The 135,762-nt window shown below is 53.8% G+C and overlaps 4 protein-coding genes across 4 annotated transcripts; 2 read left to right on the forward strand and 2 right to left on the reverse strand.

The window, feature by feature from the left end:
* Positions 1-9,446: 9,446 nt before the first annotated feature.
* Positions 9,447-16,489, reverse strand: AQP2 (aquaporin 2). Its single transcript, XM_036399809.1, has 4 exons — positions 16,124-16,489; positions 12,321-12,485; positions 10,599-10,679; positions 9,447-9,662 (listed from the first exon to the last, which is right to left on the reverse strand). The coding sequence occupies exons 1-4, from the start codon at positions 16,487-16,489 to the stop codon at positions 9,447-9,449; spliced, it is 828 nt and encodes a 275-aa protein (XP_036255702.1).
* Positions 16,490-38,701: 22,212 nt separating this feature from the next.
* Positions 38,702-66,440, forward strand: FAIM2 (Fas apoptotic inhibitory molecule 2). The gene is made up of 12 exons (XM_036399802.2): positions 38,702-39,065; positions 41,507-41,687; positions 46,080-46,183; positions 46,298-46,362; positions 46,978-47,031; positions 50,974-51,024; positions 52,138-52,177; positions 53,003-53,040; positions 54,435-54,522; positions 57,856-57,951; positions 60,539-60,592; positions 62,602-66,440. The coding sequence occupies exons 1-12, from the start codon at positions 39,051-39,053 to the stop codon at positions 62,749-62,751; spliced, it is 936 nt and encodes a 311-aa protein (XP_036255695.1). The 5' UTR covers positions 38,702-39,050; the 3' UTR covers positions 62,752-66,440.
* A 6,621-nt stretch (positions 66,441-73,061) lies between these two features.
* BCDIN3D (BCDIN3 domain containing RNA methyltransferase) lies at positions 73,062-77,392 on the forward strand. The gene is made up of 2 exons (XM_036399807.2): positions 73,062-73,247; positions 75,448-77,392. Exons 1-2 carry the CDS (start codon positions 73,062-73,064, stop codon positions 76,042-76,044), a joined length of 783 nt encoding a protein of 260 aa, XP_036255700.1. The 3' UTR covers positions 76,045-77,392.
* Positions 77,393-101,871: 24,479 nt separating this feature from the next.
* Positions 101,872-119,314, reverse strand: KRT80 (keratin 80). Its single transcript, XM_036399817.2, has 9 exons — positions 118,979-119,314; positions 115,303-115,517; positions 109,307-109,367; positions 108,011-108,106; positions 105,075-105,239; positions 104,510-104,635; positions 103,853-104,073; positions 103,308-103,363; positions 101,872-103,233 (listed from the first exon to the last, which is right to left on the reverse strand). Exons 1-9 carry the CDS (start codon positions 119,312-119,314, stop codon positions 103,064-103,066), a joined length of 1,446 nt encoding a protein of 481 aa, XP_036255710.1. The 3' UTR covers positions 101,872-103,063.
* Between the last annotated feature and the right edge of the window lie 16,448 nt (positions 119,315-135,762).

Consider the following 135,762-nt stretch of genomic DNA (forward strand, 5'->3'; position numbering starts at 1 on the left):
CAAACACCTGGAGGATTCCTGTCCAGAGCAAGGAGAGGGAAATTCTTGTCCAGGACTGGAAATAAATGAGCTTTTCTCTTTCTTTGTACCCAAAATCCTGAGCAAAACAGACCTGGTGGGCCTCAAGGGACTGAGGATCTGTTACAGCCTTAATTCCTGATAATGGTTTTCTCCTGGATCTGCTGATCCCGGGGCTGATTGCAGAGGTAAAGCCCAGATCTGTTATCCTCGAAACACCTGGTCCGTTGGCGTGTTTTGGTGAAAGTTTTGCAAGCTGGTATTTCAAGACACCCTGGCTGGATTCCAGGGTGGTAATTACTTGCCACTTCCCTTCAGCCCTGTCTGTGGCTTCAGCAGGATAAAATGCTCCCTGTTCCTATCTTTCAAACCCTTCCTCGATGTCCCCATCCCTTGGGGGCAGCTGCATTTTGCTGTCGGCTCCTCCAGCACACTCCTCGCTTTGGCTGAAAAGCCAAAAATGCTCTTCCAGCCTCCCAAGCGTGGATAACAACAAGCAAAATCCTGCAGCTGACTAGGAGATCTAATCAAATAGGGTTGGGAATGACAGGGAAAACTTCCAGAAAACACCACACAAAGCCTCTGCTCCCGAGGCTCCTCGGGAACCTTTTCTCACCAGGAGGAAGATAATGAGGGATGTTAAAATTAGGGCTCATTTGTGTCCTTTTTTTGTCTAGAGGCATTATTAGTTGTTTTGTAACTAGGTTGATAAACCATAGTTGGAGGGTTGAGAGCTGGTTAGTGATTCATCGATTGTCTAGGAATGGTAGTAGGAGAGCTGAGAATGTCATTGAGATGAGGATTAGTGGGATTCCTAGGAAGGATGGGCTTGAGAACTGGTCAAAGAAGGTTAAGTTCATGGTCAGGAACAGGGGGTAGTGCTTGGAGCGATGGGTGGCTTGCTAGAGGGGGGATTTATTGATACGAATGACAGAAGTTTGGCTAACTAAAGAGAAAGTGAGTCATGAAGGGAGCATGATAAAAAATCAGGGGCTGGGGTTTAGTTGAGGCATATCATTAAGGCGGGGGGGGGGAACCCCTCTTTCTTTAGCTTAAAAGGCAAATGCTGGTTCACAGCTTCTTAATGATTAGGATGATATTAGAGAGGATCAGCTTTCGAAGTTAGCGAGGGCATTCCTGCTTGGCTCCCCCGATGCCAGCCCTGGCATTTGGAAGGCTCCCCGTCCTCTCCGTGGCTCCGTGCCACCCGAGGAGCTTGGCTGAGCTGGAAGTGCTTTGATGTGTCAGGTTTAATGGGATTGGGCAAGGTGTGCAGGCCTGGGGCAGGCGGTGCTGACAGACGGACACCCACGTGCAGGGGTCACACACGCCTTGCCCGCCCGCCCTGCAGGGACAGCACAGGAGGCTTTGGGCAACAGGGGCAGGTTTGGCTGCCTCCTTCATCCTCCTCATCCTCCCCATCCTCCTCATTCTCTTCCTGCTCATTCTCCTCATCCTCCTCGTCCTTCTCCTTCTCATCCTCCTCCTCATCCTCATCCTCCTCATCCTCCTCCTCCTCGCTGGTATCGGCAGACAAACAACACAACCAAAACCTGCCCCAGTTTCTCAGGAGAGGGACCCCAAAGCGGGGAGGGGGTGGGAGGGAGGCAGCTGCTGCCTCATCCTCACCCGGGGCTGCCTCGCCCAGGGAGGCTGTGTGTCACTGGGGCCACCCTGTGCCACCCCTGGCAGTCCCTGCTGTCACCCCGCTCGTGGTCAGAGCCTGTGTGGGGCTGTTGTTAATTTGCTGTTGTTAGTTTGCTGTTGTTAGTTTGCTGTTGTTAATTTGCTGTTGTTAATTTGCATTTCTTCGCTTTTTCTGGTGAGTTCAGCTCTGTGCTGCACCTCGGGGCCTGGCAGAGGCTGCTCCAAATTCAGGTTACAAACACTGCTGAGCCAGGCTTTGGGATTTCCCCCTCACCTGGCTCCGTACCTCAGCCGAGTACCTTAGAACTGGCCCAGTAATGGAGGCAGGAACAACAACAGTGACAGGATGTCCTGAACAGGAGACACCAATTCTGCTGGAACTGGGATCAGAAACACAATTAATTGAGCTGGAAAAGACCTCTGAGATCTTCAAGTCCAACCCATGACCTAAAGTCATGGGTTGGGATGAGATGACCCAAAGATCTTAGCTGGGATGACATCAGAAGAGAAAGTTTGGTTCAGTTTTTCAAGAGAAAAGGTGTTTCTTGCTGGCTCAGCTCCAGCATTTTGCAATGAGGCATTGATAAGGAAAAACTGAAATATCACAGAGCAGAAGCAGCAAACTTTGCCCTCGTGATCCTCAGTTCGAGGGCTGCAGGGAAGGCTTTGATGCTGCTTTGGGATGCCCCTGTGCAGGTGTTTCAGGTGGGGATTTCAAGGATCCCTCTTATCTGACCCCCATCTGCTGCCCTCTCTTTGAAGCTGAGTGATGACACCGATGACACCGCTGCCCTGGGGCTGGCAGCATTTCCACTTTCTCCTGCCCTGCAGCAACGAGGCTTTGGCTTCCTTCAGTGCTGGCTTCAGAGCCACAACTGTGACACTGAGCTCTGGGACTGTGACACTGAGCTTTGGGACAGTGACACTGAGCTCTGGGACTGTGACACTGAGCTTTGGGGCTGTGACACTGAGCTTTGGGGTGTGACACTGAGCTCTGCGGCTGTGACACTGAGTTTGGGGCTGTCCCCATGTCCCCTGGGGCTGTGACACTGAGCTTTGGGGTGTGACACTGAGCTCTGCGGCTGTGACACTGAGTTTGGGGCTGTGACACTGAGCTCTGGGACTGTGACACCGAGCTTTGGGGCTGTGACACCGAGCTTTGGGGCTGTGACACTGAGTTTGGGGCTGTGACACTGAGCTCTGGGACTGTGACACTGAGTTTTGGGGCTGTGACACTGAGCTCTGGGGTGTGACACTGAGCTTTGGGACAGTGACCCTGAGCTCTGGGATGGTGACACTGAGCTCTGCGGCTGTGACACTGAGTTTGGGGCTGTCCCCATGTCCCCTGGGGCTGTGACACTGAGCTTTGGGGCTGTGACACTGAGCTTTGGGGTGTGACACCGAGCTCTCCGGCTGTGACACTGAGTTTGGGGCTGTGACACTGAGCTCTGGGACTGTGACACTGAGTTTGGGGCTGTGACACTGAGTTTGGGGATGTGACACTGAGCTTTGGGGCTGTCCCCTGTGGCTGTGACACTGAGCTTTGGGATGGTGACACTGAGCTCTGGGGTGTGACACTGAGTTTGGGGATGTGACACTGAGCTCTGGGATGGTGACACTGAGCTCTGGGCTGTGACACTGAGCTTTGGGGCTGTCCCCTGTGGCTGTGACACTGAGCTTTGGGATAGTGACACTGAGCTCTGGGGTGTGACACTGAGTTTGGGGATGTGACACTGAGCTCTGGGCTGTGACACTGAGCTCTGGGGCTGTGACACCACTGGCCTGGGGCTGTGACACTGAGTTTGGGGATGTGACACTGAGCTTTGGGGCTGTCCCCTCTGGCTGTGACACTGAGCTTTGGGATGGTGACACTGAGCTCTGGGGCTGTGACACTGAGTTTGGGGCTGTGACACTGAGCTCTGGGGCTGTGACACTGAGTTTGGGGCTGTGACACTGAGTTTGGGGCTGTGACACTGAGCTCTGGGGCTGTGACACTGAGTTTGGGGCTGTGACACTGAGCTTTGGGGCTGTGACACCACTGGCCTGGGGCTGTGACACTGAGCTCTGGGGCTGTGACACTGAGTTTGGGGCTGTGACACTGAGCTCTGGGGCTGTGACACTGAGCTCTGGGGCTGTCCCCTGTGGCTGTGACACTGAGCTCTGGGATGGTGACACTGAGCTCTGGGGTGTGACACCGAGCTCTGGGGCTGTGACACTGAGCTCTGCGATGGTGACACTGAGCTCTGGGGCTGTGACACTGAGCTCTGGGGCTGTGACACCACTGGCCTGGGGCTGTGACACTGAGCTCTGGGGCTGTCCCCATGTCCCCTGTGCTGTCCCTGCTGCTGCAGCCCGCCGTGGCTGCTGGGGGTGACAGTCACCTGGATGCCACCTGGACGCTCTTTAATGCTGACTGCTGACAAAGCTTAATGACAGCTCTGCTCTGCTCTTTGCTCAGTAATTCCTGCTGGTCAGGGCTGCTCTGCCCCCTCAGGAGTTCATTTGCACTGAAACCACCGTTAATTGTCCCATGGGATAATGAGTGTCAGGGAAAGCAAAGCCAGGTTGGAAAACCAAGGCACACAGTGGGAAAGGTGGGATGAACCCTCCTGATTTTCAGGTCCAGCCCTTTCCAGCAAAGCCACCAGCACCAGGGACATCCCAAGGCCCCCTTCTGCTCACTTGGGACTCTTTTGGGCCATTTGTTGTGTCCTCAGGATTCCGAGTTGGGGGCAGTGGTGTTTTTCCTCTGGAAAGGTCTTTGCTGTGGAAATGTCTTCACCTGTGCAGCCCTTCCTTGGTTTCCAAGGAGCACAGCCTGGAATCAATGGGAAGGATGTGGGGAGGGAGATGTCCCTGGGAAGGTGATTTCCCCCTCCTCCCCTTGGCACTGCCATCCCACCTGGGCTGGAGGAGCTTCACCAAGGCACAGGGCCCTGAAATCACAACCAGGCTCTGAATCACCTGAAAAACACCAAAAATAAATTAATGACTTCTTGATAATCATCGCAGGAATCTGGAAACTCCTAAAAACACTCTGGGGGTGAGAGCTGGACAGGACCCAGAGCCCCCCGAGCCTGGGCTGAGCCTCCAGAGAGGGGTTCTGCCCCTGTGCCCAGGTGAGACCCCACCTGCAGAGCTGCCCAGGTGAGACCCCACCTGCAGAGCTGCTCCAGCCCTGGGCCCAGCACAGGGAGGAGCTGGAGCTGCTGGAGAGAGCCCAGAGGAGGCTGCAGGATGAGCAGAGGGATGGAGCAGCTCTGCTGGGAGGAAAGGCTGGGAGAGCTGGGGTTATCTAGCCTGGAGAAGGGAAGGCTCTGGGGTGGCCTTTCAGTGCCTGAAGGAGCAGGAAAGATGAAAGGAGACAATTTCCAAGGGTCTGGAGTGCCAAGACAAGGGGGAATGGCTTCCCACTGCAGAGGGCAGGGATGGATGGGATACTGGGCAGGAATTCCTCCCTGTGAGTGGAGGGAGGGGCTGGGATGGATTTCCCAGAGCAGCTGGGGCTGCCCCTGGATCCCTGGCAGTGCCCAAGGCTGGACAGGGATTGGAGCAGCCTGGGACAGTGGGAGGTGTCCCTGCCATGGCAGGGGTGGCACTGGATGAGCTTTAAGGTCCCTTCCCACTCAAACCCTCCCATGGTTCTATGAAAATCCAAGATTTTCACACAATCCCCTGGCTCCAAGTGCCCAGGGTTTCACAGCAGAACACTGGGGACAGCTGGGGAATGGGAAAATCCATTTTCCCCCCGTTCTGCCTCTGAAACTCAGAGCAAATGCACCAAGGAACTTCTCAGCTTTGAAAATCTTCACTGGGGAGTTAAAGAGACCCATGCTGGGAAATTCCCTTGTGCCATCAGACCTGAAGCTGAAGGTTCTTGTACTGAGGGGTGTCTGGAAATGTGGGATTTTCCTTTGGATTCTTGGGAAGTTTGGATAAAAATTGAAGCAGAAACTCCATTCTCTCCACCAGATCCTTTGGCAGAACCCTGGGAATAGAAGAGTTTTGGGAGGTTTGGCTTCTCCCTGGAGCACCAGCACCCTCTGGGATGGTTTGTGGTCGTTTCCTACACCTGGCCCTGCCTCCTCCTCTTGCCCTCCTGGCTCCTCAAGGAAAACACACCTGGGAAATACTTCTCCATCTACAAATAGATCCATAAAAATGATTATGTAAAATAATGAGGTACCTGATCCCAGGCAGGTCATGGCATTGCAGGGAAGTGATTGCTGGAGGCTCACACAGCCTCTGGGATTGGGACTGGGAAGATTTGGAAAGGTCAGGCCAAGAAATCCCAAGCAGAGAACTCAGCTCTGCCCCTCCCTGAGGTGACCCTGGGCTGGTCTCTGTCCTCCCTGTCCCACAGGTGTGACCAGGGGCTCAATGGGTTTGTCCTGTGCTGGGATTTCCAAGGTACAGCTGGGCTTGAGCTTCTCCAGGCCATGATTTTACTTCCATGTTCTCCCAGTGGTTTCCCCATTTTCCCACATGATGCAGAAACCCCTCAGGCACTGGGATCAAGGTGAGTGCTCCCAGGTTCTCCCAGATTCCCTGAGCAGGGATTTGGATGCTCCCAGGTCCCTACAACAGGTAAGGGATCAGTGGGTGGGTGTGGCAATGCTCCATCCCAGAGCTGGAAAGGGCAAGGCAGGGAATTCCTTGGGATTAACTTCAAATTGTGGCAGAAGTTGTGAGGAGCAGGACCAGGGCACGACCCCTGGGCTCTGCTGAGACCCCTCAAATCCTGGGGTCCCCTTGGACCCCACTGCCAGGAGAGACCCTGAGGGGCTGGAGCGTGTCCAGGGCTGGGAATGGAGCTGGGGAAGGGCTGGAGCACCAGGGAAGGGTCAGGAGAGCTCCTGAAGGACCTGGACAGGGCTGAGCCTGGACAAAAGGAGGCTCAGGAGGGACCTTCTGCCTCTGCACAGCTCCTGACAGGAGGGGACAGCCGGGGGGAGCAGGCTCTGCTCCCAGGGAACAACAGGACAAGGGAAATGGCCTCAGGCTGTGCCAGGGGAGGTTCAGTTGGATATTGGGGAAATTTCCTCAATGGAAAGGGTTTTCCAGACCAGGGACAGCTGCTCAGGGCAGGGGTGGGGTCCCATCCCTGGGGGGATTTCAAAGCTGTGGCACTTGGGGACACGGTCAGGGGTGGAGAAACGCTTGGGCTGGGTGGCCTCCAAGGCGTTTTCCAACCTGGACAATTCCATGGTTCCAGGAACATGGTAGCCAAGCAGCAAGGACAAGGAAGGGATGAGGGTGTGTGCAAAATGCTCTGGAATTTCTGCAGCTGTGCAGAAGGATCAGCCCAAAGCTCAGGCACCCCAGGGTGGGAGAAGGGGAACACCTCGTGATCTTGGGGGTGGAAGGACACGGGAATGCTTCAAATCCTGGCTCTGACATCCAAGTGTGGCCAGTTTAGGGAGGACTGTGGTCTGTCCATGGCAGCTCCAGGTTCCTGGTCCTGCCCTCCAATTCCAGCTCCCCCGGTGCAATCTGGAGTGTCTGGGTGGTTTCCCGACAGGGCAAGTTTGGGAAGTGACCCAGCTCCACAGGGAAGGTGAATTTGTGTTCCCAGGAAGACTGGGGCTGCTTCAGCCCCCTGGCTGAGGGGTCTGGGGTCTGGGAGGTGACTTTATATCTATTATTTTCCATAAATGTGTCAGTATTTGATCCCTGTGCTCGAATTCAGGGGCTAAAAGGGAATTTAAAGCACTTCATGGGAAAGAGGAGAGCCATTATCAGACATTAAACCTCAGGCTCAGGCCCCGTGAGACTTAAACATTGTCAGGGTAAATAATAAATGAAATGCTTCAATCTGGAGAAGAGATATTGAACGCACCAACATTAATTTAAATAAATAACTGAATTCAGCTGTGGCTTTTTCCACAGCAGAGCATGCCCAGGGTGACTTCTGGAAAAGTCTGCTGGGATTTTCCTGCACACATAGGTGGATTAATTTTCCTTTAAAAGGCATCAAAACCCTCATATGACTTTTAAAAGTGAGCATTTGATAACAGAAATACAATTTGACACTGGGATTGATTTAAAACATTATTTTATTGCCATTGCTGAGAACAGAGGGAATTTTTGAGAAGTCTCTTCTGAGCTAAAATTCAAATTCACCATCAAGGAGCAAAGGGAAGCAGAGTCCCTGGTTTTGGGTGGATCACACCAGGGCTGGAAGCGCTGCCTTGGCAAAGCCCTCTGGGGGTGTTTGCATGGATTGGCTGTGGGTAAACACCAGGTCTGGGCCAGATCAAAGCTGGGCTCCCTCCTCAGCCCTGCAGCAACAGCCACTCCAACATCTGAGGAAGAGCATGGGAGGAAGGCAAGGATGGATCTGATGGGAGGAGGGGATGGTGCTGTGGAGCAGAGAGAAGAGCATCCTGTGGTGGGGGGTGTCCTGTCAGAACAAGGGGAGGGAAATGATCCAGAAGGATCCATAAATCACCCTTATGAATGGAATTGGGCCCAGTCTAATTGAATATTCTCATCACAGCCTTTCCAGAGAAATCCTGGTGGGGCTGACACTGGTGGGATCCACACTGGGACTGGAGAACTTGGAGCAGAGCAAGTGAAATGGGGTTAAATCAATGGCTGAAAGAGCAAAGTTCACCCAAAAACCATCCCAAATTCCTTGGCTGGGCTGAGGACCATGACCAGGTCCTGAGAGGGCAGAGGGAAGGCGTGGGAGGGGTTTGGAGGGTCAGGAGTGATGCAGGCATGAGAAAGGGATGTGAGAAGCAGGTGATGGAAATGAGAGGGAATTCCTCCCTGAGAGGATGGAGAGGCCCTGGAATGGAATTCCTGGAGAAGCTGTGGCTGCCCCATCCCTGGCAGTGCGCAAGGCCAGGTTGAACAGGGCTTGGAGCAGCCTGGGAGAGTGGGAAGTGTCCCTGCCCACGGCAGGGGTGGGACTGGGTGGGGTTTGAGGTCCCTTCCCATCCAGCCCATTCCATGATTCTGATTCTTCGCACCTGCAACACGCTGGGTGTGAAATCTTCCCTTGGTGTGTTCCAGGTGATCCAAGGGGAACAGGACCAGAGGAAAGAAGGGAAAACCAGGGAGAGAGAGGAAGGACAACCCTGGCCCAGCAATGAGGTGGGTCTGAGTTTGGGCTGTAACCTGGGTTTGCTGTTTCACAGGAGGGAGAATTTGCAAGTGCTCCCCAGTGGGGCCTGCAGGGACTCACGGCCATGCTCCCAGTCCCATCTTGCCAGGAAAGCTCCTGTGGGAGCACCTCCGTGTCCTGTGGCGGGTGGGAAATGGCACTTGGGTCCCTTTCACAGCAGAACTTGTCATGTGTGGCACTCATGGCTCAGAGTGAGCGCTCCTGCTCCTGCTCCTGCGTGTGAGCCCAGAGCCGAGCAGGGACCCGGGACGGGAGCAGAGTGCAGCAGCAATGAGGCATCGGGTGGAACCTCCACACCCAGGGTAATGAACACTCTTCAGGCTCCTCGGAGCTCTCCGGGAGGGAACAGCCCCAGCCAAGCTCCGTGTCCTGCGAGGGGCACGAGGGAGAGGGCATCCTGGGGAGATCCCTTGTTCCTGTGGGGTTGGGATTCACTGGCTCTCCCCCAGATCAGAAACCCCCCGGGCACGGGGAGAGCTGGGGACAGGAGGTGGGTGGGACCAGCACAGCATCTCCCCGGGAGAGGAGTCAGCTCCAGCGCCCCAGGAGAAACGAAAGCAGAGAGGGGACAGGTGAGATGCTCCTCTGGACTGGCACTAAAACCACGCCAGAGGTTTCCAGCTCCTCTCTCGGCCCAGGGAGGGTTTGGCTACACCTTCTCAGACATGCCCCTGGGCAGGGTCTGGGGGGAGTGCAGCTCCACGGACTGGCGCCGCCGGGCCTCGCGCTCGGCCCAGTCCTGCTCGGGCTCGCAGCCCTTGAGGATGGCCAAGCGCTCCGAGAGGGTTTTGGCCTGTGGGAACAGCACGTAGTTGTAGAGGATGGAGGCTGCTGCAGCCCCAATCAGGGGGCCCACCCAGAACACCTGGAGAGGAGAGGAGAGAAAAGTGGGGTGAGCAAAGCCCAGCCTGGCTTTGGAGGATGGGGAGGAGCTGGGATCTCTGAGGAGCATTCCAGGGCCTTGGGTTCCTTCCTGGGAGCAAAACACGAAGTCAGCTCTGCTTTGGCCATCGCTGGGGATCTGAGCTCCCCTCCAGTGCCGGGATATTCCCAACCATCCTCTTCCACCATTCCCCCTCTGCTCAGACTGTGCATTAATGACAGGCCCATTGTGAACGTGCTGAGTGATGTGGCATCATCTGGAGGAGCATTTTCCTACCCACTCATGGATTGCTGTGGGAGGAGGAGCAGGAGGAGGAGGAGGAGTCACCTGCCTGGGTGAGACACCTCAGGACACATCAGGAACCACCACAGCTCTGCCTCCAGCCAGGCTCTTTGTAGATGAAAACAATAAAATCATGGAATCTCCTGAGCTGGAAAGGACCCACAAGGATCCTCCAAATCCAGCTTCTGGCCCTGCTCAGGACAACCACCACCAATCCCACCCTGTGCCTGAGAGCATTGCTGAAATGCTCCAGGAGCTCCAGCAGGCTCAGAGCCATGGGCATTCCCTGGGGAGCCAGGGAGTGTTCCCAAAGGTGTACCTAGATCCAGGAACCAGGGAAGTTCCCCAGGACTGGCAACAGCTCCACTCTCCATTGGTTTTGTTCCCTGTGCCAAGTCATGTCAACAGACCTCACACCCTGATCCTGTTGCAACGCTCCCAGTTTGAAGTTTGGAAAAGCCAATTAAGCACCCAGCAGCTCCACCTCCTTCTCCTAATCTCTCCATCTCTCCTCCAGCTGGGAGCTGGCATGGAAATGCCTGGGATTTGCCTGGCTTGGTGAGTTTCGAGGAATATTGGCATTGTGGGGGCCTCACCCACCCCAACCCAACCCAACCCAACTCCCAAAGTTCTCACCCAGTGGTCGCTGAAGTCTCCAACAACGACGGCGGGGGCGAAGGACCTGGCGGGATTCATGGAGCAGCCGGTGTAACGGATCTGCCGGGAACACCACGGCTGCTGTCAGCATTAAACCCTTCCACCTCATTTTAAAAGCGTTGGGGTGTCATTAGGGTGACAGCTGAGCTGCTGCTGCACCCTTCAGCACTCCTGTTCCAGGAAAAGGGATCCCAGGAGCTGCCAGCACCTGAGTCAGCACTGTGAGGTGGCTGAGCTCGTGTGTCCCGGGGTTGCTGTGCTGCAGCCCCAGGAGCTGCGGGAATGAGCTCCCAGTCCTGCAGAAAATTCCCTCTCATGCCTCTGAGGACAGGGGTGGAACAGTCCCATGGACACAGAGGCTTGTGGGGCACTGAGGATGGAAGGTGTGATGTTGGGGAAGATGAAACAGGAAAGCCTTATAAATATGATTGTCTGGCAAAAGATTTTGAGAATACAGAAACTATAAACGAGATTGAAATGAAAGCAAGCTTTGAGATCCCTCAGTTACTGAACAACAGGAAAACAATGGTGTGGCTGGCTGAAGGTGATCCCCTTTTGATGGAACAACACCCTCTGCTTGCAGGCAGCTCCAAGGGGCAGAGACCCTGCTGGCTTGGCAGAAGGGGCCCAAAGAGGAGATTTTAGGGTTTAAAATGTAACACAGTATGGTAATATAGTGATTCTTATAAGCTGTATGTAAATGTTGTAGGATTTGTATATTGTACTAGATTGGTTAGTGAGGCTCAGAATATTCAACACAGAAGATTTATTGTACTGTAATGGGAACTTCACTTTCTTAGTTCTTGCCCCTCTTAGCTCTTGCCTCTTACCCTGTTTATTCTCTTACCCCTTATACTCTCTTATCCTTTTACTCTCTTTCCCTCTCATCCTCTCTGCCCCTCTCTTCTCTCAGGCCTGCTCTGAGCTGTGCCTGGCAGCTCCCAGCAGGGCCCTGCCCCCAGGCCCTTTGCAATAAACCCCAAGTTCCATGGCCTGGCTGCAGAGATCTCTCGTCTCCATCTGTCCCGACCGTGCCACCCCCCGATGCTCTTACAGTGTGCTGTGACCAACAGCGTTTTCCTGTGTGCACTGGGTGTGGGGGCTGCTTTGGGCCATGACCCAGGTGGGATTTCCCTGAGTATCCATCCCAAACACTTCCCAGGCTCATCCTGCACTTGGGAGCCCCAGTGACCAACGCCGTTGCTCCAGGAGAGATCCCACAGATCCCTGGAACTTCCAATGGGATTCAAGGAGAGGCAGAGTCCAAGGGAGGTGTCTGTGGCCAGCTGGATCCCTCCTCTGGCTTCAGCCCCAAAAACAGGGGACATTTTTGGCACCAATATGAAAAGAACAAAAATCTCCCAGGTGGAAGAAGTGGCTCAAGGAGAAATAATTGATGGACCTCAGGAAATTTCAGCCCTAAAACCAGAGGAGGAAGACGAGTTCTGCCTTCATCCCTGCTCCTGGCAGGAGCCTTGGAGCAGCAGAGTCCAGCAGGTGCTAGGCTTGGAGTTTTTCATGCCAAATAAAGGCTGAGCTCAGGCCACAGCTCTCCCATGGATTTGGTGGGATTTTTCCCTCTCTCTACTGGAAAACCACAGGTTACATATCCCCCATCAAGCCAGGGGATGCAGCCAAACCAACTTGGGGCATAAACAAAAAAAGAACCCAAAAGTGCCAGGTTTTGGCCCATCCACTCACCCCGAGGAGGTGCCCCACAGCCACAGAGAGGCCGATGGAGAGGGCAGGGGAGCCCAGGTTGTCCTCACGCCGCTCGTCCGTGGAAGCAAAGACACACAGGACCAGCTGGAAGGTGAGGAACAGCTCCACCGTCACCGCCTGCCCCGTCGTGGTCTCATTGTGCAGCTGGAACGGGAGGAAAAACATGTTCCAAATCCAGGTTCTGTGAGTGGATGGGAAATATGGAGGAGGAATCCAAAACCAGGGGGAGCCAAAGGAGACAGGGGAGGTTTTTGGCACCAATAAGAAAAAACTTCCCAGGTAGAAGAGGTGGCTCAATGGGAAATGCTTGATTGACCTCTCAGGAAATTTTATTGGCACATTTTTGGTATTTTTCAATTTCTTTTTGTTTTCCTCCTACTCAAAATGCCTTTTGGAAAAGTTCGCAAGTTGCATTTTGAAGACATTGAAAAGAAATATTTTGGCATGAAAAAGGAAAAAAAAAATCCCTCTCCACACTTTTTTGACTCAGAGAATTTGCCAGGTCTGATCTGGAGCTGATCCTCCAACTCAGTCCCTTCTTTCCTTGTTCCCTCCCAAATCTAATCCCATTGCTTGGTGATCCCAGGAAGAGGATCAGCAGCTCTGCCCTCCTGCCCGAGCTCCAGAGTCAGATCTTCCTCATTCTCCTCCCCAGTATTCCCCTCCCTTTTTACAGGGGTGATCTGTGCAGGCAGCCACACCACGAACAGCTCACAGGGGAAAAAAGCCTTCTCAAAATCCCAAAATCCCCAGTTCCCACTTTAAGCTGTGAACCAACAAAGCTGAGCAGTCTGAGTCTCCCTTAAACCTCCTGCTTTTATTACCCTCAGTCATTACCAGCCTAAATCCTCTCATTCAGATCAAACCACAATCCCTCTTTTTAACCTTCTTAATCACTCTGGCAGTGCTGCTGAGCCCTGGCAGTGCCTCCCTGCTGTGGGAAAGGCAATTTCCATGTGCTGCCTCCCAGCCCAGCTCCCTGCCCCTCCCTTGCTCCCTTGGGGCTGGGTGATGCTGATCCCGACAGGTGCCTGAGCCCCCCTGGGATGGGACAGGGAATCCCTGGGTTTCAGTTCATTTTCCCCCTCTTGTGAGGAAGGGAGTGTTGGAGGCCAGGATACCACTGGAGAATCCTCCATGGGGATCCTAAGCTCCCCTGGCTTTATTTTTTCCCTGTGATCCTTGTGAAGCTTTAGGCAATCCGTGTGTTGGGTTTTGGGATGAACCAGCTGGATCTGGTGTGACCATCTCATCACAATGGGAAGGAACGAGCTGAATCGAATGAAAAATCTGGGATTTAGACCCAAATCTCTCCTGTCCCCACCACTTCAGCAGCCTGGGAATCGTGGCTTGGCCAAGGCAGAGCCATGGGGGGATTTACTGGCTCTCCCCCAGATCAGAAACCCCCCAGGCAAGGGGGGAGCTGGGGACAGGAGGTGGGTGGGACCAGCACAGCATCTCCTGGGAGAGGAGTCAGCTCCAGTGCCCCAGGAGAAATGGAGGGAGGGAGGGGACAGGGAAGATGCTCCTCTGGACCAGCACTGTGAAAAATTGCATGTATTTTATGATTGGCTTTTTGCAAATATTAAAATGAATATTATATGTGTTGTGTTAGAAAGTAATGCTGTATTAATTCTCTTAAGTACTGTGTTAAATATAGTTTTAGGTTATAAAAAATTGTTAAAATAGAAACTCTGCTATGTAGGATACTTTTTTCCTAAAGAAAGGACTCGCACTGAGATAGCAGCCACAGGACACCTGAATCTTTCAGAGAAAGAGAATTTATTGCTCCATTATCAGAAAGAAATGAACTTCTTCCCAACTGAAGGCGCTGTCAGGATTCAGAGGAAGAAGCTGACACTGCCCAGACAGAATCCTGTGTTTGAATGGAATTTATGCATCATGGATGAGGTGTAGGAATATGCAACAGGCTGTGGCTTTTAAGGGTTAATCCTCTGCTAATGTGGGTCCTTTTTTGGGCTCGTGCTGCCCAGAAAAAGGTACCTGGATGTCCGTAACTCTTTGAATTTGTTGTCTCATATTGTCCTAATTCAAATTCCAAATTATTATTACTCTAATTGTATTACTATTTTTATAACCATTTTATTACTATTAAACTTTTAAAATTTTAAAAACGAGTGATTGGCGTTTCTCACAAGCACTAAAACCATGCCAGAGGAATCTAAATCCAGGGAATCCCTGGGTTTAGACCCAAATCTCTCCTGTCCCCACCACTTCAGCAACCTGGGAATTGTGGCTTGGCCAAAGCAGAGCCAGGAAAAGGCTGCCTGTACCCACACCTGAGGGGAAACTGGCACGAGCCTGGGTCAAGAGGGATGCAGAGGTGGGATTTTGGATGTGTCCTTCCTGAAACCACTGGGACCCCCAGAATCCAAGTGCCCCAAGTACAATCCTGGGAAAAATGAGATGGTTGTGACTCCAAGGGAGGTGTCTGTGGCCAGCTGGATCCCTCCTCTGGCTTCAGCCCCAAAACCAGGGGGCATTTTTGGCACCAATATGAAAAAACCAAAAATTTCCCGGGTGGAAGAAGTGGCTCAATGGGAAATAGTTGATGGACCTCAGGAAATTTTAGCCCTAAAACTAAAGGAGGAAGACAAGTCCTGCCTTCATCCTTGCTCCTAGCAGGACCCTTGGAGCAGCAGGGTCCAGCAGGTGCTGGACTGTGGCATTCAGAGGCTTCCTCACTGGGAATTCTGGGAATTTTGGGGAATTTTGGAAATTCTGGGATCCCTGGCAGGATGGTTTGGGGAGCTGAGGGGTTTTTCAGGGATTTTTGGGTGAATTTGGGATGGAATTCCCCTGATTTTGGGCCTCTCCTGCTTCTCTGAGGAAAATCTCAATGGGAATTTTGGGGAATTCTGAGAATTTTTGGGAATTCTGGGAATTCTGGGATTCCTGGTAGGAGGTTTTGGGGCAGCTGAGGGGGTTTTTAGGGATTTTTGGGTGGATTTGGGATGAAATTCGCACGGAATCCCCCCGATTTTGGCCCTCTCCTGGTTCTCTGAGGAAAATCCCAGTGGGAATTCTGGGATTCCTGGCAGGATGTTTTGGGGCAGCTGAGGGGGGTTTTAGGGATTTTTGAGTGGATTTGGGATGGAATTTCCCTGATTCTGGGGCCTCTCATGACTCTCTGAGGAAAATCCCAGTGGGAATCTTGGGGAATCCCAGGCATTCTGGGATCTCGAGCTGGAGTTTTTGAGGAGCTGAGGGGGTTTTTAGGGATTTTTGGGTGGATTTGGGATAAAATTCCCATAGAATTCCCCTGATTTTGGGCCTCTCCTGATTCTCTGAGGAAAATCCCAGTGGGAATCTTGGAGAATCCCAAGAATTTTGGGGAATTCCAGGAATTTTTGGGAATTCTGGGATCCCCAGCTGGAGGTTTTGGGGCAGCTGAAGAGGTTTTTAGGGATTTTTGGGTGGATTTGGGATAAAATTCCTATGGAATTCCCCCGATTTTGGGCCTCTCCTGGTTCTCTGAGGAAAATCCCAGTGCGAATCTTGGGGAATTCTGGGATCCCTGTCTGGAGGTTTTGAGGAGCTGAGGGGGTTTTTAGGGACTTTTGGGTGGATTTGGGATTGAATTCCCCAGATTTTGGGCCTCTCCTGGTTCTCTGAGGAAAATCCCCATGGGAGTTCTGGGATCTCCATGGGGAGGTTTTGGGGCAGCTGAGGGGGTTTTTGGGGCCTGCCACCCCTCATGCTCCCAAAGCCCCTGCCCAGTGTCCCGGGCCTGCCTCACCCTCCCCGTGCCGCGGCCTCACCTTGTTGAGGGCCAGGCCCTGGCGGGCGCTGGCCGGGGTCACCTCGTGCAGGATGGCGGCGCCCACGACGCCCCCCAGCAGCTGCGCCGCCACGTAGAAGAGGGCGCGGAGCAGGGAGAGCTGCGAGCCCAGCAGGCAGCCCAGGGTCACGGCCGGGTTGATGTGGGCGCCGCTGACGTGGCCCAGGGCCTGCACCAGCGTCCCGATGGCCAGCCCGAAGGCCAGCGCGATCTGCAGCGTGCTCGGCGCCGGCGCCGAGGGCCAGTTCAGCGCCGAGCCCAGGCCGAAGAGCACGAAGACCAGAGTGGCCAGGAATTCCGCCAGCACGGCCCTGGTGAAGGCAATGGAGCGCAGTTCCCACATCATGGAGGCTCCCAGCAATGATCCTGCCTGCAGTGCCCTCGGTGCCCAACTCCTGCCGTGTCCCTGAGGGTGACCTGGGACAACATTTATATACCTGGAGGAGGGGGGGCTGCAGGATCAGCTGCTGAAGGGGATGGTATCACGGTCCCGGGAAATCTGATGCTTTTTTTCCTGCTGTGTTCCAGCTGAGGGAACATCAGATCCTGCCCCTTCTATTAGAGCTGGGGAATGCAGCACTTGCCACCCTCGGGAGGTCACAGATCAGCCTCCAGCAGTGCTGGGAAGGGCTGCTCCCCTTCCCCTGGGAAGGACTGCTCCCCTTCCCCTGGGCTCCCTTACCTGGGAAGGACTGCTCCCCTTCCCCTGGGTTCCCTTACCTGGGAAGGATGGCTCCCCTTTTCCTGCCTCCCTTACCTGGGATCTATCCCAGAGCTGCTCTTGCAGCTGGACCCTGGGAGCATGGAGAGGGCAGGAAGCAATGGGGGGTTTGTGGAGATGGAGCTGAGGTCAGGTTGTGTTGAAAGTCAGGCTGTGGGCTGTGATTTAACAACCAGAAAAATCCAGGAGCATGGAGGGATTCCTGGGGGTGTCCTGTGCAGGGCCAGGTGTTGGATTAGATGATCCTTGAGGGTCTCTTCCAAGCGATTATGTTCCATGGTTCTATGAACAGTGAGTGCAGGGGAGGCTCAAAAGGGATTCATTACAGCTCAGCTCCTCAGAGCACCAGAATTTTGGAGCCTGGGCACAGATTTCCCACCCAGAAAATTGGGAATCAATCCCAAAACAAAGACTGTCAGAAATTCCCATGTGAAAATGTGACCCCAGGGCTGGAGCACCAACTGCGCCCTAATTATGGCCATTTTGGCCAAGCCAGCTCTTCAGAAACGTCCTTTTCTTGGTGTCAACCCCAGAGTGAGAATTTCTTTTCCGGGATTTGGTTCTTCCCATCTGCTCCTTGCCCAGAAAGTTTCTTTTCCCTTTTCTCCATTTCCCATTCCTGAGGGATGTCTGGAAAACCTTTTCCTTGCCTTGTCACTGGGGTTGGTGGCTTTACTGGAAATTGAGGAGCTGGTTTTTCCTCTCCAGAGCTGACTCTAAGGTGGGACCATTTTATCCCAGAGGGATGCAGACCAGCAGGACCAAGTGTCCATGTTTGGGCTCTAACAAAGACTCTTGCTCTACAATAAACTGAGTATTTTCCCTTCCAGAGGAGCTGTGCAAGTGCCATGGGACTGATGTTCCATGTTGGTGGGATTATATCATGGGATGATGGGTATCCCAGGCTGGAAGGGACCCACAGGGGTTTGTGAAGGTTCTTTTCTCCAAGACAGGTGGGAAACAGAGCTCCAGGTGGAGCAGAGGATGGATGTAGGTCTCTTCCAGTGGAACTGTTCTTCTCATCTTCCCTCTTCTCTCTTCTTGTCTCCCTTCCTTCCTCCTCCTCTTTCCCCTTCCCCTTTTCTTTCTCCTTCTCCCTTCTTTTTCCCCTTCCCCCTTCTTTTCCCCCTTCCTCCATCCCCTTTTCCCTTCTCTTTCCCACTCCTCTCTCCTCTCCCTCTCCCTTTTCTTCCCTCTAAAAAAAGCTTTTTTGGGAACATCGCTCTTAACAAGAGAGGGACTGTGGGAAAAACAAGTCCAGCCAATGGCTGAGTCTGAACAAGGTGGGACTGTGGTGCAATAAAACCTTTTCCTCTGAAAATCCTCCCCTGGGACTGTGTCCTGCCCCAGCACCTCTCCAGCCAGAGCTTTTCCATCAGTGGAGTCAGTCTCGTAAAACAGGTTTGGAGGCTAAAGGGATTTGGGTGCTGCTGAGCCTCAGGATCATGGTCCCGGCCAGGCTCGTGCTCCACATGCCTGGCACAGGGCTCAGCCCTACTCAGGGCTGCAATTACTGCAGGGAGGATGGACAGCAAATCCAGGTAATTACTGGAGCTCATACCCTGCCTGATTAGTGGTTACTTGTGAGGAGCGTGGGGATGTCTCAGTGCTCAGGACTAATTAAAAGGAAGGAGAAGTCAGCAGGATTAGTTCTGAGCCACTTAGAAGTCCAACCCCATGGTCCTGACTTTTGTCTGGAGATGCAAAACTCATTGCATCTCATTTGTACTGAGCTTAGAGATGCTGGTGCTGAAATTAGAGATGTTGGTTTCGAGCCTGGAGCAGTCTGTGCCATGGCTGGGGGTTCCTGTGCTGCTGGACTGTGGGGAAAGGGTCAGAGCTGCATTTTGAGACCAGCTGTCGTGGTGTCCATGGCATTGCTGGGAGATGGTGTTTTCCAGCAAGAACAGCACATCCCAGCTTTGCACAGAGACCCCCTCAGGGTCTCAGGGTTATAATTAATGGCTGCTAAAGATTAAAATTAATGTTCCCTGGGAGCCCAGGGTCGGGGGGACAGCTCAGTTTGTGGGATTTCCCTCCAGGCAATGGAAAACTGAGGCACACAGGGGGTACTGGAAGGGAGTTTGGGGTCAACTGTGGCACCAGCAGGAGCTCTCCAGGCCCAAGTGCAGAAACCCAGTCTTATTTCCAAAAATCCCTCTAAAAACCAGCTGGGATTGAGGCAGAAAGGAAAAGGATTTTGGATTCTCTCATCTGAGCCCAAGGTCAGCCCATGGCCCTCGTGAGCCAGACACAGCAGAGGCAGGGCAGGGAACTTTGGGGTCCACAGGGGGGAAAAAACCAAGAATCATTTCCAGGCTGAGATGCAGCAATCAGAGGAAGCCAGAGGAAATGTTGGAGTGCACCAAATACCTCCCAGCCTTTACATGGAACATCTTCAAATCAATTCCTGAGCACTGTAATTCCACTGGTTTTACAGAGGAATCCATCCATGGCACACAACCAGACCCTGGTGACTCCAGGCACTGAATCAGTGGCAGAGCCAAGGTTTCCTGTCAGTGCCATGGTTGGGCACTGCCCTGGAAAAATGGGAGATCCCACAAGCTGAAGGGTTGGGAATGGGCTGTTGAATCTGTGCTTGTGTCTAGGAGGGGTTCTGGAGCTGCTGGAGATGATGGAATTGTGGCTTTCCACCTCACCCCAGGTGTGCTGCTGCTTTGAGAGCAGCCAGCAGCATTCCAGCCCTGCAGGGAATCCCAGGAGTTTGGGGAAGTGCATTATTTTACCTGTCAACCCCAGCCCCTGGATTGTGAGGGTGTTATCAGCCCTCCCTGGGACCAAGTGCAAATTTAATGATCTTGAGGAGCAGGTTGGCATCTGCAGGAAGTTGGAACCCCTGTGGGTGCCTCATGCTGGTGCTCTGTGCTGGTGCCTCATGCTGGTGCCCTGTGTTGGAGCCCCACGCTGATGTCTCATGTTTGGAGCCCCATGTTTGAAACACCATGTTGGTGCCCTGTGCTGGTGCCTCATGTTTGAGCCCTGTGTTGATGCCTCATCTTCGTGTCCTGTGTTTGGAACCCCATTTTGGTGCCCTGTGTTGGAACCCCATGTTTGGAACCCTGTGTTGGTGCCCATGTTTGGAACCCTGTGTTGGTGTTCATGTGGGTGCTCCAGGTTTGAGCCCTGTGTTGGAACCCCGTGTTTGGAGCCCCATGTTAGTGCCCGTGTTCCAGCCCATGGATTCCCTGTGTTCATGTCCCATCTTGGAACTCCATGCTGGAACCTCATGTTTGGAACCCTCTGATGGTGCCCTGTGTGGATTCCCTGAGCTGGTGCCTCATGGTGGTGCCCGTGTTGGTGCCCATGTTGGAACTCTGTGTTTAGAACCCTGTGCTGGTGTCCAGTGTTTGGAGCCCTGTGTTGGTGCCCATGTTTGGAACCCTGTGTTTGGAATCCTGTATTGGTGTCCTGTGTTGGTGCCCATGTTTGGAACCCTGTGTTGGTGTTCATGTGGGTGCTCCAGGTTTGAGCCCTGTGTTGGTGCCCGTGTTTGGAGCCCCGTGTTAGTGCCCGTGTTCCAGCCCATGGATTCCCTGTGTTCATGTCCCATCTTGGAACTCCATGCTGGAACCTCATGTTTGGAACCCTCTGATGGTGCCCTGTGTGGATTCCCTGAGCTGGTGCCTCATGGTGGTGCCCGTGTTGGTGCCCATGTTGGAACTCTGTGTTTAGAACCCTGTGCTGGTGTCCAGTGTTTGGAGCCCTGTGTTGGTGCCCATGTTTGGAACTCCATCTTTGTAACAGTGTGTTGGTGCCCTGTGTTTGACCCCCATGTTGGTGCCTGTGTTGGTGCCTCGTGTTTGGAGCCCCATTGTGGTGTCTCATGTTGGAAACCTGTGTTTGGAACCCTCTGTGGGTTACCTGTATTTGGAACCCCATCTTGGTGCCCTGTGTTGGAACCCCATGATTGGAACTCCGTGTTGGTGTCCCATGTTGCAGCGCCGTGTTTGGAACCCCGTGCTGGTGCCTCCGGTTGGTGCCCCATCCTGGTGCCCAGTGTTTGGAACCCCGTGTTTGAAGCCCTGTGTTAGTGCCCTGTGTGGGTTCTCTTTGTTTGGAATCTGGTGTTGGTGCCCCATGTTTGAACCCTGTGTTGATGTCTGTGTTTGAATGCCACATCTGGAACCCTGTGTTTGGAGCCCTGTGTGGGTTCCCTGTGTTTGGAATCAGGTGTTGGTGTCCCGTGTTTGAACCCTGTGTTGGTGTCTGTGTTTGAACGCTGTGCTTGGAACCCCGTGTTTGGAGCCCTGTGTGGGTTCCCTGTGTCTGGAATCTGGCGGTGTCCACGTTTGAACCCCGTGTTTGGAATCTGGTGTTTGGAGCCCTGTGCTGGTGCCTCGTGTTTGTGCCTCATGATTGAACCCCTTGTTTGGAACCCGGTGTTTGGAGCCCTATGTTGGTGCCCTGTGTGGGTTCCCTGTGTTTGGAATCTGGTGGTGTCCATGTTTGAACCCCGTGTTGGTGCCCTGTGTTTGGAACCCCATGTTTGGAGCCCTGTGTTGGTGCCTTGTGTGGGTTTCCTTTGTTTGGAATTTGTTGTTGGTGTTTGTGTTTGGAACCCATGTTTTGAACCCCGTGTTTGAGCCCTGTGTTGGTGTTTGTGTTTGGAATCCCATGTTTAGAACCCCCTGTTTGAGCCCCATGCTGGTGTCTGTGTTTGAAACCCCATGTTTGGAACTCTGTGTTTGGAACCCCCTGTGTTTGAGCCCCGTGTTGGTGTCTGTACTTGGAACCTCATGTTTGGAACCCCCTGTTTGGAACCACCTGTTTGAGCCCCGTGTTTGGAACCCTGCGTTTGGAACCCCTGTTTGAGTCCCATGTTGGTGTCCATGTTTGGAACCTCCTCTTTGAGCCCCATGCTGGTGTCTGTATTTGGAACCCCCTGTTTGGAACCCCCTGTGTTTGAGCCCCGTGTTGGTGTCTGTATTTGGAACCCTGTGTTTGGAGCCCCGTGTTTGGAACCGCCTGTTTGAGCCCCGTGTTGGTGTCCATGTTTGAAACCCCCTGTTTGGAACCCCCTGTGTTTGAGCCCCGTGTTGGTGTCCATGTTTGGAACCCCCTGTGTTTAAGCCCCATGTTGGTGTCTGTATTTGGAACCCCCTGTTTGGAACCCCCTCTTTGAGCCCCATGCTGGTGTCTGTGTTTGGAACCCGCTGTTTGGAACCCCCTGTGTTTAAGCCCCATGTTGGTGTCTGTGTTTGGAACCCGCTGTTTGGAACCCCCTGTGTTTGAGCCCCATGTTGGTGTCTGTATTTGGAACCCTGTGTTTGGAACCCCCAGTTTGAGCCCCATGCTGGTGCAGCAGGAAAGGTCCCACTGCCGCGTTTCCAAGTATGTCTTGAAGGTGCCGTATTTTGAAGAACGTTTTGCAAGGCAGGGAATGGTTCTTGCACAACCAGGAGCTCCTCCAGTGCTTTAGATGGCCCTGATATCTCTGCTCCCCTGGCTTCCAGGAAAGTATAAACATCCCGAGGTATCTCCATTCCATCTGAAATACCTCGGAGCCACAAAAACACTTATTGCATAAACAATGCGCAGTTTTCCTGCTTGGATCCGACCTGTCACAGGAGTCCCATGTGCTGCCCAGACCCTGCTGGAAATCCCGTTTTCTGCTCTTTTCTGGGAGCAGGGAGCACCTGCAGGCAACTCCCCCTCCTCTAAAACAGCCTGAGGGACAACCTGAACTGCTGCTTCCCGAGGCAGCAAACTCCCTTTTCACTGGACACCAGAGAATCCACCATTGGAATAAGACTCAGGAGAAAATTTTGTACAAATGGAATGGTTTTGGTTCTGCTGTTCCTTGAAATGCAAGATTTCTGTCCCACAAAGGAGGGGGAAAACTGAAATGTGTAAAACTGGAGTGAGTAAAACTGGAATGGGTAAAATTGAAATCCTGTCTCAGAGAGTTCTCCAGGAGCAGCCCTTGAAAGAAAAAAAAAAAAAATTCTTGTATTGTGACAAATGCTGTTCTGTTGGCTGCCTGGAAAAATGGATGTGCCTGAGCATTTGGTCCCATCCTGCTCCCCAGCAGAGAGTGGGGAATGGCAGCTGTGGACTTGGGAAGCCAATGGGAATGAAGGAATGGACTCATCTGTCTTGGGATCAGCAGGAAGTGTCCAAGGAAGTGTCCTGGAAGCCCCTTGGCCTGGCTTCCATCTGGGAATTGGAGCAGCAACAGCAGTTGCACTCTGCAGGTCCGATCCTGGTGGGATCCCCAGACAGGAGGGGCTCTGAGTGGGGGTCCCTCAGCAGGGACAGGACCAAGCATAGGTCCCTCCCTGTGAGAGGGAGCCTGTGCTGGGTTTTTCCAGGATTTGGCTCCTGCTGCCTGGTTACAGACTGGTTTGGGTTGGAAAGGGTATTAAAAGCCATTGAATTCCAACCCCTGCCATGGCAGGGACACCTCCCACTATCCCAGGCTGCTCCAAGCCCCATCCAACCTGGCCTGGGACACTTCCAGGGATCCAGGAGCAGCCACAGCTGCTCTGGGAAATCCATTCCAGGGCCTCCCCCCCCTCACAGGGCGAATTCCATCCCAATATCCCATCCATCCCTGCCCTCTGGCAGTGGGAGCCATGTCCTGTGTCCTGTCCCTCCATCCCTTGTCCCCAGCCCCTCTCCAGCAGGGACCCTTTTGGTGACCATCAGAAGGGATTTTCTCCCAGTGCCCAATTCCATCCAAAGGACGTTCACCCAGAGGAGCAAAGCAGGGAAAGAATCCCCACCTTCTCTGCTTTTCACCTCAAGTCCTAAATCCCTTTTTTCACAGAGCTGCTGTTGGCTCTGGCCGTGTTTGTTGTTCCTGAGGGAGGCACATGCATTATTGCAGCCCCGATTCCCTCCAGTGCCTCCCGAAGGGACCTTGGGCGTGGGCCAGAAGCAGAACCTGCCTGAGAGGCTTTGCTTGGCTCCTTTATCCCATCTCAAGGACTTGCAAGTTCAGTCCTGAATGTTTGCCTGGCAGACAGCAAGACTGGTGCTGCCAGAGCCAGGCTGTGGATCCTGCTGGGATCAGGACATTCCCATGGCTGTGGAGACCATGGAGCCTTTTGGCCCAGCAGGAATTGTGGAATAGTTGGGGTTGGAAAAGACTTTAAAGCCATCCTGTCCCACCCCTGCCATGGCAGGGACACCTCCTGCTATCCCAGGTTGCTCCCAGCCCTGTCCAGCCTGGCCTTGGACACTTCCAGGGATGAGGGAGCCACAGCTGCTCTGGGATTTGGCCATTCCCAGCATCCCATGACATCAGAGATGGAAGCTGGGACCTCCCTTCAACCCCACCTCAGGGATGGCAGAGAGGAGAACATTCTTCCCATGGTTGGGTGCTGGGCATATAAACATTTATAGGAAAATAATGAATGCTTTTCTCTCAAATCCATGAAACAACTCCAGCCAGACTCCAGGACATCCAGAAACCTGCAAAACCCCCATCCTGTGGGGGTCCCAGTTGTTGGTTTCTCTGGGTCTGGATTGAAGGCACTTGAGACAGTAATTCGTGTTTGGACTCAGGTGTTTATTATTCCTTATCAGTAAAACAGTCTCACTACTGTGAGTTCAGCAGCTCTTCATTAGAAGGCACAAAATGGCCAACAATCTCTTGTTACAAGGTCTTTTAACACTAAACTGTCCAATTAAGAGCTGACACCTGGATTATTTCCCCTTTTAACCCAATAACTGATCCCAAAGAGCCCCCAGTGCAGACTTTTCTGCCCAGTTACAAAATGCCACCCAAACCCATGAAGAAGAAGGAAGAAGAAGCATGAAGATGAAACCCAAGATGCCACCCTGTGCCCTCCATCTTGCACACTAAAAATCCCCAAACCTCAATTTCTCACCCAGTGACACACCTACACTTGTCTCTATAATCTATTTCACACTTTTGTGGATTCTGGTCTATCTTGAAGTCCAGGAAACTTTCTCCATGAATGAGGGTCAAAGTCAGGGCACCCCTGAGGGTCAGGGCACCCCAGAGCAGACATATTCCCAGTGCCCTGGGTTTCCAGAGACTTCCAAGTGATGGAGCCCCCATGGCCCCGCTGGCTGCTGGAAGCTCTTTGTCCCCTGCCTGGGCAGGAATGTGACATCGGTGAGGAGCAGGAGGGTGGGACACGGCCCTGCTGACAGAGCTGGGCAGGAGAGCTCAGCCGGGCTGGCCCGGGCTTTGTTTGCACAACCAAAGAGCTCAGAGAGCCCCAGAGCTGCGGGTGGGACCGGGGAGTGGCGGTGACACGGTGCGGTGACACCGAGCAGTGACACGGAGCAGTGACGAGCAGTGACACGGGGCAGTGCCAGCCTGAGCTCAGCTTTCCTCATTTTATGTAAATCTCGGTAATCCGGGGCTGTGGGCTGGAAGGGAATGAGCCCTGGGAGATGCCAGCTCCAGGTGACCCCAGAGGTAAAAAGGAAATTAAACCCAGTGTTGGATGCTGCTGGGAATTGGTCCGGGTGGTGGCTCTGGCAATGATGTCCCGTATTTCCTCCTCACCTGGCACCTGCAGCCCCTTTTCCCTGTCCCCTCCAGCCCCGGGGATCCAAGGTTCTCATTCCCTGTCCCCTCCTGTCCTGTCCCCTGCACATTATCCCTGTGCCAGTGCCTTTCCTGGGGAGCTGCTGTCGTGAGGAGGGGCAGGGATGGGCAGGGAAAGAAGAGGCTTATTGCCAAAAATCCCTCTAAAAACCAGCTGGGATTGAGGCAGAAAGAAAAAGGATTTTGGATTCTCTCATCTGAGCCCAAGGTCAGCCCATGGCCCTCATGAGCCAGACACAGCAGAGGCAGGGCAGGGAACTTTGGGGTCCACAGGGGGAAAAAACCAAGAATCATTTCCAGGCTGAGATGCAGCAATCAGAGGAAGCCAGAGGAAATGTTGGAATGCACCAAATACCTCCCAGCCTTTACATGGAACATCTTCAATTCCTGAGCAAGAGCTGCTCCTGCCTCTGCTTTGGGGGAGCGTGGAACTGGGATCTGGGCACTGAGCTGGGATCTGGGCACTGAGCTGGGATCTGGGTATGGGGCTGGGATCTGGGCACTGAGCTGGGATCTGGGTATGGAGCTGGAATCTACAGTGGAGGGGGGATCTGGGCACTGAGCTGGGATCTGGGCACTGAGCTGGGATCTGGGTATGGGGCTGGGATCCAGGTGTGGAGCTGGGCTCTGCCAGCCCCAGCATTCCCAGTGCTGACTTTCTGAGTCCAGTGGGGCTTTGCAGGACCAGTTGATTGCTGAAGGTCGATCCCACCCAGGATGGGATCCAGGGAAGTCTCTGTGCCCAGAGCCAGGGGAACAGGGACGCTCCTGTCCTCCAGCAGCTGCCTCCTGCCTGGAGCTGCCCCTCCTGGGGCTGGAAGGGATTGGAAGCCACTCCTGGGCTCTGGGACAGCATCAGGAGCAAGGTTGGGAGCTTGTGATGAATTCCCAGAGCTCCATCCCACCAAGCTGCCTCTGGGAGCTGCTCTGGCAACCTCCAGACTCAGCAAATGAAACCCTCACACTTCTCATGATCCCTACATTGCTTCAGGAAGTTTTTCCCATGGAGATTGAGTCTGGGAGTGTGGGAGAAGCAGGCAAAAGGGCAGAACAGCTCCACAAGCTGGGCACCCCCATGGAAAGGCCTCCACAGCCAGCAGGGTTGGCTGCAGCCCTTCCCACCAGCCCGGACTCTGCAGAGGTCTCCGTGTGATCAACAGCTGGAAAAGGACTGGGACAGGCTCCAAAACTGCTCCCAAAACTTCTGTTTTTACACAGGAGGTGCAGGCAGGAGATCCAACCTCTTGCTTTTCAATTTTCAGAGCAAGGGCCATTTCTCTTCCCTCCTTCCATCTCTTTTCATCACCTCCTTCACCCTCCATCCTCCAGGTCCCTCCTTCTGCTTCCTGGTCCTTCCCAGACCCCTCCTCAATGCCGAGGCTGAAACAAGAGAAGCCCAAAGTGGGTTCTACAAAGCCTCTGTCTCCTTCTCCCTGTGGAGGAGAAAGGGGAGGGTGAAGGGATATTTTTGTTTTTGGGGGCTGGATTTCAGTGGGGTTGGGCGTGGTGAGGCCTGGGTTGGGATTTGCCCTCCTGCCACGGTACAGAGACTTTTGGAGGAGTTTTATTTTTAAATCTGGGCTGTGGCTCTGATTTCCTCGTGTGCCCATGCCCGTGCTGATGTGATTTGGCCCCGCTGTCACTGTGATTTGCTTTGGCACTCTGAGCTGTGCTGAGGCTCGGGGAGCCCTGGCAGCTCCTCGAGGCCGTGCCAGCCAGTCCAGCGTGAGGAAAGCTCTGAAATCCTCTCCTGGGTGGGGACTGACTGCCCACAGAGCTCAGAATTTCATTTTGCTGCTCCAGTGGAGTTCGTGAATCTGCTGCCCTGGAATCCAAACGGGGCTGGGCCTCGCTGGGGGTGGAGGAGCTTTGCTGTACCCCAAAACCTGGCACAATCCACCCGAAGAGCACAAACTAAGGCTAAAAGAATTCTGCCCGGAGGTTTCGGGGGTAAAGGTCCCAACGTGGGACAGGGAGAGCTGGGGGCAACCCCAGGACCATCCTGGGAGGGATGGAGCTGTTCCCTCATGGTGGAACAGGGGAGACGAAGAAATCTGCCCCCAGTTAGGGGCTGATGGGGCTTTCCAGGCAGAGATGTGAGTGCAGGGATGTCATGGGAGAGGTGAGGTTTGGGGAGGAAAGAGAAGAAGGAAGGGGATTTTGGGATGTCTGGAGGAAAGCGAGGTCTTTGTGTCCCAGGGATGAAGGTCAGGGAGGCATCAGCCCCTAGCCTGGTTTACAAACTGCTGCAAGAACCTGGAGAGGTGCAGTTCAGATATTGGGAGGGAATTCCTCCCTGTGTGGGTGGGGAGGCCCTGGGATGGATTTCCCAGAGCAGCTGGGGCTGCCCCTGGAACCCTGGAGGTGCCCAAGGCCAGGTTGGACATTGGGACAGTGGGAGGTGTCCCTGGTCCCTGCCAACCCAAACCATTCCAGGGTTCCCTGGTTCTGCAGTTCCATTCCTGGGACATCCTTAGGCCAGGTGGGAAATGCTCTTCCTTCTAAACTTGGGCTTCCAGGGCAAGCACGGGGGATCCTTCCAGGAGAACACCAGCAAACCTGGGTTTTGAGCCAATTTCTGGGAATTTGGGCTCTGGAACCACAGAACCTGGAATACCCTGAGTTGGAACAGACCCCCAAGGATCACCAAGTCCTTCCTCCATGTGCTCTGCTGGGCAGGATGTCACCAGCACAGTGACTCCTGGGCCAGGAGCAGTGTCAGACACTCCTGTGGCCACCCTGGGCTGTGTTCTATTGCAAGAGCCTGAATGAGAGATGTGGGACTCCAGGCAGCTCTTCAGAATGCAGCTGATTGTGTACAAAATGCAGTTTATTGTACACAAAATGCAGCTGATTGTGTACAAAATGCAGTTCATTGTACACAAAATGCAGTTTATTGTATCCAAAATGCAGTTTATTGTGTACAAAATGCAGTTCATTGTACACAAAATGCAGTTTATTGTATCCAAAATGCAGTTTATTGTGTACAAAATGCAGTTTATTGTGTACAAAATGCAATTTATTGTATCCAAGGTGTTACAGCAGTCCAGGGCTGTGGGTGACAGAACTGTGCCTACAGCTGTCAGCTCCAGCTGCAGGCAGGCCTGGACACCCTTAGTTTAGGTTACAAATGCATTATAGACTTTTCTTTTGGGTACAATGCATTATATACTTTTCTTTGGTGAGCATCTTAATAAATTAGAACCAATCTATATCTGAACTATTATCTATAGCCCATCATACCTACTGTAAATACCATATTCATGTCACTCTTCTCCAATCACTAAAACTTAGCACATTACAGTTTCAGCTAGAAGTTGTTTTTCAGTTTTCTTGCAGTGGAAAATTCTGAGACCTTTTTTCTATTTGCACCATTTGCTGCCTTGTTTGCCTGTGCTCTCTTTCTGCTTGGCAAAAACATCTTCTTGTTTGAGATGGGTTTATCCTTTGCTCTAGGCCATAAAACCCCCTCTAACTAACACACCCTTTGCCTCCTTGGTTTTCCAGTAAGACTGGCTCAGCAATCAAAACTTGCTTGCATCTCTATTCCTTCTTCAGATTCTACATTCAAATATCTTTCAATATCAATATATTGAATATATTGATATATATTATATATCAAATATATATCAATGTATTGAATATATTGATATATATTGTATATCAAGTATATATCAATGTATTGAATATATTGATATATATTATATATCAAATATATATATCTATATCAAAACTTGCTTCCATCTCTATTCCTGCTTCAGATTGTACATTCAAATATCTTTCAATACCAATATATTGAATATATTGATATATATTGTATATAAATATATATCAATGTATTGAATATATTGATATATATTGTATATCAAATATATATATCTATATCAAAACTTGCTTGCATCTCTACTCCTTCTTCAGATTCTACATTCAAATATCTTTCAATATCAATATATTGAATATATTGATATATATTGTATATCAAATATATATTAATGTATTGAATATATTGATATATATTATATATCAAATATATATATCTATATCAAAACTTGCTTCCATCTCTATTCCTGCTTCAGATTGTACATTCAAATATCTTTCAATACCAATATATTGAATATATTGATATATATTATATATCAAATATATATCTATATCAAAACTTGCTTGCATCTCTATTCCTTCTTCAGATTGTACATTCAAATATCTTTCAATACCAATATATTGAATATATTGATATATATTGTATATCAAATATATATGAATGTATTGAATATATTGATATATATTGTATACCAAATATATATGGAGGTATTGAATATATTGATATATATTGTATATCAAATATATATATCTATATCAAAACTTGCTTGCATCTCTACTCCTTCTTCAGATTCTAGATTCAAATATCTTTCAATATCAATATATTGAATATATTGATATATATTATATATCAAATATATATCTATATCAAAACTTGCTTGCATCTCTATTTCTTCTTCAGATTCTACATTCAAATATCTTTCAATATCAATATATTGAATATATTGATATATATTGTATATCAAATATATATATCTATATCAAAACTTGCTTGCATCTCTATTCCTTCTTCAGATTCTACATTCAAATATCTTTCAATATCAATATATTGAATATATTGATATATATTATATATCAAATATATATCTATATCAAAACTTGCTTGCATCTCTATTCCTTCTTCAGATTGTACATTCAAATATCTTTCAATATCAATATATTGAATATATTGATATATATTGTATATCAAATATATAACAATGTATTGAATATATTGATATATATTGTATATCAAGTATATATCAATGTATTGAATATATTGATATATATTATATATCAAATATATATATCTATATCAAAACTTGCTTGCATCTCTACTCCTTCTTCAGATTCTACATTCAAATATCTTTCAATATCAATGTATTGAATATATTGATATATATTATATATCAAATATATATATCTATATCAAAACTTGCTTGCATCTCTATTCCTTCTTCAGATTCTACATTCAAATATCTTTCAATATCAATATATGGAATATATTGATATATATTGTATATCAAATATATATGGATGTATTGAATATATTGATATATATTGTATATCAAAAATATATATATCTATATCAAAACTTGCTTGCATCTCTATTCCTTCTTCAGATTGTACATTCAAATATCTTTCAATATCAATATATTGAATATATTGATATATATTATATATCAAATATATATCAATGTATTGAATATATTGATATATATTGTATATCAAGTATATATCAATGTATTGAATATATTGATATATATATTATATCAAATATATATATCTATATCAAAACTTGCTTGCATCTCTATTCCTTCTTCAGATTCTACATTCAAATATCTTTCAATATCAATATATTGAATATATTGATATATATTGTATATCAAATATATATGGATGTATTGAATATATTGATATATATTGTATATCAAATATATATATCTATATCAAAACTTGCTTCCATCTCTATTCCTGCTTCAGATTCTACATTCAAATATCTCTCTGCCAAGCACACATATCTGTGAGACTTTCTTGTCAAACTTTCATCCTTCCCAGCATTATCTAAAGTCCCTGCACAGCAGCTGGGAGCAGCAGGAACTGCTCTGGTGGCTCTGCCAGTGTCCCCAAACCTGTTCTGCTCCCCCTCCCAGCCAGGCCCGGGAGCTCTTGAGCAATTCCTGCCCTGCAGCAGCCTGGCTGCACCCGGGGGCAGGACAGGGAGCTCTGCCAAGGCCCGAGAGCTGCTCAGTTTAATCCTGGGCAGAGCCAGGCTGGCCTGCAGTGTTTGCTGGGGCCCGGGAGCACCCGGAGCTGCCGCTCTGACGTGGCAGCGCCGATTTCGCTTCCGTTTGCTCCTTTGTGTCCTCACTGCCAGGAAAATTCACCCACAAACACCAGGGTTTGCGTCCAAAGAGGAGCCAGAGGAGTCCTTTTGCTTTATTCCAATAAAGGGAGAGGCCATGGGGCATTCCCCTGGGATCTCTCCATTTTTTGGAGGACATAGCCTCCTTTTTATCCCAATTTCCCAGCTGCATTTCCCTTCTCTCTTTCCCCATTTCTGAGGCAATTGAGAGGTTCAGACTTCCCAGAACACCTGATACCAGAGATTCCCCTCTAATGTATAACCCTCCCTTTTCATTTGTAATTCTTATGGAATTTAGGGTTTTTTTTCCCATTTCTGAGGTACTTGAGAGGTTCAGACTTCCCAGAACACCTGATACCAGAGATTCCCCTCTAATGTATAACCCTCCCTTTTCATTTGTAATTCTTATGGAATGTAGGGGTTTTTCTTCCCCATTGTTTCTTTCAGCTTTCAACGTCCAGTTTTATTTATCAGCAAGCCTAAAGTTTATTTGTAAAAGCAAATCTCTCTCTCCCTTTTCATTTTTAATTCTTATGGAATTTTTCCCATTTCTGAGGTACTTGAGAGGTTCAGACTCCCCAAAACGCCTGATACCAGATTTCCCTCTAAAGTATAACACTCCCTTTAATTTTTAATTCTTATGGAATTCAGGGGTTTTTCTTCCCCATTGTTTCTTTCAGCTTTCAACGTCCAATTTTATTTATCAGCAAACCTAAAGTTTATTTGTAAAAGCAAATGTCTTTTTGCATTCATCAATCAGTGGAATCCTTCCCATTGTTTCTTTTATCTCCCAGTGCTGGTTTTATCCCCCAGCAGACCCAGAGCTGGTTTGGAAACACAAATCCCTCATTCCTCTCAACACCGTGCCCTGTGACCCGTGGAAATCTCACACCACAGCCCTGGAAGTGTTCAAAGAAATAAACCAACCCCAAATTTCTCCAAACAGGAGAAAATTTCTTATTTCCAGGCCCAAATTTCTCCAAACACCCCGATTGCCTTGGTCCCAAGGCAGGGATGAAGCAGGAGCTTCCTCAGCTGCTGCTCCTCGTGGGTGCTGCCCACCAGGGCAGGCCAAGCCCTCATTAATTAAAGTGGCTGCTCAGGGTTATTAATTAATGTTCCCTGGGAGCCCAGGAGCAGGGGGACAGCCCAGTTTGTGGGATTTCCCTCCAAGCAATGGAAAACTGAGGCACAAAGGGGGTTTGGGGTCAGCTGTGGCACCAGCAGGAGCTCTCCAGGCCCGAGTGCAGAAACCCAGGAGAACATTCCCAGCCCAAAGGGTCCAGGCTCATCCAGCTCCTTCCCCCACGTGTTCAGGGGGTGCTGTCCCATCCTTCAGGAACACCCTGGGGAGGAGGGAGGGGACATTTCAGCTGGAGGGGGCTGGGAATCACGGAATGCTTGGGTGGGAAGGGCCCTTAAAGCCCATCCAGTCCCAGGGCAGGGACACCTTCCTCTATCCCAGGCTGCTCCAAACTCCTCCAAACTGGCCTTGGGCACTGCCAGGGATGGGGCATCCCCTGGGAAATCCATTCCAGGGCCTCCCCACCCTCACAGGGAGGAATCCCTTCCTCACATCCACTCTAAATCTTTCCTGCTTTAGTTAAAAACCTTTCTCCCTTGTCCTGTCCAGGTTTCCATCTCCCATGGAGGTGAAACTCCAAGGCTGACAGCCCTGGGAAGCTCCCTGGGGTGTTGGCAGGGCTCTGCCTGTCAAGAACAAGGAGGTTTTCATTTCTTTTATTCTGCAAACCCCTCTCTGTGCCTTCCCTGATGTTCCCAGCCTGCAGGTTAATCCCCCACCCAGGGACCAGGGATTTAGCATTAATAATCCATGGATAATTCAGTGGCCTGGGGTAAATTCCTGCATTTTTAATGTTTTATTTTTTTTTCAAGTCCACAGCACAGCTTTCACTGCCAGGGATTTTTTTCCCCTCTCGGGATGGGGGAGAGAGTATTTACTGAGGGCTTCTGGGTGTGCCACTGTGGATGTTGGTGCAGCAAATCCCTTAATTATCCCATCAGGTTCCCTTTCCTTTGTTTTTGATGTGATTGAGTGTTCAGCAAAGTTGTTTTAATCCTGCAAAATCCCTGGTGGATTTGGCTGGGTGTGGCCTGGACAGAGGTTTTTTATTGCCATTATTTCTCAGTCTGAGTGTTGAAGGGAAGAGTGAGGAGGGGAATGGCCAGAGCTGGAGCTGGATGGGTGTGCCAGACACCTGTACCTGGGATCTTCTCCCTGTGGGATGGGCCCTGGGGACAGTCAACACCTTGGGAGGACTCTGGCACCTTTGGGAGCTGCCAGCCCAAACAGGAGAACCAGGATCCAGGCTTGGGGCAGGGTTTGGGGGTCCCTGCAAGCTGAGGGATCTGCTCTCCATCAGCTCAAACAGGAGAACAGGGATCCAGGCTTGGGGCAGGGTTTGTGAGGAGGAAGGGTCCCTGAGGGATCTGCTCTCCATCACTCAGCTCAAACAGAACAAATCCAGGCTTGGGGCAGGGTTTGGGGGTCCCTGCAGGTCCCTGAGGGATCTGCTCTCCATCACTCAGCTCAAACAGAACAAGGATCCAGGCTTGGGGCAGGGTTTGGGGGTCCCTGAGGGATCTGCTCTCCATTGCTCAACTCAAACAGAACAAGGATCCAGGCTTGGGGCAGGGTTTGGGGGTCCCTGAGGGATCTGCTCTCCATCACTGCAGGCTGGGCAGAGTCTTCCTCCTCTTCTCCAGGAGCAAGCAGAGCCCTGGGGGCTCTCCCAGATGCTTCTCCTGGCTCAGGAGGGACCTGGTGGCTCCTCAGAGCCCCACGGGGGTGGTGCCTGGTGGTGCTGCTGGATTGGGAGCCAGGCTGGGCCAGGAGGGGAGGCCGAGGTCCCCTGGGTGGGGATGGACCTTGGGCACTCCTGGAGCTGGGATCAGGGCAGGGCTCCTCCCCAGAGGTGCTGAACAGGCTCCTCAGGGGTTGCTCGTGGCCCCAAGGCTGCCAGAGCCCCTGGAGCCTCTGGACACCCCTCTCAGGCACAGGGTGGGATTTGGGGGGTCTGTGCAGGGCCAGGGCTTGGAATGGATGATCCTGGGGTCCCTTCCTGTTGCCCTGATTTTTAAAGATTTTTTTTAAGCCTTCTGGTGTTTACATTTTTGTAACAAACTTTCTCACACACTTTCTGTAAATAATTTATGGTTTTGCATTCTTTTATGGAAAGAGAGAATTTTAATAGATTGCTAGTTTATCCAGTGTCATTGGAGAGGTTGCACTTTCCCCCTCCAATCCACTGTCACTTTTGGAAGTCTGTAAATATTGAAGTCAAAAAATAAACTTCCCTTTTCTACCTTGAAAACAACAGTGTGTCTGTGTCATGTTATTTCGTGTCATCTAGTGATACCTTCTCAGGTTTTGGTTGTTGATTGCTGCCCTGAGATGTGCAGGATGTCTCTGTTTCAGCTGAAGAACAAGTCTGGACTCTTCACTTTTTGGTCTTGAGGTTGTTTGTTAATCCTTATCTATAAAATTTTCTTTCTGCTCAGCCGAGATCTGCTCAGCAGGGCAGCCACAGGCACTCTGACCGCCCCTGAGGCGGTGTTGTCCTTTTATACTACAAACTATGTATAACATATTTACACTGAATTCCCAATACCCATCACCCATGTTAGACAGTGCACTTCCACTCTAAACCAATCCCAAAGTGCCACCATCACAGCAGAAAATGGAGAACATGGAGAAGAAGGAGAAGAAGGACAGGACATGCCCACATTCCTCCATCTTGCCTCCTGAACCCCCATTCTAAAAACCCCAAAATTCTACATTTTCACCCTGTGACAAATTCACTCTCATTCTACTCAAACTCTTGTGGCTTGTAACTCCTCACACAGAGCTGGGAATTGTTTCCAGCCCTTGGGGTGGTGTTAGTTTTTTACACTAAAAGCTATGTGTACAATATTTACACTTAATTCCCAATACCCATCACCTGTGTTAGACAGTGCACTTCTGCTCTAAACCAATCCCAAAGTGCCAGCATCACAGCAGAAAATGGAGACCAAGAAGGAGAAGAAGAAGAAAGGCTGGACACGCCCAAGTTCCTCCATCTTGTCCCCACAACCCCCACACCAAAAATCCTAAAATCTCCATTTTCACCCTGTGATCATTTTATTATTACACCATTCAAACCTCTGTGACTTTCAGGTCCTCATACAAAGCTGGCAACTTGCTCCAGGGGTCAAAATGAAACCCGCAGGTGCTCTGGGCTGCGTGCCAGGGTCTCCGAGCCCCCCGGCAGCTCTGGACACCCAGAGGGATGTGCTGAGTTCCAACAACCCCTTCCCACTGAGGGTGCTCCCTGAACAGAGCAGGGCAGGGGCTGGAGTCTCTTCCCTGCTGTTTTATCCAGGAGGAGCTGCTGGGGCTGTGCCTTTGCTGGGAGTTTTTCCCCTCCCAGAGCAAAAGTTTCACCTCTTGGAGCCTTTCTAGCCTGGGATGGAGCTGTGGGATGTGGAGTTCAGGCTCCAAGGCTCCTGCCCTGGCTGGGCAGCAGAGCCCTGGGGTGTGACCGTGTTCACAGGGGTCTGAGGGGGAGGGAAGAGATCAGGATCTGACTCCATGTTTCAGAAGGCTTGATTTATTATTTTATGATATATATTATATCAAAACTATACTAAAAGAATAGAAGAAAGGATTTAATCAGAAGGCTGGCTAAGAATAGAATAGGAAAGAATGATAACAAAGGCTTGTGGCTTGGACTTTCTGTCTGAGCTAGCTCACTGTGATTGGCCATTAATTAGAAACATCTAACATGAGACTAATTAAAGATCTACTTGTTGCATCCCACAGCAGCAGATAACCATTGGTTACATTTTCTTCCTGAGGCCTCTCAGCTTCTCAGGAGGAAAAATCCTAAGAAAAGGATTTTTCCTAAAAGATGTCTGTGATACTGGGGCTCCCTGAGCAATTGGGCTCCCAAAGCACCTGAGCTCCTGTTCCAAGCCCCTGGAGGGTGTCACCCCCTGAGTGTGTTGGAGTTCTTTCCCCATCCTTTACCCATCCTCAGTAATTTACCCGTGGTTGTTTGTGCATCCTCGTTCTCGGCTGTTTGTCCATCCTCACCCTCGCAGGGGAGGCGGAATCCGGGCACCAGCCTGGGCTCAGTTTCTCTCCCTCCCTTGGGCCCTGCCCAGCCCCGGGAGAATGAAGCCCTTGAGGAGCCGCAGGTTAAGTGGCCCTTAATTGATTGGGAATAATCCTGACAGGTCCTGCGGAATCGCCCCTTTCCGACTGAATGGCTCGGGCTGGGTCCGTGTGGATGCCAAGGCTGCTTTGCTTGGCTGCATTCCTGCCCTTCCAGCTCGTGCTTTCCTTTTAACCCTTCCTTTCCCGGCTTCTCCACAGAATCCAGGAGCGGGGATGGTTTTCCCACCCCGTTTGCCTGCAAAGATTCCTCACCTTCTCGGCACTGGGCCTGGAGTTTGTCAGGTTTTTTTGTGGTGGTTTTGGGTTTTTTATTTTTTTTTTTTTTCCAGCAGAGTGCTCAGAATGGCTGATTTATTGTTTGTGCCTCTGTTATCGACCTGGCAAACTCAGGAGTGACTCGAAGGGGCTGGGGAGGGCCAGGAGGGGGGATGGAGGCTCCCAGCCCCAAATTGTCTCATTTTGGGGGAACAGAGAGAGCAGCTGCTCTGCTGAGAGCTCCCATTCCTCTCCAGCCCCTCTCCTGGGCTCCAGGTGGAGCCTGGGCTGTGTTTCCTCTGTCCTGGGCCTGTGGGAACCACTTCACCCTTCAAAAGGGACAATTTCCCCCATGTCCTGTGGCACAAGAGCAGATGTCCCCATCTCCCTGTGCCCTGGGGTTGTATTTCCCCCCCAGGCTCTGTCAAAGCAGTGAAAACCCCGATTCCCTCAGCGCCCCTTTCCCTGGGCTGGGAGGTCCCCATTGTCCCCCTGCCCATGGGCTTGGATCAATAGCACTGATCAATAACCTGCTCCAGACCCTCCCTGTGCCCCCTGGGGCTGCAGAGAGGGGACAAGGGTGGTCCAGTGTGGGATTCCTCCCTCCTGCCCTCTGCCCCAGCCTGGCTCAGGCCGTCCCCTCTTGTCCCACTGGAGCCTCCAGCCCCCAGAGCACCCCCAGGATATTTGGGAGCTGCTGGGTTTGAGGCTGCAGCAGAGAAAGGCTCCTCAGAGCCTCCCTCCCTTTGTAAATCCCAGTGCTGAGGTTCAGAAGCTCTGGGGCAGCTGATCCCAGCCCTGGAGTGGGACCCTGAATCCCCACATCCTCCCTAACCCTGGATTATCCCAATCCCCACATCCTCCTCATCCCTGCACCCTCCCCATTCCTGACCCCAATCCTTCACCCTCCTGGGTGCTGTGTCTGTCCATTCTCCCCATCCAACCTTGCATCCTCCCCATCCCTTTATCCTCCCAGGCTCTGCATCCCTGCATCCTCCCCATCCCATCCCATCCCATCCCATCCCATCCCATCCCATCCCATCCCATCCCATCCATCCCACCCCATCCCATCCCATCCCATCCCATCCCATCCCATCCCATCCCATCCCATCCCATCCCATCCCATCCCATCCCATCCCATCCCATCCCATCCCATCCCTGCATGCTCCCCATCCCATTCTCCCAGGCTCTGCATTCCTGCATCCTCCCTAACCCTGCATCTTCCCCATCCCATCCCTGCATCCTCCTCATCACTCCAACTCTGCATCCTCTCCATCCCTAAGCCCATCCCTGCATCCCCCCCATCCCGGTCCTCTCTCCATCCCTCCCATCCTGATCCTTTCTCCATCCCGACCCTCTCTCCATCCCTCCCATCCCGGCCCCATCCCGACCCTCTCTGCATCCCTCTCCCCATCCTGACCCTCTCCCATCCTGACCGCTTCCCATCCTGACCCTCTCTGCATCCCTCTCCCATCCCTCTCCCATCCCTCTCCCATCCCATCCCTCTCCCATCCCTTTCCCATCCCTTTCCCATCCCTCTCCCATCCTGACCCTCTCCCATCCCATCCCTCTCCCATCCCTCTCCCATCCCATCCCTCTCCCATCCCTCTCCCATCCCGACCCTCTCCCATCCCTCTCCCATCCCTCTCCCATCCCATCCCTCTCCCATCCCTCTCCCATCCCTCTCCCATCCCATCCCATCCCTCTCCCATCCCTCTCCCATCCCTCTCCCATCCCATCCCTCTCCCATCCCTCTCCCATCCCGACCCTCTCCCATCCCTCTCCCATCCCTCTCCCATCCCATCCCTCTCCCATCCCTCTCCCATCCCTCTCCCATCCCATCCCATCCCTCTCCCATCCCTCTCCCATCCCTCTCCCATCCCATCCCTCTCCCATCCCTCTCCCATCCCGACCCTCTCCCATCCCTCTCCCATCCCTCTCCCATCCCATCCCTCTCCCATCCCTCTCCCATCCCATCCCTCTCCCATCCCTCTCCTATCCCATCCCTCTCCCATCCCTCTCCCATCCCCGTCCCTGTCTCCCCTCGCGGCTCCCCTGCTCGGCGGGCTGGCAGTGGTACATCCCTGCCTCCCTGCCTCCCTCCCTCCCTGCCTGCATTGCCCGCTGCTCGGGGACGCTGCTGGCAGCGAGGGCAGCGCTGCGGGGGCTGCGGCGGCCGCGTGCAGCCCCACACCCGCGGGAGAAGGGCTGGAAGGGCCCCCAGATCCATCCCGATCCGTGCCCGGGGCAGGCAGCAGCCATGACCCAGGGGAAGGTACGAGCGAGGCCGGGCCGGGCAGGGCGAGCCCGTCCCTGTTGCGTAACGGCGCCTTCGGAGCGGAGAGAGCGGCGCAGGGAAGGGGTTTAGGAGCACCGAGGGATTTAGGAACAGTGATGGGTGCAAGGGGAGCGGGGCACCCGTGCACGGTGCCTGCCATGGGGGCGGAAGGGGCTGGGGGCTGGTTTGGGGGTTGGGGGCTGGTTTAGGGATGGTTTGGGGATTGGAGGCTGGTTTGGGGTTGGTTTGGGGATCGGGCTGGTTTAGGGGTGATGGATGCACAGCTCAAACCCCGTTGGACCGGACCTGTGGCCGTTTTACCCCCTGTGCCCCCCAAATCCCGGGTGTGGGGGGGCTCCGTGAGCTGTTTGTGCTGTCCCACCCCTGTCCCCATCTGGCAGCACCTCCTGCCCGGCCCGGGGGCTCAGGATTTTGGGGGTTTGGGGGATTTTGGGGCTCTCCAGTGCTCTCAGACCGAGGAGGGGGGGTTGTGGATCCTCTGCCAGCTCATGCACCATCGCCATGGCAACGCTCTGGATGCAGCTCCATCCCTCTGGATCTCCTTGGATATTCGGGGGGGTGGGGAGGGGGCTCGCAGGATCTCGGCCCCCTAAACCCAAGGGACAGGGAAGGACAGGGAAGGACAGGGAAGGACAGGGAAGGACAGTCCCTGGGGCTGCCAGGGGAGGTGGCACAGCTGCATCTGCCCGTGGGACTCATCCCAGCCTGGCCCTGCTGTGTTTTCAGGGCCCGTGGCCCCTTCAGCTGGAGCTCTCCTCACTCTGCTCTGTTCAACCCCCCCTGTTTTGGGGTTCATTGCCTCTGCAGCCCCCCCGAGCTGTGGAGCTGCTGCTCCTGGGCTGAGCTGGCTCCTCCAAGGGCAGCAGAGTTATCCTGGCAGTTCATCTACCCCAGCCCAGCTGGGAGGTTAAAGGGATCATGTTCCCAAGGAGAGGAGTGTGCTCAGGTGGCCCCAGGTTGGCTCCTTGCTGCAGCCCCGGGTCCTTGGAATGCTGGGAAGCAGCAGAGCTGAGCCTCCACACGGGCACAGGGGAGAAAATTCTGGAGGGCCAAACCAGAGCATTCCTGGGAGCAGCTGAGCCCAAATGAGGTAAACAGGAATGAAGAGTTCAGGATTTTCTGCCCAGGATCTGAAAGCTCTTTTTAAGGAGCAATGTAGGAAGTTTGATGAGAAGCAGAGAATTCCTTGGATGTTTTTGGTGTCACGTTGAGCCCGAAGCACTGCGGGGGCTCCGGGTCTCCCCTCAGACCTCCCTGCCTGGAACTTCTCATCCCAACGAGCACCTCCGGGGCTTTCCCATCGCCCCTCAGCCATGGGTGCCCTTCCCAGGGTGCAGGGATGGGCTCGTGCCCAGCCCCCAGGAATGGCTGGGGGGCTCCCAGTTCCCGTGGCTCCCAGTTCCTTTGGCTCCCAGTTCCCGTGGCTCCCAGTTCCTTTGGCTCCCAGTTCCCAGAGCTCCCAGTTCCCATGGCTCCCAGTTCCCAGAGCTCCCAGTTCCCAGAGCTCCCAGTTCCCGTGGCTCCCAGTTCCCAGAGCTCCCAGTTCCCATGGCTCCCAGTTCCTGGTGCTCCCAGTTCCTTTGGCTCCCAGTTCCCGTGGCTCCCAGTTCCTTTGGCTCCCAGTTCCCAGAGCTCCCAGTTCCTTTGGCTCCCAGTTCCCAGAGCTCCCAGTTCCCATGGCTCCCAGTTCCCAGAGCTCCCAGTTCCCAGAGCTCCCAGTTCCCGTGGCTCCCAGTTCCCAGAGCTCCCAGTTCCCATGGCTCCCAGTTCCTTTGGCTCCCAGTTCCTTTGGCTCCCAGTTCCCAGAGCTCCCAGTTCCCGGTGCTCCCAGTTCCTTTGGCTCCCAGTTCCCGTGGCTCCCAGTTCCTTTGGCTCCCAGTTCCCAGAGCTCCCAGTTCCCGGTGCTCCCAGTTCCTTTGGCTCCCAGTTCCTTTGGCTCCCAGTTCCCAGAGCTCCCAGTTCCCAGGGCTCCCAGTTCCTTTGGCTCCCAGTTCCTGGTGCTCCCAGTTCCTTTGGCTCCCAGTTCCCAGAGCTCCCAGTTCCTTTGGCTCCCAGTTCCCATGGCTCCCAGTTCCTTTGGCTCCCAGTTCCCGTAGCTCCCAGTTCCCATGGCTCCCAGTTTCTGGGGCTCCCAGTTCCCGTGGCTCCCAGTTCCCGTGGCTCCCAGTTCCCATCTCTCCCAGTTCCCATCTCTCCCAGTTCCCATCTCTCCCAGTTCCTTTGGCTCCCAGTTCCCATGGCTCCCAGTTCCTGTGGCTCCCAGTTCCCATCTCTCCCAGTTCCCATGGCTCCCAGTTCCTGGGGCTCCCAGTTCCTGACCCCTTTCCCAGAGCCCATCCGTGCCAGTTTCTCATCCAGGGCGGTTTCTGGGATGCTTTTACTCATCTCTCTCTCTCTCTTTGCCCCTCTCTGTGCAGCTCTCTGTGAACAGCAAACCCCCCAGCTCTGAGGGGCAGGGGGACAAGAAGGACAATGCCACAGCCCCCCCGGCTCCCCCGTCCTACGAGGAGGCCACAGCGGGGGAAGGGATCAAAGCCGGGGCTTTTCCTGCCCCGCCCGCGGCCCCGCTCCACCCCAGCTGGGCGTACGTGGATCCCAGTAAGTCCTTCCATGGATGGGCTGGGTGAGCCCTGGGAGAGGGGCAGAGATCCCCCAGCATGGAGAGGAGAGGGGGAACCAGGATAAGAGGGGGAGCAGGGATGAGAGCAGGAGCAGGGATGAGAAGGGAACCAGGATAAGAGGAGCAGGGATAAGATGGGGAGCAGGAGAAGAAGAGGAGCAGGGACAAGAGAGGGGACCAGGATAAGAGGAGCAGCAGGGATGAGAGGGGAACCAGGGATGTGCTGCTCAGTTTGGCCCAGGGCAGAGCTGCAGCCATGAGCTGTGAGCCTCTGTCTGCACAGGAGAGTCTCTATCTACGTGTAAAAGTCTCCATCTACACATAAAACTCTCCATCTGCAGATAAAAGTCCATATCTGTGAATAAAAGCCATTCCAGCCATCCCAGAGACCTCACGAGGGAGTAAACTCCTTCCCAGTGGGAGAAATCCCCATTCCCAGCTCGCTGCCCTGGGAGATCCCAGCTCCTGGGGCTGGAGAAAAGTCCTGGATCAGCTGCAGGGATCCCCCCACCCCCTCCTGCAGCTCCTGCTCAGCCCCAGCTCTCAGAGCAGCTGAGGTGGCACAATTGGTGTCACAAGTGGTGTCACAGCCCCCAGTGTGGCTGTTGGCAGCTGCTGGCAGAGCCAGGGAGGCTGGGACACGGCTGGGGCCAAAGGCTGGATTGTTCCAGCATCCTCGTGGCCATTCCTGGGCAAACCAGCGATTTTTCCAACACCCAGAAGCTCCCTGGAGCTGCTGCTGGGCTGTAGCAAAGGACAGAGCCCTGGCTGTGCCCAGGGAATGGCTGCAGGCTTGGAACCGGGGATGGAGCCTGGGAAGTGACCCTGGGGGTGGCCAAGTGCTCACTCAGCACAGTTCCAGCCAGAGAAAACACTGGGATTATGGGATTTAGGGACTCCTGAGCTCTTGGCCTGCTCCATCCTTTGCTGCCTGTTCTGTCCAGCTGCAGGGATGGGATGCTTGGGGAAGGGGAAGGAGTGAAAACCTCCCCTGCTGTGTCTGTGCTGCACATTCTGATGGTTTCTCAGCCTTTGCCCTGAGGAACAGGATAAATCCCCCAGGTGCCTCTGGGCATCATCTGGATTTTTCTGCTGTTGCAATGAACTAGGGGGGGTGAGGCCTAAATGGGGTGGGATGGGGTATTTGGGGTTTAGGGGGTGGGATGCAGTATTTGGGGTTTAGGGGTGGGATGGGGTATTTGGGGTTTAGGGGGTGGGATGCAGTATTTGGGGTTTAGGGGTGGGATGGGATATTTGGGGTTTATGGAGTGGGATGGGGTATTTTGGGGTTTAGGGGTGGGATGGGGTGTTTGGGGTTTAGGGGTGGGATGGGGTATTTGGGGTTTAGGGGGTGGGATGCAGTATTTGGGGTTTATGGAGTGGGATGGGGTGTTTGGGGTTTAGGGGGTGGGATGGGGTATTTTGAGTTTTAGGGGGTGGGATGGGGTATTTGGGGTTTAGGGGTGGGATGGGGTATTTGGGGTTTAGGGGTGGGATGGGGTATTTGGGGTTTATGGAGTGGGATAGGGTATTTTGAGTTTTAGGGGTGGGATGGGGTATTTGGGGTCTCCAGGTGGGAAGCCAAACCCACTCTATGGGATGTCTCACACCTGACTGGGGGAGCACCTGGAGAGAAGGGATGTGGGTTTGGGGCTGTTTCTGTGACCATGAGCTCAGGACACACTGTCCGGCTGTGGCCTTGGACGGGGGGACAGATGGGGGGACACCAGGAGGGAGGAGGATGGAACCCTCTGGATGCTGGCAGGGAGGGAGGGAGGGAGGAGGGTAAAACCCTTCAGTTCCTCAGGGCATTGAGGTGCCAGCTGGGGGTTTAGGGGCCAGCTGGGGATTTAGGGCCAATTTGGTGTTTAGGGGCCAATTTGGTGTTTAGGGGCCAGTTGGGTGTTTAGGGGCCAATTTGGTGTTTAGGGGCCAATTTGGTTTTAGAGAACAATTTGGTGTTTAGGGGCCAGTTGGGTGTTTAGGGGCCAATTTGGTTTTAGAGAACAATTTGGTGTTTAGGGGCCAGCTGGGAGTTTAGGGGCCAATTTGGTGTTTAGGGGCCAGCTGGGGGTTTAGGGGCCAATTTGGTGTTTAGGGGCCAGTTGGGTGTTTAGAGGCCAGTTGGGTGTTTAGGGGCCAATTTGGTGTTTAGGGGCCAGTTGGGTGTTTAGGGGCCAATTTGGTTTTAGAGAACAATTTGGTGTTTAGGGGCCAGTTGGGTGTTTAGGGGCCAGCTGGGATTTTAGGGGCCAATTTGGTGTTTAGGGGCCAGTTGGGTGTTTAGAGGCCATTTGGGTGTTTAGGGGCCTGTTGGGTGTTTAGGGGCCAATTTGGTTTTAGAGAACAATTTGGTGTTTAGGGGCCAGTTGGGTGTTTAGAGGCCAATTGGGTGTTTAGGGGCCAATTTGGTGTTTAGGGGCCAGTTGGGTGTTTAGGGGCCAGTTGGGTGTTTTGAGGCCAGCTGGGGGTTTAGGGGCCAATTTGGTGTTTAGGGGCTGGGATTGCTTTGGTGCAGGAGGCCTCGAATTCCCAGGAATTCTCCCTGCCCAGGTACTCTGGGGTTGATGCGGGATCCAGGAGAACACGCAGGAGGTTCAGCTCCACTGGGGCAGGAAGGAAGGACCAAGGGATTTACTGACAACAGAACAGCACCAGGGACTTATTTCCTGATGGGAGCACCTAAGTGAAGCTCCTGCATTTTGAATGAGTAACTTTAACCAGGAAAACAGGAGAAAATCAGGATCAGGACCTTGAATTTGGCTCTCTCAGAGTCTGCTCTGAGATTGAGAGGGTCTTTGCTCCATCTCCTGAAGGATTTTGGTATCCCTGAGCTCAGAAGCTTTAGGAGGAGGGGAGGTATCTGTGGACCAGGCAGAGACAGGAATGTAAAGCAGGAAAATCACACAAAAATCCTTCTGTGAAACCCAGCAGGGGAGACTTCAGTGACACAGGAGAGGAGCACAGAGGGCACAGAATGGTCATGGAGTCATGGAATGGTTTGGGTGGGATGGGACCTTTAAGCCCATCCAGGGCCACCCCTGCCATGGCTGCTCCAAGCCCTGTTCAGCCTGGCCTGGGACACTGCCAGGGATGGGGAAAGGAAAACCAGCAACAGCAGCTTCTGTTCCAGTTTTGGCCCAGCAGAGGTGACTTGTGTGGGGATTTGAGGGTTTGGGGGAAAGTTTTTCTCACTGGTAGCATTGGAGCTGTTTCCTCCTTTTTCAGGCTCGGTGCTTAACTGTTTCCTGAGTCCCTGCATGGAAATGGGTCTGAGGGATGGAGCTCAGGGAGCTGCCAGGAGCTGCTCTCAGAGCAGGGACGTTGTTGACAAAGCCAGGATGCAAACACAGCTCAGGAGAGCAGCGAGAGACTCCTCCTGCTCCCTGGGAATGCTGAGTCACAGCTGCTCCCCTGGGAATGCTGAGCACAGCTGCTCTGGGGGTGCTTTAGCATCCAGTGAAAGGAGAGCAAGGGATGATCCCAGCCCTCCCATTGCTGTGGAAGGTTTGGTGTTTGCTCAGACAAGGACTCAGCCTGGTGTTGGGATGGTTTGTGGGAATGTTCCCCCTCTGCTCCCAGGGATGGTCCTAAGGAGCAGCAGGAGTGGGAAGGGAGCAGAGGAACTTTTGTGTTTGCTGGGAAATGTCCCAACAAAGGCAGGAATGATGAATCTGACTCCATGTTCTCAGAAGGCTAATTTATTACTTTATTATACTATAGTATATTAAAGAATACTATAATATAATATGTAATATACTAAAGAATAATATATGTAACATTCTTTAATATTAATATTCTTATAATAATATTCTTTAATATATTATATTAAAGAATACTATACTTTAATATAATCTATAATATAACTATACTAAAGAATACAGAAAGGATACTTAATAAATGCTAAAAAGATTATAATGAAAACTCGTGACTCTTTCCAGAGCCCTGACACAGCTTGGCCCTGATTGGCCAAATAGTCAAAACAATTCACATTAAACCACTGTAACAATCACCTGTGGGTAAACAATCTCCAAACACATTGCACGTGAGCAAAACACAGGAGAAGCAAATGAGATAAGAATTGTTTTCCTTTTCTCTGAAGCTCCTCAGCTTCCCAGGAGAACAATCCTGGGCGAAGGGATTTTTTCAGAGAATGTGAATGGCACAAGGAACCTCTGGGGATTTGGGGCACCAGACTGAGCTGTGATGGCTCCCTGGGCTCAGGTCCCACAGCTGGGGGGGATTTGGGATTTGGCCACAAGGAACCTCTGGGGATTTGGGGCACCAGACTGAGCCGTGATGGCTCCCTGGGCTCAGGTCCCACAGCTGGGGGGGTTTGGGTGGCAGCTGCTCCTTTGGCCTCTCTGCAGGCACCAGCCCCAGCTACGGCAGCGCGGGGTACCCGGGGGACACGGAGCTGCTCACCACCTTCAGCTGGGACGACCGCAACGTGCGCAGGGTGTTCATCAGGAAGGTGAGGCCGGGACACGGCCCTCACCCTCGGGGCTGGCAGAGCTGGACCCCCGGCCCCTGGAGGGCCTGGCTCTGCTGGATTCTGGGATCCATGGATCACCACCTCTCCCTGCAGGTTTACGCCATCCTGATGGTCCAGCTCCTGGTCACCGTTGTCATCGTGGCTTTCTTCACCTTCTGGTGGGTGCTGGGTGTGTCCTGGGCTATCTGGGAGCGGGCCCTGGGCAGGTTCCTGGGGCTTGTGTCACACCTGGATTCTTTCTGAGTATTCCAAGAGAAAAGCACAGCTGAGGGAACACTCAGAGGTCCCTCAGTCCTCTTTGCCCCCATTCCCACCCACGCTCAGGTTTGGATCCCCCATGCTGGATGATCCCCATGGCCGCTGCCCTTGGCAGTGGCTGCTGGGTTTTCCCTGTGGGAGTTACCAGATCCCAGCTCCAGGAGCTGCCTTCCCTCCCCTGCTCATCCCCCTCTCCAGCTCGGATGACCGAGCGCTCTGGGTGTGTGTGGCTCATGTTGCCTCCAGAATAAATAATGGATCAATGCCAGCCTGAGGATTTGGGCTCCCTAATCCCCTGTGGGAGCCATTCCCAGCCAGCTGCGGTGTGGAACTGGGGGAGCAGCGCCTCCCTTCCCACCTGGCAGCTGGAATTCCTCTCCACAGGCTCAGGCTGCCGAGAGGATTCACCCAGGGCTGGGTTTCAAATCCCCTGCTCGGGCTGTTCCCGGGTTCATTGAGCAGGGAGCTTGGAGGGACTGGGTTCGTCCTGCTCAGGATCTTTCCTTGTCTTGCAGTGAACCAGTCAAGGGCTACATCCAGACCCACTCTGCCTGGTACTGGGCTTCCTAGTGAGTATCCCTGGCTTTTCCTGCGGCCTTGTGTGCTCCAGACAGCCTGGGTGGGGATGTGGGGATGTGGGAAGAGCCTCCAACACTTCCCAAACACTGTCCTGCATGTGAAGCATCACTCTAAAGTGTCCAGGGGCAACTGGGGAAGGTCATGGAATCATGGAATGGGTTGGGTTGGGTTGGGAGGGACCTCAAAGCCCACCCAGTGCCACCTCTGCCATGGCAGGGACCCCTCCCACCATCCCAGGCTGGGCAGGGACCCCTCCCACCATCCCAGCTGCTCCCAGCCCCACTGTCCAGCCTGGCCTTGGGCACTGCCAGGGACCCAGGGGCAGCCCCAGCTGCTCTGGGCACCAATCCATGGGTGAGCCTGAGGTGAGCAGGTGGAAAATCTCACCTGAATGAGCAAGAGACCCCAAACACCTCCCCAAAAATGGCTCGAGAAACCAGGGTTGAAATAAATACCTGAGTATTTCCTGCAGAAAGCCAGAGAGAACTGGGGAGTTTCCAGGGAAACAGAAACTCCTAATGAGACCTAAAGGGATGTCCAGGGTACCTTAGAGGGTTGATTTTGGGAAGGTCCCCTGGGAAGCTCCAGAGGCCTCCTTGCAGAGCAATCAGGAAAACACTGCAGAGCCCCATGTCTGACACCTGGAAGGATGTTCAGGGCACCGTGGAGGCTGAACTTTGGGGTTTCCCCTTGGAAGCCAGGTGGTTGTCGTGGTTTCCATTACATAACATCCAGTGGGGTGGATTTGGAGGTGTTGGGATGTTCCTGGCCATGTCTGGGTGGGGCTGTCACTCCTGGGGCTCCATCCCAGAGCCCCAAAGTTGGGGTTCCGTTCCTTGGTTCCTCCAGCCAGCCCAGAATGGAGCTCCCAGGTGCTGGCATCTCCTGGCTCCGTGGTTTCCAGGCTGCTGGCGGGGTCAGTGCTGCTCATTCAGTGTGAGGTGAACTCAGCTTTAATCAGTTCACACCCAAATCAGCAGATGTGACACCGGCTTTATGTAACCTGGGAGAACCCTGCAAACAGCAGCCATGGGAGCTCCGGGGCACCAGGAGGGAACCAGAGGTGCTCCAGAGGGCAGCTGGGCTTGGAGAGGCACTGTCACCTCCCAGGGGACAGGGGGAGGAGGCTCAGCCCTGCTCAGGTCCCCACCTTGGCCTCTGGGGTCACCTCTCCAGCTCCCTGCCCAGATGGGGTTTATTGCCTCCTGTTTCCCAGCTGGAACACCCTGGGACAGCTGGGGGGGTTCTGTCCTGGAGGGATTTCCCCCCTGGTCATTGTCCCCCTGTGCTCAGGTCAGACCCCACCTGCAGAGCTGCCCCAGCCCTGGGCTCCCGCACAGGGAGGATGAGGAGAGAGCCCAGAGGGGGCCCCAGAGCTGCTCCAGGGCTGGAGCCCCTCTGGAGCCAGGCTGGGAGAGCTGGGGGTGCTCAGCTCACTGCAGGGAGAGCTCAGAGCCCCTGCCAGGGCCCAAAGGGGCTCCAGGAGAGCTGGAGAGGGGCTGGGGACAAGGGATGGAGGGACAGGACACAGGGAATGGCTTCCAGAGGGCAGGGATGGATGGGACATTGGGCAGGAATTGTTCCCTGGGAGGGTGGGGAGGCCCTGGGATGGATTTCCCAGAGCAGCTGGGGCTGCCCCTGGATCCCTGGCAGTGCCCAAGGCCGGGTTGGACAGGGCTTGGAGCAACCTGGGACAGTGGGAGGTGTCCCTGCCATGGCAGGGATGGGATGGGATGGGATGGGATGGGATGGGATGGGATGGATTTTAAGCTCCCTTCCCACCCAGGCCATTCCATGCCTTTAATTTTGTCTGTTTTTTCACTGCTCAGTGAGCCAAGCCCTTCCCTTCATTCCAGTGTCTCCAAATGTTTTTCCTGCTCTGTGCCTGGGTCTCCTTCCCAACCAGAGACCTCTGTAATAAAACCTGGGAGCCCCAGGATGTTTCCCACTGCTGGGATGGCCCTCCAGGGGGAATAAACCCAGAGCAGACAGGGGATGGAGGGCCCTGCTGGCTCTGTGCTCCCCACAGTCTCTTCCCAGCTGCTCAGCCGTGTCCAGGCTGCTCCCACTGGGCTTTCCTGGTTTCCCAGTGGGAGAGCTGGGCCTGGGTTTATCTCTGTGCCCTCGTGGCCCTGGGCTCTGCCATCACCTCCCTGCCCTGGCTGAGGGTCAGTGGCTATCGGGAGCCATCAGCACGCCCGGAACTGCTGCCCTGGGGGGAGCAGCTCCCAGAGCCTGGAAAAACACCCAGCTGTGGGCAGGAGAGCCTCCTGCAGCTCTGGGGCTGCTGGGCTTGCACAGGCTCAAATGCTGGGAGGTAAAACCTAAAACCTGCCAGGACCTGGGTGGGGCTGGGCAGCCACTGCACCTTGGGCTCCTGTGAGCCAGGAGGATCCTCCTGGCCTGGGCTTGTCCCTGAGCCCTGTTCTGAACGGATCCTCCTGCCCTGGGCCCTTCCCTGAGCCCTGTTCTGAATGGATCCTCCTGCCCTGAGCCCTGTTCTGAATGGATCCTCCTGCCCTGAGCCCTTCCCTGAGCCCTGTTCTGAATGGATCCTCCTGCCCTGGGCTTGTCCCTGAGCCCTGTTCTGAACGGATCCTCCTGCCCTGAGCCCTTCCCTGAGCCCTGTTCTGAATGGATCCTCCTGCCCTGAGCCCTGTTCTGAATGGATCCTCCTGCCCTGAGCCCTTCCCTGAGCCCTGTTCTGAATGGATCCTCCTGCCCTGGGCTTGTCCCTGAGCCCTGTTCTGAACGGATCCTCCTGCCCTGGGCCCTTCCCTGAGCCCTGTTCTGAACGGATCCTCCTGGCCTGGGCTTGTCCCTGAGCCCTGTTCTGAATGGATCCTCCTGCCCTGAGCCCTTCCCTGCCCTGGGCTCTTCCTCAAGCACTCCAGGAGTGGAATCCAGGAATGGGTTGGGTTGGAGGAACCCTCAAGTCCACCCCGTGCCACCCCTGCCATGGGCAGGGACACTTTCCACTGTCCCAGGTTTCTCCAATCTCTGTCCAGCCTGGCCTTGCACACTTCCAGGAGTGGAAAGCCCAAAAATTCCCATTCCTGGAGGGATGTACCCCGGGAGCAGCTCCCTCCTCCAGCACAGCCCTTCCAGCCCTGCCTGAGCCCGGCCACTTTGCCAGCCCTTGGTTTAAGAACCTCCAGCCTTGACACCCCCAGGCTGGAAAGGGTTTGGAAACGAGGGGCAAAGCCTGGCACCTCCATGTGAGAAACTCCCAGAACCAAGGAATCCTGGAATAATGAAGGTGGGAAAAGCCCCTGGAGCCCATGGAGTCCAACCACCAAACCTCCCCTCACCACTGACCAAGTGTCCTGGGTTGATAAGTGAGTTTTTTGGGAGGTTGTGGTCAAACCAATCAGTGCTCAGATCTGAATGTCCCCCAGTGCCACTTCCAAAGGCTTTTGGACACTTCCAAGGATGGGATTCCACCACTGCCTGGGCAGCCCCTCCCAATGCCCGACCTCCCTTTCCATGAAGGAACATTTCCTCAGAGCCAACACAAACCCTGTTCTGCCCTGTTTGTCATTTGGGTGCTCTGCTCCAGATCCTGCCCTCAGCTTCTCCAGGGATGTTTTGTCCCACCCTGGGGACGGGCACAGGCAGAGGAGGCTCCTGAGGGCAGGAAGGAGCTCAGTGAGAGGGACCAGGGGTGGGAACCACCCTGATCCAGCCTGCTGGGTGTTTGCATTTCCAACATCCCCATCCCAGGCTGCTTTTCCAGGCAATTCCATCCCAGGGAATTCCACCATGCCTGGCTGCTTTTCCAGGGAATTCCATCCCAGGCTGGTTCTCCAGGCAATTCCATCCCAGGCTGGTTTTCCAGGGAATTTCACCCCAGGGAATTCCCCCCTGCTCCACCCTCCCAGGCTGTTTTTCCCCCCTGAACTCTCCCTTTCTCTCTCTCTCTCTCCTTGCAGCGCCGTTTTCTTCGTCACCTACCTGATCCTGGCCTGCTGCTCCGGGCCCAGGTGAGGAGGGGATGCTTTGGGGTCTGGGACAGCCTGGGGAAGGCAGCAGGAATGTTTTCCTCAGGTTTCCAGCCCTGTTGTGGGGCAGGGATGCAGCTGCTGTGTTTCCATGGGATCATGGAATGGTTTGGGTTGGAAAGGGCCTTAAATCCCACCCAGTGCCATGGCAGGGACATCTCCCACCGTCCCAGGCTGCTCCCAGTCCCATCCAACCTGGCCTTGGGCACTGCCAGGGATCCAGGGGCAGCCACAGCTGTTCCAGATGCTGGAAACAGCTGTTCCAGGCCTGGGGTTGCTGCAGCTCAGGAGTCCAATTGCAGCTGGGACTTCCAGCAGGAACTGCCCTATGGCAATGCTGTGAGGGCCCCAACAAAGGAGGAATGATGCACCTGACTCCATGGATAGCAGAAGGCTAATTAATCACTTTATTATACTGTACTATGTAGATTTCATCTAAACTGAATCTGCCAAGCACTCACTCTGCACACTCTGCACAGAATCTTGTGACTGTCACAGTCACACACACACACACCTGGCCCTGGTAGGCCAAGGAAACAAAACATCCTCCCTTTGGGTAAACAATCCCCATGTTGCATTCTACACAGGCACAGCAAGTGAGAAGAGTTGTGTTTTCCCTTTCTCTGAGGTTCAGAGAATGCGAATCTCAGAAATCCTTGGGAAGAATTGTGCCTTGCTTTTCTCTGTGAAGAGAAATGTGGCAGCGCCTCCCCGTTTGCAGCTCTGGGTTCTGGGAATGAAACATTCCAGAGGATGCTCTTGCTGGGTTCTGGGAATGAAACATTCCAGAGGATGCTCTTGCTGGATTCTGGGAATGAAACATTCCAGAGGATGCTCTTGCTGGATTCTGGGAATGAAACATCCCAGAGGATGCTCTTGCCAGCTCCCAGGGGAGCAGGAATGTCCTGGGGATCTCTGTCCTGGGGCTCCCAGCAGGGTGACTGTGCCCTGCACTGCCCCAGCACTGCTGCACCGGGCACTAATTACCAGCAGGGTCATTAATGGCCATTAATTACCCTCACAGTCCCTAATAACCCTCATGGTCAGGGATTCCCTGGCACAGCCCTGGCTGACTGACCCCTGTTTGCTTTGCAGGAGATACTTCCCATGGAATCTGATCCTGCTCAGCATCTTTGTGAGTGGCACATCTGGCCAACATCTGCCCTGGGGGCAGAGTGGCTCCCAGGACAAGGCTGGAATTCCTGGGGAAAAGTGGGAATTTCATCCCCTTCTTGTCCTGGGCTTGGGCTGAGGAGCTGTGGTTGCACTGGGATGGGAAAAGGTGGAAAGAAAGGGAGCCTCTGTTTGTTAAAAAATTGCAAAAAATAATCTGTGAAGTGTGGTGGGAACTGGGATTGGAGCTGGGGGGAGAACTGGGATGGGAACCGGGATGGGAACTGGGATGGGAACCAGGATGGGAACCGGGATGGGAGCTGGGATGGGAGCTGGGATGGGAACTGGGATGTGGGATGGGAGCTGGGATGTGGGATGGGAGCTGGGATGGGAGCTGGAACAGGAGCTGGGATGGGAACTGGAATTGGAGCTGGGGTGGGAGCTGGAGTGTGGAACAGGAGCTGGGGTGGGAGCTGGAATTGGAGCTGGGGTGGGAACTGGAGTGTGGAACAGGAGCTGGGATGGGAACTGGAGTGTGGAACAGGAGCTGGGATGGGAGCTGGAGTGTGGAACAGGAGCTGGGGTGGGAGCTGGAGTGTGGAACAGGAGCTGGGGTGGGAGCTGGCTCCTGCGAGGGAGGGATGCAGGAGCAGCGACTCCTCCCGTGCTGTTTGCCCTCCCTCTGCCCTCTCCTGTGCCCATCAGTCCCTGGAGGGTTCCAAACGCTGCCCCAGCTCCTTCTCCCGAGAGTCTGGGGCCTCCCCTGCCCCTTTCTCTGGGACTGAGGGATTTCCTGTGGTGCCTGCTCGGGGCAGGGGCGCACTAACCAGGCTGTGTTTTCCCCCAGACCCTGTCCATGGCCTATCTCACTGCCATGCTCTCCAGGTGGGTTGGGCACTGCCCTGTGTCCTGTCTCTTCCTGAAAGCATTCCCTGTTCCTGGGGTACCTGAGCTGCCTGGGGCTCCCAGCAGCCACACAAAGCTCGAGCTTCCCTGGGGAAACTTCCCAAGGAAAGGTTCCCAAGGCCTGTCCCTGTGCCAAGGGAGGCAGCACTGGGGGATTCCCACATCCCAAATCCTGCAGGAGAGCCCTGGAGTGGCAGCACCTGGAGGGGCTGGAGGTGACCACTCAGTGATCCCACACTTCTCACTGGGCAGGTCTCAGGCAGGTGGGGATGCAGCGAGCCAAGGGATTTGTTCCAGCAGTTTCAGGAATTTGTATCCCAGCCTGTTCCCTTCTGCTCACGTGCACCAGGAAATCTGAAATCTGCTCCTGGCTCGTGTGGGAGCCTGGAGAGAGGGCCATGAGCCAGGCTGGGTGATGGATGGGGACAAAGAAATCCCTGGCCTCAGCAGCTCCAGGGGGAAAACTCCAGAGGCTCCACACAAATCCCCCAGGGAGAGCAGGACTGGCTTTTCCAAGGGCTGAGCCTGGCACTGCAGCCAAAATCCTGATCCAGCCTGGAAACCATTCCTGAGCCTGCAGCCCCCTGTCCCTGCTCCAACCCCTCCTTTTCCTAACGCCAGGCTGGGCAGGAGCCCGGGGCTGCTCCTTTGCTTTCCCCTCATGCTGTGGTGACTTTTGTCACCCTGGTTTTGTTACCTCCCAGTCAGGACCTTCCCCATTCCCTGTCTGTCCGTGGACACTGGGATTGATGGACTTGGAGCTGCTCTGGGAGGCCCAGATGGACCCTCCTGCCTTCCCTCCATCCTTCAAAACAGCAGGAAAACTGTGACGGTGTTCACAGGGGTTCTTGGATTGGGGAAGAGACGAGGATCTGACTCCATGTTTGATTTATTACTTTTTGATATATATTACACTAAAACTGTACTAAAAGAATAGAAGAAAAGGTTTTATCAGAAGGCTGGCTAAGAATAGAATAGGAAAAAATGATAACAAAGGCTTGTGGCTCGGGCTCTGTGTCCGAGCCAGCTGGGCTGTGATTGGCCATTAATTAGAAACATCCAACATGGACCAATCCCAGATGCACCTGTTGCATTCCACAGCAGCAGATAACCATTGGTTGCATTTTGTTCCTGAGGCCTCTCAGCTTCTCAGGAGGAAAAATCTTAAGGAAAGGATTTTCCATAAAAGATGTCCATGACAGAAAACCCATCCAAGCTTTTTTCTATCCTTCCTTATCCAACATTAGTGTAGAATATTGGTAATTCCAGCGCTGTTTGTGCCCCTAGGATTCCTTGCCCAGCTCCTGCCTGTCCGAATCCCCTTTCCCATCCCTGGCAATGACCCTAATTTGATTTTCCTGGTCATTTTGCAGCTACTACAACACCAAGTCAGTGCTGCTGTGCCTGGGGATCACGGCCCTGGTCTGTCTGTCTGTCACCATCTTCAGCTTCCAGAGCAAGGTGGGGACGTCCCTCGGGAAGGGGACACTGGGGCAGGACAGGGGGGAACGGGGGCTGTCTGGAAACAGCACCAGCCCCAGGGATGTGGGGATGGCACGAGGAGGTCGGAGTGGATCAGGACACGTGCGAGGGAGGGACGTGGCTGGGATGGAAGTGGGGCTAGAAAATGGTGATAAATGGGAATAAAATGAGATTTTTTTGTGGATTGGGGGCTAGAAGATGCTGATATGTGGGAATAAAAAAGATTTTTTTGTAGATTGGGGTGAGGGCTAGAAGATGCTGATAAGTGGGAATAAAATGAGATTTTTTAATGGATTGGGATGGGGGCTAGAGGATAGTGATATATGGGAATAAAATGAGATTTTTTTTGTGGTTTGGGGGCTAGAAGATGCTGATATATGGGAATTAAAGGAGATTTTTTTCTGGATTGGGGTGGGGGCTAGAAGATGCTGATTTATGGGAATGAGATTTTTTTCTGGATTGGAATGGGGGCTGGAAGTTGCTGATATATGGGAATAAAATGAGATTTTTTGTAGATTGGGGTGGGGGCTAGAAGATGCTGATAAATGGGAATAAAATGATATTTTTTTAATGGATTGAGATGGGGGCTAGAAGATGGTGATATATGGGAATAAAATGGGATTTTTTTGTGGATTGGAGTGGGGGCTAGAAGATGGTGATATATAGGAATAAAATGAGATTTTTTTTGTGGATTAGGGTGGGGGCTAGAAGATGCTGGTATGTATATAATAAATTAAATGAGATTTTTTTGTGGATTGGGGTAAGGGCTAGAATATGGTGATATATGGGAATTAAATTAGGTTTTTTTGTGGATTAGAGTGGGGGCTAGAAGATGCTGATACACTTGAATAAAATGAGATTTTTTTGTAGGTTGGGGTGAGGGCTAGACTATGCTGATATATGGGAATAAAATGAGATTTTTTATTGGATTGGGATGGGGGCTAGAGGATGGTAATATATGGGAATAAAATGAGATTTTTTGTGGATTGGGGGCTTGAAGATGCTGATTTATAGAAATAAAATGAGATTTTTTTTATTGGGGTGGGGGCAAGAAGATGCTGATTTTTTGTGGATTGGGGGCTAGAAGAAGCTGATATATGGGAATAAAATGAGATTTTGTTATAGATTGGGGTGAGGGCTAGAAGATGCTGATAAATGGGAATAAAATGGGATTTTTTTGTGGGTTGGGGTGTGCCACAGGTGCACGTGGTACTGGAAGACGCTGATGTGTGGGAATAATCTGGGATTTTTGGAGGGCTGGGATGTGCCAGGGATGTCAGAGGGGCTGGCAGGGGCTGCAGGGTGGTAAACTGGGGGTTTCAGAGGGTTGTGCTGTGGGACACAGGAGGACACGGGTGTGTGGTGGGTTTGGGATTCCTTTGGCGGGACCCGAGCCCTTCCCTGTGGCACCGAGGGGATTTGGGGGCGCTGGCTCAGGGCAGGGGGTGCGGGCTGGGAGGGAGAGGCAGAACCAGCCCCGGGTGGGTCCTTGGGGGCTGCAGCAGCGTCAAAGCCAGCACTGAACCACGTCCCTGAAGTACCAAGGTCTGGGGCTCTGAGGCCTTGCAGGGTCCTGGGTTGTGTCAGCCTCAGTTTTGGAGAAATCCAGCAAAAATTTGCCGATTTCTAGCTTGGCACCGTATGATTGGCAAGTACGAGTGGCACAAACAGAGGCCATTTTCCATGGGAAAAAGAAGTCATTTCCCCAGGATCCTGGGATCAGATTAAAGGTGGTGTTTGGGGCTCTAAGGGTTTGCAGGGTCCTCCTTGATGGCAGCTTTAGTTTTGGAGAAACCCAGAAAAGTTTGCCAGTTTCCAGCTTGGCACCACCGCCCTGTTGGCCAGGGCGAGTGGCCACAGAGGGAGACCATTTTCCATGGGAAAAAGAAGTCATTTCCCCAGGATCCTGGGGTCAGATGAAAGGTGACAATTGGGGCTCCAAGGCCTTGCAGGGTCCTAGTTGCTGGCATGTTTAGTTTTGGAGAAATCCAGCAAAATTTGCCAATTTCTAGCTTGGCACCGTATTATTGGCAAGGGCGAGTGGCCACAAACAGAGGCCATTTTCCATGGGAAAAAGAAGTCATTTCCCCAGGGTCTGGGTATCAGATGGTGTTTGGGACTCTAAGGGTTTGCAGGGTCCTCCTTGATGGCAGCTTTAGTTTTGGAGAAACCCAGCAAAGTTTGCCAGTTTCCAGCTTGGCACCACCGCCCTGTTGGCCAGGGCGAGTGGCCACAGAGGGAGGCCATTTTCCATGGGAAAAAGAAGTCATTTCCCCAGGATCCTGGGATCAGATGAAAGGTGACAATTGGGGCTCTAAGGCCTTGCAGGGTCCTAGCTGCTGGCATGTTTAGTTTTGGAGAAATCCAGCAAAAATTTGCCGATTTCTAGCTTGGCACCGTATTATTGGCAAGTACGAGTGGCACAAACAGAGGCCATTTTCCATGGGAAAAAGAAGTCATTTCCCCAGGGTCTGGGTATCAGATGAAAGGTGGTGTTTGGGACTCTAAGGGTTTGCAGGGTCCTCCTTGATGGCAGCTTTAGTTTTGGAGAAACCCAGAAAAGTTTGCCAGTTTCCAGCTTGGCACCACTGCCCTGTTGGCCAGGGCGAGTGGCCACAGAGGGAGGCCATTTTCCATGGGAAAAAGAAGTCATTTCCCCAGGATCCTGGGATCAGATGAAAGGTGACAATTGGGGCTCTAAGGCCTTGCAGGGTCCTAGCTGCTGGCATGTTTAGTTTTGGAGAAATCCAGCAAAGTTTGCAAATTTCTTGCTTGGCATTGTATTATTGGCAAGGGCGAGTGGCCACAAACAGCGGCCATTTTCTATGAGAAAAAGAAGCCATTTCCCCAAGGTCTGGGTATCAGATTTAAGGTGATGTTTGGGGCTCTAAGGATTTGCAGGGTCCTTGTTGCTGGCAGCTTTAGTTTTGGAGAAATCCAGAAAAGTTAACAAATTTCTCGCTTTGCACTGTATTGTTGGCAAGTGTGAGGGCTGCAAACTGAGGCCATTTTCCATGGGAAAAAGGAAGTCATTTCCCCAGGGTCTGGGTATCAGCTCAGAGGTGGCCTTTAGGGCTCTAAGGACTAGCAGGGTCCTAGTTGCTGTCACCTTTAGTTTTGGAGAAATCCAGCAAAGTTTGCCAGTTTCTACCTTGGCACTGTATTATTGGCAAGGGCGAGTGGCCGCAGTTGGAGGCCGTTTTCCAGGGAAAGGGAAATCCTTTCTCAGGGACTGGGTATCAGCTCAGGGGGGCATCTGGGGCTCCCCCCAGTGCAGCCCCTGGAACAGAAACCCCTCTCTGCCCTCTGCAGTTCGACTTCACCTCGTACCAGGGCGTTCTCTTCGTGCTGCTCATGGTGCTGTTCCTGGGGGGGCTGGTCCTGGCTGTCATCCTGCCCTACCAATACGTGAGTGATAACTGGGACAAACCGGGCCAAACTGGGCGGGCTGGGAGGTGGGGGGCAGCTCCCTGACAATGGGTGGGAACTGCAAGGAGGGATGGGAGAGCAGGGTCATTCCCTGGGATGGACTGTGGGATACAAGGATGGAGCTGGCCCAGGGCTGGGGATGTTTCCTGCTGTTCCTGGTGGTGGAATCGTGGAATGATTTTGGTCAAGAGGGACCTCAAAGCCCATCCCATCCCATCCCATCCCATCCCATCCCATCCCATCCCATCCCATCCCATCCCATCCCATCCCATCCCATCCCATCCCATCCCATCCCATCCCTGTGACCGTGTTCACAGGGGTCTCAGGTTGAGGGAAGAGATGAGGATCTGACTCCATGTTTCAGAAGGGTTGAATTATTATTATATGATATATATTATATTAAAACTATACTAAAAGAATAGAAGAAAGGATTTCCTCAGAAGGCTGGCTAAGAATAGAATAGGAAAGAATGATAACAAAGGCTCTGTCTCGGGCTCTGTGTCCGAGCCAGCTGGGCTGTGATTGGCCATTAATTAGAAACATCTAGCATGGACTAATCAAAGATCCATCTGTTGCATTCCACAGCAGCAGATAATCAATGTTTACATTTTGTTCCTGAGGTGCCTCAGCTTCTCAGGAGGAAAAATCCGAAGGAAAGGATTTTCCATAAAAGATGTCTGTGACACATCCCATCCCATCCCACCCCTGCCATGGGCAGGGGCACCTCCCACTGTCCCAGGCTGCTCCAGCCTGGCCTTGGGCACAGCCAGGGATCCAGGGACAGCCCCAGCTGCTCTGGGAAATCCATTCCAGGGCCTCCCCACCCTCACAGGGAGGAATTCCTGCCCAATCTCCCATCCATCCCTGCCCTCTGGCAGTGAGAAGCCATTCCCTGTGTCCTGTCCCTCCATCCCTTGTCCCTCTCCAGCTCTCCTGGAGCCCCTTCAGGCCCTGGCAGGGGCTCTGAGCTCTCCCTGGACCCTTCCCCTGTCCAGGTGAGCACCCCCAGCTCTCCCAGCCTGGCTCCAGCCCTGGAGCAGCTCCATGGCCCCCTTTGGACTCATCCCAACATATCCATGCTCCCCCTGTGCTGGGATCCCCCTGGGTGCCAATGGGGTCTCACCTGAGCACAGCTGCCTCAGTTTCCCCTCAGTAAAGCAGGGAAATGAGCACATTAAACTCTGTCCCAAGCCCAGGGCAGGACTTGGACTCAGAACTAACACCCAGCACCTGCAGAGCTCAAATCTTGAGGCCTCCTGGTTCCTCTGGGCACAGCAGGGGCTGAGCTTTGCTCCCAGTTCCAGTGAAATTCCCCCTGTGACTCCCTCTGATGAATATATTTAAATTGTGCTTGTTTGATTTGAATCACGGAGTGTCCTAAGGGGGAAGGGACACACCAGGGTCATCCCCAACTCCTGGCCCTGCCCAGGACATCCCAACAGTCCCACCTGGTGCCTGGGCACTGTGCAAATGCTCCTGGAGCTCTGGCAGCCCTGGGGAGCTGTTCCAGTGGAGGAAGAACCTTTTCCCAATATCCAACCCAACCTCCCCTGACACAGATCCAGCTGTTCCCTCAGGCCAGTTAAAGCTCTTGGTGTTTCTTCCAGTGGGATCAGCTGTGTTTGGGTAAATAAATCCCTTCTGGGAGTGCTCCAAAGTGTTCTATGATGAGAGTGCTGGGACTGGGACAGGGGGGCTTCCCATCCCTGGAAGTGCCCAAGGCCAGGCTGGACAGGGCTTGGAGCAGCCTGGGGTAGTGGGATGGGATGGGATGGGATGGGATGGGATGGGATGGGATGGGATGGGATGGGGATGGGATGGGATGGGATGGGATGGGATGGGATGGGATGGGATGGGATGGGATGGGATGGGGTGGGATGGGATGAGATGGGATGGGATGGGATGGGATGGGATGGGATGGGATGGGATGGGATGGGATGGGATGGGATGGGATGGGATGGGATGGGATGGGATGGGATGGGATGGGGTGGGATGGGCTTTAAGGTCCCTTCCCACCCAAACCATTCCAGGATCCCATGATTTCCACAGGACAGGTGCTGGGGCCAAGGGCTGTTTGCAATGAGGAGCAGCTGATGGAGAAGTTCAGGAGCTAAATGGACACAAGGGCTCAGGGAGGGAGGGTCCAAGGCCCTGTGCCCTGTGCTGTGCCACACACACATTCCCAGGGAGCTGCACAAGCTGGAAGTGCTGCAAACCCAGCCTGGGCTTTTGGGGCATCTCCCACCTTTCCCCTCCAGCTGGGAGCCAGGGACCTGGGCAGGGAAGTCCTGGGTAGCCCAGTCTGTGCAGCTCTGACAGCTGTGTCCGTGTGTCCCTGTCCGTGTGTCCATGTCCATGTATCCCTGTCTGTGTCTGTGTATCCCTGTCCATGTCCATGTGTCCATGTCCATGTGTCTGTGTGTCCGTGTCCATATGTCTGTGTCCATGTCTGTGTCTGTATGTCCATGTGTCCCTGTGTCCCTGTCCCTGTGTCCCTGTCCCTGTGTCCCTGTGTCCCTGTCCATGTGTCACTGTGTCCCCCTGTCCCTGTCTGTGTGTCCTGCAGGTCCCGTGGCTCCACGCGATCTACGCTCTGCTCGGGGCTGGGATCTTCACCATGGTGAGTGGCTGCTCCTGGGACCCGGCGGGGAAAGGAGCTGGGGAAGCAGAGGGGAAAGGAGCTGGGGCCTGGAGGGGAAAACAGTGGGGAAAGGAGCTGGGGCCTGGCGGGGAGCCGGGGCAGGGGCTGAAGCCTCGCAGGGGGCCGGGGAAAGGAGCTGGAGCCGGGGCAGGGATGGAGCCGGGGCAGGGATGGAGCCGGGGCAGGGATTGCAGAGCTCGGGCGGTCCCGGAGCAGCGATCCCGGCGGGAGGGGCCGCAGACGTGCCCGTGCTGGTGCCGGTGCGGGTGCTGGTGCCCGTGCTGGTGCTGATGCCCGTGCCAGTGCCAGTGCCTGTGCCCATGCTGATGCCCGTGCCAGTGCCGGTGCCAGTGCCCGTGCCGGTGCTGGTGCCCGTGCCGGTGCTGATGCCCGTGCCGGTGCCAGTGCCCGTGCTGGTGCCAGTGCCCGTGCCAGTGCCTGTGCCCGTGCTGATGCCCGTGCCAGTGCCGGTGCCTGTGCCAGTGCCGGTGCCTGTGCCCATGCTGATGCCCGTGCTGATGCCCGTGCCTGTGCCGGTGCTGGTACCCGTGCCGGTGCTGGTGCCCGTGCCGGTGCCCGTGCCGGTGCCAGCGCAGGGCATGGTGTGAGTGCCAAGCTGTGTGGGGTGAGCAGCCCTGGCTGGGTTGCTCTGCAGGGATCAGGGACAGGCCAGAGGTGCCTCTGAAGTGGAGCAGGCAGAGCTGAGCTCGGCAGAGCCCCGGGAGCGAGGGGATGCAGGGATGAGGCTGCACGGTCGAGTCGGGGCTGGTCCAGTGAAAGCGAGCCAAGGTTCAGGATGAGTTTGGCTCAGAGAGGTGCAGAAAACCAGGGAAGGCTGAGGCTCTGGGGATTAGGAGGCATTAGGAGGGTTTACACAGGCGGGAAAAGCCCCGGAGCTGGGCAGCTCCTCCAAGGAAAGGCTTGGCTTGCTCCCGGTGGTCCATCCCCAGAGCCCCTTCCCGAGCAAGTCCCGGTTCCTGTGCTGGGATCCAGCCGGGGATCAGGTGCCTGTGGAGATGCCCGGTGCTCCCGGTGCTCCTGGGGCTGGGGCTCAGCCCGGGGGTGACCGATGCTCCGGGGGCCGGAGCAGTGCCTGCGGAATTCCCGGTGCTCCCGGGGCAGTGCCATGGGTACCCGGTGCTCCCGGGGCAGTGCCTGGGGAGGTGCCAGGTGCTCCCGGTGCTCCCGGTGCTCCCGGGGCTGGGGCTCAGCCCGGGGCTGCCCTGGCTCCGAGGCGGTGCCCATTGGGCACGTTGGGAATGGGAGCAGTTGAGCAATTGCCTTTATCACCCATAAAAGTCACTCCAAGGGAGCGCGGGGAGCTCGGCGCTGATTCATGGCTCAAGATCCCTCTGTAAAATACAAGGAGGCTTCAACATCTGATAATTACCCCATAAACATCAGTCAGAGCCTGGGCCTGGCCCTGCCAGGGCAGCTGGGCTGGGATTTGTTCTGGGAGGATAAAAGAGCATCTCTGGAGGATGGTGCAGCCCTGGAGAGCTCTGGGCCCCTGAGGGGCAGCAGGATGGCAGAAGGAGGAAAGGGAGGGAGGAGAGTGGTGGATTTCAGTCACACCTGGGATTTCTGGCGGTGCTGCTCCATATCCTGTTGGGGCCAGGCCACCCTGTGACCACCTCCTTCCCTGGCAGGTGTTTCCCACCCGAGGGAAGCGTGGGAATACCAAGTTATGGGCTCTGGGATGAGGAGGGAGGGTGGCTCCAGAGTTGGCCTTGGGATGGAGGAAGCCTGAGGGAAGAGGGCCTGGAGTGGGAGCTGCACTCGGGGTTTGATTGTCAGAGGGGAAATGAGGGAAGGGGAAAGTTGCAGCTCATTCAGTGCCGTGTTCTGAGCTCTTAAATTGTGGCTACAGCACATAAAAAGGGGCTGCACCCCAATCCAGGGGATTTCTCCTGTCATCAGAGCCCTTCTTGCCTCCCTGAGCCAAACCTCCCTGTCACTGTCCCGGGTTTTCCTCCCTTCCCTTCCAGTTCCTGGCCCTGGACACGCAGATGCTGATGGGGAACCGCCGGTACTCTCTGAGCCCCGAGGAATACATCTTTGGAGCCCTCAACATCTACCTGGACATCATCTACATCTTCTCCTTCTTCCTGCAGTTCTTTGGCTCCAGCCAGGAGTGAGGGCAGCGGGGCAGGATGCTCCCCATGCTGGCAAATGCGAGGGGTTAAATTGAAAAGCAGAGGTGAAAGGGTTCAAACCCGCCAGCCTGACCCAATCCCTCCCTTTCTGGTCCATCTGAGGGGCCCCAGGCCCCTCCTGCAGCTTTGTACATTTGCTGCCAGGCCTTTGTGACCCAGAGAGCAAAGCAGGGCTTCAGTGTCATGTCCCTTCTGCTCCCCCCAGCCCCGCCCAGCCCAGCCCAGTCCAGAGGCTGGGGCAGGAGCTGGGACCTTCCTGGCCCCAGGGGCTGCTGGAGGTGCCCTCTGAGTGCTGCCCATCATGGGGTGAAAGTGCTGTGACCAAACAGCAGAGAGGGCAACAGAGCAGGGAGTTTGGTGAGATCCTGGCAGGAAAAGCAGCTGAGCCAAGGGAAAAGCCTTGGGGAATCCTGGCATTGCCCTGTTCCCCACAATCCATGGCAGCTTGGTGGCCTCTGTGCTATTCCTGGTGACTCCTGCTGTTGGAAAGATGGAGTGTGGGATCACGTAGCTGGATTTCAGTGCTCCAGGCACAGGGAACCTGTTTGTTCAGGACGTGCAGCTCTCTGAGGTCATCCCTGGTGCCTCTGCAGGAAAAATTCCCCTGGATCACTTGCATCCGGCTGAGTGTCCTTCCCTTCCCTTCCCTTCCCTTCCCTTCCCTTCCCTTCCCTTCCCTTCCCTTCCCTTCCCTTCCCTTCCCTTCCCTTCCCTTCCCTTCCCTTCCCTTCCCTTCCCTTCCCTTCCCTTCCCTTCCCTTCCCTTCCCTTCCCTTCCCTTCCCTTCCCTTCCCTGATCCATGGCTCCCACCCTGGGGAATGTGCTGGTTCTTTTTGGACTGTGGCTCCTCACAGGGGGATTTGGGATCCCAGGGAAGGAATATTTCAGGAAATGGCAGAGAAGAGCTGGAGGAGGCTGAGTTTCCATGCTGGGAAATGCCATTCCATGTGGGAAATGGGCTGGGATCCTGTGACCCACCCTGAGGCTCTGACACCCTCGCAGAACTGTCCTGGTTGCTCCAGATTTGGGTTCCTAAGGGGTTCTTTCCAGGGGCTGAGGCCATTGGAGCAGCAAGGTTCCTCTCCATGGCTGTTTTCCATTTCTCCTCTCCCAAACGGGAATGTCAGCGTGGGCTCTGGATGTGCTCAGGTAACTTTCCACCGTGCCCCGCTCACATTCCCTGTTTGGGGCTCAGCTGGCTGATCTGGGGCTGTAAAGCTCCCCAGGGAGATAAGGGCCCTTTTGCTCTCATTCCAAGGGTGATCCCTGCTGCAGATAGGAGCTGGTATCTCCCATCTCGCTGGGAATGCCGCGAGTGCTGCGTCAGGGAGCTGCCTCCAGCAATTCCTGCTGCACAGAGGCTCTGCCAGAACGCTGGAACGTTCCTGCTCCTTCTGCCCTGGGTTTTACCCCACACATGTCCTGTCCTCCTGCCACACGTGTCCAGGGAAAGTTACTGGGCAGGGAATGGAAATGCTCCGGCCCCTCTGTGGCTGCAGTGATGAGCAGAAGTGATGCCTTCCCCTTGTCTTCCTTCCTTCTAAAACAACCTCCAAAAAAACCCCAACCAGAACAAAAATCACCAATCAGACACAAAAAAAACCCCAACCAGACCAAAAAACCCCAGTCAGACACAAAAAAACCCAACTAGACCAAAAAATCTCTGACCGGACAAAAAAAAAAAAAACCCAACCAGACCAGAAAAATTCTCATCCAGATCAAAAAACCCCAGTCAGACCAAAAATCTCCAAGCAGACCAAAAAATCTCAACCAGATCAAAAAACCCCCAACCAGACCAAAAAACCCCAGTCAGACACAAAAAACCCCAACCAGACCAAAAAAATTCTCATCCAGATCAAAAAACCCCAGTCAGACCAAAAATCTCCAAGCAGACCAAAAAAATTCTCATCCAGATTAAAAAACCCCAGTCAGACACAAAAATCTCCAAGCAGACCAAAAAATCTCAACCAGATCAAAGAAGCCCCAACCAGACCAAAAAACCCCAGTCAGACACAAAAAACCCCAACCAGACCAAAAACCCCCCCAACCAGACAAAAAACCCCAGTCAGACACAAAAAAACCCAACCAGACCAAAAAATCTCAACCAGATCAAAAAACCCCAACCAGACCAAAAAACCCCAGTCAGACACAAAAAACCCCAACCAGACCAAAAAAATTCTCATCCAGATTAAAAAAACCCAGTCAGACACAAAAAACCCCAACCAGACCAAAAAATTCTCATCCAGATTAAAAAACCCCAGTCAGACAAAAAACTCCAACCCGACCAAAAAATCTCAACCAGACCAAAAAATTCTCATCCAGATTAAAAAACCCCAGTCAGACACAAAAACCCCAACCAGACCAAAAAATTCTCATCCAGATTAAAAAACCCCAGTCAGACACAAAAAACCCCAACCAGACCAAAAAATTCTCATCCAGATTAAAAAACCCCAGTCAGACACAAAAAACCCCAACCAGACCAAAAAATTCTCATCCAGATTAAAAAACCCCAGTCAGACACAAAAAACCCCAACCAGACCAAAAAAATTCTCATCCAGATAAAAAAACCCCAGTCAGACCAAAAATCTCCAAGCAGACCAAAAAATCTCAACCAGATCAAAAAACCCCCAACCAGAATAAAAAACTCCAGTCAGACACAAAAAACCCCAACCAGACCAAAAAACCCAGTCAGACACAAAAATCTCCAACCAGATAAAAAATCCCCAAACAGACCAAAAAACCCCAACCAGACAAAAAACCCCAACCAGATAAAAAACCCCAACCAAAACCAAATTCTTTTTGGGATGAAGGACAGCACGAGCTGATGGCAGCAGGAAGTTCATGCCCTGCTGGTTCCTGCTGAGGGGAACCAAACCCTTGGATTGCTGAGCAGCCAGGACTGGGAATGGCACAGGAGGAACCCTAAAAATGGATGGAATTGGAGTTCCAGGAGGGATTTTCCCAGCCCTCAGCAACCTTTCCTTGCTCACAGTGATTTCCTGTAGGGATTTGTGCTTTCCAGGCTTGGAGGGAGGAGTGTGGAGCTCCATGATGAGCTAGGGCTCTGAAATAGTCCCAAAACTCCTCCAAAATGCCCTGCTGGGAGCTGGGGAGGAACACAGGGACCTGCAGCCCCCTCTGGAATTGTTCTTTTTCCTTCTGCTGTGGAGTAACTTTGCTGCTGCTGCATCCTGGCTTTCCTGCTGATATATCCTGGCTTTCCTGCTGATATATCCTGGCTTTCCTGCTGATATATCTTGGCTTTCCTGCTGATATATCTTGGCTTTTCTGCTGATATATCCTGGCTTTTCTGCTCCTATTAGGAACACCTGGCATGACCCTGCTCCAGGCACCTGGCTAGGGGGTATTTCTACCCTCCTGTGTCCCTTGCACATGTCCTGGTCCCTTTTCCACACTGATCCCACCCCAGCCAGCCCTGGTGGATGCTGAGCACTGTCCTGCTCGGGGAGCTGGAGCTCCTCAGGAGGGTGAGGGATGCAGGATTTGGGGTGGGATGTGGAGGGCTGCTCCCCCTCCTCCTGTGTCCTCCACCCCAAGTCCTCATCCAGCTCCAAATCCCAAACCTTTGGAGAGGTCATTCCTATGATTTCACTGTAAATAGGATTTTGTATCTTCTCTGACTATTGCTAATAAATGGTTGCAAAACTGTTCCTGTGCCTGTTCCTGCTCTGGTTGTGCAGGTGCTGCTTCACCCCTTCAGATGTAAACAAGGTCCTGGCATGGCCCAGAGGTTTAACGGAGCCAGAGTCACCTCTTCCCTGGTTATGAGTAAAGAAAACATCCCACACACAGCAATAAAAGCACAAGGATCTGGAACAGGTGTCATGGGTGAGGAGCAGCTGGGAACTGAGGGCCAGAGGACTCCTGGAATGAGGGATTTGCTCCCTTTCCCACAGGATTCCAAATTCAGTGAGTGGGGATAAGTTGTGGGAGGGCTGCAGCTCCAAGGGAATTTTCTACCATGCTGGAGAGCAGCTGGAGCTTTCCCAAGAGTAAATGGAGGAAAAAAAATCCTCCAGGGACAATTCACCACCACAGAGCAATAAAAGCACAAGGATCTGGAACCGGTGTCATGGGTGAGGAACAGCTCAGAGCTGAGGGCCAAAGGGCTCCTGGAACGAGGGATTTGCTCCCTTTCCCACTCAGTTTATGTGGCCACAGGATTCAAAATTCAGTGAGTGGGAGAGGGCTCCAGCTCCAAGGGAATTTTCTGCCAGCTGTAGCTTTCCCAAGAGTAAATGGAGGGAAAAAAATTCCTCCAGGGACAATTTACCACCCAAAATGAGAGGTAAACTCCCACCTGGGAGAGGTAAACTGCAAACTGCACTGGGAGGGACAAACTCCCATCTCACTCCCTCAGCTCTGAAGGGATGGATGTCCAGGACAGAAATCCCAGTGCAGCAGGGATTGGATCCTTCCCAAAAGCAGTCTGTGCTTTTAGGAAAGAGTCAAACCCAAAATGTGGGAAATGTGGCTCCTGGGAAGTGATGCTGGACAGCCAGGAGGGATTTCCCTGCATTTTCTGTATGAAAAAAGGGACTGAATTATTCTGGAACATTCCCACACAGATAATGAGGTGTCCAAGAGCAGGTGGATGAGGCATCATCAAAGTTCCCTGAAATGACCACAGACATGATGAAAGGCTGATGATTCCATCAAATTTCAGCACTGGGCTTTTGGATGCTCAGGCAAAAAATGGGATTAATCAGGCTGGAACCATGAAAGGAAGGATGGAGGGATGCAGGATAAGGGGAAGTTTGGGCAGGGTGTGAGGGATGCTGGAGGGAGGAAGGGATGGAGCTGCTTCCCATGCCTGTTGAAGACAGAAATTTGGGGGTCCTAAATCCAGCCAGAGAGAGTCAGAGGAGACTTCAAACCCCTGAATTCCATTGCCTGGAGGAGGGGGGAAATTGTATTTGGTTTTGCACCTTTTTTCTACCTTTCTTCTGTGGCCAGGGGTCCCAGCACAGGGAGGATGAGGAGCTGCTGGAGAGAGCCCAGAGGAGGCCACAGAGCCCCTCTGGAGCCAGGCTGGGAGAGCTGGGGGTGCTCACCTGGAGAGGAGAAGGGAAAGGAGACCCTGGAGGCCCTGGCAGGGCCTGAAGGGGCTCCAGGAGAGCTGGAGAGGGACTGGGGACAAGGGATGGTGTCACAGACATATTTTCTGAAAAATCCTTTCACTAGGATCTTTTCTCCTGAGAAGCTGGGAAGCTTCATCTTCTCCATGTTTTGCTCCTTTGGAATATGATGAGGAGAATTAATTGTTAAGCCAGCATGTGAACTGTCTTTACTTGATGGCCAATGGCAGCCAGCTGTGTGGAGGCTGTGAGCAGTCCAGGCAGGGAGGTTAGGCCTGCACTTAGAACTTCTGTTAATTTAATAAAACCTTTTAAAGCCATGGCCCCATTATCCATGTCAAAAACCAAGTATATGGTGCCATTTCAATTTCAAATGAAATTATAATCTATATTTTTTTTTTTGTTCTTGAGCAGTCACAAGAATTTATTATTCCTTTCTTTGCTTGCCTTCTGATGAAATCCTTTCTCTTTCTTTAGAGTAGCTTTAGTATAGCATTTTTAATACAATATATATCATAAAATAATAAATCAGCCTTCTGAAACATGGAGTCAAGATTCTCATCTCTTCCCTTGTTGGGGTTGCCTGCAAATTCCACAGGATGGAGGGACAGGACACAGGGAATGGCTCCCAGTGCCAGAGGGCAGGGATGGATGGGATATTGGGAATTAGGAATTGTTCCTTGGGAGGGTGGGGAGGGGCTGGGATGGATTTCCCAGAGCACCTGGGGCTGCCCCTGGATCCCTGGCAGTGCCCAAGGCTGGACAGGGCTTGGAGCAACCTGGGACAGTGGGAGGTGTCCTTGCCATGGCAGGGATGGGATGGGATGGGATGGGATGGGATGGGATGGGATGGGATGGGATGGGATGGGATGGGATGGGATGGATGGGATGGCATGGGATGGATGGGATGGGATTTATGGGATTTATGGGACGGGATGGGATGGGATGGGATGGGATGGCATGGGATGGATGGGATGGGATTGATGGGATGGGATGGGATGGGATGGGATTGATGGGACGGGATGGGATGGGATAGGATGGGATGGATGGGATGGGTAGGATGGGATTGATGGGATGGGATGGGATTTATGGGATGGGATGGGATGGGATGGGATTGATGGGATGGGATGGGATTTATGGGATGGGATGGGATGGGATGGGATGGGATGGGATGGGATGGGATGGGATGGGATGGGATGGGTAGGATGGGATTGATGGGACGGGATGGGATGGGATGGGATGGGATTTATGGGATGGGATGGGATTTATGGGATGGATTTTAAGGTCCCTTCCCACCCAAACCATTCCCGTGAAAACACAGAAGGGCCGATGCAGGGAGCCGGAGCCTTTCACCTGCACTTGTGAGCTCCAGGCGCCCCCTGCTCTCCACGCTGTGCTTGAAACCAGCAGCAAACGAAACCCAGCTGGCTGCGCCAGCTTAACCGTGAAAAACGCCAATCACTCGTTTTTAAAATTTTAAAAGTTTAATAGGAATAAAATGGTTATAAAAATAGTAAGACAATTAGAGTAATAATAATTTGGACAATTTGGATTAGGACAATTTGAGACAATAAAAGCAAAGAGTTACAGACAGTCCAGGTGTCTCTTTCTGGGCAACATAAGCCCAAAAAAGGACCCACATTAACAGAGGATTAACCCTTAAAAGCAACAGCCTGTTGCATATTCATACACCTCATGCATGATGCATAAATTCCATTGAAACACAGGATTCTGTCTGGGCAGTGTCAGCTTCTTCCTCTGAATCCTGACGGCGCCTTCAGTTGGGAAGAAGTTCATTTCTCCTGATAATGGAGCAATAAATTCTCTTTCTCTGAAAGATTCAGGTGTCCTGTGGCTGCTATCTCAGTGCGAGTCCTTTATTTAGGAGAAAACATAGCATAGTTTCTATTTTAACATTTTGTTATAACCTAAAACTATATTTAACACAGTACTTAAGAGAATTAATACAGCATCACTTTCTAACACAACACATACAATATTCATTTGAATATTTGCAAAAAGCCAATCATAAAATACACATTTTTCACATTAACCCTAAACCTTTGCCAGGGCCTTTTACCTGAACCTCCCCTCCTCTTAAACTCCCCTTTAACTGGGAACTTTCATTTTCTTCTGCTGTAAAACCTCTCTCAGCTGCAGCCTGTGGGGTCCTGGGCATCCCCAGTGTAACCAGGTGTTTAATTGTGATTTAAATAACTTTTATTTGTTATTGATGTGTATATGGTATATTATTATATTACTTTATTATTTTATTATTTTATATTTATAAAATTTTGTTTTTATTTATAATTATTTTTATTTATTTTTAAATTTATATATTATTTTATAGTTTATATTTTTATTTCATTATTTTATTGATTCTATTTATATTTATTTTTATTACTTTATTTTTATTTTTATTTATAAATAGCTATTTTATTATTATTTAATTTATTACTATATTACTATTTAATTTATTATTATATTACTATATTACTATATTGTGCTATATATTATTATATTATATAATATTATATACAGTATATTTATACAGTATTTATTTTATAACATCAGTTAGTATTATTCCAATATTCTTTCAATAACGCTGACATAAGTAGCCTTTACACACTATTTATTTGAACAAAATTAATATGTTTTATGTGATAAAATGTGATTTTTATATTAATTATTTAACATGTACGTGTCATTTAAACCCCTGAACCCTGCCAAGGCCTGAGACCACTGCCATGGCAATGCAGGGTGAGCATTCAAAGGGGACACAGGGTGGCTGTCACCGTCCCTCTGCAGCCTGGCAGGGCCAGACAGGGCTGTGAAAAACAGAATTCACTGCTTAGGGTTTTTAAAAGTTTAAACATTAAAATAAAATAAAATAAAATAAAATAAAATAAAATAAAATAAAATAAAATAAAATAAAATAAAATAATGAAAGTAAATAACAATAACAATAACAATAACAATAACAATAACAATAACAATAACAATAACAATAACAATAACAATATAAAGGACAAAATTTCCAGCGCTGGGGTGCTCCTGACCAACAGCCAAAGAACACCCCGGTGTACACAGACAGTGTTATCTTTATACTGTTACATTGCTGAGGTAAATGCATATTCATGTGTTTCATGCATTATTCAAACGTTCTTTTGAACTTTCTGATGTTTTGGGAACTCCTTTGTTTGACTACTTCACACTCTGGTTTATCTGCATGACATCCTGGGTGTCAGGTCAATATATTTTATTTCTTCTTGTGTCTCCATCCTGCTGTTTTACATTCTCTGATAAGGATTTCGTATGCCCTCCTTAATTTTAGCGTGCTATTCTCTAATTGTCCTCCAGTGCTCTAGTTGGTGTCACGGTTATTGTGAAAAACGCCAATCACTTGTTTTTAAAATTTTAAAAGTTTAATAGGAATAAAATGGTTATAAAAATAGTAAGACAATTAGAGTAATAATAATTTGGACAATTTGGATTTGGACAATTTGAGACAATAAAAACAAAGAGTTAGAGACAGTCCAGGTACCTTTTCTGGGCAAAATAAGCCCAAAAAAGGACCCAGATTAACCCTTAAAAGCAACAGCCTGTTGCATATTCATACACCTCATCCATGATGCATAAATTCCATTCAAACACAGGATTCTGTCTGGGCAGGGTCAGCTTCTTCCTCTGAATCCTGACGGCATCATCCTGCCTGAACGAGGCAGGAAGAAGTTCATTTCTCCTGATAATGGAGCAATAAATTCTCTTTCTCTGAAAGATTCAGGTGTCCTGTGGCTGCTATCTCAGTGCGAGTCCTTTCTTTAGGAAAAAAGTATCTTACATAGCATCGTTTGTATTTTAACATTTTTGTTATAACCTAAAACTATATTTAACACACTACTTAAGAGAATTAATACAGCATCACTTTCTCACACAACACATACAATATTCATTTGAATATTTGCAAAAAGCCAATCATAAAATACACATTTTTTACAGCATCTTATGTTTTGCTAAGGCCTATAACACAGCACATTCATCACACTGTTATTTCCATAATGATACACAGACATTATATTCATTACACACAGGTGCAAATCAGAGCATACTTAAACTGATAGATTATATTACACCAACAGGCACTAAAAGGAGTGATAATTGATTCTATTTCTAAATAGTTATAATCACTAACAATAAGCATAGGCTAATACCTAAATGCAAAAGCCAATATTATCTGGTCATTTTTCACAGGGTTGTGAAAAATGTGTATTTTATGATTGGCTTTTTGCAAATATTCAAATGAATATTGTATGTGTTGTGTTAGAAAGTGATGCTGTATTAATTCTCTTAAGTACTGTGTTAAATACAGTTTTAGGTTATAACAAAATGTTAAAATAGAACCTATGCTATGTAAGATACTTTTCTCCTAAAGAAAGGACTCGCACTGAGATAGCAGCCACAGGACACCTGAATCTTTCAGAGAAAGAGAATTTATTGCTCCATTATCAGGAGAAATTAACTTCTTCCTGTCTTGTTCGGGCAGGATGACGCCGTCAGGATTCAGAGGAAGAAGCTGACCCTGCCCAGACAGAATCCTGTGTTTGAATGGAATTTATGCATCATGGATGAGCTGTACGAATATGCAGCACGGTATTGCTTTTAAGGGTTAATCCTCTGTTAACATGGGGCCTTTTGGGGGCTCATGTTGCCCAGAAAAGGTACCAGGACATCTGTAACTCTTTGTTTTTATTGTCTCAAATTGTCCAAATCCAAATTGTTCAAATTATTATGACTCTAATTGTATTACTATTTTTATAACCATTTAATAACTATTAAACTTTTAAAATTTTAAAAACAAGTGATGGGCGCTTTTCACAGGGTTCTTTACACAAAATGTCTAAAGACTCTTCCCCTCCAAGGGGCTGTGGCTGCTCTGGTGGCCCTGTCCCTGCCCCTGTCCCCTGCCCCTGTCCCCTGTCCCTGTCCCCTGTCCCTGTCCCTGTCCCTGTCCCTTGTCCCTGTCCCTGCCCCTGTCCCCTGTCCCTGCCCCTGTCCCCTGTCCCTGTCCCTGTCCCTGTCCCTGTCGCTGTCCCTTGTCCCTGTCCCTGTCCTTGTCCCTGCCCCGGAACGTTTCTGCCCCGGAACGTTTCTCTCCGGTTGCGGTTCCCGCCCGGCGCGGGGAGCGGTGCCAAGATGGCGGCGCCCATCAGCCGCAGCGGCCCCGAGCCCGGCGCGGCTCCCTACGGGAACTTTCCGAATTATTCCCGGTTCCACCCGCCCGAGGGCCGCATCAGCCTCCTGCCCCAAGGGCTCCTGCGCAGCCTCTTCCCCGCGGCCACCCGCCCGCTCCTGGGGCTCGATGTGGGCTGCAACTCCGGGGTGAGGGGGCCACACGCAGGCGGGTTTGGGGCACCTCGGGGGGACGGGGTGCGGGCGACACCCCAGTTTGGGGTGTTGGGGACACTTGGATAGACTGGGAAGTCCTGGCGTGAGGTCCTGGGGAGCGCTGGTACAGACTGGTGTAGGGTACTGGAGGATACTGGGAGGCACTGGTGGGGGCACTGGGGACACTGGGGCAGACTGGCAGTCCCCTGGTACTGGGGGCACTGGGACGGCACTGCTGGGGGACACGAATTGGCACTGGGACAGACTGGGGGGCACTGGGGGACAATCCAGTTGCTGTGTCAACCCTAAACCTGCACCAGAGCCCTTAACCTGAACTTCCCCTCCTCTTAAACTCCCCTTTAACTGGGAACTTTCATTTTCTTCTGCTTTAAAATCTCTCTCAGCTGCAGCCTGTGGGGTCCTGGGCACTCCCAGTGTAACCATGGAGAAGGCTGGGGATGAGGCACTGGTCTGGGGCGGGGCAGACTGGGAACACTGGTGGGGAACGAGGGAGGGCAATGGGACAAACTGGGAGCGCAGGGAAAGGCAGGGGCTGGGAGAGGTGGAGGAGCCCAGGGAGGCAGATGGGAATGGTGGGGGGGCACTGGTGGGGGGTGCTGGGAGCACTGGGAGGGATGGGGAGCACTGGTGGGGAGTGCTGGGAGCACTGGGAGGGATGGGGGGCACTGGTGGGGAGTGCTGGGAGCACTGGGAGGGATGGGGGGCACTGGTGGGGAGTGCTGGGAGCACTGGGAGGGATGGGGGGCACTGGTGGGGAGCACTGGGAGAGATGGGGGGCACTGGTGGGGAGTGCTGGGAGCACTGGGAGGGATGGGGAGCACTGGGGCCGGCAGTGCCCAGCGTGTGGGAGAACTGGGAACACTGGGACAGTCACCTCCATGGGATGCTGGGAGGAGTGGGGCAGACTGGGAAGAAACGTTGTCCTGGGTCTGTAATTCCCTCTGGGAATGGGGATTCCTCCCCTGCCCAGCCCTTTCCATGAGGAATTTTCCCTAAAATGGAACCTAAACCTCCCCTGGATCTGCTTCCTCTCATTCTGCTCCTGGGAACAGATCCCACCCCTCCTGCAGCACCTCCTGTCTGGGTTGGAGAGTGAGCAGGTCCCACATGAGAGCCCAGCTCCCTCAGGGGTTTCCAGCTCTGGCTGCTGCTCCAGCCCTTTCCCAGCTCCATTCCCAGCTCCACACACATTCCAGTCCTGCCCTGGATCCAGGTGTGGCCTCACCTGGCCCAGCCAAGGTGAATTATTGATCCCACCCTGCTGGGACAGTGCTGCTGCTCCTGGGGGTTGGAATTCCCCTGAGGCATTACCAAAGGGACAATTCCAGGTCCCATTCCGGGTGAGCTGGTGGAGCAGGTCAGTGAGAAGCACCTGTCACCACCAGAGGACATTCCCAGCCTGTCCTGTGCCTGCAGCTCCAGGAGCTCCATGGGATCTCCTTTAATTAAGGATTAATTCACTTTCCATCAGTGTGCACTGTGGAAAGAGATTCCAGGCTGGGGGACCTGGACATTCCAGGGGCTTGGAGCCACCTGCTGTTGTGGAAGGTGTCCCATGGCAGGGCTGGAGGGGGTGAGCTGGGTTCCTCCAGCCCAGAGCATTCCAGGATTCCCTGGTTTCTGGAGCAGGCCCTCTGTGCTGTGTGGCCCTCAGCACAGGTGGGGTCCCCTGTAATAATAACTGTAATAAGTTACACAGACTCCATGCATTCACAGAAGGTTAAAGATCCATTTCTTTATATATTCATTTATTTCTATTTTCATTTCTTTATAGTTTCATTTATTTCTTTATTAAGAAACCCATTGCTTTTTTATACCCTACTTCACTACAGGTGGACCTAACTGGTCCTCTAATTAAAACACCATCACCATTGGTTAATTAAGAAACCACCCTTTGGTAAACAAATTTCCACAACGTATTGCACATGTTCACACCACCAGGTACAGCGAGTGAAGATAAGAATTGTTTCTTATTCTGTTCTCTGATCTTCTCACAGCCTTTCCCATGCCTGGGAAGGTTGTGCCTCTCTCTGTGGCCACAGAGCTGCTGCCCCACGGGGGATCCACTCCAGGTGCTCAGGGCTCCCAGGACAGATCTTGGTCAGATTTTCCTTTGGACACCCATGAGAGGCAGCTCTGGGGAGCTCCCTGAATCCCTGTTTTCCTCCTGCAGGAGCTCAGCGTGGCTCTGTACCAGCACCTGCTGGGCCTCCAGGACAGCAGTTCCAGCCCAGAGCCACCAGGAGCCGACAAGGAGCTGAAGCTGCTGTGCTGTGACATCGACCCCGAGCTGATCCGGAGGGCCCAGCAGAGCAGCCCCTTCCCTGCCTCCATCTCCTTTGCCAGCCTGGACATCATGGACTCGGGGGCCAGGGAGCCCTTCCTGAGCTCCTTCCTGCAGCGCTTCGGCCGCTCCTCCTTCGACATCGGCTTCTGCATGTCCGTGACCATGTGGATCCACCTGAACCACGGCGACAGGGGCCTGCTGGAGTTCCTGGCCCTGCTGGCCTCGCTCTGCACCTTCCTGCTGGTGGAGCCCCAGCCCTGGAGGTGCTACCGGGCGGCCGCGCGCCGGCTGCGCAGGCTGGGCCGGGACGACTTCGAGCATTTCCGATCGCTGCGGATCAACGGGGACATGGCCGAGAGCATCACCCGCATCCTGACCCAGGAGTGCGCCATGGAGCTCGTCTGCTCCTTCGGGAGCACCTCCTGGGACAGGAGCCTGCTGCTCTTCAGATCCACCACTGCCCGTCCCCGGGGCTCTGACTGAGGAGCGGCCTCACGCAGCCCTGGCTTCACGGGCACGAGGCAGAGCTGGCAATTCCTGAATCCCTGCTGGGACCAGGCCTTGGCTTCCCGTGCGAGTCCAGGGCATGGAATGGCTGGGACTGATTTGTTGGGACAGTTAATGAGGAAAGCACCCTTTGATAAACTAATCTCCACAACACATTCCACATGGAGCAGCCTGGGAGAGTGGAAGGTGTCCCTGGGGATGGGATTGGATAGGATGGGATGGATTTTAAGGTCCCTTCCCACCCAAACCATTCCACATGTTCACGACACCAGGTGCAGCAAGTGGAGATAAGAATTGTTTCTCATTCTTTTCTCTGATCTTCTCACAGCCTTCCCCAGAACCATGCCTGGGAAGGTTGTGCCTCTCTCTGTGGCCACAGAGCTGCTGCCACAGGGGGGACCCACTCCAGGTGCTCAGGGAGCACCAATTTTGGGGGGTGGGAGGTTGTTCAAGGAAGTGCTCTTGGAATCCAAGTTCCTACATGTGCTTTCCACGTGTATCAAGAATATCCCCTGGAATTCCAGTCCCTCAGAGGCCTGCCCTGGATCCAGGTGTGGCCTCACCTGGCCCAGCAAAGGTGAATTATTGATCCCACCTGAAACCCACCCTGCCAGGACAGTGCTGCTGTTCCTGGAATACCAGGGAACATGCCCTAGGGAACGTGGAATGTCCTGATTGGAACAGCCTCACAAGGATCCTCCAGTCTAGCTCCTGGCCCTGCACAAGACATCCCAAAAAATCCCACTAATCCCAAAATCCTGATGCCCAAGTTGTCCAGACATTCCTAGACCTCCAGAATCATGGAATATCCAGAGCTAAAAGGGACCTGTGAGGATCACAGAGTCATGGAACATCCAGAGTTGGAAGGAACCCACCTGGATCATCAAGTCCAAGTCCTGGCCCCGCACAGGACATCCCAAAATCCCAGCCAGTGCCTGAGAGTGTTGTCCAAGCTCTCCCTGACCTCCAGAATTATGGAATAATCAGAGTTGAAAGGGACCCACAAGGATCCCTTGTGAGTACCCTGAATTGGAAGGGACCAGCTCCAGCTCTTGGCCCAGGACACCCCAAAAATCCCACTGATCCCACAATCCCAGCTGGGGCTGTCACCATTCCCTGGGGAGCTGTTCCCCTCTGGATGAGGAACCTTTTCCCAAAGTGCACCCAAAACTCCCCCAGGGCTGGGCTGAGGCACCTGCAGGACAATCCCCTCCCTGGCCCCAGCAGCCCAGGCTGAGCTCTCCCAGGCAGGGGTTCATCCCTAACGGTGAGTGATCTTGGGAATGAAATCCTTGGAATAAAAATCACTGAATTTTATCCCAAATTCCGTGTTGGGGTTTTTAATCCCCTTTTTATTGCCATCCCTTTCAGCACCTGAGGGGTGCCAGGGACCTGAGCTGGTAATTCTATTGTACTTCCACCTTTCCTTGCTGCAGTGGGAGCGAGGGAAGGCCAGGGGTGTCCCGAGCCTTGTTCCAGGTGAGCTCCATTCCAGAGGGAAGGAGGTGGCACCTCCAGGAGGTGGTGCTCGAGTGTCACTGCTGCTGCCCAGGTGAGCAGGGGAACACCCGGATGGATTTGTCCTTGTCCTTCCTGGGAATTCCTTGTTTCCTTCTGTGGAGAGAGTGAGGGAAGGGAAGGGAAGGGAAGGGAAGGGAAGGGAAGGGAAGGGAAGGGAAGGGAAGGGAAGGGAAGGGAAGGGAAGGGAAGGGAAACCTTGGAGCCCCTTCTGGTGCATAAAGGGGCTCCAGGAGAGCTGGAGAGGGACTGGGAACAAGGGATGGAGGGACAGGACCCAGGGAATGGCTTCCCACTGCCGGAGGGCAGGGATGGATGGGATATTGGGCAGGAATTCCCCCCTGTGAGGGTGGTGAGGGCTGGAATGGATTTCCCAGAGCAGCTGGGGCTGATCCTGGATCTGGAAGTGTCCAAGGCCAGGCTGGACAGGGCTTGGAGCAGCCTGGGAGAGTGGAAGGTGTCCCTGCCCATGGGATGGGATGGGATGGATTTTAAGGTCCCTTCCCACCCAAACCATTCCATGATCCCGGGGGTTTTGGGATGCTGAGCAGGGTTGCAGGAAAACTTTGAGGCCCTTCCCATAAATGCAGCTTCCCAGGGATCCTGCAGCTCCTCCAGCACGTGAATCCCTTTGGGAACTGAGCAGCTCCCTGGCATTCCAGGAGCTCTGGGGCAGCTCTGCTGACTCTGGGCTGTCACTCCTAGCCTGTTTTCCTCCCTTTGCTCCTGCTCAGCTGCTCTTTCCCAGCTGGGGGCACTGGAGGATCATGCATCCCACACCCTTCCCCCCCTGGAATGTTTCCCTTCCCTTGTGTCAATATTTGGTGCTGTTTTCTTTCACCTTTGAAACGTTTCTGAACTAAGGCCAGCTCTGTCCCTGCTCCCCGATAAAGGGGGAAGAATTTCTGCCTTTCTTTTTCCTTTCGGGATTTTCGTGCTTCCCTGTGAAAAATTCTGGGAAGAGTTGCTAGGAAGGTGCCTCCCAAATTGTTGTCCCTGCACCTGGCTGGAAGGATCTTCTCCTTCCCAGAGACCCTGGTTCATGTTCCTTATTTCCTTATTTACTGGGAATCCCCCCAGGATGTGCCTGGGGAATCCTCCTGGGCTGCTCTTTGAGTGTGGGTTGGAGTCGATAATTCCTATTTAATTTTTGTGGAGTCGATAATTCCTATTTCATTTTTATGGAGTTGATAGTTCCTATTTTATTTCTGTGGAGTTTATACTTCCTCTTTTTCCGGCTTTTCCATGCTGTCCATGCGTGGTGTGTCTGTAACTGCACAGTGGTTCCTTATCTCTCATTCCTGGACTTTGGAATTGCTGATAAGGCTCAGGAGTGGCCCAGCTCCAGAATTGCCTCTGCTTGGCTTTGGCACAGCCAAATCCTTTGAGTTTGCCACAAATACAGCTCAGAATAATCAAAACGAGTCCCTGTGCTCAGCCTGGAGAAAAGGAGGCTTAGGAGGGACCCTCTCCCTCTCCTCAATTCCCTGACAGAGCCCTGGGGGAGCCAGGGGGGATTTGGGATCTGCTACCAGGGAACAAGGGAAAAACGGCCTCGAGTTGCACCAGGGGAAGTTTGGGATGGATATTGAGAGCATTCCTTCCTGGAAAGGGTTGTAAAGCACTGGAAGGGGCTGCTCAGGGCAGTGGGGAGTCCCCATCCCTGGGAATGTCCAAGAAAAGTGTGGATGTGGCACCTGGGGACATGGTCAGGGATGAGCAGGGTGGTGCTGTGTTGATGGTTGGACTCGGTCATCTCTGAGGGCTTTTCCAACCGAGCAATTCCAGGGTTCTGTGATCCCAGGAGACTGCAGAGCTCAGCATGGAGTCAGTCCTTCAGCAAAGAGGAGGAAAGATCACTTTGATTTTCCTTTCAGCTCCTGCTGTCCAGGAAGGTGTTGGCACTGGAGAGGTGGGAACAGCTCTGGGATGCAGCCATGGCAGAGCCTGGAGGAGATCCCAGGGATCCCAGCTGCAGTAAGGATCTGGAGAATTCTGTGTTTAACACTCTGCATTTCCCATATCTCTAACATGTGTTCCCAGTTTTCCTGAGGGTGGGACAGAGGGAAGCTCCAGCTGGGGTTAAACCCACATCTGCTCCTTGGCCAGCAGCAAAGCTCTGTGCTGGTTCCTCCTGGAGAAGGAGAGGGGAGATGGAGGTCCTGGACTCGGGGAAGGCTTTGGCTGGGAAGAGACTCCAAATATCCCCATCCCACCCCTGCCATGGCAGGGACACCTCCCCCTGTCCCAGGCTGCTCCCAGCCCCATCCAGCCTGGCCTGGACACTTCCATGGATCCAGGGGCAGCCCCAGCTGCTCTGGGCAACCTGACTCGGTTTCCTTGGGCCTCCAGGATCCAGGACACCTGGAGCAGGGCAGGAGAGGGATGTCCCTGACCCCAGGATGGGCCTGCCAGCGCTGGCTGCTGCTGCTGAGGGAGCAGGAGCTTCCCTGGGAGTGCAGAGCTCCCCTGGAGCATCTGGCTGTGCCTTGGGAAGCTCCTGAGCTCCGAGCTTTGGGATTGTTTCTGAGCTTTGGGATTGTTCCTGAGCTTTGGGATTGTTCCTGAGCTTTGGGATTGTTCCTGAGCTTTGGGATTGTTCTTGAGCTTTGGGATTGTTCTTGAGCTTTGGGATTGTTTCTGAGCTTTGGGATTGTTCCTGAGCTTTGGGATTGTTCCTGAGCTCTGAGCTCTGGGATTGTTCCTGAGCTCTGAGCTCTGGGATTGTTCCTGAGCTCTGAGCTTTGGGATTGTTCCTGAGCTCTGGGATTGTTCCTGAGCTTTGGGATTGTTCCCAAGCTTTGGGATTGTTCCTGAGCTCTGAGCTTTGGGATTGTTCCTGAGCTCTGGGATTGCTCCTGAGCTCTGGGATTGTTTCTGAGCTCTGGGATTGCTCCTGAGCTCTGGGATTGTTCCTGAGCTCTGAGCTTTGGGATTGTTCCTGAGCTCTGAGCTTTGGGATTGTTCCTGAGCTCTGGGATTGTTCCTGAGCTCTGAGCTTTGGGATTGTTCCCAGCCTCCAGCCCAGTTTGCCTCTGTTTTTCTGTCCCCAGAATGGGTTTGATGCCCTGATGGGGAATCTTGCCTGTGTGATTGCACAGCGCTTTTGGGATGGAGAACTGAGCCTGGGCTCAGAGCTGTGCCCTGTTCCCAATAACCCCTGCAGGGATTAATTAGTGCCCTGCCAAGTGCTGGGACCCATGAAGGCTCCCCCTGCTGTGGGGAGGGCACTCTCCCCTTCCTTGCATGGAAGAATCGAGGCAGGGGAGCTGAAGCATCAAAATTCAGATGTTGGAGCTCCCACTTTCCGGGTGGTTCTGCAGGTGCTTCCAGCCCTTGGGGGAAGTGGAATCGGGTTGGAGTTGATGAGATCCCTTTTTTTATTTTTGTTTTGGATTTCTCTTTCCCGTCACTCTTGTGGCACTCAATGTCACTTCCTCTAAGGGACACTTTGCTGTCTCCCAGATTCCCGTGCTGAGTGAGCACAAAGGACACATTCCCGGGGAAAGATGGAGTGTGGAACTCTGGGCCCAGGCAGGAACAGGAGAGTGGCCAGAGGAAACAACCTGAGAGCACCAAATATCCTGGAGCTGCTCCCTTTTCCTGACACAGCTGGAGAGGGAGTCCCCAGCCCTGGAGGGATTTCACAGCTGTGTGGATGTGGCACTTGGGGACGCGGCCAGGGGTGGCCTTGGCTGTGCTGGGGCGTGGTTGGGCTCCATGGTCTCAGAGGGCTTTTCCAAGCCAAGCCATTCCATGATTCTGTGTCATTGTGCCATTTCCACGGCTGCTTTTCCTGAGCCCTTGGAGCAGAAGGAATTCTTCAGACTCCTCGGCTCAGCTGGGATTCCTTCCCATTGCCCCAGCCCTGGCCCTGGAAGGGACGAGCTCCCCCAGCAGCCCCTTTCCTGAGCTCATCCAGGTTTTCATTCTCTACTTCCCCAATTTACCATATTTAGAAGTTTCTGTGAGCTCCCCCTTCCTAGAATTGGGTTGGACTTCAGCAAATGGAGTTGCATTTCCTCAAAGGGACTCTCCAAACCAGAGCTGGAACATATCCAAAAAGGCTTTCTCAGAGTTTGTTCAGCTGTGTTTGGCTTTGGTGCTGAGGGATGGACAACTCCCACCCCTGGCAATTCCTGGCTGGGAAAATGGAGGATAATTCTGTCAATGTTAAATCATGGCTGCCCCATCCTGGGAGGTGTTCAAGGCCCAGCTGGACAGGGCTTGGAGCACCTTGGGATAGTGGGAGGTGCCCCTGGGGACATTAAAGCCCACCCTGGGACTGGGTGGGTTTAATGCCCCTTCCCACCCAGGCCATCCCACGATTTCTCACTGGGGACATGGCAAAAAATGGATGAATTCAATTTCCAGTTTAATCCAAGCAGCCCAGGAGTGCAGGGACCCACCTCAGGAGCTGGGAGTTGGCAGCAGCTTCCTGGGCCCAGGAACTTGTCCCTGCAGGTCCCAGGGCAGAGGTTTGGACTCCCTTGGCTCAGCTCAGGGCAGGTTCCTTCTTGCTCCTCCTGTCACTTTGGAATTACAGCAGAAAAGGGAGAGGTGGCAACCTGTGGGTATCTGGGAATCTGATTGTGGGGAGCTGGGAAAAGAGCAGTCCCAACCCAAACACACTCTGGGAGTTTGGCTTTTCCCTCCCAGTGTCGCCAGTTGTGGGGCAAAGGTTGGACTGGGGGGGTGAGCTGGGAGGGGAGCAGAGCCCTGGTGGGAAAACCAACCACAAATCCAAGGGTGAGGCTGGGGTCACTCTGGGCATTTGTCCAGAGCAGCTGTGGCTGCCCCATGGGGCTGGAAGCAGCCTGGGGTAGTGGGAGGTGTCCCTGCCCATGGCAGGGGTGGGATGGGATGGATTTTAAGGTCCCTTCCCACCCAAACCATTCCAGGATTCCCTGATGTGCTGCAGGCAGGTCCTGCTCCGTTGGATTACACACAGGGAGAGTTTGGCTGTTCCCTTCCTCAGGCTGTCAGTGCTGGAAATGGAAGTGCCTTGGCCATGGACCCTCAGGTTTAAATTCCAGGTGGGAAGGGTTCCTTGGGGTCCCCAAGGCTTTATCCCCACTGGGCCTGGTGGAGAAGCTGGCCCAATGTGGAAGCTCCTCATTGAGCTCCTTCATCCCTCTCTGGGATTTTCTATCAACACTTCAGGTTTCCCATTTTATTCACTTATGGAAGAAACTGAGGCAGGTTTGTTTTCCCCTTGGCACAGAAGTCCCTTGGATCATTATGGACATAATCTTTGCCATCATTCCTTAGGTCAGGCTCAAGTTCCTTGGAATGAGTTAATTTGGAGCATCCTGGTTCTTCTGGAGCTGGGACCACTGGAAGGGGCTGGAGTCGTGATGCAGGGTGGGGATCAGCTTCCAGGGAGTATAAAATGCTCTCAGACCTTATCTCTTCTGACCTGACAATCCCAGTTCAATCAAGATCATAAAATGCTTCTTATCAGGCCCCTGGAATTTCGTCCTGATGTTTAACAAAGCTGCTCCGTCCTTGGATCCTCCCCAAGCCAGTTTTATTGGGAGTGAGAAAGCTCTGAGGCCAGAGCTGCCTAAACTCGTGTGGGGACCCTGCTGTGGAACAGGGGAGCTCAGGAGGGATCTGCTCCACGTCTCCATGGCAGGACACACACGGGATCATTGATCAAACCCCCATCATGTGTGGGTCAGGGATCAGACCCAGCCCTGTGAGGTGGCACCAGCATCCCAGAATAACCCATTCTGCTGGATTGTTGGGTTGGAACTGCTGGGAAGGACGGGGGAGCTGATGCTGAGGGGGTCTCTCTGTGTCACTTGGCATCTCTGCTCTGCCCCAGGGCCAGTCCCAGCCTCTGGAAGCTGCTGAGGTGCAGCTTTGTTCCCGCAGGAATCCGGGAGCAGTCGTGCTGGAACAGGCCCTGCTGCCAGGCTGACGCATCAAAGCAGCTCCTGGGATCCTCCATGGATCAAACAGAGGGAACAGGGAGGGAACAGGGAGGCTCCCAAACCTGCCAGCCCTGCGATGGCTCAGCTCTGGCTCTGCATCTCCATTAACTCTGGGAACATCCCTGCTGGACACCCCTGCTCCAGGCACTCCCAGCTGGGATTCAAAGGCTGGAGCCCCTCTGGAGCCAGGCTGGGAGAGCTGGGGGTGCTCACCTCACTCCAGGGAGAGCTTGGAGCCCCTTCCAGGGCCCAAAGGGGCTCCAGTAGAACTGGAGAGGGACTGGGGACAAGGGATGGAGGGACAGGACAAGGGGGAATTCCTCCCTGTGAGGGTGGTGAGGCCCTGGGATGGATTTCCCAGAGCAGCTGTGGCTGCCCCTGGATCCCTGGCAGAGCCCAGGGCCAGGCTGGACAGGGCTTGGAGCAGCCTGGGACAGTGGGAGGTGTCCCTTGATGGGCTTTTATGTCCCTTCCCACCCAAACCATTCCATGGATCTGTGTGAGATGGAGCTGGGAAAAGCCCCTGGATCCTTGCTGGCATTTTGGGCAGAATTCCCGTTCCCTGTGTGAGGAAAACAGGCAGGAGGGTGAAGGTTTTATGGGAAAAACTCTAATCCAGCCAGTCTTGGTGTCCCTCAGAGCCGATGACACAGCCTGAGCCAGGAATGATGGAATTGTTCAGGAAAAGCCCTCAGAGATCAAGTCCAACCTAGTGCCAGCAAGGTCACCCCTGCCCGTGCCACATCCACACATTTCTGGGACACTTTCTGGGATGGGGACTCTGCCCCTGCCCTGGGGCAGCCTTTTAGGGCTGGACAACCCTTCTATGAAGGATTTTCCCCAAATCTCTAATAAATGTATGCAAATAAGGAATATCTCCTCCAAAGGCCCTGGGAGCTGCTCTGGCTCCGTGTCCACCTGGAGAAGATCCATCCAGGAACATCCTCTGCAGGTGTCCCCAGGGGTGGCCAGTGCATGGACACAGGGGAATGTGGAAGTTGTGAGGGCTCCTCTGGAATGTGTGGTGGCTTCTCTGCAGGGCTTGGGGATCTCCTGGGAATGATCTGAGGCAGTGACTGCTGTTTTGTCTGGCTGGACATTGCCAGCCTGACCAGTGCCAGCTCCTGGGGGATAACGGGGGCAGATCCCAAAGGATTTCCTGAAGCAGGAAAGGGACCTGCAGCCCATTCCTCAGGTGGGGCTTTACCTCCACCCCTGCCCCATTGCTGACACAGGTGGGGCTCGGTCCTTTCCTCAGAATTCCCACAGGATGAACCCCTGAGAGCTGCCTTTGGCTTGCCCCAATCCCATTGTGGCTCCCAGCTGTTGACAGCCTTGTCCTTGGACCCAGCAACCATGGGGACCTGGAAAGGCCCCATTTCCACTCAGCCTCATCCCACCTGGTTTGGCTTCTCCCAGGACAGCTTGTTCAGTGCTCAGGGCCGGTGGGAAAGGTGTCCAGGTTTCCATGGAAAAGCCAGGAGAGAGCACAGGAGCGTGCAGGGAAGGTCTGAGTGGAAAAGGTGGTTAGGGAGAGGGAACGGGGATCCCGTGGGATTTGTGAGCCTGGGAGCTGCTTGGGAGAGCAGCGAGGGAGGAAAGGAGGGTGACTGGATGAGAATTGAGAATCAAATTAGACATTCCTGGAGTATCTCCTGAGCTTGGAACATGGATGAGGTTTGGGAATCAGGTATTCCTGCAGCGCCTCCTGGGCCTTGTGTTCACGAGCTCCATTCTCCTGAAGATTGAGGCTGGACGTGGGAATCTCACCTGAGCTTGGCCAGCCTGGATGAGGCTTGGGAATGGACCCAGGAGTTCTTGGGGCTCCTTCTGGCTGTGCCCTCCTGAGCTCCTTCTCCTGAGGGTCCTGCTGTGGGTGCTGGGGCTGGGATCTCACCTGGCTTGGATGATTCTCAGGGGTCTCTGTGGTCAGGATGATCCCAAGATGTGTCAGTCTCTTTTTCCCAGCCCGGCAACCGAAGAAGGAGTCAGGATTCTTCTGCTCTGCTTTTTTCAGGGTTGTTTATTTTCTCTTATCTATTTCATTCTTTCTCTGACCTGCTGAGGTGCATCCAGCAGCTCAGTCAGAGGCACTCTGTCCATCCTCAGGGCGGTGTTGTCTTTTTATACTAAAAACTGCATGCACTTTATTTACAGTTATTTTCCAACACCTATCACCTGTGTTAGACAGTCTGTCTCTACGCTAAACCAATCCAAAAGTGCCAGCATCACCCAGAAGATGGAGGCTGGGAAGAAGGAGAAAGAAGGACAAGGCACACCCAAATTCCTCCATCTCGGCTTCTGAACCCCATTCTAAAAACCCCAAAATTCTACTTTTCACCCAGTGACAAACTAACTATCATTCTACTTAAACTCTCGTGGCTTGTAAATCCTCATCTAAGGTTGGTCATTTTTTTCATGGGTCAAAATCAAAGCCTTGGAGCCCCTTCCAGGGCCTGAAGGGGTTCCAGGAGAGCTGGAGAGGGACTGGGGACAATGACCTGGAGTGCCAGGACGAGGGGGAATTCCTCCCTGTGAGGGTGGGGAGGCCCTGGGATGGATTTCCCAGAGCAGCTGTGGCTGCCCCTGGATCCCTGGCAGAGCCTGGGACAGTGGAAGGTGTCCCCCTGCTATGGCAGGGGTGGCACTGGATGAGTTTTCATGTCCCTTCCCACCCAAGACAGGGGTCCTGGGCTCTGTGCCAGGGTCTCTGAGCCCCCTGGCAGGGCTGGAGCCCTCCAGGGCAGCCAGAGGGATGTCCTGGGTTCTTCCAGGTAACCCCAGTGCAGACCTGACCTGGGGGATCCCAAGGGAGCTTGGGGAAGGCTGGGCTGGCTCCAGGTTTCCCAGGAGGCTCTGCCATGTCCCAGGCAGGGCGCTGTGCCTGGGGGGGAGGCAGAGCTGCTCCCTGTTCTGTCCTGCTGGGCGTTTCTGGCGGCTGCTGTCACCAGCACATTCCCCGTGCCCCGTGCCAGCCCGGCAGGTCCCGGCCGGTCCCTCCTGGGGATGTGGCTCCGTTTTTCCAGGCCCAGCTCCAGCTGCTTTGTGGGAAGTGCTGACTCGGGCGTTGTGCAGAGCTGACTCACACAGGGCAGGCTCAGCCAGGAAAGGCTTTGTAAGGAGTTGGAGGATCTGGGCTTCATGGTGGAGCTGGGCTGGTTCCTCTTCGGGCTCCAAAGGAAGAGTTGTAAGGATTTTTGAGGATTTAGAGAGTTGGAAGGTGAAGGAATATTTTAGTGAGAGTGGAAATGCCCATAAAGCCTCTGATCAGGTTGGGGGTGTGGACTCAGGAGCAGAGAATGGGGCAGGGCACCTGGAGGTTCCAGAGGGCCCTGGAAGCTTCCAGGTCCCTCCCAATCCAACTCCTTCTGGGACTCCATGCTTCTCCCCTTGCTCCCTGTGAAATACCCCCAGGATGGCCACAGTTGGTTGATGCAGAACTTGGTTCCTTTGGACTCTGATTTCGGGTGCAGGGTGGGCCTGAATCCACTGATCCCTGAGGGAACACCTTGTGCAGGAGCATCCCAAGGCTCTGCAAGGCCTGAATCCACTGATCCCCGAGGGAACACCTTGTGCAGGAGCATCCCAAGGCTCTGCAAGGCCTGAATCCACTGATCCCTGGGGGAACACCTTGTGCAGGAGCATCCCAAGGCTCTGCAAGGCCTGAATCCACTGATCCCCGGGGAAACACCTTGTGCAGGAGCATCCCAAGGCTCTGCAAGGCCTGAATCCACTGATCCCCGAGGGAACACCTTGTGCAGGAGCATCCCAAGGCTCTGCAAGGCCTGAATCCGCTGATCCCTGGGGGAACACCTTGTGCAGGAGCATCCCAAGGCTCTGCAAGGCCTGAATCCACTGATCCCTGAGGGAACACCTTGTGCAGGGGCATCCCAAGGCTCTGCAAGGCCTGAATCCGCTGATCCCTGAGGGAACACCTTGTGCAGGAGCATCCCAAGGCTCTGCAAGGCCTGAATCCACTGATCCCTGAGGGAACACCTTGTGCAGGAGCATCCCAAGGCTCTGCAAGGCTTTGGGAAGCCCAGAGGAGCCGTTGTCACTATAGGGCATGAAACAACACGAGCGCACACACCGCTGCTCTCAAGGTGAAAAAAGGGAAGTTTATTTTCTGACTCCAACATTTATAGTTTTCCAAAAGTGACAGTGGATTGGAGGGTGAAAGAGCCACCTTTCCAATGGCACTGGACAAAATATCAGTCTATCAAATTTCTTCTATAAAAGAATGCAAAACAATGAGTTATTTTCAGAAAGTGTATGAGAAAGTTCGTTACAAGAATGTAAATATCAGAAGGCTTAGAAATCAAAAATCAGGGCGACAAGCCATGGGTTCCATTGCAGGGAGGTCCTGCAGAGTGGCTCATCCCAGCCCCTCTGTGATGTCCCATCACAGAAATCCAGGGTTGGGTGGTGGCAGAGCAGGGAAAGGTCCCACTTTGCTCGTGACAGGAGGATGCTTTCCCTGGGCTCTGAGCCGTGGTTCCAGGGTGGTTCCAGGTAGACTGTGAGGATTGGAGGTGGCTGGGCCAGAGGGAAGGGGTGGGAGATTGTGGAATCACAGAACCAGCAAGGTTGGAAGAGACCCTCGGGATCATCCAGGCCAAGCCCAGCAGCTCCACCAAAGGGACCTTGGGAGGGCCGGAACAGGAGCTGGGCACCTCCACAGGCCCCAGGAGCCCCCCCTTGCCTGGCCTTGGCATTTCTGTGCCAGGCTGGCCGGGCAGGCTCCGCTGCTGCCAATGTGCTGATGTGGGAGCTTTGCATAGCGAGATTTGCCTCCTGTGCAAAACCCAGCGAAAGTGGGTTGGGGCTGGAGCCGCGGCGTTCCCAGCCCAGGGCAGGGACGCGGGAGGATCAGAGGGATCGCAGCTCGGGAGGCTCCAGGGACGCGCCCACAGCGGCTCCCGAAGCTGCCCCGGGGCCGGGCGGAGCCTCCCCAGCGCCTTTCCCAGCCAGGTGAGGAAAAACGAGGATCCTTGCTGAAAACAGGGATGTGCACCTGGGTTTTCAGGGATAACCCCCGCACGGTGGGATTCAGGGATGCTCCCACACAGGTGGGATTCAGAGGTGCCCCCCCAGGTGCGTTTTACAGATGCAGGTTTAGCCCCAGATGTTCCATTCGCACACGCAGGGATCTGTGTGTGTGATCCTGGGCCTGACATCCCTGGGTTCCCCCCTGCTCTGGGCAGGGTTTGCTCTCTGAGTCTGTTTTCTCTCAAATTCCAGTCTCTTGACACTCGGAGCTGAGCACGTCGGGCAGCAGGGAGAGGTGAGAGGAGGGAGCTGGGTGGGATCTGGACGTGATCCAGGGCTCCCTGTCAAAACATCCCCACCCCATTCCTGGCATGGTTGGGATGGTTGGTAAAAACCTCCCAGTTCAGAGTAAAACACACAGGAATTGGCACAAAGGGACTGTTAAGGGGGCCCAGCTCCCACAAATTCCACAGGGATTCATCCCATTTGTGCTGGAGCTGGAATTCTGGGTTTAAGCTGGCAGAGAAGGCAACTCTGTCAATGCCTCCTTCAGGTACACCTGGATTAGTCCCAGAATCCCAGGATGGTTTGGGTGGGAAGGGACCTTAAAGCCCATCCCATTCCTGACACCTTCCACAGCCCAAGGTGTTCCAAGCCCCGACCAGCCTGGCCTGGGGATGGGGCAGCAGGATTTGGGATGGGACACCAGGATTTTGGGATGGGACAGCAGGATTGTGGGGGACTGGGAAGCACCATGAGGATGTCAGAGCTGATCCTGCCTTTTCCATGTGCAGCTGCAGCACTGGGATGGTCAAGCACAGGGAGCAGCTGGGGGGGGGGGGGGGGGGGGGGTTGAGTGGAGAATTTGGGGCTCTTTCCTGGTTGGAACAGCTCAGCCTCTTTGGGAAGAAGAGGTGGGAATGCTGCCCCTTCCCAGGATGAAGTGAGGAATAGGGTGAGCAGTCCAAAGGCAATTCTCAGTTGTGGACTGGGATTTTATGCAGAGCAGGAGCTGGAGCCACTCGAGGCCTGTTTTATAAAGCCAAATACAAGGCCCTGAGTTGCCCCTTCCTGCACTCAAGGTGGGCTGAGGAGCTTCCAGCAGCAAGGTGGGAATTCCTGTTCCTGGGGGACATTCGGGCAGTTTGTGTTGGAATTCAGTCCCACCAACCCCTGGATCCCCTGCCCTGCTCCAGGTGGAACCCTGTGCCCTGCTCCAGGTGGGATCCCTGCCCTGCTCCAGGTGGGATCTTGTGTTGTAGCCAGGTGGGATCCCTGCCCTGCTCCAGGTGGGATCCCTGCCCTGCTCCAGGTGGGATCCTGTGCCCTGCTCCAGGTGGGACCCTGTGCCCTGCTCCAGGTGGGATCCCTGCCCTGCTCCAGGTGGGATCCTGTGCCCTGCTCCAGGTGGGATCCCTGCCCTGCTCCAGGTGGGATCTTGTGTTGTAGCCAGGTGGGATCCCTGCCCTGCTCCAGGTGGGATCCCTGCCCTGCTCCAGGTGGGACCCTGTGCCTTGCTCCAGGTGGGACCCTGTGCCCTGCTCCAGGTGGGATCCCTGCCCTGCTCCAGGTGGGACCCTGTGCTCCTGCCCAAGCTCTGCCTTGTGTAAGTGCAGAGCTGCTGCCAGCGCCGGGCGTGGGCTGATCCCAAATCCCAGCTCAGGTCAGAGCGTGTCCCGTGGGTGTGGGCCGTGGCAGGAGCTGCTGCTGGGAACTGCCAGGAGCAGGGATGGAGGGAATCCAGCCCCCCATCCACAGGCTCCACTGGTGCTCCCCAAAAGCAGCTGGGGGAGCTCGGACAGGGCTGATCCCGTGGGGGCTCTGAAGAGGGGAAATGTCTCATGCTCCTGAATTTCAGGTTCCCCATGGAAAATCCAAGGCTAGGTGAACTCTGGGGTTTTTTGAGTGTCTTGTGATCCAGATATTTGGATTTATTCCCCCTGGTTCAGTCTGGGTTTGGGGTCCCAGTTTTTGAGGGTTTTCCATTGTTGGTTTGAACAGGAGAGCAGCTGGGATTCCATGAGGTCCTCACTTCAGGAACTGGGATTAACACTGGTGTCACCACTGGGAATGCTGGGGATGAACTGGTGCAGATCCATCCTTCTGGGGAATTATCCAGGGAATGCTGAGGGAGTGCTGGATTTACCCATTGTGGAGGGCAGGGGGGATGTAAATCCAGCGTGGATCCACAGCTGAGGCACTGAGCTGGGGCTGTTTCACTCCTCTCCTTGCAATTCCAAACCCCCAGAGCTCCCAGTGCTCCCCCAAAATCCTGCTGCCCCATCCCAGGCCAGGCTGCTCGGGGCTTGGAACACCTTGGGCTGTGGAAGGTGTCAGGAGTGGTTTGGGCTTTAAGGTCCCTTCCCACCCAAACCATCCTGGGATTCTGGGACTAATCCAGGAGCTCAGTGGTGGGGTCCTCATCCCTACTTCCCTTCTCCTGCCCAGAGGAAGGGACAGATCCCTTTGGCTCCATGATGAGGCTCTGGAAGCATGGGAAACAAAGCTCCAGGTGTTTTATATTCCCTTTTATCAAGGGCGAATTGCCTCTCTGTGGGCAGGGGGCCGCTCTTGGTGCTGCACTGGGATTTCAGCAGCCTGAGAAGCGCTGGGATGGAGGAGATTTTGGGACCCTTGGAGCTGGTTCTGAGCCAGATAAAGGTGGGTGTTGGGAAGTTGGGAAGTGCTTGGAGCAGCTTTGCTGCAGCTGAAAACATCCCATGAACTCTGACGGCCCAACATCCCTGGGCAGAGGGGCAGAGGGGCTCCCTGGATCCCTCCCGGGGCTGCCCGACCCTGTCCCCCCATTCCCAGCCCTGTTTGCTTCCTGCGTCAGGGCTGAGTCACCCTGGGATTCCTCAGCTCTGAAGTGGTTCCTGCTCTCCCTGCCCCTCCCCTGCCCAGGTGCTGAGGGTTTTTTTTCCGAAGCTCTGAATTTCTGGGTGTGCCCGAGCCTCGCAAGCGCGGCAGGTCCCGGCAGGAGCGGCTCAGCTCCGCTCCCACTGTGCATTCCTGGCGGGGCTCCAGGGGCTGGGCCAGGAGCAGCCCCCGGGAGCTCCTTTCCCTGCTGAGCTGGGGCTTTTCTGCTCCTGCTGGGTCCCTCCGTGGACACAGGCACAGAACTGCATCCCCCAGAGCCCTCTGGCTGCTCCAGACCCTTCTGTGGGCACAGGGCACTGTCCTAAATCCCTGTGGCTGTTCCAAATTCCTCCATGGACACAGGGCACTGTCCCAGATCCCTCTGGCTCCTCCAAATTCCTCCATAGACACAGGGCACTGTCCCACATCCCCCAGAGCCCTGTGGCTCCTCCAGACCCCTCCATGGACACAGGGCACTGTCCTAAATCCCTGTGGCTGTTCCAAATTCCTCCATGGACACAGGGCACTGTCCCAGATCCCTCTGGCTCCTCCAAATTCCTCCATGGGCACAGGACACTGTCCCACATCCCCCAGAGCCCTGTGGCTCCTCCAGACCCTTCTGTGGGCACAGGGCACTGTCCTAAATCCCTGTGGCTGTTCCAAATTCCTCCATGGACACAGGGCACTGTCCCACATCCCCCAGAGCCCTGTGGCTGTTCCAGACCCCTCCATGGACACAGGACACTGTCCTAAATCCCTGTGGCTGTTCCAAATTCCTCCATGGACACAGGGCACTGTCCTAAATCCCTGTGGCTGTTCCAAATTCCTCCATGGACAAAGGGCACTGTCCCAGATCCCCCAGATCCCTCTGTGGATCCCAACTCCCTGAGGTTTGGAGAGTTCCTGGTGAATTTGTGCATCAGAGAGATCCATGGGGCTGGGAGGGAGCAGGCTGGGAGGAGGGAAGGCTCTGGAGACACCTTGGAGCCTTTTCCAGTACCCAAAGGGGCTCCAGGGGAGCTGGAGAGGGACTGGGGGCAAAGCCTGGAGTGCCAGGACACAGGGAATGGCTCCCACTGCCAGAGGGAGAGATGGATGGCACATTGGGAAGGAATTCCTCTCTGTGAGGGTGGGCAGGCCCTGGAATGGATTTCCCAGAGGATTCCCCATCCCTGGCAGTTCCCAAGGCCAGGTTGGACAGGGCTTGGAGCAGCCTGGGACAGTGGAAGGTGTCCCTGCCATGGCTGGGTTTGGAATGGGATGAGCTTTGAGATCCCTCACCCCAGCCCATCCCCTGATCCCTGATCCCTCACCCCAGCCCATCCCCTGATCCCTCACCCCAGCCCATTCCCTGATCCCTGATCCCTCACCCCAGCCCATTCCATGATCCCTCACTCCAGAGCATTCCCTGATCCCTGATCCCTCACCCCAGCCCATTCCCTGATCCCTGATCCCTCACCCCAGCCCATTCCATGATCCCTCACTCCAGAGCATTCCCTGATCCCTGATCCCTCACCCCAGCCCATTCCCTGATCCCTGATCCCTCACTCCAGCCCATCCCCTGATCCCTGATCCCTCACTCCAGACCATTCCACGATCCCTCACTCCAGAGCATTCCCTGATCCCTCACCCCAGCCCATTCCCTGACTCCAGGGTGTCCATGCCCAAGCTGTGTCCCACAGGGAACTCGTGCTGTGATCGGGGCTCCTTCCCCTCCTCCAGCCCCGTGGTCTCCAGCTGATCCTGGGCAGGAAGTTCTGGGATGGTGTTCAGTGCCTGAAGGGAGCGGGGAGGACGAGCTGAGCCCAACTCCAGACCCCAGGAACCACCTCTGGTTCTGCTGTCCACAAACCATGGAATTGCTCATTTGGAAAAGCCCTCAGAGAGCATCAGGTCCAGCCCAGGTCCAGCCCAGCACCACCCTGGCCACCCCCTGACCGTGTCCCCAGGTGCCACAGCCACACATTTCTGGACACTTCCAGGGACGGGCACTCTGCCCCTGCCCTGGGCAGCCCCTTCCAGGGCTTCACAACCCTTTCAGTGAGGAATTGCTCCTAAATCCAACTTTAATCATCCCTGGTGCACCTTGAGGCTGTTTTCGTTCCCTGGCAGCAGGTGCCAACCTGACCCTCCTGTCAGGGGTTGTGAGAGGGAGAAGGTCCCCCTGAGCCTCCTTTTCCCCAGCTGAGCCCAGGGAGCAGGTCTGGATAAGGGGGAAGGGAAGGCCCTGGAGCAGGAGCTCAGCCAGTGCCGAGGGGGAGCTGGAAATGGCTCCTGGAATGTTAAAATCTCTTTTTCCCAGCCCAGTGCTCGAAGAAGGAGTCAGGATTCCTCAGCTGTGGTTTTCAAGGTTGTTTATTTTCTCTTATCTATCACATTCTTTCTCTGGCCTGCTGAGGTCCATCCAGCAGCTCAGTCAGGGGCATTCTGCCCACCCTTGGGCTAGTGTCAACATTTTATACTAAAAACTACGTGTACTTTATTTACAATTGTTTTCCAATACCTATCACCTACGTAAGACAGCGTGTTCCTACCCTAAACCAATCCAAAAGTGCCAGCATCACCCAGAAGATGGAGGCTGGGAAGAAGGAGAAAGAAGGACAAGGCACACCTAAATTCCTCCATCTTGGCTTCTGAACCCCTATTCAAAAAAACCCCAAAAACCCTAACCCCCCCCCCCCCAAAAAACCATAAAAAAACCCCAAAACCCTACCCCCCCAAAAAAACACCCTAAAAACAAAAAAAAAAAAAAAAAAGGCAAAACAAAACTAAAAACCCCAAAATTCTACTTTTCACCATGTGGCAAACTAACTATCATTCTACTTAAACTCTATTGACTTGTAATTCTTCATATAAAGGTGGTAATTTTTTCCATGGGTCAGAATCAAAGTCACAGGTGTCTTGGGCTCTGTTCCAAGGTCTCTGAACCCCTGGCAGGGGCTGGAGCCATCCGGGGCAGCCAGAGGGATGTCCTGGGTTCTGACACTGGAGGTGTCCAAGGCCAGGCTGCTCCCCCATTGCGGGATCTGCTCAGGTGCAAATCAGACGAACCCCAAATTCCCTGTGTGCCCCAGGCAGGGCTGGTGCTTCCCTGGCTGGAACTGGGGCAGGAATTGGGGCAGGAATTGGGGCAGGGCGGGGCTGCAGCTGCTGCGCTGCAGTGCCCGGCCCGGGGGTGGCACGGGGGGCACTCCCAGCCCCGGGGCTGGGCTGGCACCGCTCCCGCGGGGCTGCGGGCACGGCCCGGCCCGGGCAGCACAGCCGGGCAGCTCAGCCAGGCGGCTCCTCGGCTTTCTGGGAGTCACATTCGAGGTATTAGAAAGTCTTTTTTTTTTTTTTTTTTTTTTTTTTTTCCCAGAAGAAGTCGAGATTTGTCAGTTTTGCTTTTCAGGGTTGTTTATTTTCTCTTATCTGGTACATTCTTTCTCTGACCTGCTGAGATCTCTCCAGCAGGTCGGGTTGTGGCACAGCCCCTGCCCTCGGGGTGGTGTTAACTTTTTATACCAAAAACCACATGTACTTTATTTACAATAATTTTCTAATACTTACCACTTATGTTAGACAGTTTGTCTCTACTCTAAACTAATTTAAAAGTGTCACTATCTTAGCAGAAGATGGAGGACAAGAAGAAGAAGGACAGGACATGCTTAGATTCTTCTATCTTGCTTCTTGAACCCGCATTCTAAAACCTTAAAATTCTAATTTTCATTTGTGCCAAATTCACTATCATTCTACATAAACTCTTGTGGTTTGTAAATCCTCACACAAACCTGGTAATTTTTTCTATGGACTAAAATCGAAGGCCCAGGTGGTTTTGACTCTGGGCTAAGGTTTCTGAGCTCTTTGCTGGGGTCTGGAATCACTAAGGGGAGCCAGAGGAATGTCTTGGGTCTCCACAGCAACTCTGCTTTTCCCAAATTCCGGGGCTGGCAGGGACAGACACCGGGGACAGTGACAGACACAGGGACAGTGCCCAGCTGTGCCAGCACCCCGGAGTCCCTCCCGTGTCCCCCCAGCCTGGTGGCACCTTAGGACTGGGATCCAGGTGAGGTCCCTGGATCCCAGAACCCCTGGGGCTGGAAGGGACCTGTGGAGGTCACCAGGGCCAATCCCCCTGCCCAGACAGGGCCCCAAGACCCCGGTGCCAGGGCTGGGAGCCCCAGGGCTGGTGCTGGCACATCCCAGGACTGGCACATCCATCCCGGGGCTGGCACATCCATCCTGGGACTGGCACATCCATCCCTGGGCCGGCACATCCATCCCTGGGCCAGCACATCCTGGGGCTGGCACATCCATCCCAGGACTGGCACATCCATCCCAGGACTCGCACATCCATCCCAGGACTGGCACATCCCGGGGCTGGCACATCCATCCCGGGGCCGGCACATCCATCCCGGGGCCGGCACATCCATCCCTGGGCTGGCACATCCATCCCGGGACTGGCACATCCATCCCGGGACTGGCACATCCATCCCAGGACTGCCACATCCATCCCAGGACTGCCACATCCATCCCGGGGCCGGCACATCCATCCCAGGACTGCCACATCCATCCCGGGGCCGGCACATCCATCCCAGGACTGGCACATCCCGGGGCTGGCACATCCATCCCGGGACTGGCACATCCATCCCGGGGCCGGCACATCCATCCCGGGGCCGGCACATCCATCCCTGGGCCGGCACATCCATCCCAGGACTGGCACATCCATCCTGGGACTGGCACATCCATCCCGGGGCCGGCACATCCATCCCGGGACTGGCACATCCATCCTGGGACTGGCACATCCATCCCTGGGCTGGCACATCCATCCCTGGGCCGGCACATCCATCCCGGGACTGGCACATCCATCCCGGGACTGGCACATCCATCCCTGGGCCGGCACATCCATCCCAGGACTGGCACATCCATCCCTGGGCTGGCACATCCATCCCAGGACTGGCACATCCATCCCTGGGCCGGCACATCCATCCCGGGGCTGCCGCGATTCCCTGACCCGGAGCTCCCAGATCCTGCTGGGATCAGAGAGAGCGGGGCTGGGGACGCCGGGGACGGGAATCCTGGTCCTGGATGGGCTCAGGGGGTGAATCCCAATCCCAGCTGGGCACAGAGAGGGTGAATTGCAATCTCAGCTGGGCACAGGGGGTGAATCCCGGTCCCAGGCGGGTTTAGGAGGATGAATCCCAATCCTAGCAGGGCACAGAGAGGGTGAATTGTGATCCCAGCCAGGCTCAGGGGGTGAATCCTGGTCCCAGATGGGTTTAGGGGGATGAATCCCAGTCCCAGGCAGGTTTAGGGGGGTGAATTGCGATCCCAGCCGGGCACAGAGAGGGTGAATCGCAATCCCAGCTGGGCTCAGGGGGTGAATCCCGGTCCCAGGCGGGTTTAGGGGGGTGAATTGCGATCCCAGCCGGGCTCGGGGGGGGACAGAGGGAGAACTGTTCCACCTCCCTCTGTGTGAAGAATGGCTGGCAATGGGGGAGGGAAAGGTGCCGTAAAACCGAGCCGGTGTGGCCACCCTGGGGCCTCGGGGCCATTGTCCCAGGGCGGAATTCCCACCGGACACAGCTGGGCGGGGAGGGAGGGGCTGCAGCTCGGCTCACCTGGGCAGGCTCGGCTCCCCTGGGCGGGGCCGGGCTCAGGTGTTCCCAATTCCTGCCCGGATTGGGCCGGGAGAGCCCAACCTGGCCTTATACGGGCACAGAACAGCGCCGGCCGCTCCCTGGGATGGGCCGATGGGGCCGGGCTCCCTCCCTCCCTCCTCCTCCTCCCCTCCCTGACACAATGCAGGGATTTGTTTGCTGCCAGCCCGGGGATTTGGGGCTCCCGGAGGGGTTTGGGCACCCAGGGTGGGGCTGGTGATCCCCTCGAACCTGGGGACAGGGACAAATCCCCGCTGAGCCCTTCCCTGCTCTGTCCTGGAGCATTTCAGTAGGAAAACAAAATTATCCCTCCCCAAATCCCATCCTCCCCAAGGCTGCAGGTGAAAAAAGCCAGGAAACTGAGGCACGGTTTGGGCCAGGATGGTGCAGGAAAGGGAAATCCCACCCCTGTCTTTTCCCTGAAGTGGGGGAGCTCCTTTTCCCAATGGCTGATTTCCTGGGGAGAGCCACTTCCATCCCTGCAAACAGCTGTGCCTGGCCAGGAGAGGGCCTGGAGCACCCATCTCCCTCCTCCTGTCCCACTGGAGTCACGCCAGGGGCTGGCTGGAACTGAGGGAGCAGCTGTGGGAGAACTGGGATGGGTGGATTAAACTGGGTTTGGAACTGGAGTGGGAGCCCCGGGCCATCAGTTCCCTGTGCCAGGACATTTCCAGCTCCCTTCCCACACATTTAACCCCTTGGCACACGTCGGGGGGGGTTTGGCTCCCCTTCTGGTGCTGAGCAGGATTCAGCTGGTGCTGGATTTCTCCAGGCTCTGGGAAGGAATGGGACAGGGCCTGGCTGCTCCCAGACTGAGGGTGCATCCCTAAACACACTGGGGAAGGGAGGAGAGGTGGAAGAAAACCGGGAATGCTCCCACCTGCAGCTGTTTCCCGGGGAGCAGAGGGGCTGTGAGCTGAGATTCCAGATGGGAAAGGGGTTTTTCCCCTGATAAAGATGTTTTGGGTGTGTTCCTGGAGGATTTGGCCCTTAGAGGATAAAAAAGTGGAGTCAGAAAGGACCTGGGGGTATTTCAGCACAGCCAGAGACTGGTGGAGGGGAGCCCAGGGAAGGAAGGTGACAGATCCAGGTGGGATCAGATGCAGGGATGAGTTCCTCACCTTGGGAGCTGTTTCACCATCCCAGAGCGATTGCAGTGAGTCTGGGAGCAATGGAACAGCCAGGCTGGATCCCAGGAATCATTCCCAGCTGGATGGGAGCTCCTGGTGGATGAGAAATGCCCTTTTGGATCACAGAACCATGGAATGGGTCAGGGGGAAGAGACCTTAAAGCAGTGGGCAGGGACAGGTCCCACCATCCCCAGGTGCTCCAAGCCTTGTCCAGGCTGGCCAGGATGGGGCAGCCACAGCTCCTCTGGGCAGTGGAGACCCATGCAGGGTCCCTGTAGGATCCCCTCTAGGATTCCTTGTAGGAACCCCTGTAGGGACCCCTGTAGGGTCCCGTGTGGATTCCCCTGTAGGATCTCTTGTAGAGTCCCATGTAGGATCCCCTGTAGGATCCTGTGTAGATCCCCTGTAGGATCCTGTGTAGTTTCCCTGTAGGATCCTGTGTAGTTTCCCTGTAGGATTGCCCGTAGGGTCTCCTTTAGATCCCCTCTAGGATCCCGTGTAGGACCCCCTGTAGGAGGATCCCCTGTATGATTCCCTGTAGGGTCCCCTTTAGGATCCCCTCTGTTCCTCGCTCCTCGGGAGCCGTTTCCCTTTCTCCGCAGGCCGGGCCTGTGGAAGGAGGCCGGGAGCTGTTGGGGATTTTTGGGGAAGCGCTGCAGCGGCGTCACCTGCCCGGCAGAGGGAGCCCGGAGCTCGCTCCTGGCCGCTCCAGGTGCGCAGATCCCGGGATGCTCTCTGGGAGCCCGGAGCTCGCTCCAGGTGTGCAGATCCCGGGATGCGCTCCCCGAGCCCGGAGCTTGCTCCAGGTGTGCAGATCCCGGGATGCGCTCCCCGAGCCCGGAGCTCGCTCCAGGTGTGCAGATCCCGGGATGCGCTCCCCGAGCCTGGAGCTCACTCCAGGTGCGCAGATCCCGGGATGCGCTCCCCGAGCCCGGAGCTCGCTCCAGGTGTGCAGATCCCGGGATGCGCTCCCCGAGCCCGGAGCTCACTCCTGGCCCCTCCAGGTGCGCAGATCCCGGGATGCGCTCCCCGAGCCCGGAGCTCGCTCCAGGTGCGCAGATCCCGGGATGCACTCCCCGAGCCTGGAGCTCACTCCAGGTGCGCAGATCCCGGGATGCGCTCCCCGAGCCCGGAGCTCGCTCCAGGTGTGCAGATCCCGGGATGCGCTCCCCGAGCTCGCTCCTGGCCGCTCCAGGTGTGCAGATCCCGGGATGCGCTCCCCGAGCCCGGAGCTCGCTCCAGGTGTGCAGATCCTGGGATGCGCTCCCAGAGCCGCTTCCCCCCCTGCTTCGGCCTCCGGGACTGATTCCCTGATGCTCTTCCCGGCATCCCCGCGGCCCAGGATTCGCCCCTGGGATGTCTCACGTCCGAGACCTCCAGGACATCTGACGTGTCCGGTCCTGGAGAGGCTCCAGGCAGGGATGGGATCACCCTTGGGAGTGGCTGGAGCTGATACGGCATGGCCTGGAGGGGGCTGGGCCGTGGATTCCTGAGGGGCCCTGGAAGATAAGAGGGATAAATATCCCCTGATCCCACAGACGCCCTCAGCAGCTCCCAAATCCCCGTGGGGAATGTGCCCCGGCACCCCAGGGGTGACTGAGTGAAGGGGATCATTGGAACAGGCCATAAAATGCCATTATTGAGCCATAAACACGGGAATGCTGTTAATTATCCCATTTATTAGTTAATTACCATCCCTAACCCTGGTTTTCCCAGCAATCCTCAGGCTGTGATGCATTTTTTACACGGATCTGAGAAGGTGAGTGATGCCTCCACACCCCCAAGCACCCTCTAACCATCACACAACCATCCCTTTTTCCATAAACCTTTTCCATCAACGTCCCCCCCCCCCCACCACCACTCCAACCAAATTCAGGATCCTTTCAGTCCTTAGGAATTTTTAGGAAGCAGCCAGGTGGGATTTTGTGGCATTTTGAGCCAAAACCGGGGACGTGACAATCCTGGGGCTGCCCTTCACCACTGCATCCTTCTCTGTTTCCCCTTTTTTTCACATTCTATCCCTAAATAAAGGTAAATCCAGCGTGTGTTATTCTGGATTGACAGCACTGATCTGGACAACATGGGGGTGCGCCCAGGACCTTTTTTGAAGGGCTGGGGGAGGGATTTTTTTGGGGGGTCCTGAGCTGATGGTGCTGCTTGGATCCTGCAGCAATTCCCTGGGGAATTTACAGCTGGAATTGGGGCTGGTTGTGGCTCTGGGATGAGAACAGCCACGGGAATTTGCCCTGAGGAAGAGGCTGGGTGCCAGTGAGGGAGGGATGGTGGAGGGGGCAGGATGGGCCTCCCAAAGCCAAGGCTCAGCCCAGGCAGAGCTCAGCTCAGCTCCCCTTAATGGAGGGCAGGAATTCTGCTGGGTGGAGCCATTCTCTGGTGCCCTCTGAGGGAGCTGGGGCTGGGAGCTGTGGGACAGGGCAATGCTGGGTTGGGTCTGTCCCAGAACAGGGACCTGAGTCCAGGAGTGAGGCCAAAATCCCAAATCTCAAACCAACCCTTTAATCCCCTGCTGTGGCCTCCTCCCAATCCCATGGGTGGAGAAGGCTCAGAAACAGTAAAAAGATCCCCAAAATCCAAGGTCAGGAAGGAAAAGCAGCGGGAAAGTCTCAGCTGAGCCCCAGCCCTCCCTGAGCTCCCCCAGCTGGGGTGTCCAAGGCTCCCATTCCAGCCTCATCCCAGCCCTGCTCCTGCTCCTGTCCTGGGAATGGGGCTGCTCTGAGCACAGAGCCCTTCCCAGCTGCTTTGTTCCTCTGCCTGGGAAGGGCTTTTCCCAAGGGCTCTGCAGGTTCCTGGCTCCAGAGGCAGCCCTGCACTAACCCTGCCCACCTGGGAGCAACTGCAAACTGCTCAGAGTCCCCCCTTCCCCATCCTGCCAGGCTGGGAAACTGGATTGAACTCTTTCCTCTGGTCTGGAATGTCCTTCCCATCCTCTGCCTCCCTTCCCCTGCCCTGGACCTGGAGAGCAGCTCCCAGTTTTGGGTTCTCTGCCACCTTGGGGGCCCTTTGGACTCCCAGGGGAACAGGGAGCACCTGTGATCCACAAGGGCACCTCTGGAATGAAGGGCTGCAGGAAAATGTGGGTGCCCAGGGTGGACCTGCTCAGGTGTGCAGGAATCCCCCTTTGGAGAGGGACAGGAGGAATTTGGGAAGGGGAAGCTGACCCTGGAAGGGCAGAGTGTCCCCCAGGTGAGCAGCAAACAGCAAAGCTGCTCCCAAATTTGGGTCCTCCAGCACCCCAGGGAACCTGCTCTGGTTTGGATCTCCCAGGGAAGTCCCTGTGGGGGTAAAGGAGCACCAAAAGGAATGAGGGGCTGCAGGGAAATGGGTGCCCAGGTGTGCAGGAATTCCCCTTTGGAGAGGGGCAGGAGTTTGGGAAGGGGAAGCTGAGCAGTGCTGAGTGTGTTCCCCTCATTCCCAGATTTGGTCCCCAAGGCCTTGGATCCCACCCCATGTCTGCCTCTCTGGCCCTGTGCCCTTGAATCATGATTCACCACTTTCTAACTTTGACTAGTTTGAGACTCTTTGTCCACGATTTTGGGTTTTAAGGATTCACCATTCCTCCCGGGGCGGTGCCCTTCCAATCCCTGGGAAGTGATTCCAGCCTCACCTGGAATCACTGCCAGGACCCAGCTGGGTCCCCCCGTCCTGCTGGGAAGGAGCTGCTGCTCCAGTGCCTGTGGTGGGAGGCTGAGAGAAAACCAAGGACAGGAAGGATTCTGAGTGACAGAACTTTATTGTGACAGCCAAACCCCGCGAGCCAGAGCTGTGCTTCCTATCCTACGGGAATGTGGGAATGGGGACCCAGAATCTGGGAATTTGGGGGGGCTGAGTGGCAGTGGCTGGGGCCAGGAAGGAAAACACTGCAGGATTGTGGGTGAGGTTGGGAAGAGGCCACAGCATCCCCCACCTGTGGCCACCTGGCCCTTGCAGGGCTGGCTCTGGGAGCTCTGGAGCATCGGGATTGGGATTGGCCCATGGGGGCAGCGGGGTCAGGTACAAGCTGAGGTCAATAAATACAAAGGCAAGGGAGTTTTCCAGCTTTGGGCTGAAAGAGAGAAGATTTGGATTCGATTTTAGGAAGAAAATTCTTCCCTATGAGGGTAGTGAGGCCCTGAATGGATTTCCCAGAGCAGCCATGGCTGCCCCTGGATCCCTGGAAGATCCCAAGGACAGGCTGGATAGAGCTGGGAGAACCTGGGACAGTGGAAAGTGTCTCTGCCCGTGGCAGGGGTGGGAAGGGATGAGCTTTGAGGTCCCTCCCAACCCCAACCAGGCTGTTCCCAGTGCAGTTAAATAGGAACCAACTTAAACACCCCAACTTTAGGAGCTGGAACTGCTGTGTGGAGCCTGGAGAGAGGGAGGGATTATGGGAGTCAAGAGTTTTGAGGCATTTTAGCTTTGGTGAAGGAATGAGGGCCCCCCCCCCGAAAGCAGGGGAATGCCCTGAGGTGGCCAAGGGTGCCCCAGGGTGTCACCAGATCTGTCAGTCCTGGTGACAAATCCATCCCTGGGGTTGTTTTCCTCCCTCTGCCCCAGTGTGGAATTTGGATGGTGCTTTCCTTGGAATCCCTGTCAGAGCAAGGAAAGGGTTTGGCAACAGCAGTAAAGGGACCAATGGCAGCTGCTAAAACTGGGGTAGGGACACTTCCCTCGGCTGGGCACATTCCAAGGGGTGACTGCCAATCCCCTGCGAAGGGAGCCCTGGAGAGGAAGGAGAAGGGAATGGGAGAGTCCCTGAAGTGCTGGGGTGGTTCCTGCTGTAACTGGGAGTGGAGCTGTGAACTGGGATGGTGGAAAGCCAGGGGACAGCCTGGACAGGACCCTCATCCTTCATCCCTTGCACGCAGGCTGGAGTTCAGGAGGAGGAGCTTCCCAGGTGCTTGGGATCCGTGTCCATCCCATTCTCCTAGGAGCACTCCCCGGGGGCCCCGGCGCTGAGCTTGGGCCGGGTCCCGGTGTCCGGAGCCCCCGGAGCCCCCGGCACGTCCTGGTCCCTCCTGGGGCCGCCTCCGCTGGGCTCCGTGGGCCCCGAGCCCCGCGCAAAGAGCCGCGAGTTCCACAGGGTGCTGGCAGAAACTGACACAAGGAGGAGGTTAAAACCCTTCCATCCATTCCCCCGTTCCCTGGTTCAGAAGGATCAAAGCACTTACGAGGCCTGGGCCGGGAGTGGACGGCGCTGATGATGGTGGGGATGGGCTGCTCCATGCTGGGAAGGGAAGGACACAGAGTGAGGACAGGGCTGGAGCTCTCCCAGAGGGGTGGGAAGGGAAGGACACAGAGTGAGGACAGGGCTGGAGCTCTCCCAAAGGGCTGGGAAGGGCTGGGGTTTGGCCTGGGGGGGTTGGGATGGTGGTAGGACCAGGATGGGCTTCAACAGCCCCTGGGCAAAGCACCTGGAGAAGGTCTGGACCCTCAGCCTGGGGAGTCTGAGGAGGACTTGGGAGCAAGAAATGGGATTGAACTGCTGGGAACCACCAGGATTTGCTCCTTTGACCAAACCTTCAGTACCTGACTCAGAACTTGGGATTTGGGCAAGCTGGGCTTTAGGAGGAGTCCCTGTCCACGGAAGTGTCCCTGCCCATGGCAGGGGGTGGGACTGTGTTCCAAAGCATTCCATGATTCCTTGATGTCTCCATCCCCCCCAGGTGTCCTGGTGCATCCCTTCCCCAGCTGAGGCAGAGGAATCCTGGCTCACCTGTTCTCCTCCCCTTCCACGAGCTTCCTGTAGGTGAGGATCTCCACGTCCAGGGCCAGTTTGATGTTCATGAGCTCCTGGTACTCGCGGACCAGGTGAGCCATGTGCTCCCTGCTGCGCTGCAGGGCCTCCTCCAGCCCCGCCACCTTGGCCTTGGCGTCCCTCAGGGTCCCCTCCCCCTGCTCGCCAGCCTCGCGGATGTGCTCCTCCAGGTACAGGCACTGGGTGTGGGAAAGGGAGCTGAGGGGGCTTGGGAGAGGGAATGCCACACCTGTCCTGTTATGCCACCCCAGCACACACCTGTCCTGTTATCCCACCCCAGCACACACCTGTCCTGTAATCCCAGCACACACCTGTCCTGTTATCCCACCCCAGCACACACCTGTCCTGTTATCCTACCCCAGCACACATCTGTCTGGTTGTTTCCCCCAGGACACACCTATGCTGTTATCCCACCCCAGGACACACCTGTCCCGTTATCCCATCCCAGAAGACACCGGTCCCATTATCCCACCCAGGACACACCTGTCCTATTATCCCACCCCACACCTGTCCCGTTATCCCATCCCAGGTCACATCTGTCCCATTATCCCACCCAGGTCACACCTGTCCCATTATCCCAGGTCACACCTGTCCTGTTGTCCCCCCAGGACTCACCTGGCTCTTCTGGGACACGATGCAGGAGCGCAGTTTCTGGATGCGGATGTTCAGATCCGCGATTTCCCGCCGGCTGTCCAGGAGGTGCCCCCCGAAGGAGCCGGGCTGGGAGCTGCTGTCGGTGAGCTGTGGAGAGAGGGACAGGTGCCCTGGCATCACCTGGATTACCTGGGCAAAGGTCTGGGGCTTGTTCCTGTCCTCTCTGGCTGTGGCTCTGGATCTGGTGCCCTGGAATCACCTGGATTACTTGGGGAAAGCTCTGGGGCTTGTTCCCATCCTCTCTGGCTGTGCCAGGCTCAGCTGGCTCCTGGGACCAGTCACATTCCTGCTCTTTGGAGAGCTGGAAGGACATTTCCATCTCCACTGGGAGATGTGCTGGGTTCCTCCAGCGTGGAAAGCCCAGAGTAACAAAACTCTGGATTTACTGTCTGGAGCTGATCACGGATAGTGCCTTGTCCCTCCCTCCATTCCCATTCCCAGTCCATCCCTCCCATCCCAGCTGTCTCCAGGCCAATCCCTCCTGTCCTTTCCCTGCCTCTCCCAGCTCGGAGCAGGGATCTGGTACCTTCCTCCGGGTCAGGGCCTCAGCCTCTTCCCAGCTGCGCAGGGCCAGAGCCTCGTACTGGGCCCTGACGTCCTCCACGATCCTGCCCAGGTCCGGCCGGGAGCAGCTGTCGATCCCCAGCACCACGGAAATGTCCTTGATTTCCGTCAGCAGCTCCTCCAGTTCCTGCAGAGCCACGGGACAACGGGAAAGAGAACACGGAGCTGGACATTCATGGAATGGTTTGGGTGGGAAGGAACAGCAAAGCCCAGCCCATCCCAGCCCTGCCATGGCAGGGACACCTCCCACTGCCCCAGGTTGCTCCAGCCCTGTCCAGCCTGGCCTGGGACACTGCAGGGATGGAGCAGCCACAGCTTCCCTGGGAAATCCATTCCAGGGCCTCCTCACCCTCACAGGGAAGAAATTCTTCCCAGGATCTGGTCAAATCCAAGATTCCCAGTAGTCAGAGAGAGCTCCGGGTGGGCTGTGCTTGGCAGAACAGATTCCATGTGGAGAGGGGAACAATTCCCAAGTTTTCACTCTCTGGAGTTGGGAACCTGGTATTATTTGCTCCACAAAATCCAGACTCAGGTTACGTTGGGATTTGGGATCTTTGGATACAAACTGGCAAAATCTGACAAAACAGTGCCTTTGGACTAGTCCAGGAGCAGGGAGAATCCTGGGATCCTTAAGGCTGGAAAAGACCTGTGGGATCTGGATTCCAACTGTTCCTCAGCAGTGCCAAGGCCACCCCTGGCCATGTCCCCAGGTGCCACATCCACACATTCCTTGGGCACTTCCAGGGACAGGGACTTCACCCCTGCCCTGGGCAGCTATGCCAGGGCTGGACAACCCTTTCCAGGAAGGAATTTTCCCTAATATCCAACCTAAACCTCTCCTGGCACTTCCTCTTGTCCAGTCAGTTGTTCTCCAGGAGCAGAGCTGGAGCTGATGATCACAGATCAATATCCACTGATATCCATGCTGAATGGGAGAGTCTTGGGAAAACAAAGGCAGTGTGGATCACTCCACAGCCTGGGGAGGCTGGAAAATGCCCTTTCCAAGCTCTGCTGTGGGATCCACCAGGGTTGGGGCTGCTCTTTGTGATGCCAGAGCCTGATTTAGGGCTCCTCAGGGAACCAGGAGTCTTCCCTGTGCACATCCAGGCTGGCAGAGCTGCTCCACTCCTCTGCCCTGGCAATGGCAGTGTGGAGGGAGGCAGGAGCACCCCTGGGACCACCACCGGGATATCTGCTCTGGGCAAGTCACAGCTGCAAATTCCCCTCCCTGTGACTAGAAGGGCCCCTGGACCCAGGCTTGGATCCAGGCTTGGACCCAGGCTTGGTCCCAGGCTTGGATGCAGGCTTGGATCCAGGCTTGGACCCAGATTTGGACCCAGGTTTGGATTCAGGTTTGGATCCAGGCTTGGACCCAGATTTGGACCCAGGCTTGGACCCAGGTTTGGATCCAGGCTTGGACCCAGGCTTGGATCCAGGTTTGGACCCCGGTTTGGATCCAGATTTGGACCCAGGCTTGGATCCAGGTTTGGACCCCGGTTTGGATCCAGGTTTGGACCCAGGTTTGGACCCAGGCTTGGATCCAGATTTGGATCCAGGTTTGGACCCAGGCTTGGATCCAGATTTGGATCCAGGTTTGGACCCAGGCTTGGATCCAGGCTTGGACCCCGGTTTGCTGCTCCCTTATTTCAGGTGCAGCTCCTGCTTTGCACCAGGAATTCCTTCTCCTCCTCCCTCTCCTTTGTTCTCCCCTTTGTGCTCAGGTCCCTTTGGAGCAGGAATTGTGTTCCTTGATCCCTTCCCTTCCCTGGCTGGGCTCACAAAGGGCTCTGTGGCTGAGGGATAGTACAGACACATCCAAAAAAGCAGGATGATTGGGAGATTTTATCCCGCTGCTGTCTAATCCATGAGTTTCTTAATCTTGGAGCAGGTGAGAAAATTTGTGTTTACTTGGAATATTGGATCATTTGGTGAATAAAACCCCCAAACTAGTAATTTATTAATGAGAATTAATAAATTATTTTCTCTTGATCCTTCCCAAGAAGGAAAGTTTACCTCATTTTCCCTCCCCCTGGGAATGTGCCTGTACCTGATGTCATCGAATCCACAGAGAAGGTGAGACAGGAAAGGTTGGGGATGAGATTTTTACATTAATTAGGGGCTAAAAATTGCAGCTTTTTGTGGGATCCGTGGGAAATCAGGTGGAGACCCTGGAGCAGGACCTGATTTCCAAAAAAACTGGGCTAAAATTGCCTTGCATGAGGAATAATCTCCTTTTAGAGCAGATCAGCCTCCATGGGCGGTTGTGCTGGGAGGCAGCTCCAGCCTCTCCGTGCCTCAGTTTCCCACATGGAATGTTCATACTCCTCCACCAGGCACTGTAATTGTTTGGATTGCTGGAATTTAGATAAATCCTGAGTGTTCCCACTCTGCTGATCCTGCTGGGTGACATTTTCCAGGCCTGAGTCAGTGTTCTGAAGGAGGCCCTTCCCCCTGGCTGCAATCATTCCTGGCTGGGACCCCTGGTTTTCCTGGGAAAGGAGGAGTCTGGACTGTGCTTCAGAGCATCCAGGTTCTCCAGGTGTCCTGGGGTTTGGGTCCTTCCTGGAGTCTGAACATTTGGCTCACCTGGGCCGAGGTCTGGGGCAAACCCCATCCCTGGGGGCAGGAGCTGAGCCCCACCAGCCAGTTTGGGATGAGGTTGGAATTCTTGGCTGTTCCAGGGGAACCCCAAGCCCCCACAGAGGCTCTGGGGCAGAAAGAATGTTCTGGTCCCATTCCAATGCTGTTTTTAGGGGAGGGATCAACTCCTCAGGTCCTGCCTGAGCACTGGAATGGCTGTGACACCCTGGCCAAGCTCCCACGTGGGTGGAAATCCAGGATCTGTCCCCAAAATGCCGTTTCCCCCAGCATCCCAGCCCTCTCCAGGTGAGCTCCCACCTGCTCATAGATGGTTTTCTTCAGCTCCAGCAGCTCCTGGAGCCCTTTGAGCTTCACCTCCAGCTCCGTGCGGTGCAAGGTGCTCACATCCAAATCCTGCAGGGATGGAAAGGGATTCATCAGGGGTGGAAAGGGATTCATCAGGGGTGGAAAGGGATTCATCAGTCCAAACCTGGATTTGCAGCCAGTCACTCCCAGTGCTCCCCATCCCAGGGAGTTCCAGACATGCTGGACAGGGCTTGGAGTGGGAAGGGAAGGGAAGGGAAGGGAAGGGAAGGGAAGGGAAGGGAAGGGAAGGGAAGGGAAGGGAAGGGAAGGGAAGGGAAGGGAAGGGAAGGGAAGGGAAGGGAAGGGAAGGGAAGGGAAGGGAAGGGAAGGGAAGGGGTCTCTGCCCATGGGATGAGCTCCTTCCCACCCAACCCATTCCCAGATTTATTAACAGGGATGTCTGGAGCTGCTCTCCAGCTGGGGAGGCTCCTTTGAGAACCTTTTCCCTTTGTTTTGTGGGACTTGGTGGTGGAAGGGCCAGGCAGGGCTGGACCATCCCCTCCCAACTTTTGCTCCCCACAAAAGGCTCCGCTTGAAAACTTGGGAGCCACCCATGGAAAGTGTCTGGGAATGCCCTTCCTGGGGAGTGTGCCAAGGAAAACATGGAATTAGCCAGGATGGATATTTGTGGGGAACATTCCCTCTCTCCAACACCCTTATCCTGCCCCCAAATTGGGGGTTTTGATATAAAATCCCAATTCCAGCTGATTACCACTGGCTCCTGTTGGAGGGGGAGCTTTGCTCAGGGTTTGCCCAGGGCATGGCCCCTCCGCAGGGAACAAAGGAAAACTTTAAATCCTTTATCAATTCCAGCCTTTCCCAACTCTAATGGCACCCAGAGGGAACACAGGGAGGAGGGGGCAGCCGGGGAAGGGTTTGGACCCCTCAGGCCAGGGAAATCCCAGGGTGCAGGGATGGGCACAGTGACCAGGAGAGATCCCAGGGTGCAGGGATGGGGACAGTGACCAGGAAATCCTGGGGTGCAGGGATGGGGACAGTGACCAGGAGAGATCCCAGGGGGAAGGGATGATGATGCTCTGATCCCCAGGTGCTGCCAGGGGATTTTCAGGATTTTCAGGGTGCTCCAGGCTCACCCTCCTGTGGAATTGGACTCATCCCCTCCCTGTCCTCCTCCAGACCTTGTTATCCCAAACCAGCTGAGCCTGGATCACCTCCAGGCTCTCCCCTGGCTGTGCAGGGCTGGGTAGAGCCAATCCAGTGGGAAATTCCCCTTCCCCTCCTGCTGACCTTTTTGAGCTCCATGAAGGTGAATTCCATCCCACTGCAGAGGCGAATTTCATCCTCGTACCTGCAGAACACCCACAGCATGGCATCAACCACAGGGAAACTCAGGGAGGGACACTCAGGGTTGTCTTCAGACCCCCAAAGTATCCAAACTTTCTGCTTTTCCTGCTTGTCCCCCCTCCTTGAGGCATTGAGTGAGAAGAAGCTGCCCTGGAACACCAGGAGCACTTTTGGGATGAAGAATCCCAGAGCAGAGAGGAGGGAGTTTTAATTGGGATTTCATTTAGGGGCTGGGCAGCCTCAGGTTCTTCACAAAGGGATGAGGGACAGGGGTGGGGATTGGGCTCTGCCCAAACTCCTCAATTTCACCCCAAACCTTTTCCATTCTGCTCATGTTTCCTCAGAGTTTCACTTCCAGGGTCGGAGTCTTCCCAAGCCCAAGGGAGAAAACTTTGGCGTGTGGTAAATCTGAGAATTCTGGGCTGGTGTCATAACTCAGCCCAGGTGATTTGTGAAGGCACACAGGCAAAGGAATTCATGGGAAACTGCCCATGGAGTGGAAGGAAACCAAACCAGGATGGGGTGGAGTCCCTGTGTTTAAATCCAGGTGGGACAGGGTAGGGCCAGGGAGCAAAGCCTCAGTCCAGGGGCAAATGGATATGAGTGGGAACTGGGGAATGCTCCAAGCCTTGTTGGCTCCTGGGACAGGGGTGTGGTGATCCCAAACCCCAGGAAAGGCCCAGGGTCCATTTGGGGCCCAGCAGAGCTGGGTCAGAGCAGAACCATGGGGGGGGGGGTGTCCCCCCAGCAGCTGGACAGGTGTGGGAGCACTGGGAGTGCTGGATCAGAGCAGGCTGAGCTCTCAGGGAGCTCCTGGCTCCCCTGCTCTTCCCTGATCCCTCATGTGCCCCTCCTCAGCCTAAGGGGCACATGGCATTCCATGGAATCATTAAGGTTGGAAAAGCCCTTGGAGAACATCGAGTCCAGCTGCTCCCCCAGCACTGCCAGGGCCAGCCCTGACCGTGTCCCCAAGCGCCACAGCCACACGGCTTTGGCGGCTCCACCCCTGCCCTGAGCAGCTGTGCCAGTGCCTGGACCCTTTCCAGTGAGGAATTTTTCCCAATATCCAGCTAAACCTCCCCTGGCACAGCCTGAGGCCATTTCCCTTGTCCTGTTGTTCCCTGGGAGCAGACCCCAATCCCCTCTGGCTGTCCCCTCCTGTCAGGAGCTGTGCAGAGCCACAAGGTCCCTCCTGAGCCTCCTTTGCTCCAAGCTGAGCCCCCCCAGGTCCCTCAGGAGCTCCCCAGACCCTTCCCCAGCTCCATCCCCAGCTCTGGTCACACTCCAGCCCCTCGGGGTCTCTCTTGGTGGAAGAGGCCCCAGAGTGCCCCCCAGTTCCAGCTGTGAACTCAGACTTTCAGTGCTGCTTGGACACGTCACCAAGTGGGCCTAAGGGGAGCTGAGACCTTTGGGAACGAGGTAAAATGGGCAAATGGGGTCTCCCAAGAGACTGAGGACAGGAACATCAGGAATGCAGCCCTGTGCTGCTGTTTGGGGTCTGGTGCATCCAGTCAAAGGTTCTCAGGAGCCCAGAAGGTTTTTGGGAGCCTTCCCTGCTGTGTACAAAGTGTGGGAATGGGGAGCTGTGCCTGGGGAAGGGGAGCAGATGTTGGGAAAGGGGGGAAGCCGTGCTCAGGAGCGGAGCTGGGATTATCCAAAGCAGCTCCCTGGAGCTGCAGGTCCCTCACTGAGGGGACCATGAGGCTGGGCTGTGTGACAGTCACAGCTTTGGGCACTCCTGGGGTTCCTCCTGAGTCCCCCTCGGTGCTGACCTCTCCCTCTCCTTCCCTGCTTTTCCAAGGGTGGGCAGCAGGGGCTGATGGGATTTACCTGTCTGCTCTGTGCTCCTCACCTGGGATGTCAGCCTGGAATGCTGGAATGGCCAAGCTCAGTGCCTGTCTGCAGCCCCTGTGTGGGCCAAGCTCAGTGCCTGTCTGCAGCCCCCTGTGCTGGCCCAAGCTCAGTGCCTGTCTGTAGCCCCCTGTGCTGGCCCAAGCTCAGTGCCTGTCTGCAGCCCCTGTGTGGGCCAAGCTCAGTGCCTGTCTGCAGCCCCTGTGTGGGCCAAGCTCAGCTCAGTGCCTGTCTGCAGCCCCTGTGTGGGCCAAGCTCAGTGCCTGTCTGTAGCCCCTGTGCCAGGCCAAGCTCAGTGTCTGTCTGCAGCCCCCCTTCCTCCTTCTCCCTCTCAGCTCAGGCCCAGTCTCTCCCAGTCTCTCCCAGGCTGTCCCAGTGTGCCCCACTCTGTCCCAGTCTGTCCCCACCCCGGGCTCTGTCACAACCCCGCTCCTGGCAGCACAGAGCTGCCCCAGAGCTGCCCCAGAGCTGCCCCAGAGCTGCCCCAGCCGGCCCAACGCGCTCCTGCCACGCTCCAGGCCCGTGACTCACCCCGGGCTGGGGCTGGAGCATTCCACAGGCACATCCCAGCCTTTATCTGCGGGAGATGATCCCGGGGCACTGCAGGAGGGCAAACCCAGCCCTTCCTGCACTTGGCACACTTGAGACAGCGTCTGCTCGCCCCAGGCTCCTTCCATGGAGCAAAATCCAGGGAGGCAGCTCTCAGGCAGGCTGTGTTCCTGTGCTCCCTCCTGGATGTGCCTGTGCTCCTTCCTGGATGTGCCTGTCCCCTCTCCATCCATCCATCCATCCGTCCGTCTGTCCCTCATCCATCCATCCACCCATTATCCATCCCTCCATCCCTGTGTCTGTCCACCCATCCATCATCCACCCACCCATCAATCCAATCCATCATCCATCCATCCATCCATCCATCCATCCATCCATCCATCCACCCATTCATCATCCACCCATCCATCATCCATCCATCCCTGTGTCCGTCCATCCATCCGTCCGTCCGTCCATCCATCCATCCATCCATCCATCCATCCATCCATCCATCCATCCATCCATCCATCCATCCATCCATCCATCCCTCTGGAATTGCTGCTCCATGGCAGAGTCCTTTGAGGAGAAGGTGGGAGTGTCCCAGTGGGTCCCATCCAGGTGGGTTTGGGAAGCAGTCCCTGACTCAGGATGAATTCAGGGCCTCATGGGGGGACTCCCCCAGGCACATTTCCCATCCTGGAGGATTTGGGGTGTTCCATCCAGAATGCCACAGCCTGGCTGAGGGCACCACTCCAGCGGGAAATCCAACTGGTTCTTTGTGGGAATTCTTAAAATTAGAGGGTTTTAGGAAAGTTGCAATAATTCTTCATTTTTCCTTCCCCAGAATTCCCTGGGGAAAAGAAACCTCCTGGATTTGCCTGGTTTGCCTGGAGATTTGCTCCAGAAATGCTCCTGGGCTGGGCCAGGGCTGGATGGGGCCTGGGAATTCTCTCCCTGTGAATGAGTTTTGAAGGGCAAAGCACCCCAATTGTGTCCTATCCCCTTGTCCAAGTCACTGGGAAAGTCACAAGAAATGCAACGGGGAGAACCTTTGGGCAGCACCTTCATCCCTAAGAAATCAGGCTGGAAAACCCTGGAGTGTTGGGAGCTGGGAATTCTGCAGCAATTCCTGAGTGCAGATCTGAGCACAGACTGGGGCTGCCCCATCCCTGAAGTGTCCAAGGCCTGGGGACACCCTGGGAGAGTGGAAGGTCAATGCCAGGGTCCCTTCCACCCATCTCAGTCTGGGATTCTGCTTCCTCAGGGAAGGGCCAGGTGCTCCCTGCAGGGATGGCAGCTCCTGACCTTTGCATTATCCAAACAAACAGCAGGCAGGCACCTCCCATGAGGAATTTAGGACTTTTTAGGCAATTTAGGATGTCATTCGAAGGACTCCTGGGAGGATGATTTCAGTGTAAGGTGAAGAATCAAACTCCTGGTTCTTATTCCTGTGAAATTCCTCCCAACACTTCCTGTCCTTGGCACCGCTGAGGCTCCTGGAATCCTGGGCTTTGAGCACCTCACAAGAAAGACCCTGAGGGGCTGGAGAGAGTCCAGGGATGGGAATGGAGCTGGGGAAGGCTGGAGCACCAGGGAAGGGTCTGGAGAACTCCTGAGGGACCTAGGGAGGCTCAGCCTGGGGAAAAGGAGGCCCAGGGGGAACCTTCTGGCTCTGCACAACCCCTGACAGCAGGGGACAGCCAGGTGGAATTCAGAATCCCCTCCCAGGGAACAAGGGAAAAATAGCCTCAAATTCCATCAGAGGAGGTTTAAGTTGGATATTTGGAAAAATTTCCATGGAAAGGGTTGTCCAGCCCTGGCACAGGCTGCCCAGGGAGTCCCCACCCCTGGAAGTGTCCAAAGCCCTGTGGATGGGACACCTGGGGACGTGGGGTCAGAAGTGACCACAGTGGTAGGGGGTTGATGGATGGACCTGATGATCTCCAAGGGCTTTTCCAAGCTGAGTGATTCCATGATGCCGACCTGCTCTGAGCTGATTAAGGCATTTCACTGCTGGGTCTCTGTTAGAAGGAGCTGCCAGCCCTTCCCTAATTTGCAGCCACCTGGAGCAGGGCTTAAGGAGCTGGAGAATCCTTGGACTGAACTCCTTGGAGAGTTTGTGCCTCATCTCAGGAGTGGGTTTGGATCCCAGCAGGGATTTCTGCTCCCCCAGTCCCTTGGCACCACTTTGGGTTGGACAGTCTCTGCACAGCCCAAATCCCCATGGGAGCCTCCAGAGCTCCAGGAAGGTGCTGGGTGCCAGTGGGAGGGAAAGGATCTCATTTGGGATTCTCCTGTGGGATGCAAATGAGCCCCATAATGAGGGAGGTATTGTCTGCTCCCCTGTGACCGGGCATGGCCCAGCTGCTCTCTCTTATCTGCTCATCTCAGAGCTCTCCAGAGATAAGAGGAGCTCCCCAGAGATAAGAGGCACCTGCACCTCCCCGACCTTTGGCTGCCTCCCTATTCCAGGTCAGGACCATTTGGGGCACAATTTTGACCTTTTGGCCAGAACAGAGTTTGGCAGAAATGCTTCAGGTGAAGGGGGAAAGGAAGAGATCCCACAGTCATGGAATAGAATATTCCTTCTTTACGAAGGAATTCCTCCCTATGAGGGTGGGGAGGGCCTGGAATGGATTTCCCTGTGGCTGCCCCATCCCTGGAAGTGTCCAAGGCCAGGCTGGATGGGGCTTGGAGCAACCTGGCATAGTGAGAGGTGTCCCTGCCCATGGCAGGGGTGGGATGGGTGTGTGTGAGCCTGGAGAGGAAAAAGCTCCAGGAAGAACTTTGAGCCCCTTCCAGTGTCTCAAGGGACACCAGGGGAGCTGGAGAGGAACTTGGGACAAGGGATGGAGGCAGAGGACAAGGGGAAATGGTTTTCAAGAGGGCAGGGATAGGTGGGATATCGGAAGGAATTCCTTCCTGTGAGAGTGGGGAGGGCCTGGAATGGATTTCCCTGTGGCTGCCCCTGGATCCCTGGAAGTGCCCAAGGCTGGACAGGGCTTTGAGTGGAAGGTGTCCCTGCCCATGGCAAGGGTGGCACTGGATGATTCTAAAGGTCCCTCCTAGCCCATTGTGTGAGGATGAATATCCTGAGTTGGAAGACACCACAGGGATCATCAAATCCAACTCCTGGCCCTGCCCAGAACACCCCAAAATTCCCAATATGTAGTTGTTTCCCACCATGAGACCGTTGTTTTTTGTACAGAGCAGCCTGGTCCAGAAATCACCTTGGGGACAGCGTTCTGGCTTGTGCTAATTTTGTGGAGAATAAACATTCCCTGTTTTCATGGCTGTCCCTCTAACAATGCCATTCCCTGAGTTATTCTCTGGCAGAGGCTCCTCTCAGACCCTGCTCTCCTTGGAATTTCATTGTTCCAGCTTTCCTTTCACCTCTCATTAACCAGTTGTGATCCTAAATTCCCAAATCCATCCTTCTGTGCACACCAAACTAGGAATATGTTCCAGGCTGGCTGAGTTAACTCAACCCCACAGGGCTGTTCCCTGTGCTCAGCTGAATCCCCCTGGGCATGGACAGACAGAGGGACAGGGACACCTACTTGCTCCGGAAGGCGTCCATGGTGCTCAGCACCTTCGCCAGCTCCGACTCCAGGTTCTCCTGCTCGTAGTTGAGCGCCTTCATCTCCTGGTTCATTTTGCTCACATACTGCTCATAGATGGCCTTGATGTCCGAGTCAGAGTGGGAATTGTCCTGGTCCTTCAGGAAGTTCCACCTGGTCGTCAGGATCTTGTTCTGCTGCTCCAAGCTCTGGACCTACGGGAGAGGTTTCAGAGGTGTCAGTGACACTGAGGGCCACAGTCAAAGCATGGCAGGGCAGGAGATGTTGGAGACCTTCAGAACCAGCAGATTTCCCAGGAAGAATGAGAAATCCCTTCAAACTATGCCTGAGGATGGAGGGTTATGGAACCATGGAATGGTTTGGGTTGGAAGGGACCTTAAAGATCACCCAGGTCCATCCCCTGGCATAGGCAGGGACACCTTCCTCTTTTAGGGGTTTTACATGTTAACCACTAATTAATTTCTCAATAGAACACAGTGACATCAAAATGAACACAGTGGCATTGGAATAAACATAATGACATCAAAATAAATATGGTGACATCAAAATAAACAGTGATGTGACGGTAGTCACAGGGGTCTTAGGATGAGGGAAGAGACGTAGATCTGGCTCCATGTTTCAGAAGGCTTGATTTATTATTTTATGATATGTATATTACATTAAAACTACACTAAAAGAATAGAAGGAAAAGTTCTCATCAGAAAGCTGGGCTAAGGTCTGTGGCTTGGGCAGAGAGAGAGCCAGCTCTGCCATGACTGGCCATTAATTCCAAACATCCACATGAGACCAATCCCAGATGCACCTGTTGCATTCCACAGCAGCAGATCACCATTGGTTACATTTTGTTTCTGAGGCCTCTCAGCTTCTCAGAAGGAAAAAATCCTACGAAAGGATTTTTAATGAAAAGATGTCTGCAACACAGCGACATCAAAATAAACCCATTCACATTGGGCTAAACACAGTGACATCAGGATAAAGGAGTCACTGACAATAGGAATGGTCAGTTCTGTCCCTTTTGTGTGTGACAATGGGCTACTGGAAACACCTCCAGCATCACCAGATCCAGGTGTTGAGTCCAACTTGGTGAAGCCAAGGCTGCAGATCCACCCCAGGTCACGCAGGGACGTCCAGGGTCAGGGAAGGGCAGATTTCCTACCCCAGAGAGCACAAAGAGAGGGAACCCTCTGGACTGCCAGGGATTACAGCATGGAGGTTCAGGGAAATGAATCAGGTTTATTGCAGAGCAGCTCAGACAAAGCTCTGGAGAACATCCCAGGTAATTACAGACTCCAGGTGAGCTCCTTGTGCTGGCTGAGAGGACAACGCTGCCCTTCCACCGCCCGCCTTTGAGGAACCTGCTCCTCTTTCCCAATATTCCCAATCTCACCAGTAACACTCCAAGTTTAACAGTTCTCATCTTCAAAGCTCTTGGCCAACTCCAATTAATTGACTAATTGCTACCTCTGGGAGCAGCCCCAGTCACGTTTTGGCTGGAGATGCCGGAGCTGCCTCCAAGTTTCCCGTGTTGCATTCCGGGATGACTCAGGGCCGATGCCGTGCCCAGAGCACTGGGGGCACTGGGGGCAGGAGCCATCAGACCTCCAGCCTTGGCCTGGGGTCCAAAGAAGAGGCAGAATTCCAGCTGCTGACCCAGATGTGGCACCATCTTTCTCCAAATCCTTCTTGTCTGAACAGAGAGAGCAGCCAAGCAAAGCAGAACCATTCCAGTGCTTGGGAGCTTCCAGCAGAAGGGATGGGAGACTTGGGATGTTCTGGGTCTCACTCTTAGAGACTTCATCCTTCCCTGCTGGGATGAGAATGGATTGTGTTGGTTGTTGTTCCAGGTCCATCTTTGACCTTTAATTAATTCCTGACCTCCTTCCTAATCCTCAGCTGCTCCATTTATCCCTCACATTCCTGTTAGCAAACCATTCCTGCGCTCAACTGGTTCCATCTTGGCTTCCAACATCTGCTTGGAACTGGATGATCCTAAAGGTTCCTCCTGACCCAAACCATTCCATGAACCTGTGACTCCTGCAATGTCCCCCTCAGTGGAAATCCCCCCTTGCTGAGCCTTTGCAGAAGCTTTGCAGAAGGATCACCTAGATTTCACCTCATTCCCTGGAATTTCATGCCTGAACACACAAGTGGCCAAAGCCTGGTCCTCACAGACCCTCCCCTCAAGCAGAGGCTCCAGGGCTTGGGTTTTCCCTGTCTTCTTTTCCATCTGTCTGGAAAATAAGAACCAGCAGATCTGTAACAGCTGGAAAAGCTCCAGCACCAAACTCCTATGGCTATATGGTCAATTATCCCTGGAATCACCTGCTGGGGATTGAGAACATCTGAATCCCTGATTATAAAGCCAGGTTCTCTTTGACAAGGAAGCGCCATTCCCTTCCTCTGGAATGAGGGCCTGGGGCAGGTGCCTGAAGCTGCCACTTGATGCAGCTCTTAAAGCCTTGATGCAGCTCTTGAAGCCTTCAAAGGAGCTCAGGAGCTGCAGTCGGAGACCTGGGCCCAAGGGGTGTTTGTGTCCCTGAACCCCTGGCCCAGGGGGTGTCCCTCTCCCAGGATCCACACGGATCAGGAGGTCACTGGGTTGGGTTTGTGGGGAAACCTGGAACTCTCAGCTCTTCCCTCCCTGGTGCCAGGGAACAGGCCTGGCTCAGGCACATGGGGTTTTGTGCCTTGCCCTTCCTCCCATCCCTGCTCTGAGGGCCCAGCAAACCCCAGCCTCTCCACCTGGACAGTCCAAATTCCAGCCTCTACTGTCTGGGTGTTTCCCACACCAGGTGCTCTCCAAATTCCCAATGCCACAGCCTTGGAAAGGCTCACAGGAGGAGGCTGTGCCCATCCACTGAGCCAGGCTGGGCCCTGTTGACCCTGCCAGGTGTGACTGGCCACAACTGTCCCCCCTGAGAGATCCACTGCAGATGTTCCCACGGCCTTCTCCTTCCCACTGTGAATTCAGGTCCTCGCAGAGCTGAAATGAATCAATCCCGGGCTGCTGGAGGCTGGCAGGGAGAGCTGCATGAAGCAATCCCAGAGATTACATCTGTTTACAGAGCAGGGCTCTGCAGGAACCTGCCTGCTCTGGGAGTTGTTTTCCTTGGAGAAACTTCTGCTTCTGCCGGCTCTGCAGAGATGAAAGCAGCTCTTTCTTGGCCTCTCCCCTCAGGAGCTCTGAAGCAGTGGCTGGGGGGTCCCCCAGCCCCCTGCACTGCCCAGGTGGAGGTGGGGATGAGTTCCTGGGGATGAGTTTCCAGGGATGAATTTCCAGCTCTCTTCAGCAGCCGGAATTGGAGCTGCTGCCATACTCGGTGTCACTGCTTGTGGCTGTTTGGCCACTCTGGGAGCCAAGGCCTCCTGTCCGTGGTGTCTTCTGACCATGGTGTCTTCTGACTATGGTCTCTCCTGCCCACGGTGCCCCCAGGACTCTGCCGGGGCTGCTCTGGGGGTCCCCAGGAGCTGCCCGGGGTGACAGCACAGCCCCCAGCCGTGCCTTCCCCAGGGATGCTCCCTAACCCTCGTCAGACAGAGAGCTCGGAAGGAACAACTAATTGGATTAACAACTAATTAGCCGGATGTGCCAGCCTCCCCGGGGTGGCTGCAGACCCCGGCGGGTCCCCGAACCCCTCCCTGCCCCAGTCCCTACCTTCTCGATGAGGGTCACGAACTGGTTGTTGAGCACTTTGATGTCCTCCTTCTCCTGCTGCCGCACCGCCTGGAACTCGGTGTCGATGTCCAGGCGCACGGGGGGCGGCAGCCGCCCCTCGCCGGGGAAGGGCGAGCAGCGCCGGCTGCCCGGGGAGCCGCTGCCCAGGGAGCCGTGCCCGTCGCTGCCCAGCGAGCCGTGCCCGTCGCTGGTGCCGCCGTCGGGGCTGCGGCGCTCCGGGCTCGGGCTCCCGGCGGCTCTGCCGCGGCTCATCCTCGCCGCCGCCTCCCCGGAGCACAGCGAGCCGCTGGAGAAGGCAGAGCTGGGGTTGGTCATGGCCGGGCTGGCTCCGGGGGAGGGAGAGGCGGGGAAGGGCTGAAGGTTTGCGGCGGCTGCTGCCTCCGAGAGAGGAGCGGCGGGGCCGGCGCGGTTCCGTCTGCTGCGCTTGTGGCTGCTAATGAATTCCAAGCACCTGTTCTGCGATGTTCATTAAACGGAGGAGGGTGGAACCCTTGATGGAAATCCAGATCAACCTGTTGGCTTTTTTTCTTTCTTTTTTTCTATGTTGTTTTTTTTTTTCCTTCCTATTCCTTCCTCTGTCTGCTCCCTCCTTTCTTCAGGAGCTTGTTTGTGTGAGGAGGACTCAGGCCCTGACAGCAAAAACAAACCCTCCCAGGTAATTCCAGCCCCCAGCAGCTGCCTCCCTCATCCTTAAAAGGTGAGGAAAGGAATTGGAGGTGCCAGGCTTGGGAAGGACTGCTCCAGGCACAGCTCTGCACAGAGACTTGGCACATGGAGCCGGCATCAGCCCCTGGCTGCTTTCCAGCCCAAATTTTCAGAAAGGAGCAGTGATACTTTTTTTTTTTCTTTTTTTTTTTTTTTCTTTTTTCTTTTTTATAAATACAGGAGGGATTAAAACCATAAAGAGTCTGAATTGGCTAAAGAAAGACAGAAAGACTTGGGAGATGCATCCCAAGCTTGGTGTGGCTGGAGCTGCTCCTGCTCCACACGGGCACAGCAGGGAATGGTCTGGTGCTTGGGTGTTTTAGAGAGGATAGATCTGGTTTTAGGGATGTCAGGTCTAGTTTATGGATAATAGGTCTGATTTTAGAGATGTCAGGTCTAGTTTATGGATAATAGGTCTGGTTTTAGGGATGTTAGGCCTAGTTTATGGAAAACAGGTCTGGTTTTAGGGATGTCAGGTCTAGTTTATGGATAATAGGTCTGGGTTCAGGGATGTTAGGCCTAGTTTATGGAAAACAGTTTTAGGGTTTCGGGATGGTTTTTTTGGTTTTAGGGATGTTAGGTCTAGTTTATGGATAATAGGTCTGGTTTTAGGGATGTCAGGTCTAGTTTATGGATAATAGGTCTGGTTTTAGGGATGCCAGGTCTAGTTTATGGATAATAGGTCTGGTTTTAGGGATGTCAGGTCTAGTTTATGGGTTAGAGGTCTGGGTTCGGGGATGATAAATCTGTTTTTAGAAATGGTAGGTGTGGCTTTAGGGAAGATAGGTCTGGTTTAGGGAGGATAGGCCTGGTTTTGAGACCCCTGGGAGTGGGCCAAGAGTGCTGAGGTTATTCATTCATCTGCTCGGGCAGCACCAGAGACCCCCAAAGCCTCTGGACCTGAGGTGGATCTCAGGTGCCCAAGTCCATCTTTGACTGCCCCATTCCCATTCTCCAAAAGCCCTATAAAAGCTGGAGATACAAAACCCCTCTGAATTTCAATGAGCTCTGGTATCCCACCTTTAAATCCCTGTTTGGTACAAACCCTGGACGTGGTTTCCTGCTTTGGCTCCATTTCTCCTGCAAAGCCTGGGAAAGAAGAGCTCCCATCTGTGCCTTGCTTTGTGGCATCCTTGGGAAGGGGGGTGGTCTTCTCTGGCCATCCCAATTTCCATTTTGTGGGGAAGCTGCTGCTTTGCTGCTCTGGGTCTGCTCCACGCTGGAGTTTCCCTTCCAAGGGAGGTGAGGGAAGGAGAGGTTGGATCTGTGCTCTGACAAGAACCATCTGCTGAGGAGCAGCTGTGGTTTGGGAAGGATTCCCAGGGAAGGGGACCTGTTCCAGTGGAGTTGACCTTTCCTCCAGGTGGAATTGCAATATATGGCCAGGAACGGGGTGTTTTCCCCAGTCCACCTTCCCCAAACATCCTTTCCAGGGAAAATGCATTTGAACACCAGGTCACTCAGTGGGTCCTTGGCAGGACTTCTCACAGTAATCCTGATGGTTTATTTTAATGATTAAACCCAAATTCCTGGCTGGGAGCAGCCATAGCTTGTGGCTCCTGCTCTGTGGGTGACGTGACCCCTTTCTGGTCAGCTTCTCTGATGGCTCTGTGGCTGCAGGCATGGATGGGACCCCAATGGGCACCAGGCCAGGGTCACCTTGGCCCTGGGGCTGCTGGAGGTGCTGAGGGCACTCAGGACAGCCCTGGGAAGGCTCAGTCCCTCTGGGGGAAGCAGGTGCAGGTGGAATGAGGGCACTTTGGTGCTGCAGAGCCTGGGAGCAGTGTCTGCTCTGATCCTGGTGGGATCTTTCACGGTCCCAAGTCATCCCATGTCTGAGCACCAATCCCTGCTCCTTTCTCCTCCAAGGATCAATTCTTTCCCTCATCCTTTTTCTTCCATGAAATGAAGTTTCCAAACCTAGGCCCAGCCCATGGGAACAAGTTTGGCTCCAAGAGCATCTCTCAGTGCACAGTGGCCCAGGAAGCCTCTCCAGGTGATGGGATCCAAAGGGATCTGGACGATTCCCAGTTCCTGCACAGCATTGTGTCCTGTGTCCCACATCCTCCCCATCCCTGGAAGTGTCCAAGGATAGGGCTTGGAGCACCATGAATAGTGGAAGGGGGTGGAATGGGATGAGCTTTGAGGTCCCTTCCCACCCAAACCATTCCATAATTCCATGATTAGATGCTGGAGATGGGCCCAAAATCCCTCTGCCACAGAAAGGTGCAGAAGGATGATGGTTCAGGATGAAAACTGCCTTTAATTCTTGGGACAAGCAGCATGGAACCCTATTTTTCACTGGGATCACTGGAGCCACTCTGCTCTGAGGTGGATGAGGGTTTTCCAAGTGCTGTGTCCTTCCAGCAGGATGGGTTTGACTTGCAGGTGACATGGGATGTGTTGGAAGAGGATTCAGCCTCTCCTTGCATGGCTGAAGCTGCTCTCGGCCCCCTGGGTGAGCAGAGGGCCCAGGTGGAGAGGGGACACTCTGGGGGACCCTGGTTTCAGTGCCTGTGGTGCTGCTCCTGGGCATTTTTGGTGTTTGTAGGGAAGGATCCTGTGGCTCCCAAAGAAGGGAGGACCTGTCCCCAGCTCAGCATCTGCCCCTCATTCCTGCCCCTGCCCCGGGGGAGGCCGAGCTGACTCAGGCAGGTCCTGCCCTTCCTGATGTTCTCAGTGCTCCTCCTTGGCCAGGTATTTGGTTCCGTTTGGGATGGGCTGCTCCCCAAACCAGAGAGCCTTCCTGGCTGCACAGGAATCCTGCTGGAAAGGGACAGGGACAAAGGAAGGTGGGGAGAAGGTGGAGAAGGGGGTGAAGGGTCTGGTCCCACCCAGCTGAGCTGCTGTGTGCCCCCTGTGCCATGGGGCGTGCACAGCTCCCCGTGTGCTCACAGCTCCCTGTGTGCTCACAGCCTGGTGGGTGAATCCTGACTCCTGCTGTGGCTGGATGCAGAGTGAGCCCAGGATCTCCCACTCCAGATGTGTCCAGATGTGTGTGTGGTTTTTTGGGGGGCTGAGGCTCAGGGCTGGGCACAGGGAGATTTAAACCATCGCAGGGAGCCTTGAAGGTGCTTCAACCCCCTTGGACAAACCTGGGAAATCTGGAACCCTTCCCTGGACACTGCTGGGGGTCATTGCCAGCACCTGGAGCTCCCAGGGTCATTGGCTCAATGTGTTCAGGCAGAGTGGAATCATTTCTTAATCAAGGCTCCCCATGTAATTGGTGTTTATTAATGAGGAATAAAGTGGGAATCAGCTGTGGCCATGTTCACAGGGGTCCCAGGATGAGGGAAGAGACGAGGATCTGACTCCATGTTTCAGAAGGCTTGATTTATTATTTTATGCTATATATTATATTAAAACTATACTAAAAGAATAGAAGAAAGGATTTCATCAGAAGGCTGGCTAAGAATAGGAAAGGAATGATAACAAAGGCTTGTGGCTCAGACAGAGAGCCCGAGCCAGCTGGACTGTGATTGGCCATGAATTAGAAACAACCACATGAGACCAATCACAGATGCACCTGTTGCATTCCACAGCAGCAGATAACCATTGGTTACATTTTGTTCCTGAGGCCTCTCAGCTTCTCAGGAGAAAAAATCCTAAGGAAAGGATTTTTCGTAAAACATGTCTGACAATCAGCCCCAAGGGATCTGAGTGAGGAGGGAGAGCAGGACTGGAGGAGCTCTGGAGGGAATGAGGGGGTGAGAAGGAGCCAGGTAAGGGAGCTGCCCCTGGAATGGGAATTGTCCCTGGAGTGGGAGCTGTGTCAGGCTGGTCACACACAGCTGGGAATGGTCAGTGCTGTGGGACAGGGAATGGTCAGTGCTGTGGCCACAATGGGACAGGGAGTGGTCAGTGCTGTGGGACAGGGAATGGTCAGTGCTGTGATCACAATGGGACAGGGAATGGTCAGTGCTGTGGCCATGGGTGGGACAGGGAATGGTCAGTGCTGTGATCACAATGGGACAGGGAGTGGTCAGTGCTGTGGCCACAATGGGACAGGGAATGGTCAGTGCTGTGGGACAAGGAATGGTCAGTGCTGTGGCCACAATGGGACAGGGAATGGTCAGTGCTGTGGGACAAGGAATGGTCAGTGCTGTGGCCACAATGGGACAGGTCAGAGCAGCTCCTGGTTCTGCTGCTGGAGCCTCTTTGAGGTCAGCTCAGGTTTAAAGAAACAGAAGGAGGAGAGGATTTATTCTGTGAAATGTGTGGTTTGGTTTGTTTTATTCAGTTTGGCTGGGCAGGGCAGGCGTTTCCTGCTCTGCCAGGGGCTGGGCTTGGAGGTTCCAGTTTGGGACTGGGCACTGCCCAGTTTGGGCTGGGGGCTTTGAGAGCCCCTTCCTCCAGCTCTGCTCTGTTCCCTCCGTGCAGGTCCCTCTGGGGAAGGGCAGGGGCCAGGCTGGGGACATGTCCAGGCCCTGCCAGGGTGGGGCTGAGGGAGCTCCACGGCCCTCAAAGGACAGTGCCCAGCCCCAGGTGAGCACAGAGGGGGAACAGTGCAGCCACAGGGGTGGGGGGCACTGCAGGGACAGGGGTGGGAACAGAGGGGACACAGCAGGGACAGGGATGGGCACGGAGGGGACACTGCAGGGACAGGGATGGGCACGGAGGGGACACTGCAGGGACAGGGATGGGCACAGAGGGGACACAGCAGGGACAGGGATGGGCACAGAGGGGACACAGCAGGGACAGGGATGGGCACGGAGGGGACACTGTAGGGACAAGGGTTGGGCACAGAGGGGACACTGCAGGGACACAGCAGGGACAGGGATGGGCACGGAGGGGACACTGCAGCCCTTCCTCCCCTTCTCCCCTGCCCCGTGCTGGGATCGGGCTCTGGGGGCTGGGAAGGGGAGAATTCGATGCCAGACTGGGGGGATTTGTGTACCCTGGTTTGGGGGGTGCCTGGGGGAGCTCTGCCACCTTCCCAGGCTCCTTTCTGTCCCTGCTCCTTCTCTCACTTCATTATTCCTTCTCTTACCTTCACTTATTCCTTCTCCTCTCCCGTCCCGTGTCCCATTCCCACTCCCACCTCCTCTTTTCCTTGTTTTCTGTGCCTGCCTAGAGCCGTCCACATCTCTTCCCTGCCTTCTCCTGGCATCCCAAGCCAGGCTGTTTCTGATTTCTGGCTGAAACCGAGCCCCAAGCAGGCGTCAGAGCGCAGGAATGTCCCTGGGGGCCGGGCCGGCCGGGACCTGCCCAGGGCAGCAGCAGCGTTTGGTTCCTCTCAGCTGAGCTCCGGCTCACGGAGCTTCCAGGAAATGTCAGGGATTGAAAGAAAAAGCCCTGAAGAGGGCTAAAGGCGGGGTGTGACATCACCCATCCCTGCTGGGATGCTCCTGGCTTTTCTGGGTGGTCATGGCTGTGCGTGGGGTGGGGGAGTGGATCCAGCTCTGGGTGCTGGAAGTGCCCCAGCAGCGTCTCCTGATGGGATCAAACAGTGGAGTCCTGGAGTGGGAAGGGACATTCAAGTCCATCCAGTGCCACCCCTGCCCTGGGAACAGCTCTGCAGGTGGGGTCTCACCTGAGCAGCAGGGGCAGGACCCCCCTCCTCTGCTGCTGGGGGGGCTCTGCTTCATCTCCAAACCCTCCTTCCTCACCTGAAATGACTCCAAAGTCCAGGAATGGTCTTCCCAGGGAAGCTGTGGCTGCCCCTGGGTCCCTGGCAGTGCCCAAGGCCAGGCTGGACAGGGCTTGGAGCAGCCTGGGACAGTGGGAGGGGTCCCTGCCATGGCAGGGGTGGCACTGGATGAGCTTTAATGTCCCTTCCAACCCAAACCATTCCATGAATCTCCAGCTCTTCCTGGTGTCCATCCTCTTCACTCTGGGCTGTTCTGGGAGCCTGGAGTTTCCCAGTTCCCCCTGCAACAACCAGTCCTGTTACTTTGGCAAATGGCTTCTCCTTTCCCAAGATCCCGCTCATAAAAAAAGCAGGAATGAGAGGCACAGGGAGCATTTACAGCTCGGTGTTTCCCAATCCCCACCGGAGTCAATGACTTCATTCCCTTCAACAGCAGCCAGATCCAGCCCCCGTCCCCGTCCCCGACGGGCTCTTGTGTCACTTTAATGAGGCTTTTGTTTGCTCTGAGTGTCACTCCCAGGTGCTGCAGCACAAAGAAGGAGCTGCTGCTGTGGCTTCTGGCTCCTCTGGAGCTGTGGGAGGTTTAGGAGCCAGCTCCCTGTTTTGCAACAGGTTCTGTGCATTAAATACACTGTGATCGGGTGTTTATTTGGGATTAAAAAGGGCCTGTGACATCCCAGTGAGAGTTAGAGGAGGATGTTTGCAGCTGGGATTGCAGGAACATCCTTTTGCCCCAGTTTGGGGACTGTGGTCAGAGAAATCCCAGCCTGCAGTGGCTCCTCTCCCAAAATCTGTGTAGCAGCAGGAACTTTAGGGGTGGGATATCTCTGGGTATGTTTTTATTTTTCTCCTGTGTGGATTTGGGCTCACCCACAGGCTGGGATGGTGGGAGTGGGAGAGGGGATGGTGCCACTGCTGGAGGCAGGAGCTGCGTGGGGACAAACTGAGGGACAATTTCATGGTGGCAGCAGCTCAGCTGCAGAACCAGGGCCTTGTGCTGCAGTTTCCAGGGCCACATGCCCAAATCACCAGGAAAAAAGTCTATTTTTTCCCATTTTTTCCTGGCCACTTATGGGAATTGGATCCATCTTCCACTTTTCCCCTTTCTGGCTGTGTAAAGCAGGTGTTTGGCCATGGCCAAAACTCACCACAGCATCCCTGGGGTGCTTTGTCCTGCTTCCTAAATCATGGACTCATGGAATTGTTATGGTTGGAAAGACCTCCAAGATCAGCCTTGGACCCAGTGCCCACAAACCCGTGTCCCCAAGGGCCACATCCACTCTCTCTTTGAGCACTGCCCAGGATGGGGCCTCCCCCACTGCCCTGGGCAGCTGTGCCAGGGCTGGAGAGCTTTTCCATGGAGACATTTTCCCAAATCCCCAATGCTGTGGTGCAGGGCAGAGAGGGGCTGTCCTAGGGGGATGTTCTGATGCTGTATCCCCGTTCCTGTGTTCTGTTCATGCTGGATATCATGTTCTGTGCCTTCCAGACTGGCTCTGCAGAGCGAATGTTTGGTTTTGGTTTTGCTCTCAGCCGCTCCCCCACGGCTGGTGGGACACACAGACAGGGCAGTACCTGGTGCTGCTTTTGCTTTTTGCTTTGCTTTTCCCTTTGCTCTTGCTTCTGCTTTGCTCCTGCTTTGCTCTTGCTTTTTGCTTCTGCTCATTAGTTAGTTTAGCTAAGCAGTCCAAATTTTCCCTGGACTGTTTCTCCTTTCCCTTTTTTGGACCCACTCAAACCTGCTCTGGACTGGGACCTGGGAAACACCGAGAGTTTGCACCTTGTGGCTGCAGCAGCTACCCCCAGTGTCAGAGGGACTGATAACAGAGCGACCACCCCCAAGAGAGACTTTCTGAATTTGTGATCCTTTTCAGAGTGGTGTCACCTGGTATTGCTCATTTTGTGTGTTGGGGGCTGTTTTGCCTGTTAAATAAACAGGTTCTTTCCACTCCTCTCCGAGGAATCCTTCCCGACCCGGTTGTGGGGAGGGGCCGTGTGGGTTTGCTCTCTGCAGGGGCCCCTTTTCTCCCAAATTTGCCCTGAACAAGGATGTCACAGACATCTTTTATGAAAAATCCTTTCCTTAGGATTTTTCTTCTTGAGAAGCTGAGAGGCTTCAAGAACAAAATGTAAACATTGATTATCTGCTGCTGTAGAATGCAACAGGTGGATCTGTGATTGGCCCATGTTGGATGTTTCTAATTAATGGCCAATCACAGCCCAGCTGGATCAGAGAGTCCAAGACAGAGCCTTTGTTATCATTCTTTGCTATTCTATTCTTATCCAGCCTTCTGATGAAATCCTTTCTTCTATTCTTTCAGTATGGTTTTAATATAATATATATCATTAAGTAATAAATCCAGCCTTCTGAAACATGGAGTCAGATCCTCATCCCTTCCCTCAGCCTGAGACCCCTGTGAACACGGTCACACCAGGACAGGGGCCGAGCCCCAGCTCTGGAATCCCTGCAGAGGGGCGCTCTTGGGGCTGGGGGATTCCTGGAGCTGCCACCCATCCTGATGCATCCTGGAGGGGAATCTGGCACTGGGTCTGTGCCCTGAGTGAGCCTGGAGCCTGGCATGGAGGCTCAGGCCCAGCCAGCACCCAGAGGCAGAGGCAGGAGCCTTCTCTGCTCCTGGCCCCAGAGGCTGGGCTGACGTGGCCCCGGGCCTGTGGCTGTCCCCACGTGCGTGACGTGTGCCAGGGCCACCCTGTAATCCCTGTAAAGGCAGAGACCAGGGCTGAGTCACCCCGAGTTTTAACTCCTGGGCTCAGATTCTGAGGCGCTGAGTCACAGCCAGAGCACTCAGGGAGCTCATCCTGCCTCGGAGGGGCTGTTTTGCCCCGGGTTTTGGGTGGCAGAAGCTCTTCCCTGCACTGAGGAGCTCTGGAGCCCACGGAGTGCAGGAAGGAAACATGCTCAGTGTGAAAAATGCGTGTATTTTATGATTGGCTTTTCACAAATATTCAAATGAATATTATATGTGTTGTGTTAGAAAGTAATGCTGCATCAATTCTCTTAAGTACTGTGTTAAATACAGTTTTAGGTTATAAAATTTGTTAAAATACAAACGATGCTATGTAGGATACTTTTTCTAAAGAAAGGACTCGCACTGAGATAGCAGCTACAGGACACCTGAATCTTTCAGAGAAAAAGAATTTATTGCCCTCTTATCAGAAGAAACAAACTTCTTCCTGCCTCAAAGGCGCTGATAGGATTCGGAGGAAGAAGCTGACACTGCCCAGCCAGAATCCTGTGTTTGAATGGAATTTATGCATCGTGTATGAGGTGTATGAATATGCAACAGGCTGTTGTTTTTAAGGGTTAATCCTCTGTTAATGTGGGTCCTTTTTCGGGCTTGTGCTGCCCAGAAAAGGTACCCGGACGTCCATAACTCTTTGTATTTGTTGTCTCATATTGTCCTAATTCAAATTGTCCAATTTATTATTACTCTAACTATATTACTATTTTTATAACCATTTAATAACTATTAAACTTTTAAAATTTTAAAAACAAGTGATTGGCGTTTTTCACACTCAGCATGGAATTATGGAGTGGTTCAGGCAGGAAGAACACTAAAGTGTTATAGTAACCTCCATGTATTATAATAACCTCCTCAAGCCAAATTCAATAAACTCTAAAAAGCCTACAACACACCCAAAATAGCTCAACTACCTTTAAAGACATAAAAATCAACAAAATAGCTTCTGTTACAGTGTTAGAAACAAAAAAAAATTGATAAAAGCAAAATAAACAAAAAAAACCAAGCTAAGTGCTAAACATCCTTACTCCTAATAAAAACACTTTATAAAAACAATTTTTTTTGTTTTCTTCTTCTACTAAATTGCCCAAACAAAACTTTTTAACTTCTGTCCAATTAACTATCCTTAAATTTAAAGTTCTTTAAATCCTATAAAATATCTTTTCATTTAATTAAAAAAAAAAACCAAAACCAAAAACAAAACAAAAAAAAAAAAAAAAAAAACTTCTAAACTTCTTTCCTTTTAAAGAGACAAAAATAGTTTTGTCACTCCATCAACAAGAAACACACACTCCTACACTAAAGTCCAGCCGGTGCCACCTGTGCCATGGCAGGGACACCTCCCACTGTCCCCGGCTGCTCCAAGCCCTGTCCAGCCTGGCCTGGGCTCTGCCAGGGATCCAGGGGCATCATGGAGAGCTGTTCTTTTTCCTGGCACCGTTTTTTCCTGTCTCCTTTCCCTGTTCTTTTTCCTGGCACCGTTTTTCCCTGTCTCCTTTTCCCCATTTTTTTTCCTGTCTCCTTTCCCTGTTCTTTTTCCTGTCTCCTTTTCCCTGTCCTTTTTCCTGGCACCGTTTTTTCCTGTCTCCTTTTCCCTGTTCTTTTTCCTGGCACCGTTTTTCCCTGTCTCCTTTCCCTTTTCTTTTTCCTGTCTCCTTTCCCTGTTCTTTTTCCTGGCACCGTTTTTCCCAGTCTCCTTTTCCCTGTTTTTTCCCCTGTCTCCTTTTTCCCTGTTCTTTTTCCTGTCTCCTTTTCCTGATGTCTCCTTTTCCCTGTTCTTTTTCCTGGCACCGTTTTTCCCTGTCTCCTTTCCCTGTTTTTTTCCCTGTCTCCTTTTTCCCTGTCCTTTTCCCTGTTCTTTTTCCTGTCTCCTTTTCCCTGTCTCCTTTCCCTGTTCTTTTTCCTGTCTCCTTTTCCCTGTCTCCTTTTCCCAGTCCTTTTTCCTGGCACCATTTTTCCCTGTCTCCTTTTCCCTGTTTTTTTTTCCTGTCTCCTTTCCCTGTTCTTTTTCCTGGCACCGTTTTTCCCTGTCTCCTTTTCCCTGTTCTTTTTCCTGTCTCCTTTTCCCTGTTCTTTTTCCTGGCACCGTTTTTCCCTGTCTCCTTTCCCTGTTTTTTTCCCTGTCTCCTTTTCCCTGTCCTTTTTCCTGGCACCGTTTTTCCCTGTCTCCTTTTTCCCCGTTTTTTCCCCTGTCTCCTTTTTCCCTGTTTTTTTTTCCTGTCTCCTTTCCCTGTTCTTTTTCCTGGCACCGTTTTTCCCTGTCTCCTTTCCCTGTTCTTTTTCCTGTCTCCTTTTCCTGATGTCTCCTTTTCCCTGTTTTTTTTTCCTGTCTCCTTTTCCCTGTTTTTTTTCCTGTCTCCTTTCCCTGTTCTTTTTCCTGGCACCATTTTTCCCTGTCTCCTTTCCCTGTTCTTTTTCCTGTCTCCTTTTCTCCTTTTCCTGATGTCTCCTTTTCCCTGTTTTTTTTTCCTGTCTCCTTTTCCCTGTTTTTTTTTTTTTTTCTGTCTCCTTTCCCTGTTCTTTTTCCTGGCACCGTTTTTCCCTGTCTCCTTTTTCCCTGTCCTTTTTCCTGGCACCGTTTTTCCCTGTCTCCTTTTCCTGCTGATCCTCTCTCCTCCCGTGGGAGGTGGGAAGTGCCGCAGGTGGAGCTGGAGGCTGGGGCTGGATTTGGGGTGCAGGTGGCTGTGGGTGTGAGGAGCTGGGGCTGGAGGAGGGCTCCAGGTGTGGCCCCTGCTCCATGGAATGAATGCTGGACCTGCTCATCCCTCCCCTCCCAGGGCGGCATCGATGTCCTCGGCAGTGTGGGCGGGTCCGAGACAATTATCATTACAATTATAATTGTAATTATTGTTGTCAGCGCTGAGTGCATTGATTAGGAGGGGCCTGAGACAGACAGACAGACAGACAGACAGACGGGCCCCACCCTCTGCTCCATCAGCACCAGGGCTGGGCTGCAGCAGCTCCAAGGCTGCAATCCTGCCCTTTGCTCCCTTTGCTGTCCTTCCTGCTCCCAGGGCTCCACCCCGGAGAAGACGAGAGCAAAGGAGGGAATGGCACCTTCCTTCTGGAAGCTTCTGACTGTCATCTCTTGTCGGGTTTTGGTTGTTGATTGCTGCCCTGAGATGTGCAGGATGTCTCTGCTTCAGCACGCGTGGCTGAAGAACAAGTCTGGACTCTTCACTTTTCGGTCTTGAGGTTGTTTATTAATTCTTATCTATAAAATTTTCTTTCTGCCCAGCTGAGATCTGCTCAGCAGGGCAGCCACAGGCACTCTGACTGCCCCTGAGGCGGTGTTGTCCTTTTATACTACAAACTACGTATAACATATTTACACTGAATTCCCAATACCTATCACCCATGTTAGTCAGTGCACTTCTACTCTAAACCAATCCCAAAGTACCACCATCACAGCAGAAAATGGAGAACATGGAGAAGAAGGAGAAGAAGGACAGGACATGCCCACATTCCTCCATCTTGCCTCCTGAACCCCCATTCTAAAAACCCCAAAATTCTACATTTTCACCCTGTGACAAATTCACTCTCATTCTACTCAAACTCTTGTGGCTTGTAACTCCTCACACAGAGCTGGGAATTGTTTCCAGCCCTTGGGGTGGTGTTAGTTTTTTACACTAAAAGCTATGTGTACAATATTTACACTTAATTCCCAATACCCATCACCTGTGTTAGACAGTGCACTTCTGCTCTAAACCAATCCCAAAGTGCCAGCATCACAGCAGAAAATGGAGACCAAGAAGGAGAAGAAGAAGAAAGGCTGGACATGCCCAAGTTCCTCCATCTTGTCCCCACAACCCCCACACCAAAAATCCTAAAATCTCCATTTTCACCCTGTGATCATTTTATTATTACACCATTCAAACCTCTGTGACTTTCAGGTCCTCATACAAAGCTGGCAACTTGCTCCAGGGGTCACAATCAAACCCGCAGGTGCTCTGGGCTGCGTGCCAGGGTCTCCGAGTCCCCCGGTGGGGTCCTGGCAGCTCTGGACACCCGGAGAGATGGACTGAGTTCCGACAATCTCTGGGTTCGGTCTGGCCCTGGAGCAGCTCCTGCTGCTGAGATTAAAGTGCTGAGATAAAATCCCTGACTGGGGTGACAGGTGGGAAGGCCAAAATCCCAGATTTGGGAGCTCGGTTCTCCTGAGCTGGGAGAACACCCTGAGAGCGGGGTTGGCCCCTCAGAGGCAGGGATAACTCAGGGGTTACAGCAGCTGTAAAATCCTTGTAAAATGTTCTTTGTTTGCTCTGCTCCCATCCCTCCAGCGCAGCCGTGACTCAGGGGGCGGAGGCGTCGCTCCTTCCCCCAGCCCCTCTGCCCTCCTGCTCCTTCTCCTGCCCCAAAGTGGGCTCTGGGCTCTCAGCTTGGGGCTGCTTTGGGAAGGTCCTTCAGCCTCCCGTTGTGACCAGTCAAATCTCCAAAACTCCTGAGGTACTTAAGAAATACATAGGAATACAAGAAAGACATAGAAAAGATCTGAGGTGAACAAACCCTCGGTCACCCCTCATCCTTATGGATATGGGGGTGCCACCTCTGGAATTCTGGCTGATCCTGTCCACCCTCTGGAGCAGAAGGACAGTTTGCCCTGAAAATGATGGAGTTTTTCCAAGATTCCAAGGAATTTTCAGAGCCACATGTTGGTGCCATGTCCCTTGGTGGTTTGGGGAGTGAAGGAGATGACACCAGTTCTACTCCTGCCTTTCCCACATCCTTCCTGCAGGACAGTTTATCTCTGAGTTCCTTTTCCATGGGCAACAAATCCCTTTGATTATGCCAAAGATCCTGGGATTCCCTCCTGGTGGCAGAGGGAGAGGAGCAGCTCCATCCATGGTGCTGGAGTCTGTGGGAGATGTTGAGACCCCAGGTCCTTGCCCCCATTTCCCTTTGCCAAGGGCTGCACAAAGGGAATTGGGATGGCTGCTGATGGGAACTGAGCGTTCTGGGGGCAGTGAGACCCTTCCAGGATCCTTCCTGGATTCAGGAATGGGATCCACTGCTGGAAAGTGGCTTTGTGTCAGTGACTCTGCCCAAGGAGAGGAAAGAGGATTTTGACAAGAGCATTTTTGGGATGACTCTGCTGGATCATCTCCCTCCTTGCTCTTTTTCTTGGACCATTCCCTCTGACCTGGGCATGACTCAGGCCCCAGACACCTGCAATAACCCTGAGCTCTGTCATCCTGGGTTTATTCCAGCTCCCATGAGCTGTGTTCCCTCAGAGTGACCTCACAGTTTCATCTGCTCAGGAAAGGCCCCCTGAACTTGGAGCTAATGGGAGCAGGGACATGGGAGGACATGGGATCCGTGTGGGCTCCCAGGAGGGACAAATCCAGCCAGGGATCCCCAGTGGGGACACGGGACCATCAGGGTTGGCCCAGGAGCATCCTCACCTTGGGAAGGTTACCTGATGGAATATGGGTGCAGAAAGGAGAATTTCCCAATGATTCTGTGGTTTGGGGCAGATCAGCCTGGATTGTGTCACTTCACAAGGACCCTGAGGGGCTGGGGTGAATTCAGAGAGGGGAACAGGGCTGGGGTGAATTCAGAGAGGGGAACAGGGCTGGGGAAGGGCTGGGGTGAATTCAGAGAGGGGAACAGGGCTGGGGAAGGGGCTGGGGTGAATTCAGAGAGGGGAACAGGGCTGGGGAAGGGGCTGGGGTGAATTCAGAGAGGGGAACAGGGCTGGGGAAGGGGCTGGGGTGAATTCAGAGAGGGGAACAGGGCTGGGGAAGGGCTGGGGTGAATTCAGAGAGGGGAACAGGGCTGGGGAAGGGGCTGGGGTGAATTCAGAGAGGGGAACAGGGCTGGGGAAGGGGCTGGGGTGAATTCAGAGAGGGGAACAGGGCTGGGGAAGGGCTGGAGCAGCAGGGAACGGTCTGGAGAACTCCCAAGGGACCTGGGGGACTCAGCCTGGAGAAAAGAGGCTCAGGGGGGACCTTGTGGCTCTGCACAACTCCTGACAGGAGGCGACAGCTGGGGCAGTGTCAGGCTCTGCTCCCAGGGACAGGGACAGGAGGAGAGGGAACGGCCTCAGGCTGGGCTGGAGAGGGGCAGGGTGGACGTCAGGAGGGATTTTCCCATGGGAAGGGTGGTTGGCCATTGGAGGGGGCTGCCCTGGGAGGTTTGGTGTGTCCATCCCTGGAGATGTCCAAGGAAGGACTGGATGTGGCACTCAGGGCTCTGGGCTGGGGACAAGGTGGGGATTGGGCACAGCTGGGATTCGATGGTCTGGGAGGGCTTTTCCCACCTCAGGAGTCCTGGGATTCTGTGTTCGGAGCTCAGGGTGTCTGGAATCTGCTCTGTCCCTGGGAGGATTCACAGTTTCCACCAGATCAGCCCCTGGAACCCGAGCAGACCAACAGACTCCAAAGTCAGATGGGATTTTGTGAGGAGAGAACAGGAGTTTTCCCTCCTCTCCTGAGATGTGTCTTTCCCAGAAAACCCGAGCCCAGCATTCCCAGCGCTGGCAGTTTCACCCAGCACTGAGAATTGAGGTTTTAATTTGTTTGTTTGTTTTTCGTTAAGGCTTTGGCTGTGGGAGGGACTCTCAACTTTCATGTCAAAATTACCCGGGTGATGATGATTATCCATAATTATAACTATATTTATCCATATTCCTTCAAGTTTTCTTGTAATCACAATCACAAGGTCTTGTAATTTGGGGGAGAGGGGAAAAAACAGCTTTTGGCTCTTGTCCAATGAGCTGGAGAGGGGGAAAGTGCATAGCTGGGATATTGGTGTTGCTGGCTGGGGGTCTGTGTACAAATCACAAACAGGATGGGACTGCTGGGGAAGGTGTCTCCAGCTGTTTATTTTTATTTTTTTCATCAGTCTCATTACATGGTGATGACAATGGGAAGCTGCCAGCAGCTCATGTCCCCAGCAGCAGACCAAGAACTTAATGTTACAACTCACTTAAAAGTTTTTTGACCAATCACACAAAGCAAAAGCACATTGACAGTAGTTCCATCCAATCACTATAAGTGCACATACCTTTGGTTAAACAATTTGCTTATTTCAAATACAATACCTGCTTGTGAGCAATAAAACACAATGCACAGAGCTCCATTATTAAGCTGAGAACGTCCTAATATCTCGCTAGATAAACTTTTCTGCAGCTTAGGGAGTTATTCTAGACAAGGGTTAATACACAGATCATTGTTCTATTTCTCCTTACTTTTCTAATTCTTATATCATTTTTCTGTGGACAAATCTCATGGCCGCTGCTTAGCTCTAATCACAGTTCTGCTGTCTCTGGGGCCTGCCTTTTGCAGCTTTCCCAAACCCCTCTGATTTTAAGGATTCCCACACCTGGGACACCTTTCCCATGTGTCAGGCCACGCTCCAGGTCCCTGGGAGGGATCCCTGGGAAGGATCCCGGTCTGGGCTGGGTTCCCTGGTGTGTCCAGGAGCTCCTGGCAGAGCCGTGGGGGTGGAAAAGCTCCTTTGCAAAAAGGGCAGGAGGAATGTGGGGCTCCATGCATGGGAGAAGGGCAGCCCCATCTCTGCACTGAGCACCTGGAAGGGGCTGGGGGGAGAGGTTCCAGCAGGAGGAACTACTTGGGGGGGTCCAAGCTGTTTGTGGAATCATGGAAAAGCCTGAGATCCTCATGGATCACAGGATTCCAACTCCTGACTCTGCACAGGACACCCCAAAATCCCCCCAATCCCAAAATCCCAATCCTGAGCACGTT

This window comes from Molothrus ater, chromosome 30 (assembly GCF_012460135.2).
Source record: "Molothrus ater isolate BHLD 08-10-18 breed brown headed cowbird chromosome 30, BPBGC_Mater_1.1, whole genome shotgun sequence".
Classification (NCBI taxonomy): Eukaryota; Metazoa; Chordata; class Aves; order Passeriformes; family Icteridae; genus Molothrus; species Molothrus ater.

Coding starts and splice junctions, on each gene's coding strand:
- AQP2 (XM_036399809.1), bottom strand. CDS start 16,489: ATGATGTGGGAACTGCGCTCCATTGCCTTCACCAGGGCCGTGCTGGCG. Junction 12,486..16,123: donor AGGGCCTGGCCCTCAACAAG/GTGAGGCCGCGG, acceptor CTCCCGTTCCAG/CTGCACAATGAGACCACGAC. Junction 9,663..10,598: donor GAGACTTCAGCGACCACTGG/GTGAGAACTTTG, acceptor TCTCCTCTCCAG/GTGTTCTGGGTGGGCCCCCT.
- FAIM2 (XM_036399802.2), top strand. Junction 46,184..46,297: donor GCAGGGTGTTCATCAGGAAG/GTGAGGCCGGGA, acceptor CTCTCCCTGCAG/GTTTACGCCATCCTGATGGT. Junction 46,363..46,977: donor GTGGCTTTCTTCACCTTCTG/GTGGGTGCTGGG, acceptor CTTGTCTTGCAG/TGAACCAGTCAAGGGCTACA.
- BCDIN3D (XM_036399807.2), top strand. CDS start 73,062: ATGGCGGCGCCCATCAGCCGCAGCGGCCCCGAGCCCGGCGCGGCTCCC. Junction 73,248..75,447: donor ATGTGGGCTGCAACTCCGGG/GTGAGGGGGCCA, acceptor TTCCTCCTGCAG/GAGCTCAGCGTGGCTCTGTA.
- KRT80 (XM_036399817.2), bottom strand. CDS start 119,314: ATGACCAACCCCAGCTCTGCCTTCTCCAGCGGCTCGCTGTGCTCCGGG. Junction 104,636..105,074: donor AGGCCCTGACCCGGAGGAAG/GTACCAGATCCC, acceptor CTCTCTCCACAG/CTCACCGACAGCAGCTCCCA. Junction 103,364..103,852: donor GTGGAAGGGGAGGAGAACAG/GTGAGCCAGGAT, acceptor TTCCCTTCCCAG/CATGGAGCAGCCCATCCCCA.